This window comes from Bos indicus, chromosome X (assembly GCF_029378745.1).
Source record: "Bos indicus isolate NIAB-ARS_2022 breed Sahiwal x Tharparkar chromosome X, NIAB-ARS_B.indTharparkar_mat_pri_1.0, whole genome shotgun sequence".
Taxonomy (NCBI): domain Eukaryota; kingdom Metazoa; phylum Chordata; class Mammalia; order Artiodactyla; family Bovidae; genus Bos; species Bos indicus.
The window spans coordinates 99,828,581-99,972,759 of record NC_091789.1 but is presented as its reverse complement, the minus strand read 5'-3'; the positions used below and the strand labels follow the sequence as shown (position 1 = coordinate 99,972,759).

General features: G+C 41.0%; 3 protein-coding genes and 1 long non-coding RNA gene across 7 annotated transcripts; 2 read left to right on the top strand and 2 right to left on the bottom strand.

The window, feature by feature from the left end:
- The first annotated feature begins 8,030 nt into the window (after window positions 1–8,030).
- LOC109554968 (large ribosomal subunit protein eL39) lies at window positions 8,031–8,219 on the top strand. The gene has a single exon (XM_019955532.2). The coding sequence runs from the start codon at window positions 8,059–8,061 to the stop codon at window positions 8,212–8,214; it is 156 nt and encodes a 51-aa protein (XP_019811091.1). The 5' UTR covers window positions 8,031–8,058; the 3' UTR covers window positions 8,215–8,219.
- A 79,408-nt stretch (window positions 8,220–87,627) lies between these two features.
- On the bottom strand, window positions 87,628–115,274 carry GNL3L (G protein nucleolar 3 like). Of its 4 annotated transcripts, none has more exons than XM_019955756.2 (16): window positions 115,120–115,274; window positions 112,749–112,816; window positions 105,625–105,665; window positions 104,602–104,709; window positions 103,346–103,462; window positions 102,531–102,614; window positions 102,233–102,368; window positions 101,215–101,318; window positions 99,328–99,472; window positions 96,822–96,909; window positions 96,151–96,325; window positions 95,927–96,069; window positions 95,147–95,283; window positions 92,888–93,015; window positions 89,514–89,733; window positions 87,628–87,938 (listed from the first exon to the last, which is right to left on the bottom strand). In XM_019955756.2, the coding sequence occupies exons 2-16, from the start codon at window positions 112,765–112,767 to the stop codon at window positions 87,856–87,858; spliced, it is 1,728 nt and encodes a 575-aa protein (XP_019811315.2). In that variant the 5' UTR covers window positions 112,768–112,816; window positions 115,120–115,274; the 3' UTR covers window positions 87,628–87,855. The 4 variants fall into 4 exon arrangements, with proteins under 4 accessions (XP_019811315.2, XP_019811314.2, XP_070639539.1 ...); XM_019955755.2 differs by having other exon boundaries at window positions 115,010–115,246; XM_070783438.1 differs by lacking the exon at window positions 115,120–115,274 and adding an exon at window positions 113,776–113,794.
- A 156-nt stretch (window positions 115,275–115,430) lies between these two features.
- On the top strand, window positions 115,431–127,706 carry LOC139180875 (uncharacterized). The gene is made up of 2 exons (XR_011565087.1): window positions 115,431–116,398; window positions 126,317–127,706. It is a non-coding gene; the product is annotated as an uncharacterized lncRNA (long non-coding RNA).
- LOC109554896 (ras-related protein Rab-21) lies at window positions 120,459–124,453 on the bottom strand. Its single transcript, XM_070784093.1, has 2 exons — window positions 124,418–124,453; window positions 120,459–122,759 (listed from the first exon to the last, which is right to left on the bottom strand). Exons 1-2 carry the CDS (start codon window positions 124,451–124,453, stop codon window positions 121,857–121,859), a joined length of 939 nt encoding a protein of 312 aa, XP_070640194.1. The 3' UTR covers window positions 120,459–121,856.
- Window positions 127,707–144,179: the final 16,473 nt, after the last annotated feature.

Below are 144,179 nucleotides of genomic sequence, written 5' to 3'. Positions count from 1 at the left end.
AAATGATACAACCTTTTTGGAGGATAGTTCAGCAATTTCTTACAAAATTAAACATAGTCTTTTTATACAACCCAGAAAATGTGTTTCTTTTTTGTTTTATGCTTTATTCTAATATACATTAATGCTTTTTCTTTATTTCTATTTTAGGGGTTTCCAGTTTTATTAAGATGTGATTGACATACAAACTGTGATGTTGGAGAAGACTCTTGAGAGTCCCTTGCACTGCAAAGAGATCAAACCAGTCAATCCTAAAAGAAATCAATCCTGAACATTCATTGGAAGGACTGATGCTGAAACTGAACTTCCGATACTTTGGCCACCTGATGTGAAGAGCTGACTCATTGGAAACCCTGATGCTGAGAAAGATTGAAATCAGAAGGAGAAGGGGATGACAAAGGATGAGATGGTTTAAATGGCATCACCGACTCAATGGACATCAGTTTGAGCAGATTCCAGGAGATGGTGAGGGATAGGGATAGGGATTGACATGCTTCAATCCATGGGGTCTCGAAGAGTTGGGCATGACTGAGCAACTGAACAAAAACAATAGCGCTGTATAAGTTTAAGGCATAGAGTACAATGATTTGACTTACATACATCATGAAATGATTATCACAAATAAGTTTATTTACTATCCATATTCTCATATAGATACAAAATTTGAAAAATAGAAGAAAAGCTTTTCCTTGTGTCAAAAACCCTCAGGGTTTACTCTCTAAACAATTTTCATATATAACATACAGCTGTGTTAATTATATTTATCATATTGTATATTAAATCCATAAAAGTTATTTATAATTTTTTAGCTTTTGACTGCCTTCATCCAATCCCCCCTTCCCCATCTCCCACCTCTGGTAACCACAATTCTGATCACTTTTCATACCAGTTTGTTTGCTTGTTTTTGAAATATAATTAACCCACAATACTATGTAGTTCCTGTTACCATAGCAATCATAGTTACCATCTGTCATCATACAAAATATCACAAATTATTGACTATATTCCCCACACTGTACATTTCATACCTGTAACTTTATTTTATAACCAGAAGTCTGATTTCAATAACCTTTACTTTTTATTCACAATATGTCTTGGTGTGGTCCTCTTTGGGTTCATCTTGTTTGAAACCCTGTGATTCCCTAGACTTGGATATCTCTTTCCTTTCCCAGGTTAGGCAAGTTCCCAGCTATTATGTCTTCAAATATATTATCTGTCCATTTCTCTCTCTCTTCTCTTTCTCAGACCCTTGTAATGCGAATGTCAGTATGCCTAATGCTGTCCCAGAGTTCTCCTAAGTGGGCATAAAATTTGGGGTTTTTTTTTTGTTTTTCTATCCAGCTTATTTCCAATACCCTGTCTTCAAGCTGCTGATGTATTCCTGTTTACCTACTATTGATTCCTTCTAATATATTTTTTTATTTCAATTATATTGTATTCTTCATCTCTGTTTTGTTCTTCATTATATTTTCTATATCTTTGATAGAAACTTCTGACTTCTCTGTGTACCTTTTTTCCTCTCCTGACTTCTTTGAGTGTCTTTATGGCCATTACCTTGAACTCTTATACAGTAGATTGCTTATCTCTACTTCACTTGGTTCTTCTGGGATTTTATCTTGTTCCTTTGTTTGGAACATATTCCTCTGTGACCTTGTTTAGACTAATCTTCTATTTTTATAGAGAATTTTCTATGTATTTAGTAGGTTAGTTATTTCCGTGATCTGAAAAAGTGGCTATATGTAAATATGTCCTGTTGGACCCAGCAGTACACAACCCCCTCATCACCAGAGATATTTGCTCTGGTGCTACCTTCTATGTAAGCTGTGTGGGCCTTTCTGTTTTGGCAGGCTGTCTATGTTTGCATGCAGATATGCATGGCTGGCCCTATTCCAGCCCAGTTGGTTGCCTAGTGTGGAGGCTGCTGGCCACTTGTGGATAGGACCAAATTCTGGCATGGCTAGCTCTGTGGCCCAGGAACTCCTGGTTCTGGGGATGGCTTGCTGGTAGGCATGGTTTTTTTTTTTTTTTTTTTTTTCACAGATGACTGGTTGCAATGCCCCAGGGTTCCTGGGGCTAGTGTTGGCCCACTAGTTTGCAGAACCAGGTCATGAGGCTATGGAGCTAAGGATCCCAGAGCCAGTGTTTACCTGTTGATTGGTTTCTGATATGGCTGGCTGTGAGGCTTGGGGTGTCCCAGAGCCAGTGTCAGTCTACTGATTGGTGGGGCTAAAGCCCAGATTGTTCTGGGGCTGGTGCTGCCTTGCTGGTGGGTGGACTGGGTTTTGGCACTGGTGGTAGCAGATACAGTGGTCCCTGGGTTAGTGTCTACCTGCTGATAAGCAGGATTGGTGCCCATAGATGACCAAGTATTGATGCTCACCCTCTCATAGGTAAATCCAGGTCCTCAGGTTATGCCAGCCTACCCATGGATTGGCCCAGATCCTGGGCTCTCTGGCTGCAGGGCCCAGGGGTCCTGGAGCTGATGTCAGCCTGCTGGTGCACAGAGTCAGGTCCCAATAACTGACTATAAGTCCCAGGTGTCCCAGAGCTAGTGCCAGCCCACTGGTGTGTGGAGTTGGATTCTGAGTCCTCTGGTGGACAGGGCTGGTCCCTGGAGTGGCTGGAGGTTAAGGGGATCCAATGGTAGCTGGCCTGCTGGTGAGTAAGGCTGTGTCCTTGCCTGACTAGCTGCTTGGTCTGGGGTATCCCAGAACTGGTACTGACTATCTAGTGAGCAGGGCCAGCTCTCAGCACTGATAAGATAAGGGGAGGATTCCAAAATGGTACTTGCAAATACATGATAGAATGAGCTCCCTGGAATAGCTCCTTCAATCATTTATGTTTCCAGTATGAGAAGTGGGTCTGACCCAGGTTCCTTTCAAATTACTGCTTTTGCCCTGGATCTTGGAGAGTGTGGATTTGTGTGAGCCCTTTAAGAATGAAGTCTCTATTTCCCACAGTCCTCTGACTCTCCCAAAAGTAAGCCCCACTGGCTTTCAAATTCAGATGTTCTAGAGGCTCATCTTCCTTGTATAGGAGCCCTGGGCTGGGGAAAGCATTGTGGAGCTCAGACTACTCACTCCTTTGGGAGAATTATCCTGCCATTTGTGGGCTGCCTACTGGGGGATATAAGTCTTGACTATATTGCATCTCTGCCCCTCCCATCTATCTTGTTGTGGTTCCTTCTTTATATCTTTACTTGTAGAAGATCTTTCCTGCTAGTCTTCATGTTGTTCTCATTGATAGCTGGTCTCTGACTAGTTGTAACTTTGGTGTGCCCACAGGAGGAAGTGAGATCAGGGTCTTTTTGGTGTGCCCACAGGAGGAAGTGAGATCAGGGTCTTTCTACTCCACCATCCTGGACACTCATCCCCAATAAATATGTCTCTTGGTATTTACCCAAATGAGCTTAAAACTTATGTCTATGCAGAAAATATGCACTCAAATATTTGTGGCAGCTTTATTCATAATTACCAAAACTTGGATGCAATCAAGATGTGCTTCAGTAGGTGAATGGATAAAGGCTGGTACAACCATAGACTGTGTTACTATTCATCAATAAAAAGAAATGAGCTCTCAAGCTACAAAAAAATAGGAAGAAACAAATACATATTGCTAAGTGAAAGAAGCCAGTATATAAAGGCTACATACCCCATGTTTCCAAATATGTGACATTCTGGAACAGGGGAAACTAGGGAGAAAGTAAAAAGATCAATGGTTGCAAGGAGTTGGCAGGGTTTGAGTAGAAGGAGGAATGACTAGTTGGAGCACATGGGATTTGGGAGGCAGTGAAAATATTTTGAATGATACTGTTATGGTTAAAATATATAAAACAAAGAATGAACCCTAATTTATAATGTAGTCTACAGACTTTAGCTAATAATAATGTATCAATATTGGCTCATCAATTCTAGGAAATATACCACACCTATACAAGATGTGAATAATGGGGAAAACTAAGGGGAGGAGGGCAGGAGTGAGGAGTGAGGGTATATGAGAACTCTCTATACTTTTCACTCTATATTATATAAACCTCAAACTGCTCTTTTAAAACACTTATTAATTTTTAAATAGTTATATAAATAAATAGCAATATAAGCACATTTATAAAAAATATGGATATAATATGTGGGGAAGGATTTAGAACTAGAATTGTTGACTTTGGAAGGAAGGGTGGGGGATACAGAATGGTAAAGTGGAGGGTTTTTTAGTATCAGGACTTAATAATATAATAATTACTTAATATAAATTAATACTTTTATAAATAATATAATTGATGTTTTAAAGGACAAACGTAAAATCACAGGATAGCCCCATCACTTGTCATTTCCTAGTAAGTTACTCTGCAGTTTATATAAATAGTCAATCTGGATTAAGTATCCTATGCTAATATCTCCACATTTACAATTAATAGTGCTTATTCCCACAGATAAGGCTTTCCAGGGACCTCAGCTGGTAAAGAATCTGCCTGCAATACAGGAGACCTGGTTTGATCCCTGGGTTGGAAAGATCCCCTGGAGGAGGGCATGGCAACCCATTTCAGTATTCTTGTTGGAGAATCCCCATAGACAGAGGAGCCTGGCAGGCTACAGTCCATGGGGTCACAAAAAGTCAGACACAACTAAGCAACTAAGCACAGCACAGCATGCTCCCACAGATATCCAGAGTATATAGAATCTCTCAGAAACCACCCAGTGCTGCAAAGAAGGAAGGGGGAGTTGGCACTAACTGGAGTCCTCCTCCAATATTAGTGTATCCTCAGTCCTGAATGGTCAGGGACTTCATGAAACAGTTTGGGAAATGCAGGAGCTCCCAAAAAATTTCACATGTAAGAAAACCACAAACCAATCTCACTTATCAATATTGATACAAAATAATAGATACTAACATATAAAATCCAGTAGCAAACTGAAAGACTGAAAAACATGTGATCTATTCTGAGTGCAAAAATGATTTGACATTAAGCAGCACATATAATCCACTGTATAAATAGGCCAGCCCTGCCTCCTTAAAAGCCTCATCTGGCTGCATGGGTCCCGGGTCTGAGGCCCACTCCCATCAAAGCCACCACAGGCCACACAGGTCCTGGCAGCCCATGTTCCACCCCTAACAAGGCCACATCTGTACATACAGTTCCAGACAGGCCAAGCATCACTCTCCTCCAAAACCTTCTCCAGCTGTGCCAGCCACTGAAGACATGCCTGTGGAAGCCTGCACCCCAGCTGGTCTGTGCAGGCACGTGTACTCCAGGCCACCTTCAGGAGCATATGTAGTGAACGGAACACCTATAGAGGTGGGGCTGACAAAGAGAGTAAAGAGGCCTATCTAGAGGTCTTGGAGGGCCTCCTATGACATCAGGGGTTGGATGTAGCTTGCTGTGGGGGAAAGGACACTGATAGAAGAGGCCCAAGGGAATTTTTTCTTTTTGTTTTTGTATTTTGGTTATTCTTTATTTCTTATTTTTCAGTTCAGTTTAGTTCAGTCACTCTGTCGTGGCCAACTCTTTGTGATCCCGTGGACTGCAGCGTGCCAGGCTTCCCTGTCCATCACCAATGCCTGGAGCCTACTCAAACTAATGTCTGTCATGTCGGTGATGCCATTCAGCCATCTCATCCTCTGTCATCCCCTTCTCCTCCCACCTTCAATCTTTCCCAGCATCAGGGTCTTTTCCAATGAGTTGGTTCTTCACATTAGGTGGCCAAAGTATTGGAGTTTCAACTTCAGCATCAGTCCTTTTATTTTTATGTTATTTTCATTTTTGCCATTGTGTTTTGTTTTCATTTCATTTTTATTTTTCTATGATATTTTTATTCTCCTAATATTATTTTACTTTTTATTCTTTGTTATGCTTCTCTTTTTTGTTCATTGTCTGTGTTTTGTTTTTATTACAGTTGTTGGTTTCCTCTTTAGATATTTTGTGATGTCCTGTGTTTTTTTTTTTTTTAATTTTGTTTCTATATTCTTTTTTATCTTTGTTTTTCTCATTGTCATTTCTGTTTTATATTTTGATTTTTGGGGCATGAGCATATGGAATCTTAGGTCCCCAACTAAGAATCAAACTCACATCCCCTGCATTGGAAGGTGAAGTCTTAAATGCTAGACCACCAGGGAAATCTCAGTTTGTTTTTTTATTGTTTTCTTTCTTGCTTTCTGATCAGGTTAGCTTTGCTTTTATTGTTGGTTTTGGGTTTTATGGCATGTTTGTTTGGGTGTCTTCTTGTTCTTTTTCTTCCTAGGATTTTTGTTAGTGGTGGTTGGTTTAATTTCGTTTGTTTGGATTTGTTTTTGTTATTTGTCTAAGGTTTTATTTGTCTGTTTGTTATCCTTTCTTTGTTTGTATGTTTGGTTTTGTTCTTATTATTTGCCTTGGGTTTTGTTTGCCTGTTTTTGTTTCATTTTATTTTGTTTTCTTTGCTGCATCATGTTTGGGTATTCAATGCCAGGCCAGAGGTTGGGCTGAGCTGCTGCAGTGAGAGTGCGGAGTCCAAACTGCTGGACTACCAGAGATATTCAGGCTCCAGGAAATATTAATTTATGTGAGCTCTCTCAGCTGTCCTCATCTCAGGGCCAAGACCCTGCTCCAACCAACTGCCAGCAAGCTCCAATGCTGGAGTCCTCAGGCCAAACTACCAGCAAGACAGGAACAGAGCTGCATCCATCAACAAAAATGAGAAGAGAGAAATATGTTACAGACAAAAACAGCAAGGCAAAAACCTGCAAAATCAAATGAATAGAAAGGAAATAGGTAATCTACCTGAAAAAAAATTCAGAGTAAAGATAGTAAAGATGATCCAAAACTTCAGAAACAGAATGCAGGCATGGATCAAGACAATAAATTTTTTTTCTTTTTTTTTTAATTTAATTTTATTTTTTAACTTTACAATATTGTATTGGTTTTGCCATATATCAAAATGAATCCACCACAGGTATATATGTGTTCCCCATCCTGAGCCCTCCTCCGTCCTCCCTCCCCATACCATCCCTCTGGGAAGACAATAAATGTTTAAAGGAACTAGAAGAACTATAGAACAAACAAACAGTGATGAACAACACAATAACTGAAATGAAAAATACACTAGAAGGAATAAATAGCAGAATAACTGAGGCAGAAAAATGAATAAATGAGCTGAAAGACAGTTGTTATTGCTGTTGTTTAGTCACTAAGTCATGTCTGACTCTATGCAACCCCATGGACTATATGTAACCCATCAGGCCCCTCTGTCCATGGGATTCCCCAGGCAAGAAAACTGGAATAGTTTGCCATTTCCTTCTCCAGGGGATCTTTCTAATGCAGGGATCAAACAGGAATCTCCTGAATTGGCAAGCAGATTCTTTACCGCCAAGCCACAAGGGAAACCCCAAGCTGAAAGACAGAATAGTGGAAATAATTACTGAGCGGCAGAATAAGAAAAAATGAAATAAGGACAGCCTCAGAAACCTCTGGGGCAACAATAAACACACTATTATTCAAATTATAGGGGTCCCAGAAGAAGAGAAAGAGAAAGGGTCTAAGAAAAGATTTGAAGAGATTACGTTAGAAAACCTCCCTAACATGGGAAAGGAAATAATCAAGTCAAAGAAGTGCAATCAATGTAGGCTAAACTAAGGAGAAATATGCTAAGACACATATAAATCAAACTAACAAGAATTAAATTCAAAGAAAAAATAATAAAAGCAGCAAGTGAAAAGCAATAGGTAACATTCAAGAGAACCCCATAATGTTAACAACTGATTTTTCAGCAGAAACTCTGCAGTCCAGAAGGGAGTGACAATATATATTTACAGTGATGAAAGGGAAAAACCTACAGTTAAGATTATCCAGAAAGGATCTCATTCAGATTTGACAGAGAAATCAAGAGTCTTTACCACAAGCAAAAATTAAGAGAATTCAGCACCATCAAACCAGCTTTACAACAAATGCTAATGGAACTACTCCAGGTGAGAAACAAAGAGAAGAAAGATAACTATAAAAACAAATTCAAAACAATTAAGAAAATGGTAATAGCTCCTCCTCTTTTCTCTTCTCCGCCATCCTATGTGCGGTTGAATTCTCTCCTCACCATGTCTTCTCACAAGACTTTCAGGATCAAGCGATTCCTGGCCAAGAAACAAAAGCAGAATCGTCCCATTCCTCAATGGATTCGAATGAAAACTGGCAATAAAATCAGGTACAACTCCAAGAGAAGACATTGGAGAAGAACCAAGCTGGGTCTATAAGAAGCAAGCTGGGTCTATAAGAAGTGGTCTTAACATTTTTAAGCAGCCAAATCACAATGAAAACATCACTACTGTAATGCTTGGCCCATGGTGTTATTTCCTCAAAACATCACTACTGTAATGCTTGGCCCATGATGTTATTTCCTCACTATCAGTCTGAGACCCAGTAATAAATATAAAACGTTGGAATTGTAAAAAAAAAAAAAAAAAAGAAAGAAAAGAAAATGGTAATAGGAGCATACACGTCGATAATTACTTTAAATGTAAATGGATTATGTGCTCCAAACAAAAGATACAAACTGGCTGAATGGATACAAAACAAGATCTGTATCTATACTGTCTACAAAAGATATAGTTCAGACCTAGGGACACATACAGACTGAAAGTGATGAGAGTCAGTTCCTAGGCAGGTTGATAAGGAGTCTAGAGGTCCCCAAGGAGAGAGGGGTCTGGAATTCTCAAGGAGGAAGAAAGGACAAACTTTTTTTCTTTCTCCACATTCCTTAGGATTATATAACAATAATGTATCTTGCCTAAGGACAGTCTCTGGATTAAACCTTCTATTATCTTAAAATGTAAATTATGGGAGTAGGTCTGATGAGGTCTTTACAACCTCCAGACATTCTTTGGATTATATAACTTCATTGTTAACACTAGCAAGCGGGTACTTTTTCTGCCCCCTTCTGATGCCTATGTCAGAAGCTTTCTCTATCTCCTTTATACTTTAATAAAACTTTATTACACAAAAGCTCTGAGCAATCAAGCCTCGTCTCTGGCCCCAGATTGAATTCTTCTCCTCTGGGGGCCAAGAATCCCGGTGTCTTTGCGTGATTCAACAACAACCTTTCATCTTGGGGGCTCGTCCGGGATCATTCAGGACAAAGTAAGGATGCTTGGAGCTTTAGTTCTTTGTTCTCAGAAAACACGTTTTCTGCTGTGCTTTACTAACTCTACCGTGTGCTTGTGTGAATGAATGACAGGCCCTGCGTGAAGCAAGTAAGGAGCCCTGCTCTGCGGTTTCACGGTGATCTCATACGGCTTATGGCAGAAACCTGTTGGGGGTTTATACCGACCTGCCGATGCCAAGAGGCACCCAATGTCTCCACAGGGAACTGACCAGAAATGGGCAAAGCGTGTGGACCGAACCCTCCTTTCTCGGTCAAACTTTTTGGTCTCTTTGACCATTTCATAAATCCTTGGGAATTAGAAGTACTAACCTAATCTATTGGATCATAGACTTTCAAGGGACTTGTGATCTATACTGTTATTGTATACTGTGGCTTAGGTCCAAAACTTGAATTGGTAGTCAAGAAAGCGCCTAGCCTCGCTAGGAATCGAAAGTTCAGAAGCTAGATGGAGCTCTAGCTCCAAGAGCATCTCTGAGGTTAAAGGTTACTCAGATTGGGACTGAGATGGGTTTTTTCCTTTGGTAACGCCAGCTCTTAGTGGATCAGAGGAGGCTATTATACTGGTGTGGCGTTACCTGGAAAGAACATCTCAGTTTTATGTTCGTGTCTGTCTTATTGTGGTCAGGAAATACTCAGAGTCATGCACAGGCACTCAGGTGACGAATGTTTCCCCTAGTAGTCTTAGCTTGGGAGGCATTCTGGAAGGTTACTCTGATTGCACCCTGGGTGACATCAGAGGCAAGCAAGGTTAAGGGTGAAGAGCTGGACGTCAAGTAGGGATGCTATCAGGTCTACCCCTGGTACATCCTCACCCCATCTCGGTGGTAGAACTGGGAGGGACGCAGACTGCACCTGCATTGGTAAGGGACAGACTAAGTCCGACCAGGAAGGAAAAGCTTTTGGTGTAACGTCTGTCTACACCCCCATCTAGAGCAGGGAGGGACGCCTCCGGTAGAAAAATGGTGCTGGTCGCTTTTTTTCTCTCTTACAGATGGGAGCTAACAATTCCAGCCTCACTCCTTTGAACTGTATCCTGAAAAACTGGGATAGATTTGATCCCTAGGGCTTAAAGAAGACACACTTGGTCTTCCTATGTGATACTGCATTGCCACGGTATCCATTGGAGGATGGTGAACGGTGGCCAGTTGGAGGGTCTTTTAAGTATAATACTGTTCTACAATTAGACCGGGTCTGTAAGGAACAAGGGAAATGGGTAGAAGTAGCATATGTGTTGCCCTTTTTCTTTCTGCGAAATATGCCAGACTTATGTCCTAAGGGTATAGATTTGGGCGTGAAACCTTCAGCTCCCTCCTGTCCTCTTACTTTGCCCCCATACCTGGAAATCCAAACTGAGATTCAAACTGCCCGCATGGAGGTCCAAACAACTCCTGTCTCAGTACGACCTCAGACTACTCTGGTTTCAGTAGAAACTCAGACCATCGAAGTAAGAGATGAGATGGAGGACAGGAGACAAAGAGAAGAGGAAAAACAGGTTTCTCCAATCTATCCCTGGGATCATATGCACAGAGCAGCCAGAGAGACTGAGGAACAGCCACACAAGCTGTTGCCCCTTTATGAAACACCCACTGGGAGAAATAATCAGTCTGTGAGAGTTATAAGCCTTTCTCTTATCAAGAAATACAAAGAATCAAGGAGGATCTGGGAGACTATTTAGAGGACCCAGAAAAATATATTAGAGCTTTTAAAGGTGTTACTCTGCTTTATGACCTCACTTGGAAGGATGTGATGTATATCTTGGGACAAACGCTGACTCCTGAGTCAAAGACTCGAGTTTTGGGAAAAGCAGTTGCTTATGGAGATGAATGGCTTGGTTATGAATCAGTAGGGAAGAGGGAGAACGAGATAGCGGCCCTCCCCACTGGGAATCAGGCGGGCCCAACTATAGAACCAGACTGGGACTACAACACAGCTAAAGGAAGATGGGATCAGAGTCATTTTGTTAGACGTATTCTTGAAGGACTTAGGCAGGCGCATTCTAAGCCTTTAAACTGTTGGGGGCCAGAGTGAGGTACTCCACCCGTGGCAAAGGTCATGAGGAAGGAGGCTCAACATACGCAAAGGCGGGATCAAGCCTCAGGAGTCCCCCTGGAAATCCTCGAGCATCTACCCCCATAACCAGAGCCTGCCTACTTTACTACTTTGTGCTCTCACCTACACCTCTGACTTTACAGGGGGCTGTCCCCCACCACCTCTTTTCGGAGAAGGAGTTAACTTAGAGCTAATAAAAAATTAACTTAGAGTTAATAAAAACTCCTGGGTGTGACAAGAGTGTTTTAACCTACAAACTCCTCTGAAGGTTCTCTGGCCTGCCTGACAGGCTTGTCCCGCCACATGTGATTGCTCACAGCCTCCCAAACGTGAGAGGCATGAGATGCTTTAAACCTTCTAAAAACAGGTTCCTTAGAAAAGTTAGAAAACTATTAGTATAAGTATAATGGGCTGATTAGAAATTGTATTGGTGAAGGGTTTTTCATTTGTTGAGCCAATGTTTGTTGCTAAGTCTCCATATCCCCTGCCCTTACACACATTAATGAATATATAGAAGAAATAAGTATTAACCTTTGATATTAATCACGTTAGACCTTAGGCTAAGTAAATTCTTTCCTTAACTAAAACCCACTACACCCTCACCCTATAGGAATGTAACTTTATTTGGGTGGCGTCTGTTTTAAGAATAATCACCCCTGGAGAAATAAGTGTCCTGGTTGACTGACCGCTGTCACAAGGAGAGGGTCATAAATTGTCAGCAGGTCCCCTGGCCAGAAGATGATGTAACACCCCTAAGACTTCTGTATACATTTGTATGAAGTGCCTGACTTTGATAAAAGTCAGGACTGCTGACCCCCCATGACTTTTGCATAACATCTCAATGTATAAAAGTAGACCATGGAAAATAAAGAATTGGGATCAGTTTCTTGAAATACTGGTCTCCCCATGTCGCTCTCTCTCTCACTCTGGCTGAGTCTCCATCTGGAGCACGGAACCCACCATGCTTACTAATTATGCCTGGGCTTCTAAGATCCGACTGGGGAGGCCTCAGTGTCTCCTCTCCTTCGGGAGAATGGAAGGACGCATGCAGCCTACGTAAGTGGTGCAAGCTTCTTGTCTTGAAGTTTTATTGGTCTCGCGCGTAAACCAAGCTACTCAGCCTCTTTTCTCCACTGAATTTTCCTGCTGAGCTATCCTCATTCTATTACTCTTTACATCTTTAATTAATATCTAATTGAAGCTATTGTATCCTGATCCTCGCCGACGTCCCCGCTTCGAATACCCTGGATCAGCCGGGGCTGGTCCCCGGCATTAAACTATGGCAAATTGGCAGACATAGAACAGGAGGAGAAGGAAGCTCCTGGTAAATTCCTAGATAGACTGAGAGAAGGCCTTTGCAGATTCGCTGAGATTGATCCCGAAAGTGAAGAGGGAAAAGTGATCTTAAAGGATAGATTTCTCACTCAGTCGGCTCCAGATATCCACCGTAAGCTATTAAAATGGACGTATGGACCAAATCAGTCTTTAGATACTCTGTTACAACTGGCCCAGACAGTCTATTATGGTAGGGAATATGAGGAAAAGAAAGAAAGGCAAAAAAAGACAAAGGAAAAGGCGGAAGCCTTCACCACGGCTATGAAAAACGTTCTTAAACAGCTTGAGAAAAATGCCCAGAGGGGCCCAGGTGAAAAGGGATGGGCTTGCTATTACTGTGGAAAGGAGGGGCACCTCAAGCAGGATTGCCCTCAGGCATCTAAGCCGCCCCGGCTCCATGTCCCGTCTGCAAAGGACCACACTGGAAGAGAGACTGCCCCCAGAGGCGTAGGTCTCCGGGGTCGGGCTCGCAAGTCAATCAAGACTGAAGGTGCCTGGGGGTCCCCACACAAGCTCCCGTCCTAATTACACCTGAGGAACCCCGGGTATTAATAATTGTGGGGGGGCCAATCCATCGATTTCCTTTTAGATACCGGGGCAACTTATTCTGTGCTTACTGAAGCCCCTGGTCCACTTTCTTCCTGATCCGCTTCCGTAATGGGACTGTCTGGACGAGCCAAAAGGTATTATTTCAGTTATTCTTTATCTTGCAACTGGGATTCTGTGCTGTTTTCACACGAGTTTCTGATCGTGCCAGAATCTCCCTCACCCCTTTTGGGAAGGGATATACTGAGCAAGGTCCATGCCTCTGTTTTCATGAATATGGAGCCCTTCCTTTCTCTCCCTTTAGTTGAACAAAATGTAAATGCTAGAGTATGGGCTAATGGAAAATCTGTGGGTCGAGCACAAAATGCTATTCCTGTAGTTGTTAAGCTCAAAGACCCGCACGTATTCCCACATAAGAAGCAGTATCCACTGAAACCTGAGGTTAAGGAAGGGTTAAAACCCATCATTGAAAATTTAAAGGAGCAGGGACTATTAATTTCCTGTAACAGTCCTAGCAACACTCCTATTTTGGGTATAAAGAAATCGAATGGTAAATGGAGACTAGTTAAATATTTACAAATAATAAATGAGGCTGTAGTTCCTTTACACCCCGTGGTGCCTAATCCTTATATGCTATTCTCTGAAATTCCTGAACAAGCCAAATATTTCTCAGTAATTGATTTAAAGGATGCCTTCTATTCAGTGCCTTTGGCGGAAGAAAGTCAATTTCTATTTGCCTTTGAAGACCCTACGCAGCCAGCTTCTCAGTTAACCTGGACAGTTTTGCCCCAGGGATTTCGTGACAGTCCTCACTTATTTGGACAAAGTTTGTCACAGGATCTACAAAACTTTAATAGCTCTGAAGTGGTGGTGTTACAATATGTAGATGATATTTTGCTCTGTGCTGAGACAGAGGAAGCTTGTTTGCGAGCCTCAGAAGATTTCTTAAACTTTCTGGTAGGCTGTGGTTACAAGGCATCAAGAGAAAAGGCTCAGCTTTGTCAACAATTGGTTAGATATCTGGGCCTAATCATATCAGAAGGGACTAGGGCCATAGGCCCCGAGAGAATTAAACCTATACTAAATCATCCCCTACCTATGATTTTAAGACAATTGAGAGGATTTTTGGGAATCACAGGTTACTGTCGCATTTGGATTCCGGGTTATGGGGAACTTGCCCAGCCTTTATATAAACTTATAGCTGAAACTCAGCAGGCCCAAACCAACAAACTGGTTTGGTCTCCAGAAACTCAAAAGGCTTTTAAGGGTCTTCAGACTGCTCTCCTGCAAGCTCCATCTCTGGGCTTGCCCACAGGGTCAGAATTTAATTTGTTTGTCACTGAAAGAAAAGGTGTGGCATTGGGAGTTTTGACACAATCCCAAGGGCCTCACCAGCAACCTATTGCTTATCTAAGCAGAGAATTAGATGTAGTTTCACGTGGGTGGCCCCACTGCCTAAGAGTAATTGGGGCAGCGGCTTTATTAGCACCTGAAGCTTTAAAAATAATTAATGGATGAAACCTTACTGTACTGACTTCTCATGATGTGAGTGGAATCTTAAATTCTAAGGTTAATATTTGGATGACAGACAGTAGGCTTCTTAAATATCAGTCATTGTTGTTAGAAGGACTAGTAACTAAGCTTAAAGTTTGTGGAAATTTAAATTCTGCCACTTTCCTTCCTGAGAAGGAAAATGAAACATCTGATCACGATTGTTCTCAATTCCTAACTTTAAACTATGCAGCTCGGGAGGATCTAAAGGATACCCCATTAGACAATCCTGACATGGAAATATTTACAGATGGCAGTTCTTTTGTTCGGGATGGAAAGCGTAAAGCAGGTTATACCGTGGTGACTGCTGAACAGGTTTTGGAGCAAAATCTCTCCCCCAGGGAACCAGTGCTCAGTTAGCAGAGCTTGTGGCTCTGACCCAAGCTCTAGAGTTAAGCAAAGGGCAGCGGATGGGCCTGATAATCTATATGAGTCTTCTTCTGCTGACTCCAAAAATCCTGAGTCTGCCGTTTGAGCCTCAAGACAATGCCTTCCTGTCCTGGGCTCACTCCTACGCTGCATTCCATAATCGGTCTAACTGCTGGGTCTGTGGTGCACTCCCCTCTTCATCAGTAGAAGGCTTCCCTTGGTGGACATCTCCACTTCAAGGAAAAGACTTTCTCCAAGTCTGTGAATAACTTCGACAACAATCACATGCGATGCCTCTTCTTCATCTGATGACATCTACCAACCCTAAAATGGACTGGTGCAACACTTTGCACTTTAACTACATACATAATGTGACTTTTAATTTTGATTTTAACATGTTTTAATGTGACTATGTTGCCTTACATGTGTAACTGTATAACTGGATTTGTTTCTAGCCGCTTGAAAGCTTTTAAGTTACAAATGGTTGCCCAAACTCCTGCTACTGCTGCAGCTTCCTCCAACTACTATTTGAATTCTCAAGGAGGAAGAAAGGACAAACTTTTTTTCTTTCTCCACATTCCTTAGGATTATATAACAATAATGTATCTTGCCTAAGGACAGTCTCTGGATTAAACCTTCTGTTATCTTAAAATGTAAATTATGGGAGTAGGTCTGATGAGGTCTTTACAACCTCCAGACATTCTTTGGATTATATAACTTCATTGTTAACACTAGCAAGCGGGTACTTTTTCTGCCCCCTTCTGATGCCTATGTCAGAAGCTTTCTCTATCTCCTTTATACTTTAATAAAACTTTATTACACAAAAGCTCTGAGCGATCAAGCCTCGTCTCTGGCCCCAGATTGAATTCTTCTCCTCGGGGGGCCAAGAATCTCGGTGTCTTTGCATGATGCAACAACAACCTTGCAGTGAGGGGACAGAAGAAGATATTCTCCGCAAATGGAAATCAAAAGAAAGCTGGAGTAGAAATATGCATATCAGACAAAATAGACTTTAAAATAAAGACTCTTACATGAGACAAAGAAGAACTAAGTAATGATCAAGGAATGATGCAAGAATAAGATATAATAATTGTAAATATATATGCACCCAACATAGGAATACCTCAATACACAAGGCAAATACTAACAGTAATACAGGGAGAAATCAACAGCAACACAATAAAAGTAGAAAAAGTTAACATCCCACTTTCCTCAATGGACATATCATCCAGAGAGAAAATTATTAAGCAAACACTGGCCTTAAATGATACATTAGGCTAGATGGATTTAATTGATATTTATAGAGCATTCCATCTAGCAGCAGCAGAATACACAATCTTCTCATGTGCACATGGAATATTCTCCAGGATTGACCACATGCTGGTCCACAAAATGAGCCTCAGTCAATTTAAGAAAATTGAAATCATATCAAGCATCTTTTCTGACCACAACATGTTGATGTATGGCAAAACCAATACAATATTGTGAACTAATTAGCCTCCAATTAAAATAAATTTTTTTTGAAAAAAGAAATAAACCACAAGGAAAACAAGTACAAAAATACAAACACATGGAGGCTAAACAATATGCTACTAAACAACAAATGGATCACTGAAGAAATAAAAAAATACCTAGAGACAAATGAAAATGGAAGCACAGTGATCCAATACCATGGGATGTAGCGAAAGTTCTAAGAGGGAAGTTTATAGCAATATAATCTTACCTCAAGAAACAAGAAAAATGTCAAAGTAACAACCTAAACTTACATATATCAGCAACTAGAGAAAGAAGAACAAACAAAACCTAATGTTAGTAGAAGGAAAGAAATTATAAAGATCAGTGCTGAACTAAATGAAATAGAGACAAAGAAAACAAAGCAAAGGTCAATGAAACTAAAAGCTGGTTCTTTGAAAAAATGAACAAAATTTATAAAACTTCAGCCAGATTAATCAGAAAAAAAAGAGAGGACTCAAGTCAATAAAATTAGAAAAGAAAAAGGAGAAGTTACACCTGACACCACAGAAATAGAAAGGACTGTAAGAAACTACTACAAGCAACTATATGCCAATAAAATGGACAACCTGGGGAGGGGGGGAGGAACGGACAAATTCTTAGAAAAGTACAATCTCCCAAAACTGAACCAAGAAGAAATAGAAAATATGAAAAAAAAAAAAAAAAAAAAAAAAACCAACCACAAGCTCTGAAACTGAAACTGTGATTTAAAAACTCCAAACAAGGACTTCCATGGTGGTCCAGTGGTGAAGACTGTATTCCCAACGCAGGGGGTCTGGGTTTGATCCTTGGTCAGGGAACAAGATCCCATATCCCACAACAACTAGGAGTTTTCATGCTACAATTAAGAGTTTGCATGCCATAGTTCAACTCCTGAGTGGTAGATTGGCTTCAGGATGGCCAGTAGCAGTGGACAGGCCAGGGTTCCCTCCACTCTGGGGTGTCCTCCAACATCAGCTCCAGCCTTACCCAAACCCCCCTTCTAGTCACTCCATCAGGGTCTTTGCCACTACTCCCAGCCACAAGTTGACTGACACCCGGAAACCAGTGAAAGTTTACATGCTCAACGAGGACCAGCATGGGACAACCAGGGCACTAGGAATGTTATCCAGCTACGCTGAGCAGCTGAAGGGCATGTCCCTGCTAGTTAGGGCCTGGCAAAATGTGGTCAACTGGAAAAGGGAATGGCAAACCACTTCAATATTCTTGCCTTGAAAACCCCATGAACAGTATGAAAAGGCAATAAGATGTATCACTGAAAGATGAACCCCCAGGTCGGTAGGTGTCCAATATACTACTGGGGAAGAGCATAGAAATAGCTACAGAAAGAATGAAGAGGATAAGCCAAAGTGGAAACGATGTCTAGTTGTGGTTATATCTGGTGGTGAAAGTAAAGACCAGAAAGTATACGTGGATATCACCAGATGGTCAGTACTGAAATCAGATTGATTATATTCTTTGCAGCCGAAGATGGAGAGGCCCTTTGCAGCTGAAGATGGAGAAGTCAGCTGGAGCTGACTGTGGCTCAGGTTATTACCTCCTTATTGCAAAGTTCAGGCTCAAATCAAAGAAAGTAGGGAAAACCACTAAATCATTCAGGTATGACCTAAATCAAATCCCTTAGTATTATACAGTGGAGGTGATGAATATATTCAAGGGATTAGATCTGGTAGACAGAGTGCCTGAAGAACTATGGACAGAGGTTCGTAACATTGTACATGAGGTGGTGACCAAAATGATCCCAAACAAATGCAAGAAGGCAAAGAGGTTGATTAAGGAGGCCTTACAAATAGCTGAGAAAAGAAGAGAAGTGAAAGGCAAAGGAGAAAGGAAAGATATACACAACTGAATGCAGGGTTCCAGAGAATAGCAAGCAGAGATAAGAAAGCCTTCTTAAGTGAACAATGGGGAAAAAAAGAGGAAAATAACAGAATGGGAAAGATTAGAAACCTCTTTTAAAAAATTGGAGATACCAAGGGAATATTTCATGCAAAGATCGGCACAATAAAGGACAAAAGCGGCAAGGTCCTAACAGAAGCAAAACAGATTAAGAAGAGATGACAGGAATACACAGAAGAACTGTACAAAAAAGCTCTTCATGACCCAGACAACCATGATGGTGTGATCACTCACCCGGGGCCAGACATCCTGAAGTGTGAAGGCAAGTGGGCATTAGGAAACATAACTACACACAAAGCTAGTGAAGGTGACAGAATTCCAGCTGAAATACTTCAAATCCTAAAAGATGATGCTGTGAAAGTACTTCACTCATTATTCCAGCAAATTTGGAAAACAACAGTGGCCAGAGGACTGGAAAACGTCAGTTTTCATTGCAATACCAAATAAAGCCATTGCGAAAGAATGATCAAATTACGGTACACTTGCACTCATTTCACACGGTAGCGAGATTATGCTCAAAATTCTTCAAATTAGGTTTCAGCAATACATGAACCAAGAACTTGCAGATGTATAAGCTGGATTTTGAAAAGGCAGAGGAACCAGAGATCAAATTGCCAACACGTGCCCAGTTCAGTCCAGTCTCTCAGTCCTGTCCAACTCTTCATGACCCCATGGACTGCAGCATGCCAGGCTTCCCTGTCCGTCACCAACTCCCAGAGCTTACACACACACAAGTCCATTGAGTCGGTGATGCCATTTAACCATCACATCTTCTGTCGTCCCCTTCTCCTTCTGCCTTCAGTCAGGGTCTCCTCCTGCCAGAATCAAGGTCGTTTCCAGTAAGTCAGTTCTTTACATCAGGTGGCCAAAGTATTGGAATGTCCGCTTCAGAATCAGTCCTTCCAATGAATATTCGGGGCTGGCTTCCTTTAGGATTGACTGGTTTGATCTCCTTGCAGTCCAAGGGACTCTCAAGAGTCTTCTCCAACACCACATTTCAAAAGCATCAATTCTTTGGCACTCAGCTTTCTTTAGAGTCCAACTCCCACATTTGTACATGACTATTGGAAAAACCATAGCTTTAACTAGATGGATTCCCTGGTGGCTCAGATGGTAAAAAGTCTGCCTGCAATGCAGGAGACCAGGGTTCGATCCCTGGGTTGGAAAGATCCCCTGGAGAAGGAAATGGAAACCCATTCCAATATACTTGCTTGGAAAATCCTATGGATGGAGGAGCCTGGCAGGCTACAGTCCAAAAGGTCTCAAAGAGTCAGACAAATAGCTGGGAGAAATATCAATAACCTCAGATATGAAGATGATACTACTCTAATGGCAGAAAGCTAAGAGGACCTAAAGAGCCTCTTGATGAAGGTGAAAGAAGAGAGTGAAAAAGCCAGCTTAAAACTCAAGATTCAAAGAACAAAAATCATGGCATCTGGTCCTATCACTTCATGGCACATAGATGAGGGAAATGTGGAAACAGTGTCAGATTTCATATCTTGGGCTCCAAAATCGAAGCAGACGGTGACTGCAGCCACGAAATTAAAAGACATTTGCTCCTTACAAGAAAATCTATTACAAACCTAGACCGTATAGTCAAAGCTATGGCTTTTCCAGTAGTCGTGTATAGATGTGAGAGTTGGACCATAAAGAAGGCTGAGCACCAAAGAATTGATGCTTTTGAGCTGTGGTGCTATAGAAGACTCCTGAGAGTCCCTTAGACAGCAAGGAGATCAGATCAGTCAATCCTAAAGGAAATCAACTCTGAATATTCATTGGAAGGACTGATGCTGAAGCTGAAGCTCCAATACTTTGGTCACTGATGTGAAGAGCTGACTCATTGGAAAAGATCCTGATGCTGGGAAATATTGAGGCCAAGAGGAGAAGGAGGTGACAGAGCATGAGATGGTTAGATGGCATCACCGACTCAATGGACATGAGTTTGAGCAAACTCAAGGAGATAGTGAAGGACAGGGAAGCCTGGCATGCTGCAATTCATGGGGTCACAAAGAGTCAGACACTACTTAGGGATTGAATAACAACGCCATAAGTAAAATTTTGCATGCCACCACTAAAGATTCCACATAAAGACTGCTAAGTCACTTCAGTCGTGTCTGACTCTGTGAGACCCCATAGACAGAAGCTCACCAGGCTCCCCCGTCCCTGGGATTCTCCAGGCAAGAACACTGGAGTGGGTTGCCATTTCCTTCTCCAATGCATGAAAGTGAAAAGTGAAAGTGAAGTCCCCCAGTCATGTCCAACTCTTAGCGACCCCATGGACTGCAACCAACCAGGCCCTCCGTCCATGGGATTTTCCAGGCAAGAGTACTGGAGTGGGGTGCCATTGCCTTCTCCCCACATAAAGACACATGTATCCAAATGTTCATAGCAGCACTATTTACAGTAACCAGGATAGGGAAGCAACCTAAATATCCATTGACAGATGAATGGATAACAAAGTTGTAATGTGTGTGCTCAGTCACTCAGTCATGTCTGACTCTTAGTGACCCCATGGACTGTAGCCCTCCAGGCTCCTCTGTCCATGGAATTCTCCAAGCAAGAATAGTGCAGTAGGTTGCCATTTCCTCCTCCAGGGGATCTTCCTGACACAGGGATCAAACCTGTGTCTTTTATGTCTCCTACATTGGCAGGCAGGTTGTTTACCACTAGCCCCACCTGGGAAGCCCAAAGAAGTTGTGCTGCATATATACAATGAAATAATACTCAGCCACAAAAAGAAACAAATGTGAGTCAGATTAACTGAGCTGGATGAATCTAGAGCCCATTATTCAGAGAGAAGTAAGCCAGAAAGATAAAAACAAATATTATATATTAATGCATACATATGAAATCTAGAAAAATGGTACTGATAAACCTATTTGCTTGGCAGTAATAGAGACACAGATGTAGAAAACTTAAGGACTTGTGGACACAGCAGGGGAAGGAAAAGGTGAGACGATTTGAGAATAGCATTGACATATTGACACTACCATATGTAAAATAGATAGTGGAAGCTGGTATATAACACAGTACTCTGTGATGACCTAGAGGGGTGGGACAGTGGGGAGAGAGGCTCAAAAGGGAAGGGATACATATACTTATGGCTGATTCATGTGTTATATAGCAGAAACTAACACATTATAAAGCAATTACCTTCCCTGGTGTTATATGTGTTATATAGCAGAAACTAACACAACATTATAAAACAATTACCTTCCCTGGTGTTATATGTGTTATATAGCAGAAACTAACACAACATTATAAAACAATTACCTTCCCTGGTGGCTTAGATGGTAAAGCATCTGCCTACAATACAGGAGACCCGGGTTTGATCCCTGGGTTGGGAAGACCCACTGGAGAAGGAAATGGCAACGCACTCCAGTATTCTTGCCTGGAAAATCCCATGGACAGAGGAGCCTGGTAGGCTACAGCCCATGGGGTCGCAAAGAGTCAGACACGACTGAGCGACTTCACTTTCACTTCACACCCTTCAACTAAAAAGCATAAAGATCCCACATGCCCCAACTAAAAGATCTGGCATGACACAACGAAGATAAAATATTCCATGTGGACTGATCAGAAGATGGCAGAGGAGCAGGTGGAGGTGGAGTACATCTCTCTCCATGGATACATCAGGAATACACTTTCAGACACAGAAGTGCGTGCAGAATGCTGGCTGAGAGCAGACAGGAGTACCTGACCACTGGAAAAGAATATATAGAACCACACAAAACTTGGTAGGATTAAGGAACTAGGGGGAAAAACAGGAGGGTTATTAGGTCTAGACCTGCCCTTGGTGAGTGGGGGAATTGAAGCATGGTCCAATCACCACATCAGGACAATCGTCTGAGTCAGAGGAGAAACATTTAAGACAGAGTGAAACAGCTGATCTGTGGCAGTCTAAATGGAATAAGAATCAGACAGTCCTTGCCATAGCCATACATACCCTAGGCAGCAATGCAGGTCCCCTAGAAGGCACAGCAGCTGGGAGCTGGAGTTTAGGATTGTGGAGCAATCCCAGGGCAAGGGCTGCTGTTGACTGCAGAAAGACGGATCAAGGGGATGTGAGGGAGGAGATTGTGGTGGGAAATGCCTGTGGAGGAAAGTCAGGTAGCCATGGAATCAAGGTGATACTGCTGAGTCATGTGTAGGAGGTGGAGCAAATACCATAGCCTCTCTCCCCCCACACGTCAGTATCAGCAGCTGAACAACAGAGAGGTTGGCCCATCAAATGTCCGATGCACTGAACTACAGAGTAGGACCCCACCCAGGGTCCCCCTTTAAGTGCTTGATGCACCTATCTACAGAGTATGACCCCAGCCAGGATGCCTCTTTAAGTGCCTCATTCACCAATCTACACAGTAGGACCCTAGCAAGGGAGGACCCTCTGTATGCCTGACATACTGAACAACAGAGAAGGACCCCAGGCAAGGGAGCCCTCTAAGTGCCTGAATGGGAGGAGCTATGGAGAAAGACTGGCCAAAGAGGCCTTCTAATCACCAGCTATAAGAGGCTCGAATGAAGACTCTGGTAGAGCCATAACTCCTGTGGTGCAGGTAGTCTGTGTCCCTGCACACTAGATGCCACAAGGGTGCCTGCAAGCCAAGCAGTTGCCCCACCTTCACACTCAACCCTAAGTGGGGCAGAACTGCCTCAGGCCAAAAAAAAGTCTTGCATCTATGCATACAGGGTGCTTTGGTTGTGTCCAACTCTTTGCAACTCTGTGGCCTGTGGCCTGCCAGGCTTTTCTGTCAGGAGGGTTCTCCAGGCAAGAATACTGAAGTGTATTGGCCAATATTGGTTACCATACCCTTCTAGAGCACTATATTTCCTGCTTCCCTAGCTGCCAACTTCCCTGAGTACCTGATGCTGCTAAAACCCTTGTGACCCAAGCAGCTCCACCACCTCCACACTTGGCCCTCACTTGGGCAGACCCAAGTCCTCCAGGACAGCCTCAGGAGTAAACCCCAGTGGACAACCCACATGAAGAGGTGGAAATAGAACCACAATTGAAACCCAGAGGCAGTGTGGCTAAGAAGAAGACCCAAAACCTTCCCACCAGCTGCATAAACTGCAGATTAAATCCACACAATCAACTAGGCAGCCTCTGTGTCTATGGAATATATAAAAAGACATTGAGAGCTCCCACAAAAGAAAACAGACTAGTTCTGATAGCTGTGGATATTGGGGGCAAGAACACACAGGAGTAGGACCATATCAGAATCTGAGCTGCCCCACAGCAAGTCCAGAGACAAGCATACTGTTGGAGGGCATCTTAGGGAGGTAAGGTGGACTGTGACTCCCAGTGAGGGAAAGGACTCTGAGAGCAGTGACTCAAGAAAAACATTTATTATTATTATGTTTTGACTTGTTCTGTAGATCCTTTTGGATTTTTTTTTTCATTTTTTTTTCTCCCCAATCTGTTGTAGTTATTGATTTTATTGGCACTCAGACTTGCCCATCAGAGGAAAAACAAACAAACAAAAACCAAATTCAGCACAAATCTCACCCTATATGAAGCTTATACAAACCACTGGACCAAACTTAGGAGGGAAGAAACAAAAAGGAAGAAATAACTCAACCTTGAAGCCTGGGAAAAGGAAACCTCATACACACGTTTAAAAAAGTAATGAGGGGGGTGGTACGGGGAGGGAGGAGGGAGGAGGATTCAGGATGGGGAACACGTGTATACCTGTGGTGGATTCATGTTGATCTATGGCAAAACCAATACAATATTGTAGAGTTAAAAAATAAAATAAAAATAATGAAAAGGCAGACAAATACTACACAAATGAAGGAACAAACTAGAAACACAGAAGTCCAAATAAATGAAGAGGATATAGGCAAATTACCTGAAAAAGAATTCAGAATAATCATAATAAAGATGATCAAAAAACTTGAAAACAGAATGGAGGAAATACAAGAATCAATTTAAAAAGACCTAGAAGAATTAAAGAATAAACATACAGAGACAAACAAGACAATTACTGAAGTTAAAAATACTCTAGAAGGAACCAGTAGCAGAATATCTGAAGCAGAATAATGAATCAATGAGCTGGAAGATAAAATGGTGGAAATAACTTCTGAAGAGCAGAATAAAGTAAAAAGAGTGAAAAGAACTGAGAATAGTCTCAGAGACCTCTGGGACAATATCAAATGCACCAACATTCAAATTATAAGGGTCCCAGAAGAATAAGAGAAAAAGAAATGGTATGAGAAAATTTTTGAAGAGATTATACTTGAAATTTTCCCCAAAATGGAAATGGAAATAGTTAATCAAGTCCAAGTGCGAAGATTCCCATACAGGATAAACCCGAGGGGAAACATGCCAAGACACATACTAATCAACCTAACAAAGACTAAACACAAAGAAAGAATATTAAAAGCAGCAAGGGAGGAGCAACAAGTAACATACAAGGGAAATCCCATGTGCTTAACAGCTGATCTTTCAGCAGAAGTTCTGCAGGCCGGACAGGAATGGCAGTATATAGTTAAAGTACTCAAAGGGAAAAAATTTAAACCAAGATTACTATACCCAGCAAGAATCTCATTCAAAACTGATGGAGAAATAAAAAGCTTTTCAGACAAGCAAAAGAGAATTCATTACCACCAAACCAGCTTTACAACAAATGTTAAAGGGACTTATATAGCCAAGAAATACAACAGAAGAAAAAAGATCTACAAAATCAACCCCAAACAATTAAGAAAAATACAATAGGAACATATATATCAACAATTACTTTAAATGTAAATGGATTAAATGCTTCAACAAAAACACACAGACTGGCTGAATGGATACAAAAACAAGACCCATATATATGATGTCTACAAGAAACCCACTTCAGCCCTAAAGACACATATAGAATGTAAGTGAGAGGATGGAAAAATATATTCCATGCAAGTGGGAAGCAAAACAAAGCTGAAGTAGCAATCCTCATATCAGACAAAATAGACCTTAGAATAAAGAAGATTACAAGAGATAAGGAAGGGTACTGCATAATGATCAAGGGATCAATCCAAGAGGAAGACACAAGTGTAAATATCTATGCACCCAAAATAGGAGCACCTCAACACATAAGACAAACACTAAAAGACATAAAAGGAGAAATTGACAGTAACACAACAATAGTAGGAGAATTTAACACCCCACTCACACCAGTGGACAGACTATTAAAACAGAAAATTAATAAAGAAACACAAATCTTAAATGATACATTCAATGAGATGGATCTTATTAATATCTTCAGGATATTGCATCAGAATGCAGAAGAATACACCTTCTTCTCAAGTGCATATGGAACATTCTCCAAGATAGATGACATCTTGGGTCACAAATCAAATCTCAGTAAATTTAAGAAAATTGAAATCATATCAAGCATCCTCTCCAACCACAACACTATGAGACTAGAGGTCAATTACAAGAAAAAATGTGTAAGAAACACAAACACATGGAGATTAAACAGCACGTTTCTAAATAATCAACAGGTTAGTGAAGAAATCAAAAGGGAAATCAAAAAATTTCTAGAAACAAATGACAATTAAAATATGACAACACAAAATGCAGCAAAATCCATTCTAAGAGGGAAGTTTATAGCAATAAAATCCTACCTCAAGAAACAAGAAAATCATCAAATAGACAACCTAAGTTTATACCTAAAACAACTGGAAAAAGAACAACAAATAAAAACAAAATTAGTAGAAGGAAAGAAACTCTAAATATCTCAGCAGAAATAAATGAAAAAAGAAATGAAGGAAACAGTAGTAAAGATTAATAAAAACTAAAGGCTGTTTATTTGAAAAGATAAACAAAATTGACAAACCTTTAGCCAGACTCATCAAGAAAAAAAAAGAGAGAAGAATCAAATCAACAAAATTAGAAATGAAAAAGGACAGGTTACACCAGACAATGAAGAAAAACAAAGAATTATAAGAGACTATTATGAACAACTATATGGCAATAAAATTGCTAACTTGGATGAAATGGACAGATTCTTAGAAAAGTTCAATCTTTCAAGACTGAACCACGAAGATGAACAACCCAATTACAAACACTGAAATTGAAGCTGTGATAAAAAATCTCCCCAAAAAAACAAAAGCCCAGGACCAGATGGCTTCACAGGAGAATTCTATCAAACACTTAGAGAAGAGCTAATGCCTATTCTTCTAAACACTTCCAAAAAATTCCAGAGGAAGGAACACTTCCAAACTCATTCTATGAGGCCACCATCACCCTGATACCAAAACCATATAAACACAACACACACAAAAAAAGAAAACTACAGGCCAATATCACTGATTAACATAGATGCAAAAATCCTCAACAAAATTTTAGCAAACAGAATTCAGCAACACATCAAAAACATGTTCAAGCTGGGTTTATTCCAGGTATGCAAGGATTCTTCAATATACGAGAAAAAAAAATCAGTGTAACACACCATATTAACAAATTGAAAGATAAAAATCTTATGATAATCTCAATAGATGCAGAAAAAGCCTTTGACAAAATTCAGCACCCATTTATGATTAAAACTCTTCAAGAAATGGGCATAGAAGGAACCTACCTCAATGTCAGGGGACATTCAGCTTTAAGGGATCCAATGTTATTGTGTGTGTGTGTGTGTGTGTGTGTGTGTGTGCCGTTTTTCAAGGATTCTCTGTTTCTTACCAGTTTCAAGAAAACAGGAACGAGCAGAGCTGCACACAGTTCTCAGGACTGAGATCATGAGAAAAGGCACCTGCTTGGATTCCTTTCAGTGACTCCCTTCAGTGACTCCCTTCAGTGATCTTACTTAAATGTAATCTATTCAGTTATGCCCCTCTTAGGATATGGAATGCTTTCTGGCCCTTTGAAGACTGTTATTTACTTGACTTTGTTTTTGCTCAGTTTGGTTTTTTTTTTTTTTTTTTTTTTTTTTTTTTTTTTTTTTTGCTGCCTAAAGCTGCCTTGTATGAAGATATATAAACATGCATCTCTGCAAATAAAGCACCCTTGTTTCACTCAAGACTTGGGTCCCCTGTGTCCCTCTTCTCATCGAATCCAGTCCCCAGGTCCTGGTCTACAAAGACCGTGACACCTCAACATAGTAAATGCAATATATGATAAGCCTACAGCAAACATTATTCTCAATGGTAAAAACTGAAAGCATTCCCCCTAAGATCAGGAACAAGACAAGGGTGTCCACTTTCACCACTATCATTCAACATAGTTCTGTAAGTCCTAGCTACAGCAATTAGAGAAGAAAAAGAAATAAAAGGAAGCCAGATTGGAAAAGAAGAAGTAAAGCTGTCACCGTTTGCAGATGACATGATACTGTACACAGACAGTCCTAAAGATAGTATCAGAAAATAACTAGAGCTAATCAGTGAATTTAGCAAAGCTGCAGGATACAAAATTAAGACACAGAAATCACTTGCATTTCTACATACTAACAAGGAAAAATTAGAAAGAGAAATTAAGGAATCAATCCCATGCACCACTGCAACAAAAAGAATTAAATATTTAGGAATAAACTTACCTAAGGAGACAAAAGTATTGTACACAGAAAATTATAAGACACTAATGAAAGAACCAAAAGACGACATAAACAGATGGAGAGATATTCCATGTTCCTGGGTAGGAAGAATCAATATTGTGAAAATGACTATACTACCAAATGCAATCTACAGATTCATTGCGATCCCTATTGAATTACCAATGGCGTTTTTCATAGAACTAGAACAAAAAATTTCACAGTTCATATGGAAACACAAAAGACCATGAATAGCCAAAGGAGTCTTGAGAAAGAAGAATGCAGCTGGAAGAATCAACCTTCCTGATTTCAGATTATACTACAAAGCTACAGTCATCAAGACAGTATGGCACCGGCACAAAAGCAGAAATATAGACCCATGGAACAAGATAGAGAGCCCAGAAATAAACCCAGGCACCTGTGGGTACCTTATTTTTGACAAAGGAGGCAAGAATATACAATGGGGCAAAAACAGCCTGTTCAATAAATGGTGCTGGGAAAACTGAACAGCTACATGTAAAAGAATGTAATTAGAAAACCACTAAAATATTGTAAACTAATTAGCCTCCAACTTAAATCATAGATTAAAAAATAAAATAATTATTTAATTTTTTTAAAAAAGGAACACTTCCTAACACCATACACAAAGATAAACTCAAAATAGATTAAAGATCTAAATGTAAGACCAGAAATATAAAACTTTTAGAGAAAAACATAGGCAGAACACTATGGGAGACAGTATGGAGATTCTTTAAAAAACTAGGAATTAAACCACCATATGACCCAGCAATCCCACTCCTAGGCATATACCCTGAGGAAACCAAAATTGAAAAAGCACATGTATCCCATTGTTCATTGCAGCATTATTTACAATAGCTAGAACATGGAAGCAACCTAGATGTCCATTTACAGATGAATGGATAAAGAAATAGTGGTACATATACACAGTAGAATATTACTCAGCCATAGAAAGGAATGCATCTGGGTCTGTTCTACTGAGGTGGATGAACCTAGAACCTATTATAGAGAGTGAAGTGAGTCAGAAAGAGAAAGATAAATATGGTATTCTAACACATATATACAGAATTAGAAAAATGGGACTGAAGAATTTATTTATAGGGCAACAATGGAGAAACAGACATAGAGAATAGACTTATGGACATGGGGAGGGGGAGGAGAGGGTGAGATATATGGAAAGAGTAACATGGAAACTTACATTACCATATGTAAAATAAATAGCCAACCGGATTTTGCTATATGGCTCAGGAAACTCAAACAGGGGCTCTGTATCAACCTAGAGGGGTGGGATGGAGAGGGAGATGGGAGGGAGGTTCAAAAGGGCAGGGATATATGTATTCCTGTGGCTGATTCATGTTGAGGTTTGACAGAAAACAACAAAATTTTGTAAAGCAATTATCCTTCAATTAAAAAATAAATTTTAATAAAAGATTCCATGTGCCACAACTAAGACCTAGTACACCCAAATAAATAAATATTAAAACAAATAATAAAAACTCTGAACAAACAAAAGTCCAGGAGCAGATGGCTTCACAGGCTCATTCTATCAAACCTTTAGAAAAGAGTTAACCCCTATCCTTCTGAAACTATTACAAAAAATTTCCGAGGCAGAAACACTCCCAAACTCATTTCATGAGGGCATCATCACTCTGATACAAAAAGTGAAAATTACAGGCCAATATCATTGATGAACATAGATGCAAAAATTCTAGCAATCTGATAAAATACTAGCGATCTGAGTCCAACAATTGAATTGTAAAAAGGATCATACATCATGATCAAGTGTGATTTATCCCAGGGATGCAAGGATTTTTCAATACACACAAATCAATCAGTGTGATACATCACATCAACAAACTGATGAATAAAAGATGATCATATGGTCATCTCAATAGATACAGAAAATACCTTTGACAAACTTCAATGTTGATTTATGATAAAAAAAAAAAAAAAAACTCTCCATAAAGTGGGCATTGAAGGAAACTATCTCAAAGAGGGAAAATATGACAAGCTCTTAGCACACATTATTCTTAATGATGAAAAACTGAAAGCATATCCTCTAAGATCAGGAACTAAATAAGCATGTCCACTCTTACCACTATTATTCAACATACTTTTGTAAGTCCTGGCCATGGCAATCAGAGAAGGAAAAGAAATAAAAGGAATCCAAATTGGAGAAGAAGAACTGTCACTCTTTGCAGATGACATAATACTATACATGTACAATATTCTTTTTAATACTTTGCAGCCCTATGGACTGTAGCCTGCCAGGATCCTCTATCCATGGGATTCTCCAGGCAGGAATACTGGAGTGGGTTACCATGCCCTCCTCCAGGGGATCTTCCCAACTCAGGGATCAAAACCAAATTTCTTATAACACCTGAATTGGCAGCTGGGTTCTTTACCACTAGTGCCAGCTGGGAAGCTCAATATTGTACATAAAGAATCCTATAGTTGCCACAAGAAAACTACTAGATCTAATCAATGGATTTAGTAAAGTTTCAGAATACAGAATTAATACTCAGAAATCTCTTGCTGTATCCTAACAATGAAATATCAGAAAGAGAAACTAAGGAAACAATTTCATTTACCATTTCAGCAAAAAAATAAAATAAAATAAAATACCTAGGAATAAGCCTACCTAAGGAGGCAAAAGACCTGTATACAGAAAAATATAAGATACTGGTGAAAGAAATCAAAGACCTCACTAACAGATGGAGAGATATATTATATTATTTCATTGGAAGAATCAATATTGTTCAAATGACTATACTACCCAAAGTAATCTACAGATTCAACACAATCTCTATCAAATTACCAATGGCATTTTTCACAAAGCTAGAACAAAAAATTTTACAATTTTCATGGAAACACAAAAAACCCCAAATAGCCAAAGCAATCTTGAGAATAAAAAAAGGAGCTGAAGAAATCAAGCTCCCTGACTTCAAACTATACTACAAAGCTACAATCATCAAGACAGTATGGTACTGGCACAAAAACAGAAATATAGATCAATGGAATAGGAGAGAAAGCCCAGAGATAAACCCACACACTCATGGTTACCTAACTTACAGCACAGGAGGGAACAATACACAGTGGAGAAAAGACAGTCTTTTCAATCAGTAGTGCTGGAAAAACTGGACAGCTACATGTAAAAGAATGAAATTAGAACATTCCCTGCATGCATGCATGCTAAGTCACTTCAGTTGTGTCTGACTCTTTGCAACCCTATGGACTGTAGCCTATCAGGCTCCTCTATCCATGGGATTCTCCAGACAAGAATACTGGAGTGGGTTGCCATTTCCTCCTCCAGGGGATCTTCCTGACCCAGAGGTCAAACCCAAGCCTCTTATGTCTCCTGCATTGGCAGGCAGGTTCTTTACCACTAGCGCCACCTGGGAAAGGTAGTACTACCTTTCCTAATCCCCTGCTGCTGCTGGTGCTAAGTTGCTTCAGTCGTGTCTGACTCTGTGCGACCCCATAGACGGCGGCCCACCAGACTCCCCTCTCCCTGGGATTCTCCAGGCAAGAACACTGGAGTGGGTTGCCATTTCCTTCTCCAATGCGTGAAAGTGAAAAGTGAAAGTGAAGTCGCTCAGTCGTGTCCGACTCTTCATGACCCCATGGACTGTAGCCTACCAGGCTCCTCCATCCATGGGATTTTCCAGGCAAGAGTACTGAAGTGGGGTGCAATTGCCTTCTCCATCCTAATCCCCTACCTAACACCAAACACAAAAATAAACTCAAAATGGATTAAAGACCTAAATGTAAGGCTAAACAGTATACAACTTCTAGAGGAAACATAGGCAGAAAACTCTTTGACATAAATAGCAGCAAGATCTTTTTTGATCCACTTCCTAGGGTAATGAAAATAAAAACAAATATAAAAAATGGGGCTTAATTAAACTTAAACGTTTTGCACAGCAAAGAAAATTCAATACCCATTTGCAAATGAAGCAAAATATACAAGCAGCTCAATGTAAAAAAAATAAAAAAATCAAGACATGGGCACAAGACCTAAATAGACATTTCTCCAAAGAATACATGCAGATGGGCAACAAATATGAAAAGATGCTCAACATTACTCATTATTAGGGAAATGCAAATCAAAACTACAATGAGGTACCACCTCACACCAGTCAGAATGGCCATCTTAAAAAACCCTATACATAGTAAAAACTGAAGAAGGTGTGTAGAAAAGGAACCTTCTTACACTGTTAGTGGGAATAGAAATTGATAGAGCCACTATGGAGAAGAGTATGGAGGTTCCTTAAAAAATTAAAAGGTTCCTACCATGTAACCAAGCAATCCCACTACTGGGCATATACCCAGAAAAAAACATAATTCGAAAAGACACATGCATCCCAGTGTTCACTGCAGCACTATTTACAATAGCCAGGATATGGAAACAACCTAAATGTCAATCAACAGAGGAATGGATAAAGAAAATGTGGTACCTATGTACAATGGAATATAACTCAGCCATTAAAAACAATGAAGTAATGTCATACTGAGTGAAGTAAGTCAGAGAAAGAGAAATATTATATAATATTGCTTATATGCAGAATCTAAAACAGATGATACAAAGGAACTAATTTACAAAACAGAAACAGACTCAGACTTAGAGAAGGAATTTATGGTAACTGGGGGTAAGGCAGAGTAGGGATAGTTAGGGAGTTTGGGACTGACATGTATACACTGATATATTTAAATTGAATACCCAACAAGGGCTTACTGTATAACATGGGGAACTCTTCTCAGTGTTATGTGGCAGTCTGAATGGGAGGGGAGTTTGGGGGAGAGTGGATACATGTATGGCTGTGTCTCTTTGCTGTTCACCTGAAACTATCACAACACTGTTGATCAGCTATACTCCAATATAAAATAAAAAGTTAAAAATATAAATAAAATGAAAAACCAGCAAGGACCTACTGGCACAGGGAACTCTGCTCAATATTGTAACAACCTAAATGGGAAAAGAGAAAAAGAATAGATATATGTGTGTATATATATATATTACTGAATCACTTTGCTGTATACCTGAAACTAACACAACATGTTAATCAACTATAATCTAATAATTAAAAAAATAATAAGAACCTCTGGCCAGCTGGATTCATCTTATTAGGTGAATTAGGTGAATTAGCTCCATGTGAGCACTCAGGCTTGAAGCTGGGATTGCTTTAGTCAAATGCACCTCAGACTGCCAATGCCACACAATATAAAATAAAATTTGTTTTAAAAACAGGGGCCTAGTTAAATAAATTCTGATACATCCATACAATGTAATACAGTTTATTTGGGCTTTTTTATTGAAGTAATTAAGTACTGACATGGAAATGTGTTAATGACAAATTGTAATGTGGAAAAGCAGGTTTCAGAACTTTCATTGCTGTGAAAGAAAAAATATATGCACATTTATTTTTTACATAAGAGAGGCAAATGTTTGAATATGCACAGAAAATGTCTGGGAAGATGTAGAACAAATTGAGTTACTGTCTCTGGGAATTGGTATTGGGAAAGAAGAGGGTTGCATAAAGGTTTCTTTTTTAGTTTATACATTCATTCACTCATTCAGCAAATACTGACTGAACTTCTACTATGTGGCAGCCATGGCACTACAAATGAGGCCTCTGCTCTGTGTTGAAGGAGAGGCAGATGATAAAAAAAAAATTACATAAATGAACAGCACAATTTCAGACACAATTTCAACACATTAAGATCTATGCAGAAAAAAATGGGGTGATATGATGGATAGAAGTGGGCAGAAAGGGTTGGGTGGGTTATCTCACATTGCATGGCTTGGCAGGGCTTCTCTGAGGAAGTGACAATTGAACTAAGACCTAAATGATAAGAGGAGCCAGCCACCAAAAAAAACAAAAAATAAAAATAAAAAATCATTCCAAGTAGAAAGATGACTCAGTGCAAAGGCCCAAAGACAATAACAACTTTGATGTGTTCCAGAAAGAGGCCAGTAAATGTACAGGAGAGTTGGAAAAGCTGGCTGAGGGTCAGATACATCATGTCTGTATTGATTGTTTTTCTTTTTTATAACAAGTTTGTGTTAATTTTTAAAATAATAGTAACACATTAACACTTTTAAAAGAGAATAAGAGAATCCATCACCTCCCGGCTGAGTTAACCCTAGTCAAGTTAATCTGTTTCTTCATTTGTAGAGTGAGGAAAAATACACTCACCTCAGAGGGCCAAAATACAAACCTATGTATAGGGATGTTTTGGTTAGGGCTCTTGTGGACACAAGGAAGAGAAACTCAGTCAAGCTAGATTAAGGATCAGAAATCCTAGGGCAGGAAGTTGAGCACAGAGTTCATTAAACCTGAAGCTGTAGGAAAATTCTGGATGAGTCATGGTCCTCTGGCCTTGTTTAGTCACTCAGTTGTGTCCTACTCTTTGAGACCCCATGGACTATAGTCCACCAGGCTCCTCTGTCCATGGGATTTCCCAGGCAAGAATACTAGAGTGGGTTGCCATTTCTTTCCCTGGGGGATCTTCCTGACCCTGGGATTGAATTGGTGTCTCCTGCTTGGCAGGCGGATTCTTTACCACTGAGCCACCTGGGAAGCCCAGGCCTCTGCTCCAGAGCTTTGTTACTAACATGACTCATCTACACTACATATCTGCTTCTCTTTGCACACTTCTCCCATACTCCTTGCTCAACTCAGAAATGCATCTGACACTCAACTTGATCCATAATGTTCACCCCCCCCCCCCACCAGCATCTTGGTCTGCTAGACCTGCCCCCTCAACAACTAACTGGCAACTCCCCTCTGGATCTCTTATTTCACATTCTAAAAAATACAATCTGATTGGCCCACATCATCATTTCAAGCTGGGCCATAAAACTCTCAGCTTGTGTGGCTGGCCTTGGACCAGGTGCAATCAGCTGTACCTTAAGGGAAGGAAGGATATAGTACATAGACAGGCCTGACTTTAGGAGATGTAAGTAGAACAAATTCTCCCAGAAGTAGGGGTATATTGATGGCAGGCAAAAAGTGGCTTTTCTGTTGCATGTGTGTAGCAAAGTAACTGGCATGTAGTAGGTGTTCAACAAATGGTCACAATTATTAATGGTAACATTATGCTACCTCTTACAGGAAGCCTTCCCAGAACTTTGAAGTTTCTCAAACTTTTCCCCCAGAACAGAAATCCTACTGCAGGAATTGTCCGATTAAGAAATCATTGAAATTTCTTCTTCATCTAGGACGGACTTTGAAAGCCTCATAGGTGTAAAGCACTGGGAGGAGGGATACACAAATGAATCAGGCCCTTATCCTGGCCTCAAAGAGCTCCCTTGGTAGTGCAAAAGAAAAGGTAGCCTAAGCCATGAGAGAGCCACAGATACAGAGTTCTGGGAGTTCAAGGAAGGGAAAAGATTTTTATTTATCCATATGTATGTATGTCTCCTGGATACATCCCCTTAGACGTCCCAAAGGCACCTCCGACTAAGCATACTTAAAACTGATCTCATCTGCCCCCTCCCAAACCTGTTCCTCTTCTCAGATTCCCTGTTTCCCTGAGGCAAGCTCATCCACACCAGTTGCCCAAGTTTGAAACCTGAGCTACATCCTCTCACAATGTCAGCTGTTGTAGTTGCTAAAGTTGTCCCTGAACTCTTAGTGTGTGCTTGTCTTGTCCCAAAGGTCAGAACTAATAATAAACTTGAGCACTGCTTCAGGACAGAGAATTTTAAACCACCAGGGAGACAGACAAGACCTGAAATTCACTAGGGTTGATTTTGGATTTGACCTCTGGCGTCAGTGGGTACAGTCCATTTCAGGAAAGTGGGTCAACAAGAGCCTAAAAAGTTCATCCCATTTTCCCACTAATTCTGCTCCTCAATATCTACCCACCCCTACTCCAAAACAGGAAAAGCTCTGAGCACAATACTATTCCTCACAAGGATATCTTCTGATGGTCAAACAGAGAAGTAGTGTTAACATCCAACAAGAGGGGAAAGGTTAAGTGATTCATGGCACAGCTGTCTGATGGAATATTCTATAACCATTACTGAGGGTTTATGGCTGTGGAGATTCTATAGCAACAGGGGAAAATTACTATGCTGCAACTTGGGACACAGGGTTATGTGTACGCTTCGATTATGACAACTTAAAAGCTGTGTGGGCTGAGGTTCTGCAGGTAGACATTTAAAATGTCTCATCTACAGGGGGAAAAGTACTCAATTTTCCCTATGTAAATTATGAACCTCTGAGCTTTTTCTCTTTTCCCCCCCTTTTCATTCAATCAGTCAAACATCTTAATAATGTGCCTTTTTTGTTACCAGGCCTCCCATTAGGAGTTAGTCACTTAGTCTTGTCCAACTCTTTGTGACCCCAGGGACTGTAGCCCACCAGGCTCCTCTGCCCATGAAATTCTCCAGGCAAGAATACTGGAGTGGGTTGCCATTTCCTTCTCCAAGGCCTCCCACTGGGTATTCAATGAATCACCCACGGTTCTTTCTCTCAGGGATTAGGGCAGAAGAGGCAAGAGATATAAAAATAAATGGCTTCAAAATATATTGGCCCGTCTGTGCAGAACCATTTGTAGATGTATACAAGCACAGTCACCCTCTGGTGGTCACCCAACTACCTGTCTTTGAGTGGTTCTAACCTCCTCCAGGGCAGTGGCTTACACCCTCTGGAGTCCAGCCCCAGCCTAGCCGGTGGTGCCTCCAAGACTCCTCCCTCTCCCCGCTTCTGGGGCTCTAAATCTCTTAGTAGGTGCTTCAATTTGGCACTGACCCAGGCTTATCCCACCCTGCTACTGTCACCTGAGCTCATCCCTCCCCAAAAACCTCACTCCACTAAGATCTGCAAGATGATATCATTCTCACCCATTCACAAGAGCTCCCACCACTGGCCAATTGACGGGCCGCTGCCACAGATGGGGCCAAACTTCAGGCTCCTAAATTCTCTCTTTTCCCCTTTCCAAAGCTTTAACAAGTGGCAACACCCTACTCGTATGAGAGAAGCACAGGCAAACTGGTGGGTCTAAGAGCGGGATCCAAGAAAATCTGCAAACCCTACAGTTCACTACTCCTTACTCTGCCTTTGTCCCACCCACTCCCAAGATAGATACCGTGGCTTATTGACTCCTTCCACCTACTTTTTCAAAGCGGGGGAGATACTCCAAATGCCCTTGAATCTGTAGTAGCCAGGACGGGGCTCACAGGAGACTGATGCAAAAGAGTCAAGCCTGGGCAGGTGAGATGACATGGGAGCCGGCATTGGAAAGGCCTCTTCCTGCATTCTAAAGTGGAAGTTAGGTTGTTGTGGTGATGGCGTCTTTTTTTAACAGTGTCTGTTAAAATTTTTGAATGCGTGTATCCTATTGGCTCAGCAATTCCATTTCCATCTATTCACCCAAGACTTCTAGAGCAGTGCATCAGAATCACCTAGTGGGCTTGATAAAATGCAGGTTGTTGAGATGCACCCAATATCAGAGTTTCTGCTTCAGTAGGTTTGGAATCGGGCCTGAAATTTGCATTTCTAACAAGTTCTGAGTAATGCTGATGCTAACTGATTCAGTAACAACACTTCGAGAACCTTTTCTCTAAAGGAAAAAATACTTTGCAAGGACCCATGTGTGAACAAGTATAAGCCTTACACATTTGTTCGCACTGAAAGCACCTCTATGCTTACTTTAGTCATTCAGTCGTGTCCAACTCTTTGCAACCCCATGGACTGCAACATGCCAGGCCTCCCTGTTCATCACCAACTGCTGGAGCTTGCTCAAATTCATGTACATAGAGTTGGTGATGCCATCCAACCATCTCATTCTCTGTTGCCCCCTTCTCCTCCTGCCTTCAATCTTTCTCAGCATCAGGGTGTTTTCCACTGAGTCAATTCTTCCTATCAGTTGCCAAAGTATTGGAGATTCAGCTTCAGCATCAGTCCTGAAAATGAACATTCAGCACTGATTTCCTTTAGGATGGACTGGTTTGATCTCCATGCAGCCCAAGGGACTCTCAAGAGTCTTCTCCAACACCACAGTTCAAAAGCTCCAATTCTTCAGTCTGCAGCTTGCTTTATAGTCCAACTCTCACATCCATACATGACTACTGGAAAAACCATGGCTTTGATTAGACAGACCTTTGTCAACAAAGTAATGTCTCTGCTTTTTAATATGCTGTCTAGGTTGGTCATAGCCTTTCTTTCAAGGAGCAAGTGTCTTTTAATTTCATGTCTGCAGTCAGCATCTGCAGTGATTTTGGAGCCCAAGAAAATACTCTGTCACTGTTTCTGTTGTTTCCCCATCTATTTGCCATGAAGTGACAGGACCGGATGCCATGATCTTAGTTTTTTGAACATTGATTTTTAAGCCAGCTTTTTCACTCTCCTCTTTCACTTTCATCAAGAGGCTCTTTAGCTCTTCTTTGCTTTCTGCCATAAGGGTGGTGTCATCTGCATATCTGAGGTTATTGATAGTTCTCCCAGCTATTTTGTTTCCAGCTTGTGCTTCATCCAGCCCAGCATTTTTCATGATGTACTCTGCATCATGGTGCAGAGTATAAGTTAAATAAGCAAGGTGACAATACACAGACTTGACGTACTTCTTTCCCAATTTGGAACCAGTCTGTTGTTCCATGTCCAGTTCTAACTGTTGCTTCCTGACCTGCATCCAGATTTCTCAGGAGGCAGGTCAAGTGGTCTGGAATTCCCGTCTCTTTCAGAATTTCCCACAGCTTGTTGTGATCCACACAGTCAAAGGCTTTGGCATAGTCAATAAAGCAGAAATAGATGTTTTTCTAGAACTCTTTTGCTTTTTCAATGATCTAAAAGATGTTGGCAATTTGACCTCTGGTTTCTCTGCCTTTTCTAAATCCATCTTGAACATCTGGAAGTTCACCTTTCACGTACTGTTGAAGCCTGGCTTGGAGCATTTTGAGCATTACTTTACTAGCGTGTGAGATAAGTGCAACTGGGCGGTAGTTTGAGCATTCTTTGGCATTGCCTTTCTTTGGGATTGGAATGAAAATTGACCTATTCCAGTCCTCTGTTAGCTTTCCAAATTTGCTGGCATATTGAGTGCAGCACTTTTGCAGCATCATCTTTTAGGATTTGAAATAGCTAAACTGGAATTCCATCACCTTCACCAGCTTTGCTCGTAGTGATGCTTCCTAAGGCCCACTTGACTTTGCATTCCAGGATGTCTGGCTCTAGGTGAGTGAACACACCATCCTGGTTATCTGGGTCATGAAGATCTTTTTTATATAGTTCTTCTGTGTATTCTTGCCACTTCTTCTTAATATCTTCTGTTTCTGTTAGGTCCATGACATTTCTGTCCTTTATTGTCCTCATTTTTGCATGAAAATTTCCCTTGGCATCTCTAAGTTTCTTGAAGTGATCTCTAGTCTTTCCCATTCTATTGTTTTCCTCTATTTCTTTGCACTGATCACTGAGGAAGGCTTCCTTATCTCTCCTTGCTATTCTTTGGAACTCTGCATTCCAATGGGTATATCTTTCTTTTTCTCCTCTGCCTTTCACTTCTCTTTTCACAACTATTTGTAAGGCCTCGTCAGACAACCATTTTGCCTTTTGCATTTCTTTTTCTTGGGGATGGTCTTGATCCCTGCCTCCTGTACAATGTCATGAACCTCCATCCATAATTCTTCAGACACTTTGTCTATCAGATCTAATCTCTTGCATCTATTTGTCACTTCCATTGTATAATTGTAAGGGATTTGATTTAGGTCATACCAGAATGGTCTAGTGGTTTTCCCTACTTTCTTCAATTTAAGTCTGACAATATGGACTTCATGTTCTGAGCAACAGTCAGCTCCTGGTCTTCTTTTTGCTGACTGTAAAGAGCTTCTCCACCCTTGACTGAAAAAAATATAATCAATATGATTTTGGTATTGACCATCTGGTGATGTCCACGTGTAGAGTTTTCTCTTGTGTTGTTGGAAGAGGGTGTTTGCTATGACCAGTGTGTTCTTTTGGCAAAACTCTATTAGTCTTTGCCCTGCTTCATTCTGTACTCCAAGGCCAAATTTGCCTGTTACTCCAGGTATTTCTTCACTTCTTCCTTTCGCATTCCAGTCCCCTACAATGAAAAGAAGATCTTTGGGGGGTATTAGTTCTAGAAGGTCTTGTAGGTCTTAATAGAACCATTCAACTTCAGCTTCTTCAGCATTACTGGTTGGGGTATAGACTTGGATTACCATGATATTGAACGGTTTGCCTTGGAAATGAACAGAGATCATTCTGTAGTTTTTGAGATTGCATCCAAGTACTGTATTTCAGACTCTTTTGTTCACTATGAGGGCTACTCTGTTTCTTCTAAGGAATTCTTGCCACAGTAGTAGATATAATGGTCATCTGAGTAAAATTCACCCATTCCAGTCCATTTTAGTTCGCTGATTCTTAAAATGTCATCGTTCACTCTTGCCATCTCCTGATGTGCTCTCCAAGAGTGAAATCTGCTTCTTCCACTCCTGTGGAAATCCTGTAATCAAATCTCCTTGGCCTTCAAAGTCAGATTCCCTAGGGATTCCCTGTCCCTCTGTGGGATGCCAGGCTGGGAAGCCTGACATGGGGCTCAGAACCATCACAACAGTGGCAGAACTTCTTTGGTAATATTGTTCTCCAGTCTGTGGGTCACCCTCCTGGCAGGTATGGGATTTGACTTTATCATGATTGCGCCCCTCCTACCATTTCATTGTGGCTTCTTCTTTGTCTTTGGATGAGGGCTATCTCTTTTGGTGGGTTCCACTGTCCTCCTGTTGAAAGGTTGTTGTTGAATCACGTGAATACACTGGGATTCTTGGCCCCCAGAGGAGAAGAATTCAATCCGGGGCCAGAGACAAGGCTTGATCGCTCAGAGCTTTTGTGTAATAAAGTTTTATTAAAGTATAAAGGAGATAGAGAAAGCTTCTGACATAGGCATCAGAAGGGGGCAGAAAGAGTACCTGCCTGCTAGTCTTCAGCTGGATGTTATATAGTCACTAGCAGTCTGTTAATGAAAGAAAGGAATGTCTTAAAATTTAGAATGGCACTAGACCCCTCACCCATAAGATGCATTTTGGGATAATCTTGGCACCAAATGGTTTATCCTGGGCCATAAAATGATTAACTTGAATCTTGAAGAAGGGCAGACCACCATACAAATAGTTTCATTTACATAGATTAGGGGAACAATATTCATACTGGTTTGTCAAGTAGGTTCTGGGCCAAGAGGTGGAACCAACTTGGAGACAGAGTTTGGGGTAAAGGCATAGTACATTAGCATAGCTTAAGACAAACATTTCCATAAGAAAAAGGCATTGGTTATCTCTAGGCTAGAGAATAGCTAACTTCAGGCGAAACCAGGTGTCATTATGGCAACACAGTATTTTAAGAGAAACCTCCCTTTAAATTTGTATAGAGAAGGAAAAAATATTGCTAGTTTGTTTCCTCCTGCCGCTTAAGAGAGATAAAAATGTCTGACACTTGCAGGCTATTTCCTCTATTTGGAGACCCCTGGCCTTCCTGCCTGTTACCCTCTCACTGTCAATGGTTGTTCAAAAGTTAGTTGCAATTTTGGGGATCTTGCAGGCAGAGATGAGTACACATCATTCTACTCCACCCTTTTGAACTCACCAGTACCCACTCCAGTATTCTTGCCTGGAGAATCCCGTGGAAAGAGGAGCCTCAGGTTCTAAAGACCATAGGGTCACAAAGAGTCTGACACAACTAAAGTGACTTAACACACATGCACACACAATGTTGTGATAAGTAATATAATGTATAAAGAATTCAAACTAATGATTATAAAGATTCTCATTTAACTTGGAGAAGAAAGGATGAACACAGTGAGAGCTTCACAAATGTTTATAAAATAAAAAAACCAATCAGAGGTTTAAAATATATATATATATATAACTGAAGTGAAAATACACTAGAGGTTATCAACAACAGGTTAGATAATAAAGAAGAACAAATCAATGATTCGGAAGACAGGGCAGTAGAAATCACCCAAAAATAACAGCAAAAGCAAAACAGAATTCTTTGAAATAAGGATAGATTAAGGGAACTCTGGGCAACATTAGGCATACTAACATTTGCATTATAGGGATCCCAGAAGGAAAAGAAAGAGAGAAAGGGGAAGAAAACTTCTCTGAAGGGGGGCAGTCCTAAGATGTTGGGGAATAGGATGAGGAGACCACTTTCTCCCCCACAAGTTCATCAAAATAACATTTGGATGCTGAGCAAATTCCACAAAACAACTTCTGAATGCTGGCAGAGGACATCAGGCACCCAGAAAGGCAGCCCATTGTCTTCGAAAGGAGGTTGGACAAAATATAAATGATAAAAAGAGAGACAAAAGAGGTAGGGGTGGAGACCCATCCCAGGAAGGGAGTCTTAAAAGAGGAAAAGTTTCCAAACACCAGGAAACCCTCTCACCGGTAGGTTTGTAGGGAGTTTTGGAATCTCAGAGGGCAACATAACCTGGAGGAAAAATAAATAAATGAATAAAACCCACAGATTACATGCCTAACAGCAATTCCCAGCAGAGAAGTAGCCCAGATGCTCGCATCCTCCACCAGCAAGTGGGGGCTGAACAGGGAGGAGCAGGCTGCATTGCTTAGGGGAAGGACCGGGCCTGAATGCCCTGAGGGCAATCTGAGGGAGCTAACCTGAGATAGCAACCCAAACTGTGGGATAGCTGGGGCGGGGTGGGGGTGGGGGGGGGACAGAGAGAGAGAGAAGGAACTGCTGGGCCCGCTCACAGAGCAAAGGACTGAGCGAATACCAGAGGAGAGCTGGCCAGCTGAGGACCAGCCCATCCCCTGCTGGAGGCAGGAAGGCAGGCAGGCAGCCAGCCAGAGCCAGAAAGGGGCAAACTCGGCCCCAGAGATGGCATCCCCTACCAAACTGCGAGCAGGCTTCCAGTTGCTAACCAAGACTTCCTACGATTCTGGACGGTTGACATCTGCCAGGAGGGTTGCAGCGAGAGATCAGCTCCCCAGAAGAGACACACGGCACACCTGAGATGGTGCACCTGCTGGCATCCAGGAAACCCAGCGGCTGGGACTGGGGAGGTGATAAGACACACACCCCCAGCTGGGGAGAGTGTGCTTGCCAAGCACCTGGTCACCTGAACTGCTCAGACCTGGGAAGGGCACAAAACGCAGGCCCAACCGAATCTGTACATTTGTGTATTACCCGAGAACCTGAACCTGAGTGGCTTAGACCTGGGAAGTGCATGCAACCGAGGGCCCACTTAAGACAATTCCCCCGCAGAGGAACCTGGAGCCAGAGCAGTGTAGACTAGGAAAGTACACACGCCTTGACAGGGGGCAAACCCAGTGTACCCAAGATGCTGTGAGCACTCCCCACACACGCCAGTGATATTTGTTTGCAGTGTTCCTCCCTCCCCATAGCACGACTGAACAAGTGAGCCTAAATAACTGACCACCTTCGCCCCATTGTGTCAGGGTGGAAATTAGACACTGACGAGACCTGCAAAAAGAAGAAGCCAAAATAAACAGAGGGAACTGCTTTGGAACCGACAGGTGCAACAGATTAAAACCATGGAGTTAACACTGACTACATTGGAAGGGGCCTATAGATCTTGAGAAGTATAAGCTGGAACAAGGAATTATCTGAAACTGAACTGACCCGACACTGCCCGCAAAAGCTCCAGTGAAATTCCTAGATATATTTTTATTACTATTATTGTTTTAAATTTTAAAAAATATATTTTAAAGTCCTCTATTAAGTCCTTTAATTTTCATTTTATAACGTACTATTACCTTGCAACAGAGAAGGCAATGGAAACCCACTCCAGTACTCTTGCCTGGAAAATCCCATGGATGGAGGAGCCTGGTAGGCTGCAGTCCATGGGGTCGCTAAGAGTCAGACATGACTGAACGACTTCACTTTCACTTTTCACTGTCATGCACTGGAGAAGGAAATGGCAACCCACTCCAGTGTTCTTGCCTGGAGAATCCCAGGGACAGGGAAGCCTGGTGGGCTGCCGTCTATGGGGTCGCACAGAGTCAGACATGACGGAAGTGACTTAGCAGCAGCAGCAGCATTACCTTGCAAAAAAAGACCCTATTTTTAAAACAAACATGATATATATTTTTATAATTTTTGTGATTTTGTTTTATTTTTTTAACATTGAATTTTTGAGAGTCTAACCACTACTCTAGGTTTTTAATCTTTGCTTTCTGGTATTTGTTATCAATTTTGTACCTTTAAGAATCCAATCTTCACTACCCATTTTTACTTAGGAGTGTGATTACTGGCTTGATTACTTTCTCCCCCTTTTGACTCTCCTTTTTCTCCCCCAGGTCACCTCTATCTCCTCCCTCCCCCTTCTCTTCTCTACCCAACTCTGTGAATCTCCGTGTGTGTTCCAGGCTGTGGAGAACATTTAGGGAACTGATTACTACCTAGATCTGTCTCTCTCCTTTTTATTCCCGCTTTTCTCTTCCTAAAATTGACAAACCATTAGCTAGACTCACCAAGAAACAAAGGGAGAAGAATCAAATCAACAAAATTAGAAATGAAAATAGAGAAATCACAACAGACAACACATAAATACAAAGGATCATAAGAGACTACTATCAGCAGCTACATGCCAATAAAATGGACAACTTGGAAGACCTGGACAAATTCTTAGAAAAGTATAACTTTCCAAAACTGAACCAGGAAGAAATACAAAATCTAAACAGACGCATCACAAGCACAGAAATTGAACCTATAATCAGAAATCTTCCAGCAAACAAAAGCCCAGGACCAGACGGCTTCACAGCTTAATTCTACCAAAAATTTAAAGAGCTAACACCTATCTTACACAAACTCTTCCAGAAATTTTTAGAGGAAGGTAAACTTCCAATCCCAAAGAAAGGCAATGCCAAAGAATGCTCAAACTACCACACAATTGCACTCATCTCACATGCTAGTAAAGTAAAGCTCAAAATTCTCCAAGCCAGGCTTCAGCAATATGTGAACCGTGAACTTCCAGATGCTCAAGCTGGTTTTAGAAAAGGCAGAGGAAACAGAGATCAAAATGCCAACCTCTGCTGGATCATCGAAAAGCAAGAGAGTTCCAGAAAAACAACTACCTCTGCTTTATTGACTATGCCAAAGCCTTTGACTGTGTGGATCACAATAAAACTGTGGAAAATTCTGAAAGAGATGGGAATACCAGACCACCTGACTTGCCTCTTGAGAAACCTATATGCAGGTCAGGAAGCAACAGTTAGAACTGGACATGGAACAACAGACTGCTTCCAAATAGGAAAAGGAGTACGTCAAGGCTGTATATTGTCACCCTGCTTATTTAACTTATATGCAGAGTACATCATGAGAAATCCTGGGTGGGAAGAAGCACAAGCTGGAATCAAGATTGCCAGGAGAAATATCAATAACCTCAGATATGCAGATGACACCACCCTTATGGCAGAAAGTGAAGAACCTCTTGATGAAGGTGAAAGAGGAGAGTGAAAAAGTTGGCTTAAAGCTCAACATTCAGAAAACGAAGATCATGGCATCTGGTCCCATCACTTCATGGGAAATAGATGGGGAAACAGTGGAAACAGTGTCAGACTTTATTTTGAGGGGCTCCAAAATCATTGCAGATGGTGACTGCAGCCATGAAATTAAAAGACGCTTACTCCTTGGAAAGAAAGTTATGACCAACCTAGATAGCATATTCAAAAGCAGAGACATTACTTTGCCAACAAAGGTCTGTCTAGTCAAGGCTATGGTTTTTCCAGGGGCCATGTATGCATGTGAAAGTTGGACTGTGAAGAAAGCTGAGCGCCAAAGAATTGATGCTTTTGAACTGTGGTGTTGGAGAAGACTCTTGAGAGTCCCTTGGACTGCAAGGAGATCCAACCAGTCCATTCTAAAGATCAGTCCTGGTGTTCTTTGGAAGGACTGATGCTAAAGCTGAAACTCCAATACTTTGGCCACCTCATGCAAAGAGTTGACTCATTGGAAAAGACTCTGATGCTGGGAGGAATTGGGGGCAGGAGGAGAAAGGGACGACAGAGGATAAGATCGCTGGATGGCATCACCGACTCGATGGACATGAGTCTGGGTGAATTCCGGGAGGTGGTGATGGACAGGGAGGCCTGGTGTGCTGCAATTCATGGGGTCACAAAGAGTCGGACACGACTGAGCGACTGAACTGAACTGAAACTTCCAAACACATTTTATGAGGCCACATTCACCCTAATACCAAAACCTGACAAAGATGCCACAAAAAAGAAAAACTACAGGTGAATATCACTGATGAACATAGATGCAAAAATCCTTAACAAAATTCTAGCAAAACAGAATCCAACAACATGTTAAAAAGATCATACATTATGACCAAGTGGGCTTTATCCCAGGGATGCAAGGATTCTTTAATATCTGCAAATTAATCAATATAATACACCATATTAACAAATTGAAAAATAAAAACCATATGATTATCTCAATAGATGCAGAGAAAGCCTTTCACAATATTCAACATCCATTTATGATAATAACCCTCCAGAAAGCAGGACTAGAGGGAACATACCTCAACATAATAAAAGCTATATATGACAAACCCACAGCAAACATTATCCTCAATATTGAAAAATTGAAAGCATTCCCCCTAAAGTTAGGAACAAGACAAGGGTGCCCACTCTCACCACTACTCTTCAACATAGTTTTGGAAGTTTTGGCCACAGCAATCAGAAAAGAAAAAGAAATATAAGGAATCCAGATTGGAAAAGAAGAAGTAAAACTCTCACTGTTTGCAGATGACATGATCCTCTACATAGAAAACCCTAAAGGTTCCACTAGAAAATTACTGGAGCTAATCAATGAATATAGTAAATTTGCAGGATATAAAATTAATATAAAGAAATCCCTTGCATTCCTATACACTAATAATGAGAAAATAGAAAGAGAAATTAAGGAAACAATTCCAATCACCATTGCAATGAAAAGAATAAAATACTTAGGAATATATCTACCTAAGGGGAACATGTGTATACCCGTGGCAGATTTATGTTGATGTATGGCAAATTAACCTCCAATTAAAATAAATAAATTTCTATTTTAAAAAAAAGGAAAAGAAACAAAAGACCTATATAGAGAAAACTATAAAACACTAATGAAATAATTCAAAGAGGACACAAATAGATGGAGAAATATACCATGTTTATGGATTAGAGGAATCAATATAGTGAACATGAGTATACTACCCAAAGCAATCTATACATTCAAAGCAATCCCTATCAAGCTACCAAAGGTATTTTTCACAGAACTAGAACAAATAATTTCACAATTTGTATGGAAATACAAAAAACCTCGAATAGCCAAAGCAATCTTGAGAAAGAAGAATGGAACTGGAGGAATCAACCTGCCTGACTTCAGGCTATACTCTGTCTACGAGACAGCAAAAGAGACACCGATGTATAGATCAGTCTTATGGACTCTGTGGGAGAGGGAGAGGGTGGGGAGATTTGGGAGAATAGCATTGAAACATGTATAATATCATGTATGAAACGAGTCGCCAGTCCAGGTTCGATGCACGGTACTGGATGCTTGGGGCTGGTGCACTGGGACGACCCAGAGGGAGGGTAGGGGAGGGAGGAGGGAGGAGGGTTCAGGATGGGGAACGCAGGTATACCTGTGGTGGATTCATTTCGATATTTGGCAAAACTAATACAATATTGTAAAGTTTAAAAATAAAATAAAATTTAAAAAAATAATTAAAAAAAAAACTAAAAAAAAAAAGACAGTATGGTACTGGCACAAAGACAGAAACATAGATCAATGGAACAAAATAGAAAGCCCAAAGACACCACCTATGGACACCTTATCTTTGAAAAAGGAGGCAAAAATATATAATGGAGAAAAGACAATCTCTTTAACAAGCAGTGCTGGGAAAACTGGTCAACCACTTGTAAAAGAATGAAACTAGAACATTTTCTAACACCATACACAAAAATAAACTCAAAATGGATTAAAGATCTAAACATAAGACCAGAAACTATAAAACTCCTAGAGGAAAATATAGGCAAAACACTCTCTGAGATAAATCACAGCAGGATCCTCTATGACCCACCTACCTCCCAGTGTAATGGAAATAAAAGCAAAATAAACAAATGGGACCTAATTAAGCTTAAAAGCTTTTGCACAATGAAGGAAACTGCCAGGGACCAGCCCCGGCTGATCCAGGGAATTCGAAGCAGGGAGGGCATTGGCGAGGATCAGGAAACAACTGCTTAATTAAACGTTTATTAAGGATATAAAGAGTGGTGAAATAAGGATAGCTCAGCGAAGAAATTCAGTGAAGAAAAGAGGCTGAATAAAATTCCAAAGCAGGGAATTTACGTCACCTACGAAGGCCGCAGGCGTCCTCCCGTTCTCCTGAAGGAGAGGAGACACTAAGACCTCCCCGGTCAGATCTTAGAAGCCCAGGCAAAATTAGTAGGCTTGACGAGCTTCCCTGCCTCAGAGGAAAAGTTCAGCTAGAAGGTGAAAGAAAGAACGACATGGGGAGACCAAATTCCAGTAAACAAAAGGGCATACTTTATTTTCCAAAGTAGTTTTATACCTTAAGTTGTGCATAGAGGATAATGGGGGAAGGGGTAGAGTCATGCAAAGACAGCAGTTCCTGATCCTTATCGAAGCCAGGCTTTCAAACTTAACATATGCAAAAGTTTAGGTGATTTACATCATCTTCTGGCCAGGAAGCCTGTTAACATTTTAAGAAACTTATTTTTCTCTAAAGGTGATTATTCTAAAGTCAGGCACCAGCCTCCAAAAAGCATTGGAGAAAGTTGCATTCCTATAGGGCAAAGGTGAGGTGGGCTCAATCAAGAAAAGAATTAACTCAAGGGTCCAAGATTACAAACATTGAGGCAACTGCTTACATTTCTATACACCCATTATATCAATCAATACACCGCCAAGGACACAGTAGGTAAGGGATATGGAGACTTAGCAGCAAACATTGGCCCAACAAGTGAAAAACCCTTCACCAATACAATTTCTAATCAATCTTTTAACTACTCAAAGGAATCTATGTTTAGACAGTTTAAAACATCTCCTGCCTATCACAGTTGGGAGGCTCTGAACAATCACATGTTGCTGGAAAAAAACCTATTCAGGCAGGCTAGAGGACTTCCAAAGGAGTTTGTAGGTTGAAACACTGTCACACCCAGGAATTATTAACTGGAGCTGTAAGCTAACTCTTTTTTCAGAGAGAGGTAGTGGGGGATAGCCCACCGTAAAGTCAGAGGTGTAGGTGAAAGCACAAAGCAGAAAGTAGGCAGACTCTGGTTTGGGGGGTAGATTGCTCGAGAATTTCCAGGGGGACTCCTGAGGCTTGATCTCCCCTTTGCATATGCCAAGCCTCCTTCCTCATGACCTTTGCCAGGGGCGGAGCTCGCTCCCCGCAGGAAACTATAAGCAAAGTGAAAAGACAGCCTTCAGAATGGGAGAAAATAATGGCAAATGAAGCAACTGACAAAGAATCAATCTTAAAAACATACAAGCAACTCCTGCAGCTCAATTCCAGAAAAATAAACGACCCAAGCAAAAATTGGGCCAAAGAACTAAACAGACATTTCTCCAAAGAAGACATACAGATGGCTAACAAACACTTGAAAAGATGCTCAACATCAATCATTATCAGAGAAATGCAAATCAAAACCACAATGAGGTACCATTTCACGCCACTCAGAATGGCTGCGATCCAAAAGTCTACAAGCAATAAATGCTGGAGAGGATGTGGAGAAAAGGGAACCCTTTTACACTGTTGGTGGGAATGCAAACTAGTACAGCCACTATGGAGAACAGTGTGGAGATTCCTTAAAAAACTGGAAATAGAACTGCCATATGACCCAGGAATCCCACTGCTGGGCATACACACCGAGGAAACAAGAATTGAAAGAGACACGTGTACCCCAATGTTCATCACAGCACTGTTTATAATAGCCAGGACATGGAAACAACCTCTATGTCCATCAGCAAACGAATAGATAAGAAAGCTGTGGTACATATACACAATGGAGTATTACTAAGCCATTAAAAAGAATACATTTGAATAAGTTCTAATGAGGTGGATGAAACTGGAGCCTATCATACAGAGCGAAGTAAGTCAGAAAGAAAAACACCAATACAGTATATTAATGCATATATATGGAATTTAGAAAGATGGTAATGATGACCCTATATGCAAGATAGCAAAAGAGACACTGATGTATAGAACAGTCTGTTGGACTCTGTGGGAGAGGGCGAGGGTGGGATGATTTGAGAGAATAGCATTGAAACATCGATATTATCATATGTGAAACAGATCGCCAGTCCAGGTTCAATGCATGAGACAGGGTGCTCTGAGCTGGTGCACTGGGATGACCCAGAGGGATGGGATGGGGAGGGAGGTGGGAAGGAGGTTCAAGATTGGGAACACATGTACACCCATGGCTGATTCATGTCAATGTATGGCAAAAACCACTACAATATTGTAAAGTAATTAGCCTCCAATTAAAATAAATAAATTTTTAAAAAAAACTTATTTGAAGAAATAATGGCTGAAAACTTCCCTATCCTAAGGAAAGAAACAGACATCCAAATATGGTGACTCCCAATCAAAATGAACCCAAAGAAATCCACACCAAGACATATTACAATTAAAATGTCAAAAGTTGAAGATAAAAGAGAACTTTTAAAGCAACAAACATAAAACAATCAGCTACATATATGTTAAGATTATAGTGAATGTTCAGCAGAAACTTTGCAGGCCAGAAGGAAGTGGCATGATATATTCAAAGTGCTCAAAGGACAAAAATTTACACCAAAACTACTCTATCCTACAAGGTTATCATTCAGAATTACAGGAGAAATTGTTTACTAGACAAGCAAACTAAAGGAATTCGTCATCACTAAGCAGCCTTATAAGAAATGATAAAGGGACTTATTTAAGCAGAATATGAGTTAAAATAGAAATAAGAAAACATATGAAAGAAAACTCTTATTGGTAAAAAACAATATATAATGAAGCCACTTATGAAGCTAGCATGAAGGTTGAAACACAAAAGTAGTAAAATCAGCTAAAAGTACAATAAGTAATTGAAGGATACCCAAAATAAAAAGAGGTAAAATAAGATGTCAAAAGTAATAAAAATAAGTATTAAGAATATTAGAATAAATATTAAGAATAAGTTAAAATATAGTGCTTTTAGACTGCATTTAAATTTAAGCAATATTAACTTGAATTAATCTGCTTTATATACAGATTGTGATATATGAACCTCATAGTAACCAAAAACCTGTAATATGTACACAAAAGATAAAAGAAAGAAATCTAAATACATTAAAGAAAACCCACTAAACCACAAGGAAAAGACAAATAGAAAAGAACAGAGAAGAACTGCAAAAACAACCAGAAAAATATTAACAAAATGGCAAAAAGTGCATACCTCTCAAAATTTATCTTAAATGTAAATGTACTAAATTATCCAATCAAAAAACATGGAGTGGCTAAATGGGTTAAAAAACGAGACCCATACACATATTGCCTACAACAGACTTACTTCAGATGTAAGGACACATACAGAAATGAAAGTTAAAGGACTTAAAAAGGAGTTCCATTTAAATGGAAACCAAAAGAAAGCTGGAATAGCTATATTTATATCAAACAAAGTAGACTTTACAACAAAGACTGCAATAAGAGAGAAATTGTTGTTGTTGTTCAGTCACTAAGTCGTGTCTGACTCTTTGTGACCTCATAGACTGCAGCATTCCAGGCTACTCTGTCCTCCACTATATCCGAGAGTTTGCTCAAGTTCATGTCCTTTGATTCAGTAATGCTATCCAACCATCTCATCTTCTGTCTCCCTCTTCTCCTCCTGCCTTCAGTCTTTCCCAGCATCGAGTCTTTTCCAGTAAGTCAGCTCTTCACATCAGGTAGCCAAAGTATTGGAGCTTCAACATCAGCAACAGTCTTTCCAATGAATATTCGTGGTTGACTTCCTTTAAGATTGACTGGTTTAATCTCCTTGCAGTACAAGAAGAGACAAATTAGGTCATTAGATAATGTTAAAGGAGTCAATCCAACAGGATACACAGTCATAGCTCATTTTATTGCCTTTTGCTTTATTGTGTTTTGCAGATACTGTATTTTTTACAAATCAAAGATTTGTGGCAAACTTGCAATGTCAGATAATGGTCAGTATTTTTAGCAAATTTTTAAAATGCATTATTTTTCCTAGCTATAATGCTGTTGCACACAACAGACTATAGTGCTATAGTGTAGGGTAAACACACCATTTATACACACTGGAAAACCAAAAAGTTCATGTGACTCACTTTATTGCAATATCTATTTTATTGAAGTGGTCTGAACCCAAGCTCACAATATTTCCAAGGTATGCCTATGATAACTTTAGATACTTATGTACCCAACATAGGAGAACCTATATATAAAAAATACTGATCAACCTAAAGAGAGAACGAAAAACAATATATAACAGTAGGGGATTTTAATATCCCACTTTTATTAATGGATGAATCATCCAGACAGAAAAAAATCATTAAAGAAACCTTGATGTTAAATGACAGTTAGACCAGATGAACTTAACAAATGTATACACAACATTCCATCCAAAAGAAACAGAAGACGCATTCTTCTCAAGCACACGTGGACTATTCTCCAGGTTATATCATATGTTAGGGCACAAAACAGGTCTTTAAATTAAGAAAGTTGAAGTCGTATCAATCATCTTTTTGGACTACAGTAGTCCAAATTATAAATCATTATAAATTATAAATCATTTAAAAGAAAAAAACTGGAAAATGCACAAATAAGTGGAGGGCGGGAGGAGCTACCCCACACCCCCATCCCGAGGCCAGGGGCAGTGGCCGGGAGGACCAACCCCACATCCAGGGAGCCCTGGCTGCGCCGGCCCAGGAGGGCCTTGAGGAACTATCCCACGTTGAAAGTCAGGAAGGGCGGCGGTGAGGAGATACCCCTCGTCCAAGGTAAGGAGCAATGGCTGCGCTTAGCTGGAGCAGCCGTGAAGAGATACCGCACGCCCAAGGTAAGAGAAACCCAAGTAAGACAGTAGGTGTTGTGAGAGGGCATCAGAGGGCAAACACACTGAAATCATACTCACAGAAAACTAGTCAATCTAATCACACTAGGACCACAGCCTTGTCTAACTCAATGAAACTAAGCCATGCCCGTGGGGCAACCCAAGATGGGCGGGTCATGGTGGAGAGATCTGACAGAATGTGGTCCACTGGAGAAGGGAATGCAAACCACTTCAGTATTCTTGCCTTGAGAATCCCATGAACAGTATGAAAAGGCAAAATGATAGGATACTGAAAGAGAAACATCCCAAGTCAGTAGGGGCCCAATATGCTACTGGAGATCAGTAGAGAAATAACTCCAGAAAGAATGAAGGGATGGAGCCAAAGCAAAAAGAATACCCAGCTGTGGATGTGACTGCTGATAGAAGCAAGGTCCGATGCTGTAAAGAACAATATTGCATAGGAACCTGGAATGTCAGGTCCATGAATCAAGGCAAATTGGAAATGGTCAAACAAGAGATGGCAAGAGTGCATGTCGACATTCTAGGAATCAGTGAACTGAAATGGACTGGAATGGGTGAATTTAACTCAGATGGCCATTATATCTACTACTGCAGGCAGGAATCCCTCAGAAGAAATGGAGTAGCCATCATGGTCAACAAAAGAGTTCGAAATGCAGTACTTGGATGCAATCTCAAAAATGACAGAATGATCTCTGTTCGTTTCCAAGGCAAACCATTCAATATCACAGTAATCCAAGTCTATGCCCCAACTAGTAACACTGAAGAAGCTGAAGTTGAACGGTTCTATGAAGACCTACAAGATCTTTCAGAACTAACACCCCAAAAAGATGTCCTTTTCATTATAGGGGACTGGAATGCAAAAGTAGGAAGTCAAGAAACACCTGGAGTAACAGGCAAATTTGGCCTTGGAATACGGAAGGAAGCAGGGCAAAGACTAATAGAGTTTTGCCAAGAACATGCACTGGTCATAACAAACACCCTCTTCCAACAACACAAGAGAAGACTCTATACATGGACATCACCAGATGGTCAACACCAAAATCAGATTGATTATATTCTTTGCAGCCAAAGATGGAGAAGCTTTATACAGTCAACAAAAACAAGACCAGGAGCTGACTGTGCCTCAGATCATGAACTCTTTATTGCCAAATTCAGACTTAAATTGAAGAAAGTAGGGAAAACCACTAGACCATTCAGGTATGACCTAAATCAAATCTCTTATGATTATACAGTGAAAGTGAGAAATAGATTTAAGGGCCTAGATCTGATAGATAGAGTGCCTGATGAACTATGGAATGAGGTTCATGACATTGTACAGGAGGCAGGGATCAAGACCGTCCCCATGGAAAAGAAATGCAAAAAAGCAAAATGGCTGTCTGGGGAGGACTTACAAATAGCTGTGAAAACAAGAGAAGTGAAAAGCAAAGGAGAAAAGGAAAGATATAAACATCTGAATGCAGAGTTCCAAAGAATAGCAAGAAGAGATAAGAAAGCCTTCTTTAGCAATCAATGCAAAGAAATAGAGGAAAACAACAGAACGGGAAAGACTAGAGATCTCTTCAAGAAAATCAGAGATACCAAAGGAATATTTCATGCAAAGATGGGCTCGATAAAGGACAGAAATGGTATGGACCTAACAGAAGCAGAAGATATTAAGAAGAGGTGGCAAGAATACACAGAAGAACTGTACAAAAAAGATCTTCACGACCCAGATAATCACGATGGTGTGATCACTGACCTAGAGCCACACATCCTGGAATGTGAAGTCAAGTGGGCCTTAGAAAGCATCACTACAAACAAAGCTAGTGGAGGTGATAGAATTCCAGTTGAGCTATTCCAAATCCTGAAAGATGATGCTGTGAAAGTGCTGCACCCAATAAGCCAGCAAATTTGGAAGACTCAGCAGTGGCCACAGGACTGGAAAGGTCAGTTTTCATCCCAATTCCAAAGAAAGGCAAAGCCAAAGAATGCTCAAACTACCGCAGAATTGCACTCATCTCACAGGCTAGTAAAGTAATATTCAAAATTCTCCAAGCCAGGCTTCAGCAATATGTGAACCGTGAACTTCCTGATGTTCAAGCTGGTTTTAGAAAAGGCAGAGGAACCAGAGATCAAATTGCCAACATCCGCTGGATCATGGAAAAAGCAAGAGAGTTCCAGAAAAACATCTATTTCTGCTTTATGGACTATGCCAAAGCCTTTGACTGTGTGGATCACAATAAACTGTGGAAAATTCTGAAAGAGATGGGAATACCAGACCACCTGACCTGCCTCTTGAGAAATTTGTATGCAGGTCAGGAAGCAACAGTTAGAACTGGACATGGAACAACAGACTGGTTCCAAATAGGAAAAGGAGTACATCAAGTCTGTATATTGTCACCCTGTTTATTTAACTTATATGCAGAATACATCATGAGAAACGCTGGACTGGAAGAAGCACAAGCTGGAATCAAGATTGCCGGGAGAAATATCAATAGCCTCAGATATGCAGATGACACCACCCTTATGGCAGAAAGTGAAGAGGAACTCAAAGCCTCTTGATGAAAGTGAAAGTGGAGAGTGAAAAAGTTGGCTTAAAGCTCAACATTCAGAAAACGAAGATCATGGCATCTGGTCCCATCACTTCATGGGAAATAGATGGGGAAACAGTGGAAACAGTGTCAGACTTTATTTTTCTGGGCTCCAAAATCACTGCAGATGGTGACTACAGCCATGAAATTAAAAGACACTTACTCCTTGGAAGAAAAGTTATGACCAACCTAGATAGCATATTGGAAAGCAGAGATATTACTTTGCCAACAAAGTTTTGTCTAGTCAAGGCTATGGTTTTTCCTGTGGTCATGTATGGATGTGAGAGTTGGACTGTGAAGAAGGCTGAGCACCGAAGAATTGATGCTTTTGAACTGTGGTGTTGGAGAAGACTCTTGAGAGTCCCTTGGACTGCAAGGAGATCCAACCAGTCCATTCTGAAGGAGATCAGCCCTGGGATTTCTTTGGAAGGAATGATGCTAAAGCTGAAACTCCAATACTTTGGCCACCTCATGCGAAGAGTTGACTTATTGGAAAAGACTCTGATGCTGGGAGGGATTGGGGGCAGGAGGAGAAGGGGATGACAGAGGATGAGATGGCTGGATGGCATCACTGACTTGATGGACTTGAGTCTGAGTGAACTCCTAGAGTTGGTGATGGACAGCGAGGCTTGGCGTGCTGTGATTCATGGGGTCGCAAAGAGTCGGACACGACTGAGTGACTGATCTGACCTGATCTGAAACATGTTACTGCAAAGCTAATGGGTCAAAGAAAAATCAATAGAGAAATTAAAAAAAAAAAAAACAACCTTGAGTCAATGAAAATGGAAATACAACTTACCAAAGCATATGAGCTACAGCAAAAAGAGTTATTAGAGGGAAGTTCATAGAGATAAATGCCTACATCATAAAACAATAAAAAGCTCAAATAAACAACCTAACTTTACAGTTTGCTGTGCTTGTGTGCTGTGTTTAGTCGCTCAGTCATGTCCAACTCTTCACAACCCCATGGACTGTAGACCGCCAGGCTCCTCTGTCCATGGGATTCTCCAGGCAAGAATACTGGAGTGGGTTGCCATGCCCTCCTCCAGGGGATCTTTCCAACCCAGAGATCAAACCCAGATATCCCACACTGCAGGTGGATTCCTTGTCATCTGAGCCATGAGGGAAGCCCAAATTTACATTTTAAGGAACTAGAAAAATTGAAAGAAAAAAATGAAGCCCAAAGTCAGTAGAAGGAAGGAAATAACAAAATGTCAGAGTGAAAATAAGTGAAATAGAGACCAAAAAGACAATAGAAAAAAATCAGTAAAATTGAGATTTGTTTCCTTGAAAAGATAAACAAAGTTGACAAAACTTCAGCTGCACTAACCAAGAAAAGAAATCAAGTCTCATATAAATAAAATCAGAAATTATAGAGATGTTACAATTGATACCACAGAAATACAAAGCATAATAAGAGTCTACCACAAAATTGGACAACTTATAAGAAACTGATAGAAATATATAGCCTACCAAGACTAAATGAGAAAGAAACAAAAACTTTAAATAGACCAGCCACTAGCAGAAAGATCAAACCAGTGATCAAAAACCTCCAAAAAAATAAAAGCCCAGAGGAAACATCCCTGGTCATCCAGTGGCTAAGCCTTCTCACATACAAAGCAGGAGGCCAGGTTTGATCTATGGTCAGGGGAATAGATCCTACATACTGTATTAAGAGTTGAGATGCTACAACTAAAGAACCCACATGCCCCAATGAAAATCAAAGGTCCCACGTGTAACAACTAAGACTAGGTGCAGCCAAATAAATTAATAAATATTTTTAATAAATAAATAAAAGCCCAGGATAAGATGGTTTCAATTGTGAATCCTATCAAACATTTCAAGAATAAATACTTCTCAAATTCTTACAAAATACAGAAGATTGGGGGAAGAGCATACATATAAATACATTTTATGAAACCAGCATTAACTAATCTCAAAATTAGTCAAGGATACAAAGAAAAAATAGTTACATGAAACATTCCTGATTTGCATAGAATAAAACATCCTCAACAAAATATTTGCCAATGAATTTGCCAATGAATTTGCCAATGCCAAGTTCAGTTTGGTCAATCATTCATGTCCAACTCTTTGTGACCCCATGGACTGCAGCACACCAGGCTTCCCTGTCCATCACCAACTCCTGGAGTTTACTCAATCTCATGTCCATTGAGTCGGTGATGCCATCCAACCATCTCATCCTCTGTCATCCACTTCTCCTCCCACATTCAATCTTTCCCAGCATGAGGGTCTTTACCCATGAGTCAGGGTAAAGTCACATCAGGGGACCAAAGTATTGGAACTTCATCATCAGTCCTTCCAATGAATATTCAGGACTGATTTCCTTTAGGATTAACTGGCTGGATCTCCTTACTGTTCAAGGGGCTCTCAAGGGTCTTCTCCAACACCACAATTCAAAAGCACCAATTCTTCGGCATTCAGCTTTCTTTATACTCCATCTCTTACATCCATATATGACTACTGGAAAAACCATAGCTTAGACTAGATGGACCTTTGTTCACAAAGTAATGTCTCTGCTTTTTAATATGCTGTCTGCTGCAGCAGCTGCTGCTGCTAAGTCGCTTCGGTCGTGTCTGACTCTGTGCGACCCCATAGATGGATGGCAGCCTACCAGGCTCCTCCATCCATGGGATTTTCCAGGCAAGAGTATTGGAGTGGGGTGCCATCGCCTTCTCCGAATATGCTGTCTAGGTTGGTCGTAACTTTTCTTCCAAGGAGTGAGTGTCTTTTAATTTCATGGCTCAGTCACCATCTGGAGTGATTTTGGAGCCCCAAAAAAACAAAGTCTGACACTGTTTCCATTGTTTCCCCATCTATTTGCCATTAAGTGATGGGACCAGATGCCATGATCTTAGTTTTTTGAACGTTGAGTTTTAAGCCAACTTTTTCACTCTCCTCTTTCACTTTCATCAAGAGGCTCTTTATTTTCTTGCGGGGAGCGAGCTCCGCCCCTGGCAAAGGTCATGAGGAAGGAGGCTTGGCATACGCAAAGGCGGGATCAAGCCTCAGGAGTCTCCCTGGAAATTCTCGAGCAATCTACCCCCCAAACCAGAGTCTGCCTACTTTCTGCTTTGTGCTTTCACCTACACCTCTGACTTTACGGGGGGCTGTCCCCCACTACCTCTCTGAAAAAAGAGTTAGCTTACAGCTCCAGTTAATAATTCCTGGATGTGACAGTGTTTCAACCTACAAACTCCCTTGGAAGTCCTCTAGCCTGCCTGAATAGGTTTTTCCGGCCACATGTGATTGCTCAGAGCCTCCAAACTGTGAGAGGCAGGAGATATTCTAAACTGTCTAAATACAGATTCCTTTGAGCAGTCAAAAGATTGATTAGAAATTGTATTGGTGAAGGGATTTTCACTTGTTGGGCCAATATTTGCTGCTAAGTCTCCATATCCCTTACCTGCTGTGTCCCTGGCAGTGTATTGATTAATATAATTGGTGTAAGTAGTAGCTTTAATGTTTGTAACCTGGGACCCTAGAGTTAATTCTTTTTCTTGTTATAGCCCACCACACCTTTGCTCTGTAGGAATGCAACTTTATCTAATGCTTTTTGGAGGCTGGCACCTGACTTTAGAATAATCACCTTTAGAGAAAAAGGCCTCCGGGCCAGAAGATGATGCAAATCACCTAAACTTTTGCATATGATAAGTTTGCAGGAAGAAAGCCTGGCTTACTGCATGACTCTACCCCTTCCCCCATTATCCTCTATGCATAACTTAAGGTATAAAAACTACTTTGGAAAATAAAGTGCGGGCCTTCTTCACTGAAACTTGGTCTCACCATGTCGTTCTTTCTCTTACCTTCTGGCTGAATTATTCAGCCTCTTTTCTCCACTGAATTTCCTCACTGAGCTATCCTCATTCTATTACTCTTTATATCCTTAATTAACGTTTAATTAAGCAATTGTTTCCTGATCCTCGCCGACGCCGTCCCCGCTTCGAATTCCCTGGATCCACCGGGGCTGGACCCCGGCAGTTTCTCTTCACTTTCTGCCATAAGGGTGGTGTCATCTCCATATCTGAGGTTACTGATAGTTCTCCCAGCAATCTTGATTCCAGCTTGTGCTTCATCCAGCCCAGCATTTCTCATGATGTACTCTGCATGTAAGTTAAATAAGCAGGGTGACAATATACAGCCTTGACATACTCCTTTCCTGATTTGGAACCAGTCTGTTGTTCCATGTCCAAGTTCTAACTGTTGCTTCCTGACCTGCATCCAGATTTCTCAAGAGGCAGGTCTGGTGGTCTGGTATTCCCATCTCTTTCAGAATTTTCCACAGTTTTATTGTGATCCACACAGTCAAAGGCTTTGGCATAGTAAATGAAGCAGAAGTAGATGTCTTTCTGAAACTCTCTCATTTTTCAATTATCCAACAGATGCTGGCAGACCAATTTCAACAACACAATAAAAGAATCATACACAATAGTCAAGTGGAATTTTTCCAGAGATTCAAGGATGGTTCAACATCCACAAATGAAACAAATATTAACAAAATGATAAAAATCATATGATCAGATCAAAAGAGATAGAAAAGACATTTGACAAAAGTTGACATATGTTTATGATTAAAAAAAAAATCTCTCAACACAATGAATATAGAGGGAACATGTCACAGCATTATAAAGGTCATGGAAGACAAGCCCACATCTAACATCATACTCAGTGGTTAAACACTGAACGTATTTCCTCTAAGGTCAGAAATGAGACAAAGATGCCCCCTTTCTTCACTTTTATTCAACATAAGATTGGAAGTCCTAACCACACCAGTCAGACAAGGAAAGGAAATAAATGGAATCAAATTGAAAATGAAAAAGTAGAATTGTCATTCTTTGCAGATGAAATGATACTACATATGGAGAATCCTAAAGACACCATGAAAATATTATTAGAACTAATAAAAACATTCAATAAAGTTGTAGGATACAAAATTAATATACAGAAAACAGTTGCCTGTGGACACTGGAGGCAAGAACACACAAGAATAGGGCCAGATTAAAGTCTGAGCTATCCCCACAGCAAGACCAGAGACCAGCCCAGTATTGAAGAGCTTCCTAGGGAGGTGGGAGTTCCCTGCTTCATAGTGAGTGAAAGGACAGTGACAGCTGAGACCTGAGAAAAACATTTTTCTTATTCTTATATTTTAATTTGTTCTGCAGTTAGTTATGCATTTTTTTCTTTCTCTTTTTTTCCTATGTTGCTGTGGTTGTTGATTTTATTATTACTCTTAACTCTATTCAAGCTTTTGAGAACTTTTTTAAAATCACACTTTTTATTTCCTTTATATATTTCTACCTCACAATTGGATGTTTGTGGCTTGGTTTTGTTTTTGTTTTTTTTTGTTGTTTTTGTTTTTTTGTTTTTTTTTACTTCTCTGGGTTTTATTTTTGGTTTTTGTTTGTTTGTTTGTCTTATTGCTCTTTCCCTGCTATAGTTATTCTTTAACATATATAAATCTTTTTTATATACTTCTGTTCATCTTTCATATTTTTTCTTTTTTTCCTTTTATTTCTTTATTTCATCATGTTTGTTAGTTTGCTTTGTTTTCCTTCCTTTATTCCCACGTTGACACTCTGCTTTGGTTTTGTTTTCCAATTTGTGTTTTAGTTAGTTTTGTTTTTAATTGGTCAATATCATTTTTGGTCTTCTTTGTCTGTTACATTCTTGTACTTTCTTTATTTGGACTGTTTTGGTCTTGTTTGTGTGTGTGTGTATGTTTATGTATGTGTGTTCCTTTGTTTTTGTTATTGTTTGTCTGATTTTGTATTTACCATTTGTCTGGGGTTCATTTGTTTTTTGTTTTTCTGTGTTTGTTTTAATCCCCTTTAATGCCATAACAAATGGCTTGTGAAACCTCTGTCCCCTGGCCAGAGATTGGGTCTGAGCCTTTGGACTGGTTGTGTTGAGTCCAGGACTCTAGACTGCCAGAGAACTCCTAACTGCATGGAGTATTAATTAGTGAGAACTACCACAAAGACCTCCACCTGTATACAAGACATGGCATCACCCAAATGCCAGCAGCACCCATTGCAGGACACCTCACTGAAAAAAGAAAGACAAAAACACAAACCCAATCATCAGCAGACAGGCTACCCACAGACATCCCAAAACATACCACCTCACACAGCCCTGTGGATCTGAGGAGGAAAAAATTTCTCCTCCCACCAGAATGGAGGCACAAATCCCTCCCAACATAAAGCCTACAAAAGCCACTGGACAAACCTTACCCACTGAGGGCAGAAACCCAAAGGAAGAAGTAATTGGACCATAGAGCCTGGGAAAAGGAGGCCTACAAGACAGTAAGTTAGAAAAAAAAAAATGAAGAGATGGAGAAATATAAGGCAAATTAAAGAACAAGGTAAAAATTCACAAGACCAAATAAACTAAGAGGAAATAGGCAAACTACCTGAAACAGAATTCAAAGTAATGATAGTAAAGATGATCCAAAACCTCAAAAATAGAATGGAGAAAAAGCAGGAATTAATTAACACATTTAACAATGACCAGGAAGAAATAAAGAAAAAAACAGAGACAAAAAACACAATTACTGAAATTAAAAATACTCTAGAAGGAATAAATAGTAGAGTAACTGAGGCACAAGAATGGATACTGAGCTGGATGATTCAATGGTGGAAAAACTCCTGAAGAGCAGAATAAAGGAAAAAGAATGAAACAAATTGGAGACAGTCTCAGGGACCTCTAAGCCAATATTAAATGCACCAAAATTCAAATAATAGGGGTCCCAGAAGAAGGGAAAAAGAAAATGTCTGAGAAATATTTTGAAAAGATTATAGTCAAAAACTTCCCTAACATGGGAAAGGAAAGCCAATTGAGTCCAAGAAGTGCAGAGGGTCCCATACAGGATAAACCCAAGGAGAAACATGCTGAGACATATACTAATCAAATTAACAAAGATTAAACACAAGGAAAGAATATTTAAAAAGCAAGGGAAAAGCAACAAGTAACATACCAGGGAAACTCCACACAGTTAACAGCTGATCTTTCAGCAGAAACTCTGCAGGCCAAAAGGGAATGGCAGGATATATTTAAAGTACTGACAGGGAAAAATCTACAACAAAGATTACTCTACCCTGTAAGAATTTCACTCAAAATTTATGGAGAAATCAAAAGCTTTATAGACAAGCAAAAGTTAAAACCATTTAGCACCACCAAACCAACTTTACAACACATGTTAAAGGGACTTCTATAGACAAGAACCACAAGAGAAGGAAAAGACCTACAAAAACGAATCAAAAACAATTAAGAAAATGCCAGTAGGAACATATATATCAATAACTGCTTTAAATGTAAGTGGATTAAATGCTCCAACCAAAAGACAAGACTGGCTGAATGGATACAAAAACAAGACCCATATATATGCTGTCTACAGGAGACCCACTTCAGACCTAGATACACATATAGATTGAAAGTGAAAGGACAGAAAAATTTATTCCTTGCAAATGGAAGTCAAAAGAAAGCTGGAGCAGCAGTTCTTATATGAGACAAAATAGACCTTAAAATAAATAATAAGTTATAAGGAAGGACACTACATAACAATCAAGGGATCAATCCAAGAAGACATAACAATTGTAAATATTTATGCACCAGAGTACCTCAATTCATAAGGCAAACACTAACAGACATAAAAAGGGAAATTGACAGTAAAATAATAATAATAAGGGACTTTAACACCCCACTTACACCAATGGACAGATAATCAAAAGAGAAAAAAAAGGAAATACAAGCCTTAAATGACACATTAGACCAGATGGACCTAATTGACATCTTAAGGACATTCAATGCAAACGCAGAAGAATATACATTTTTCAAGTGCACAAGGAACATTTTCCAGGAAAGACTATATCTTGGATCACGTATATCAAGCCTCAGTAAATTTAAGAAAATTGAAATCATATCAAGCATCTTTTCTGATAACAACACTATGAGACTAGATATCAGTTACAAGGGAAAAAACTGTAAAAGAAAAAAAAAACAAATAAATGGAGATTAAGCAATACATTTCTAAATAGCAAACAGGTTATTTATGAAATAAAAAGAGAAATCAAAAAATTCCTAGAAGCAACTGACAATGAAAAAATGGCAAGCCAAAATCTATGGGATGCAGTAAAAGCAGTTCTAACAGGAAAGTTTATAGCAATACAATCCTATCTCACCAAACAAGAAAAACATTGAATAGACAACCTAACTTTACACCTAAAACAACAGAAAAAAGATGAACAAAATAATCCAAGGTTAATGGAAGGAAAGAAATCATGAAGATGAGAGCAGAAATAAATGAAAAAGAAATGAAGGAAACAATAGTAAATATTAATAAAACAAAAACCTGGTTCTCAGAGAAGAGAAACAAAATTAACAAACCATTAGCAAGACTCATTAAGAATAAAAAAAGTAACATAATCAAATCAACAAAACTAGAAATGAAAAAGAAGAGGTTACAACATATAATGCAGAATTACATAGGATCCTAAGAGAATACTATGAGCAACTATATACCAATAAAATGGACAACCTGGAAGAAATGGAAAGATTCTTAGAAAAGTTCAACCTTCCAAGAGGAACCAGGAAGAAATAGAAATTATGAACAAGCTAGTCACAAGCACTGAAATCAAAACCATGATCAAAAATATCACAAAAAACAAAAGCCCAGGGCCAGATGGTTTCACAGGTGAATTCTATCAAACATTTAGAGAAGAGCTAATGCCTATCCTTCTGAAACTCTTTCCAAAAATTGCAGAGGAAGGAATAATTCCAAACACATTCTACTAGGCCACCATCACCCTGATACAAAACCCATATAAAGATATCACAAAAAAAAGAAACTTAAAGGACAATATCAGTGATGAACATAGATGTAAAAATCCTCAACAAAACTCTAGCAAATATAAAAGATTATACATCATAATTGAGTTGAGTTTATCCCAAGAATACAAGGATTCTTCAATATACTCAAATCAATCAATGTGATACACCATATTAACAAATTGAAAAATGAAAACCATATGATAATCTCAATGGATGTAGAAAAAGCTTAGACAAAATTCAGCACCCAGTTATGATTTAAAAAAAAAACTCTTCAAAAAATGAACATAAGAGGAACCTACCTCAACATAATAAAGGCCATATATGATAAACCCACAACAAACATCATTCACAATGGTGAGAACCTGAAAGCATTTCCTCTAAGACAAAGAACAAGACAAGGGTGCCCACTCTTGCCATTATCATTCAACATAGTTTTGGGAGTCCAAACTGTGGCAATCAGAGAAGAAAAAGAAATAAAAGGAATCCAGATTGAAAAAGAAGAAATAAAGCTATCACTGTTTGTAGTGAAAGTGAAAGTCACTCAGTCATGTCTGACTCTTTGTGACCCCATGGATTTTTCCAGGCCAGAATACTGGAGTGGGTAGCCACTCCTTCTTTACTGCTGAGTCACCAGGGAAGTCAAAACACTGGAGTACATATATCTTTTCCAATTATAATTTTCACAGTGCATATGTCCAGTAGTGGGATTATTTGGTCATATGATAGACAGCTAATCAGTGAATTTAGTAAAGACCTAAGCAGACATTTCTCCAAAGAAGACATATAGATGGCTAATAAACACATGAAAAGATGCTCAACATTGCTCGTTATTAGAGAAATGCCACTCAAAACTACAATGAGATATCTCTTCACACAGGTCAGAATGGCCATCATCAAAAAATCTACAAACAATAAATGCTTGAGAGGGTGTGGAGGAAAGGGAACCCTCTTGCACTGTTGGAGGGAATGTAAATTGATACAGCCACTATGGAAGACAGTATGGAGGTTACTTATGAAACTAGGAATAAAACTATTATATGACCAAACAATCCCAATACTGGACATATACCATGAGAAAACTATAATTGAAAAAGAAATATGGAGGAGAACAAGATGGTGGAGCAATAGGTGGACATGGAGTACATCTCTCTGCATGGATACATCAGGAATACACCTTGAGACACAGAAGTGCATGCAGAACACCAGCTGAGAGGAGACAGGAGTACCTGACCACCAGAAAAGAATATATAGAACCAAGCAAAATTCGGTAGGATGAAGGAACTAGGGGGAAAAACAAGAGTGTTAGTAGGACTGAACCTGCCCTCAGCAGGTGGGGGAATTGAATCAGGGGTCTGATCCCCACAGCGGGGCAATTGAGTCACAGGAGAAACACTTAAGGCTGAGAGTGAAACAGCTGGTCTGTGGCAGCCTAAATGGAATGAGAATCAGACAGTCCTTGCCAAAGCCATACATACCGTGGACAGGAACACTGGTCTCCTGGAAGGTGCAGAGGCTGGGAGCTGGAGTTTAGGGATTTTGGAGCAGTCCCAGGGTGAGGGCTGCTGTTGACTGCAGAGAGTCAGATTGAGAGGATGTGAAGGAAGAGATCTTGGTGGGAAATGCCTGGGGAGGAAAGCCGGGGAGCCATGGAAGCAAGGTGATACTGCTGAGTCACGCTTAGGGGGTGAAGCCATCATCATAGCCTCTCTCTTCCCAGGTGCCAGCATCAGCAGCTGAACAATAGAGAGGCTGACCCATCAAACACCTGACGCACTGAACTACAGAGTAGAATCCCACTCAGGGTGCTCCTTTAAGTGTCTGACGTGCAGATCTACAGAGTAGGATCCCAGCCAGGGGGGTCCCTCTATGTGCGTGAGGCACCAAACAACAGAGAAGGATTCCAGACAAGGGAGTCCTTTAAGTGCCTGAACAGGCGGAGCTTTGGAGAAAGACTGGCCAAAGAGGTCTTCTAATCGCCAGCTACAAGAGGCTTAACAAAAGACTCTGATAGGGCCATAACTCATGCAGCCGAGGCAGTCCGTGTCCCTGCACACTTGGCGCCACCAGGGTTCCCGCAAACCAAGCAGCTGTGCCACCTTCACACTCAGCCCTCACTGGGGCAGAGCTGCCACAGGCAAAAGAAAAAGTCTTGCGTCTATGCATGCAGGGTCGCTTCAGTTGTGTACAACTCTTTGCGACCCTGTAGACTGTGGCCTGCCAGGCTTCTCTGTCAGAGAGGGGGTTCTCCAGGCAAGAATGCTGGAGCCTATTGGCCAATACTGGTTGCCATGCCCTTCTAGAGCACTAGAAGGGCCCTAGCTGCCAGCCTCCCTGAGTACCTGGTGCCTCCAGAACCCCTGCGACCCAAGCATCTGTACCACCTCTACACCTGGCCCTCACAGGGGCAAACCCAAGCCCTCCAGGGCAGTCTCAGGAACTAAACTCCAGTGGATGGCCCACATGTGGAGGTGGAAATAAAACTACAATTGAAACCCAGTGGCAGTGTGGCTAAGGAAGAAGATCCAAAACCTTCCCACCAGTTGTACAAGCTGCAGATTAAATCCACATGATCAACTAAGCAGACTCTGTGATGATGGAATATATAAAAGGCCATTGAGAGCTCCCACAAAAGAAATCACACTAGCTCTGATAGCTGTGAACATTGAAGGCAAGAACACAGAGTGGGACCAGATTAGAATCTGAGCTGCCCCCACAGCAGGTCCAGAGATGAGCACAGTGTTGGAGGGCATCCTAGGGAAGTAAGGTGGACTATGACTCCCAGTGAGGGAAAGGACTCTGAGAGCAGTGACTCAATAAAAACATTTATTATACTTATTTTTTGACTTGCTCTGTAGGTTCTTTTGGAGAAGGTGATGGCACCCCATTCCAGTACTCTTGCCTGGCAAATCCCATGGATGGAGGAGCCAGGTAGGCCACAGTCCATGGTGTCGCTAAGAGTCAGACATGACTGAGCAATTTCACTTTCACTTTTCACTTTCATGCACTGGAGAAAGAAATGGCAACCCACTCCAGTGTTCTTGCCTGGAGAATCCCAGGGACGGGGAAGTCTGGTGGGCTGCCATCTATGGGGTCACACAGAGTCGGACATGACTGAAGTGACTTAGCAGCAGCAGCAGCAGTAGGTTCTTTCGGATTTTTTCCCCTTTTTTATCCTCCCCCCCCCCCGCCCCCACCACCGACCCCAATTGTAGTTGTCGATTTTATTGGCAGTAAGAAATCCAATTAAGCTTTTGAGCCTTTTTTTTTCCTCAGTCACATTTTTTATTGTTGCCATAAACCTCTGCCATTCCATTGGGCTTTTGCAGTTCTGTGGAGTTTTCCCCTTTTTTACGCTTTTCTCTTTTTTTAATTCTAATTTTTTAAACCTGTTATTATTTTTTCTACATTTATTCCTTTTTTTGCTTTTCCTACTGTTCTTTTCCCCTTTCAGTTAATCTTTAATGTATATAAATCTTCTTTATCTATGTCTATTTAACTTTGCATATCTATTCTTCCTTTCTTTTCTTTCTCTCCTTTCCTCTCAACATATTTGTTAGTTTTATTTTCATTGCTTTATTCCCCAATTGGCACCTTGCTTTAGTTTCATTTTCCAGTTTGTGCTTTAATTACTTTTGTTCCAGTAGATATAAATTTTAATATCCTTTGTTCTCCAGGTCAATCTATTGTACTTTATATTTGTCAAACTGTTTTGATTTTGATTATGGGTGGATATGTATATGTGTATATTCAGTCACACTTTCTATTGTTGTTATAAACCTCTGCCTCTACACTGGGCTTTTGCAGTTCTGTGGAGTTTTCCTTTTTTCCCCTTTTTTCTTTCTTCTTCCTTTTTTTCCTTTTCTTTTTTATATTTTTAGTTTTTTTAACCTTTTATATTTTTTCTACATTTATTCCTCTGTTTGCTTTTCCTACTGATCTTTTCCTCTTGCAGTAAATCTTTAATGTATATAAATCTTCTTCATCTACCTCTATTTAACCTTGCATATCTATTCTTTCTTTCCTATCCTCTCAACATGTTTGTTAGTTTTCTTTTAATTGCTTTATTCCCCACTTGGGGCCTTGCTTCAGTTTTGTTTTCCAGTTTGTGCTTAAGTTATTTTTGTTTGTAACTAGTAAATATAATTTTTGATTTCCTTTGTTCACTGGGTCAATCGACTGTACTTTGTTTTTGTTGGATTGTTTTCACTTTATTCAAGGGTGTATATGTATATGTGTATATTCCATTATTTTAATTATTATTTGCCTGATTTTGTAACTGTGATTTGTCTGGGGTTCACCTTTGGTTTCTTGTTTTTGGATATTTGTTTAATCTCACTTAATGCCATAACAAACCACTTGTGGAATCTTCATTCCCGACCAGAGATCAAGCCATGAGCTTTTGGAGGAGGAGCACTGACTCCAAGACCCTAGACTACCAGAGAACTAACCCTAGGGAGTATCAAATATTGACAACTCACACAAAGGAAACCACTTGAATACAAGACCCTGCATCACCCAACCACCCTGTGCACCCTGTGCAGGATGCTTCATCTAAATAACAAACAAAACAAAAATACAAACCCAAGTATCAGCAGACAGGATTACCACCTCACTCAGCCTTGCCTATCAGAGGAAAAACAAACAAACAAACAAAAAACTCAGCACACTGGGAAAACAGGTAAACCACTTGTAAAAGAATGAAACTAGAACACTTTCTAACACCATACACAAAAATAAACTCAAAATGGATTAAAGATCTAAACATAAGACCAGAAACTGTAAAATTCCTAGAGGAAAATATAGGCAAAACACACTCTGAGATAAATCACAGCAGGATCCTCTATGACTCACCTCCCAGAGTAATGGAAATAAAAGCAAAAATAAACAAATAGGACCTAGTTAATCTTAAAAGCTTTAGCACAATGAAGGAAACTATAAGCAAGGTGAAAAGACAGCCTTCAGAATGGGAGAAAATAATAGCAAAAGAAGCAACCAACAAAGAATTAATCTCAAAAATATACAAGCAGCTCCTGCAGCTCAATTCCAGAAAAATAAACGACCCAAGCAAAAAATGGGCCAAAGAACTAAACAGACATTTCTCCAAAGAAGACATACAGATGGCTAACAAACACTTGAAAAGATGCTCAACATCAATCATTATCAGAGAAATGCAAATCAAAACCACAATGAGGTACCATCTCACGCCAGTCAGAATGGCTGCTATCAAAAAGTCTACAAACAATACATGCTGGAGAGGGTGTGGAGAAAAGGGAACCCTCTTACACTGTTGGTGGGAATACAAACTAGTACAGCCACTATGGAGAACAGTGTTGAGATTCCTTTAAAAACTGGAAATAGAACTGCCATATGACCCAGCAATCCCACTGCTGGGCATACACACTGAGGAAACCAGAATTTAAAGAGACAATGTTCTGCAATGTTCATCGCAGCAGTGTTTATAATAGGCAAGACATGGAAGCAACCTCAATGTCCATCAGCAGACGAATGGATAATAAAGCTGTGGTACATATACACAATGGAATATTACTCAGCTATTAAAAAGAATGCATTTGAATCAGTTCTAATGAGGTGGATGAAACTGGAGCCTATCATACAGAGCGAAGTAAGTCAGAAAGAAAAACACCAATACAGTATATTAACACATATATATGGAATTTAGAAAGATGGTAATGATGACCCTATATGCGAGACATCAAAAGAGACACAGATGTATAGAACAGTCTTTTGAACTCTGTGGGAGAAGGCAAAGGTGGGATGATTTGAGAAAATAACATTGAAACATGTATATTTTCATATGTCAAACAGATCGCCAGCCCAAGTTCGATGCATGAGACAGGGCGCTCAGGGCTGGTGCACTGGGATGACCCTGACAGAATAACTTAAAAAATGAAAAGGCAGAGAAATACTGCATAAATAAAGGAACAAACTAGAAACACAGAAGTATAATAAATGAAGAGGAAATAGGCAAACTCCCTGAAAAAGAATTCAGAATAATGATAGTAAGGATGATCAAAAACCTTGAAAACAGAATGGAAAAAAATGCAAGAATCATTAACAAAGACCTAGAAGAGTTAAAGAATAAACATACAGAGACAAAGAACACAAAGGCTGAAATTAAAAACACTCTAGAAGGAATCAATATCAGAATATCTGCAGAGAAAGAACAAATCAGTGAGCTGGAAGATTAAGTGGTGGAAATAACTTCTGAAGAGCACAATAAAGTAGAAAGACTGAGAAGAGCTGAGGACAGTCTCAGAGACCTCTAGGACCATATAAAGTGCACCAACATTCGAATTATAGGGGTCCCAGAAGAAGAAGATAAAAACAAAGGGTATGAGAAAATTTTTGAAGAAATTATAGTTGAAAATTTCCCCAACATAGAAAAGGGAATAGTCAATGAAGTCCAAGAGGTGCAAAGAGTCTCATACAGGATAAACCCAAGGTGAAACATGCAAAGACACTACTGATTAAACTAACAAAGACTAAACACAAAGAAAGCATATTAAAAGCAGCAAGTAATATACAAGAGAAACCCCATATGCTTAACAGCTGACCTTTCAGCAGAAACTCTGCAGGCCAGAAGGGAATGGTAGGATATATTTAAAATATTGAAACGGAAAATTCTAAAACCAAGATTACTGTACTCAGCAAGAATCTCATTCAAAATTAATCGAGAAATAAAAAGCTTTTCAAACAAGTAAAAGTTAAGAGAATTCATTACCACCAAACCAGCTTTACAACAAATGTTAAAGGGACTTATATAGTCAAGAAATACAAGAGATGGAAAAGATCTACAAGATCAACCCCAAACAATCAAGAAAATACAATAGGAACATATATATCAATAATTACTTTAAATGTAAATGGATTAAATGCTGCAACCAGAACACACAGACTGGCTGAATGGATACAAAAACAAGACCCATATATATGCTACCTACAAGAAACCCACTTCAGACCTAAAGACACATGTAGACTGAAAGTGAGAGGAAGGAAAAATATATTACATGCAAGTGGGAAGCAAAACAGATCTGTAATAGCAATCCTCATATCAGACAAAATAGACCTTAAAATAAAGATTACAAGAGATAAGGAAGGATACTAGATAATGATCAAGGGATCAGTCCAAGAGGAAGACATAACAAGTGTAAATATCCAACATAGGAGCACCTCAATACATAAGACAAACACTAACAGACATAAAAGGAGAAATTGACAGTAACACAATAATAATAGGAGAATGTAAAACCCTACTCACATCAATGGACACATCATCAAAATAGAAAATAAATAAGAAAACACACGTTTTAAATTATTATTAGATGAGATGGATCTCATTAATATCTTCAGGACATTGCATCCAAATGCAGAAGAATACACCTTCTCAAGTGTACATGGAACATTCTCCAGGATAGACCACATCTTGGGTTACAAATCAAATCTCAGTAAATTTAAGAAAATTGAAACTGTATCAAACATCTTCTCCAACCACAATACTATGAGAATAAATATCAATTACAAGGAAAAAAGTGTAAGAAACACAAGGACATGGAGATTAAACAACACGCTTCTAAATAATCAACAGGTTCCTGAAGAAATCAAAAGGGAAATAAAAAAATTTCTAGACACAAATGACAATGAAAACACAACAACTCAAAACCTATGGGATGCAGCAAAAGCAGTTCTAAGAGGGAAGTTTATAGCAATACAATCGTACTTTAAGAAACAAGAAAAACATCGAATAGACAAACTATCTTTACATCTAAAACAACTGGGAAAAGAACAAAAACACCCCAAAATTAGAAGAAGGAAAGAAATCATAAAATTCAAGCAGAAATAAATGAAAAAATAATAGTAACGATTAATACAAGTAAAAGCTGGTTCTTTGAGAAGATAAACAAAATTGACAAACCTTTACCCAGACTCATCAAGAAAAAAAGAGAAGAATCAAATCAACAAAATTAGAAATGAAAAAGGGAGGTTACACCAGACAATGCAGATAAACAAAGGATTATAAGAGACCATTATGAACAACTATATGGCAATAAAATGGATAACCTGGAAGAAATGGACAGATTCTTAGAAAAATTAAATCTTTCAAAACTGAACCAGGAAGAAATAGAAATTATGATCAACCCAAGTACAAGCACTGACACTAAAGCTGAGATCAAAAATCCCCCCAAAAAAAACAAAAGCCCAGGACCAGATGGCTTCACAGGAGAATTCTATCAAACATTTAAGGAAGAGCTAATGCCTATTCTTCTAAAACTCTAAAAATTCCAGAGGAAGGAACAGTTCCAAACTCATTCTACAAGGCCACATCACCTGATACCAAAACCAGACAGAGACAACACAAAAAAGAAAACTACAGGCCAATATCACTGATGAACATAGGTGCAAAAATCCTCAACAAAATTTTAGCAAACAGAATTCAGCAACACATCAAAAACATGATCAAGTTTGGTTTATTCCAGGGATGCAAAGATTCCTCAATATATGAAAATCAATCAATGTGACACACCATATTAACAAATTGAAAGATAAAAACCATATAATCATCTCAATAGATGCAGGAAAATCCTTTGACAAAATTCAGCACCCATTTATGGTTAAAACCCTTATTAAATGGGCATAGAAGGAACCTACCTCAACATAGTAAAGGCAATATATGATAAGCCTACAGCAAACATTATTCTCAGTGGTGAAAACTGAAAGCATTCCCCCTAAGATCAGGAACAAGACAAGGGTGTCCACTTTCACCACTATCATTCAACATAGTTCTGGAAGTCCTAGCTACAGCAATTAGAGAAGAAAAAGAAATAAAAGGAAGCCAGATTGGAAAAGAAGAAATAAAGCTGCCACCCCTTGCGGATGACATGATACTGTACATAGAAAACCCTAAAGATAGTATCAGAAAATAACTAGAGCTAATCAGTGAATTTAGAAAAGCTGCAGGATACAAAATCAAGACACAGAAATCACTTGCATTTCTACATACTAACAAGGAAAAATCAGAAAGAGAAATTAAGGAATCAATCCCATGCACCATTGTAACAAAAAGAATTAAATATTTAGGAACAAACTTACCTAAGGAGACAAAAGTATTGTACACAGAAAAGTATAAGACACTAATGAAAGAAATAAAAGATGACATAAACAGATGGAGAGATATTCCATGTTCTTGGGTAGGAAGAATCAATATTGTGAAAATGACTATACTACCAAATGCAATCTACAGATTCATTGCAATCCCTATCGAATTACCAATGGCATTTTTCATAGAACTAGAACAAAAAATTTCACAGTTCATAAGGAAACACAAAAGACCCTGAATAGCCAAAGGAGTCTTGAGAAAGAAGAATGCAGCTGGAAGAATCAACCTTCATGACTTCAGATTATACTACAAAGCTACAGTCATCAAGACAGTATGGTACTGGCACAAAAGCCGAAATACAGACCCATGGAACAAGATAGAGAGCCCAGAAATAAACCCAGGCACCCATGGGTACCTTATTTTTGACAAAGGAGGCAAGAATATACAATGGGGCAAAAACAGCCTCTTCAATAAATGGTGCTGGGAAAATTGGATAGCTACATATAAAAGAATGTAATTAGAACACTTCCTAACACCATACACAAAGAGAAACTCAAAATGGATTAAAGACCTAAATATAAGACCAGAAAATATAAAACTCTTAGAGGAAAACATAGGCAGAACACTCAATGACATAAGTCAAAGCAAGATACTCTGACTCACCTCCTAGAGTAATGGAAATAAAAACAAAAGTATATAAGTGAGACTTGATTAAACCTAAATCTTTTGCACAGCAAAGGAAACCATAAGCAAGGTAAAAAGACAAACCTCAAAATGGGAGAAAATAATAGCAAATGATTAATTTGCTACAAAGTAGAAAATAACAAAGGATTAAATTCCATTGTATACAAGCAGCTCATACAACTCAATACCAGAAAAACAAACAAGCCAATCAAAAAGTGGGAAAAAGACCTCAGCAGACATTTCTCCAAAGAAGACATATAGTTGGCTAACACATGAAAAGATGCTCAACATTGCTCATTATTAGAGAAATGCAAATCAAAACTACAATGAGTTATCACCTCACACTGGTCAGAACGACCCTCATCAAAAAGTCTGCAAACAATAAATGCTGGAGAGGGTGCGAAGAAAAGGAAACACTCTTGCACTGTTGGTGGGAATGGAAATTGATACAGCTACTATGGAAGACACTATGTAGATTCTTTTAAAAACTAGGAATAAAACCACCATATGGCCCAGCAATCCCACTCCTAGGCATATACCCTGAGGAGACCAAAATCGAAAGAGACATATGCATCCCATTGTTCATTGCAGCACTATTTACAATAGCTAGAACATGGAAGCAACCTAGATTTCCATCGACAGATGAATGGATAAAGAAATCATGGTATTACTCAATGGAATATTACTCAGCCATAAAAAGGAACACATTTGAGTCAGTTCTAATGAGGTAGATGAACCTAGAACCTATTATACAGAGCGAAGTGAGTCAGAAAGGGAAAGATAAATACCATATTCAGAATCTAGAAAAATGGTACTGAAGAATTTATTTACATGACAACAATGGAGAAAAAGATATAGAGAATAGACATATGGACATGGGGAGAGAGGAGGAGAAGGTGTGATGTATGGAAAGAGTAACATGGAAACTTAAACTACCATATATAAAATAGATAGCCAAGAGGAATTTGCTGTATGGCTCAGGAAACTCAAACAGGGGCTCTGTATCAATCTCGAGGAGTGGGATGGGGAGGGAGATGGGAGGGAGGTTCAAAAGGGAAGGGATATATGTATACCTGTGGTTGATTCATGTTGAGGTTTGACAGAAAACAGCAAAATTCTGTAAAGGAATTACCTTTCAATAAAAAATAAATCAGTTATTTTTTAAAAATAGAAAAAGATAGATGTACTCCAGTGTTCAGGCTTCCCTGGTGACTTAGTGGTAAAGAATCCACCTGCAATGCAGAAGCTGCAGAACACCTGGGTTTGATCCCTAGGTCAGGAAGATCCCCTAGTGCATGGCAACCCACTCCAGTATTCTTGCCTGGAGAATACCTGGGACAGCAGAACATGGTGGGCCACACTCTTTGGGTCTCAAAGTGTTAGACATGACTGAAGTGACCTAGCATGCACACATCCACCCCAATGTTCAATTCAGCACTATTTACAATAGCTAGGACATGGAAGCAACCTAGATGTCCATCAACAGATGAATGGATAAAGAAGCTATAGTGTATATATACAATGGACAGTTACTCAGCCATTAAAAGGAACCTTTTTGAGTCATTGCTAATAAAGTGAATGAACCTAAAGCCTATTATACAGAGTAAAATAAGTCAGAAAAAGAGAAATAAATATTGTATATTAACACATTATAATGCATTAATTAATACATTATTGCATATATGGGGCTTCCCCAGTGGCTCAGCTGGTAAAGAACCCACCAGCCAACTCAGAAGATTAAAGAGATGCAGGTTGAATCCCTGGGTTGGAAAGAGGCCCTGAAGAAGGAAAAGGCAACCTACTCCAGTATTCTTACTGGAGAAATCCCATGGACAGTGGAGCCTGGCAGGCTACAGTCCATAGGATTGCAAAGATTTGGACACAAGTGAGCAACTGAACAACAATCAAAAGTGGGTAGAAGACCTAAACAGACATTTCTCCAAAGAAGACATGCAAATGGCTAATAAACACATGAAAATATGCTCAACATTTCTCATTATTCAGTTCAGTTCAGTTCAGTCACTCAGTCGAGTCCGACTCTTCGCGACCCCATGAATCGCACCACGCCAGGCCTCCCTGTCCATCACCAACTCCCGGAGTTCACTCAGACTCACGTCCATCGAGTCAGTGATGCCATCCAGCCATCTCATCCTCTGTCGTCCCCTTCTACTCCTGCCCCCAATCCCTCCCAGCATCAGAGTTTTTTCCAATGAGTCAACTCTTCGCATGAGGTGGCCAAAGTACTGGAGTTTCAGCTTTAGCATCATTCCTTCCAAAGAAATCCCAGGGCTGATCTCCTTCAGAATGGACTGGTTGCATCTCTTTGCAGTCCAAGGGACCCTCAAGAGTCTTCTCCAACACCACAGTTCAAAAGCATCAATTCTTCAGCGCTCAGCCTTCTTCACAGTCCAACTCTCACATCCATACATGACCACAGGAAAAACCATAGCCTTGACTAGACAGACCTTTGTTGGCCAAGTAATGTCTGCTTTTGAATATGCTATCTAGGTTGGACATAACTTTCCTTCCAAGGAGAAAGCGTCTTTTAATTTCATGGCTGCAGTCACCATCTGCAGTGATTTTGGAGCCCCAAAAAATAAAGTCTGACACTGTTTCCACTGTTTCCCCATCTATTTCCCATGAAGTGATGGGATCGGATGCCATGATCTTCATTTTCTGAATGTTGAGCTTTAAGCCAACTTTTTCACTCTCCACTTTCACTTTCATCAAGACGCTTTTTAGTTCCTCTTCACTTTCTGCCATAAGGGTGGTGTCATCTGCATATCTGAGGTTATTGATATTTCTCCTGGCAATCTTGATTCCAGCTTGTGTTTCTTCCAGTCCAGCATTTCTCATGATGTACTCTACATATAAGTTAAATAAGCAGGGTGATGATATACAGCCTTGATGTACTCCTTTTCCTATTTGGAACCAGTCTGTTGTTCCATGTCCAGTTCTAACTGTTGCTTCTTGACCTGCATACAGATTTCTCAAGATTTCTCATTATTAGAGAAATGCAAATCAAAACTACAATGAGATATCACCTCACACTGGTCAGAATGGCCCTCATCAAAAACTCTACAAACAATAAATGCTGGAGAGGGTGTGGAGAAAAGGGAATGAATGCTCTTGCACTATTGGTGGGAATATAAATTGATACAGCCACTATGGAAGACAGTATGGAGACTCCTTTAAAAACTAGGAATAAAACCACCATATATGACCCAGAAATCCCACTCCTAGGCATACACCCCAAGGAAACCAAAATTGAGAATGGCCAATGTACCCCAATGCTCATTGCAGCACTATTTGCAATAGCTATATCACGGAAGCACCCTAGATGTCCACTGACAGATGAATGGAAAAAGAAGTTGTGGTACATGGAATGGAATAAACAATGGAATACTGCTGCTGCTGCTGCTGCTAAGTCACTTCAGTCGTGTCTGACTCTGTGCGACCCCAAAGACGGCAGCCCACCAGGCTCCCCCATCCCTGGGATTCTCCAGGCAAGGACACGGGAGTGGGTTGCCATGTCCTTCTCCAATGCATGAAAGTGAAAAGTGAAAGTGAAGTTGCTCAGTCGTGTCTGACCCTCAGCGACCCCATGGACTGCAGCCTACCAGGCTCCTCCATCCATGGGATTTTCCAGGCAAGAGTACTGGAGTGGGGTGCCATCGCCTTCTCTGACAATGGAATAGTACTCAGCCATAAAAAGGAATGCATTTCATTCAGTTCTAATGAGGTGGATGAACCTAGAGCATATTATACAGAATGAAGTAATTCAGAAAGAGAAAAACAAGTACTGTATATTCATGTATACATATATGGAATCTAGAAAGATGGTAGTGATGAACCTATTTGCAGGGAACCAGTGGAAAGGCAGACATAGAGAAACAACTTGTGGACACAAGTTGGGGAAGGAGAGTGTGGGACAAATGGAGAGAGTGGTATGGAACCATATACACTATCATATAGATAGCAAAATAGATAGCCAGTGGGAATTTGCTATATGATTCAGGGAACTCAAACCAGGCCTCTCTGACAACCTAGAAGGGTGACATGGGGTGGGAGGTGGGCTGCTGCTGCTAAGTCACTTCAGTCATGTCCAACTCTGTGCGACCCCATAGACGGCAGCCCACCAGGCTTCCCTGTCCCTGGGATTCTCCAGGCAAGAACACTGGAGTGGGTTGCCATGTCCTTCTCCAATGCGTGAAAGTGAAGTCGTTCAGTCATGTCTGACTCTCAGCAACCCCATGGACTGCAGCCCACCAGGCTCCTCCGTCCATGGGATTTTCCAGGCAAGAGTACTGGAGTGGGGTGCCATTGCCTTCTCCGGGGAGGTGGGAGCAAGATTCAAAAGGGAGGGGATATATGTGTACCTTTGGCTGATTCATGTTGGTGTATGACAGAAACCAGCATACTATTGTGAAGCAATCCTTTAACTAAAAGTAAATTAATTTTAAAAATCAGTTGCCTTTGTATACACTAATAATATATTATTTGAAAGTTCAGTTCAGTTCAGTTGCTCAGTCATGTTCAAACCTTTGCAACCACATTGACTGCAGCACACCAGGCCTCCCTGTCCATCATCAACTCCCAGAGTTTACTCAAACTCATGTCTATTGAGTCGGTGATGCCATCCAACCATCTCATCCTCTGTTGTCCCCTTCTCCTTCTGCCTTAAATCTTTCCCAGCATCAAGGTCTTTTCCCGTGAGTCAGTTCTTCACATCAGGGGGCCAAAGTATTGGAGTTTCAGCTTCAGCATCAGTCCTTCCAATGAATATTCAGGACTGATTTCCTTTAGGATTGACTGGTTGGATCTCCTGGCTGTGCAAGGGACTCTCAAGGGTCTTCTTCAACACCACAGTTCAAAAGCATCAATTCTTTGGCACTCAGCTTTCTTTATAGTCCAACTCTCATATCCATACATGACTGCTGGAAAAACCATACCTTTGACTAGACAGACCTTTGTTGGCAAAGTAATGTCTCTGCTTTTTAATATGCTGTCTAGGTTGGTCATAACTTTTCTTCCAAGAAGTAAGTGTCTTTTAATTTCATCACTGCAGTCACCATCTGCAGTGATTTTTGGAGCCCCCAAAAATAAAGTCTGTCACTGTTTCCATTGTTTCCCCATCTATTTGCCATGAAGTGATGGGACCAGATGCCATGATCTTAGTTTTCTGAATGTTGAGTTTTAAGCCAACTTTTTCCACTTTCCTTTTTCACTCTCATCAAGAGGCTCTTTGGTTTTTCTTCACTTTCTGCCATAAGGGTGGTGTCATCTGCATATCTGAGGTTATTGATAGTTCTCCCAGCAATCTTGATTCCAGTTTGTGTTTCATCCAGCCCAGCATTTCTCATGATGTACTCTGCACATAAGTTAAATAAGCAAGATGACAATATACAGACTTGACGTACTCCTTTCCCAATTTGGAACCAATCTGTTGTTCCATGTCCAGTTCTAACTGTTGCTTCCTGACCCGCATTCAGATTTCTTAGGAGGCAGGTCATGTGGTCTGGAATTCCCATCTCTTTAAGAATTTTCCAGTTTGTTGTGATCCACACAGTCAAAGGCTTTGGCATAGTCAATAAAGCAGAAATAGATGTTTTTCTGGAAATTAATAAAACAATTCTATTTACAAGTTGCATCAAACAGAATTAAATTACCTGGGAATGAACCTAATCAAGAAGGTAAAAGAGTCATACTTGGAAAATGAATAAATTGATGAAAGAAATTGAAGGTGACAAACAGATGGAAAAATATACATGTTCATGGATTGGAAGAATTAATATTGTGAAAATGACCATATTACTCAAGATGATCTAAAGATCTGATGCAATCCTTATTGAAGTACCAATAGCATATTTCACTAAACTGGAACAAAGAATCCTAAATTTTCTATGGCATCACAGAAATACATACAAGCTTGAGTACTTAAAACAGTTTGAGAAAGAAGCGGGAAGTATCACACATCCTGATATCATACTATACTGAAAAGCTACACTAATCAAAACAGTATGTTACTGGCACAAAAACATCACTAATCATCAGGGAAATGCAAATCAAAACCACAATGAGATATCACCTTACATCTGTCAGAATGATTATTATCAAAAAAGACTACAAAACACAAATGTTGGTGAGGATGTGGAGAAAAGTGAACACTCCAGCATTGTTGGTGGGGATGCAAATTGGTGCAGCCAATATGGAAAACAGTATGGAAGTTCCCCCAAATTTAAAAATATAATTGTCATAAGATTCAGCAACTCCACTTCAGAGTATTTATCCAATGAAAATGAAGACACTAATTCGAAAAGATGTGTGCACTTCAATGTTTACTGCCACATTATTTGCAATACCCAAGATAGTAAAGCAACCTGAGGGTCCATCAACAGATGAATGAATAAAGAAGATATGGTACTGTATCTCAATAATTTAAAAAAAATTTAATACATTGAATTGGATTCAATTGGATGGAAATGAAAATAAATCATATGAAAATTTGAGGGACAAAGCTAAAGCAGTGTTAACATGAATGGTTCCACATTTGTAATCAACCAATGTAATTCATCACATCAACAGACTGAAAAAGAAATAACATATAATTATATCAACTGATACAGAAAAGCATTTGACAAAATTTCAACATCCATTGATGATATATAAAAAAAAATAATAATAATAATGCTCAGGCTTCCTTGGTGGCTCAGAGTTAAAGAATCCGCCTGTCAATGCAAGAACCACAGGTTCAATCCCTCATCTGGGAAGATGCCAGGAAGTAACTAAACCTGTATACCAAAACTATTGAGCCTGTGCTCTAGAGCCCAGGAATTTTAACTATTGAGCCCATGTGCCACAACTACTGAAGCCCACACATCCTAGAGCCTGTGCTCTGTAACAAGAGAAGCTTCTGCAATGAGAAGCCCTAGACCTCAACTAGAGAGTAGCCACCACTCACCACAACTAGAGAAAAGCCCACACCGCAGTGAAGATCCAGCATGGGCCAAATTAAAAAAATAAATTTAAAAAAATACTCAGGATAATAATGATAGAAATTTTTTTGATTTGACCAACAGCATCTAAAAAAGAAACTACAACTAATATTACACAAAATGGTGAAAGACAATGTTTTCTCCTGAGATATGGAACACGGCAAGAATTCCACTTTCATCACTTCAATTAAATACTATACTAGAAATTCTCACCAGTACAATGGGAAAACAAAATAAAAATCATATATATTGAAAATGTAGAAATTAAACTGTTAAAATTTGCAGAAGGCAAAGTAATCTACATAGAACATTCCAAGATATTCACATCTGAATTTAGAGTTTCAAAGAATAACAAGGAGAGAGAGATAAGAAAGCCTTTCTAAGTGAATAAGGCAAAGAAATAGATCAAAATAATAGAATGGGAAAGACTAGAGATCTCTTCAAGAAAACTAGAGATACCAAGGGAACATTTAGTGCAAAGATGGGCACAATAAAGGACAGAAATGGTAAGAACCTAACAGAAGCAGAAGATATTAAGAAGAGATAGTAAGAATACACAGAAGAACTATAGAAAAAAGGTCTTAATGACCTAGATAACCATGATGGTGTGATCACTCACCTAGAGCCAGACATCCTGGAATGCGAAGTCAAGTGGGCCTTAGGAAGCACCACTACAAACAAAACTACTGGAAGTTATAGGATTCCAGCTGAGCTATTTCAAATCCTAAAATATGACGCTGTTAAAGTGCTGCACTTAATATGCCAGCAAATTTGGAAAAATCAGCAGTAGCCACAGGACTGGCAATGGTCAATTTTCATTCCAAACCCAAATAAAGACAATGCCAAAGGTTGCTCCAATTACTGCACAGTCACACTCATTTCACATGCTAGCAAGGCAATGCTCAAAATCTTTGAAGCTGGGCTTCAATATTATGTGAACCAAGATCTTCCAGATGTACAAGCTGGATTTAGAAAAGGCAGGGAACCAGAAATCAAATTGCCAACATTTGTCAGATCCTGGAAAAAGCAAGGGAATTCCAAAAAACATCTACTTCTGCTTCATTGACTATGCTAAAGCCTTTGACTGTGTGGATCACAACAAACTGTGGAAAATTCTTAAAGAGATAGGGATACCAGACCCCCTTACATGCCTCCTGAAAAATGTGTGTGCAGGTCAAGAAGCAACAGTTAGAACTGGACATGGAACAACTGACTGGATCAAAATTGGGAAAGGAGTATGACCAAGCTGTATATTGTCACCTTGTTTATTTAACTTATATGCAGAGTACATCACATAAAAGGCTGGGTTGGATGAAGCACAAGCTTGAATCAAGATTGCTGGGAGAGGGGACTTCCCTGGTGGTCCAGTGGCTGAGACTCCAAGCTCCCAATGCAGGGGGCCTGGGTTTGATCCCTGGTCAAGGAACTAGATCTCACACGCCACAACTAAGAGTTCGCATGCCCCAACTAAGATCCGGTACAGCCAAAAAGTTGGTAAATAAATAAATAAATAACTAAGCAGGCATTACTTTGCTGACAAAGGTCCATAAAGTCAAAGCTATGGTTCTTCAAGTAGTCATATATGGATGTGAGAGTTGGACCATAAGGAAGGCTGAGGGCCAATGAGTTGATGCTTTCAATCTGTGATGCTGGAGAAGACTCTTGAGAGTTCCTTTGACAGCAAGGAGATCAAACCAATCAATCCTAAAGGAAAGGAATTCTGAATATTCATTGGAAGAACTGATGCTGAAGCTGAAGCTCCAATAATTTGGCCACCTGATGCAGAGTTGACTCATTAGAAAACACCCTGATGCTGGGAAAGGTTGAAGGCAGAGGAGAAGGGGACGGCAGAGGACGAGATGGTTGGATGGCATCATCAACTCAGCGGACATGAGTTTGAGCAAACTCTAGGAGATGGTGAAGGACAGGGAGGTCTGGCGTGCTGCAGTCCATTGGGTCACAAAGAGTTGGACATGACTGAGCGACTGAAAAACAACACTGATGAGAAAGACATCTTTTTTTGGTGTTAGTTCTAGAAGGTCAGAGGTCTGCATAGAACCGTTTGGTTTCTTCAGCGTTAATGGTTGGGGCATAGACTTGGACTGCTGTGATTTTGAATAGTTTGCCTTGGTAACGAATCGAAGTAATTCTGTTGTTTTTGAGATTGCATCTAAGTACTGCAGTTCAGACTCTTGTTGACTATGAGGGTTACTCCATTTCTTCTAAAGAATTCTTGCCCACAGTAGTAGGTATATGGTCATCTGAATTAAATTCACCCATTCCAGTCCATTTTAGTTCACTGATTCCTAAAATGTCGATGTTCACTCTTGCCATCTCCCGTTTGACCACTTTGAATTTACCTTGAGTAATGGACCTAACATTCCAGGTTCCTATGCAATATTGTTCTTTATAGCATCAGACTTTACTTTCACCACCAGACACATCCACAACTGGGCGTCATTTCTGATTGGCTCAGCCTCTTCCTTCCTTCTGGAGCTATTTCTCTGCTCTTCTCTCGTAGCATATTGGACACCTACCAACCTGGAGGGGATTCATCTTTCAGTGTCATATCTTTTTGCCTTTTCATCCTGTTCATAGGGTTCTCAAGGCAAGAATACTAAAGTGGTTTGCCATTCCCTTCTTCAATAGACAATGTCTTGTCAGAACTTTCCACCATGACCCATCTGTCTTGGGTTGCCCTACATAGCATTTGCTCATAATTTATTAAGTTAAACAAAGCTGTTATCCATATGGTCATTTTTGTTAGTTTTCTGTGATTGTGGTTTTCATTCTGTCTGATAGATTAGGATAAGAGGCTTGTGCAAGCTTCCTGATGGGAGAGACTGGCTGTGGAGAAAACTGGGTCTTGCTTTGGTGGGCAAGGCCATGTTCATTAAATCTTTAATCCAACTTTATGCTGATGGGTGGGACTGTGTTCCCTCCCTGTAGTTTGGCCTTGATGGCAAACCATGGTAGGGGTAATGGTAACCTCCTCCAAAGGGACTTATGCTAGCACTCTGTGCCTCCCAGGACTGCTGCTGTCAGTGCTCCTGACCAGCAGCAGGCCACTGTTGACCCATGCCTCTGCTGGAGACTCCCAAACACTCACAGACAAGTCTTACTCAGTCTCTTGTAGCATCACTGCTCCTTTCCCATGGGTCCTGGTGTGTGCAAAGGTTTGTTTGTGCCCTCCAAGAATCTCTGTTTCCCTAGGCCTGTGGAAGTTCTGTAATCAAATCCTGCTGACCTTCAAAGTTAGATTCCTTGGGAATTCTTAGTCCCTTTGCTGGGATCCCTAGGTTGGAAAGTCTGTTGTGGGGCCTAGAACTTTCACAACAGTGTAAGAACTTCTTTGGTATAATTGTTCTCCAGTTTTATTTGTAACTGATCAAACCTGGGATCAACCCAATGTCCCTTCAACTGGGGAATGGATAAGCTAATGATGGTACATTCATGCAATGGAGTATAACTCAGGTAAGGGACTATTAAACCCAACAATGTAGATGAATCTCGAATGTATTATGCTTAGTGAAAGAATCCTGTATCCAAAGGCTCCATATTGTATAATTTCATTTATATGACATTCTCCAAAAGATAAAACTATAAGGAGAAAGAACAAATCAGGGTTGCCATGAGTCAGAAGTAGGGAAGTTTTTACTATAAAGTAGCCAGTATGAATTTGACAGGGGAGGGCAAAGGGTAATGGAACAGTTCTGTACCTTAACTGTGTTGGTTACACAACTCTATGCATTTGTCAACGCTTATTGAACTGTACACCAGACATTAGTTATTCTATGTAAAATTTTTAACAAAAAGTTTAAAACATAAAGCATAAAAGAGCTTCCCAGGTGACTTAAAGGTAAAGATTCTGCCTACCAATGCAGGAGATGCAGAAGACATGGGTTTAATCCCTGGGTCGGGAATATCCCCTGGAGAAGGAAATGGCCACCCACTCCAGTATTCTTGCCTGGATAATCCCATGAAGAGAGGAGTCTGGCAAGCTACAGTCCATAGAGTAAAAAACAATTGAACACGACTGAGCACACAAACACTGTGGCAATGGCATAAAATAAGCCTGCATGCTGTATGATTCTTTTTACATGACATTCATATTAAGGTAAAACCATAGGAGCAGAAAAAAAAAGATCAGTGGATCTGAGGGTGGGGGTAGGGGTTGACTACAAAGGGCTCCGAGAGTTTGGAGGTGATGCAAACTATCACATATCTTGATAGTGATGGTAGTTCACTACTGTATATATTTGTGCAAACTCACAGAACTTACACTATAAAGGGTAAACTTTATCGTATATAAATTATACTATTAAGGCAAGAGGGAAAAGACTCGAGAAACATTTTTAAAAAGCTGTGGGGATCTCCCTGGTAGTACAGTGGCTAGAAATCTGCCTAGCAATTCAAGGAACATGCGTTTGATCCCTGGTTAAGATCCCACATGTCACAAGAGCAACTAAGCCTGTGTACCACAACCACTGAGACTGTGTTCTGCAACTACTGAAGCCCACATCAGGCTCTAGGCATGTGGGCTTCAGTAGTTGCAGAACACAGTCTCAGTGGTTGTGGTACACAGGCTTAGTTGCTCTTGTGACACGCAGAACCTTAACCAGGGATCATTGGCTGCACTGGGTCTTCATTGCTTTGCTCATGCTTTCTCTAGTTGTGGCCAGTGAGGTGTATTCTTCATTGCAGTGGTTCTCAGGCTCTAGGCATGTGGGCTTCAGTAGTTGCAGAGCACAGTCTCAGTGGTTGTGGTACACAGGCTTAGTTGCTCTTGTGACATGTGGAATCTTAACCAGGGATCAATTGTGATATGATGTAGAAAATCTGGAATCCCAAATTCTTATCCTGACATGAGTACCTTAGTTCTTCTCTTTGACTTGGACCAAATTTTGTTTCCTTGCTGTTTCTTCCTTATCAAGATACCTAGTACTTTATCTCTCAGGAGCACTAGAAAAGATTTATGAAGTTAAATTATGAATTGTCATATGGTTATTAAATGGCCTTAGCTGTCCTAGTACCCAATTTTTCACTGAGGCACTATTATCTTTCAGGAGTTTGCTAAGGTAGTGTGAAGTTGGCCCCCATTAAAGGATATATGGAGCAGAATTTTAGCAAGACTCTATTTTTAAAGCCAAAAAAGAGAATGCATTTAAAATTTTGATTAACAGAGGCTGGCACACCATAGGTACTTAATCAATGTTAAGGAGGCAGTACAGTGCAGAGTAAAGGGCCTGGCATAGTTTTGATAACACCTAGGTTCCAATATACATGTATGTTGTCTTGCCTACTTCCTGACAACTTTGAGCCTACTATCTTTCATGTGGAGAGACTAACCTCTTACCGGAAGAATTGCATTGAATGTTAAGGGAGGTATCAGGGTATAGTGCTCAAGCAGTATGTAATTCTCTCCTCTGGCTGTCCCAGAATGCAGGAGTGGTCTGCACTTCCCTGCCAATCCTGCAGCCAAGAGCTCATCAGTCCATTACATGGTTCTAGTCTTAGGATTTGAATAGGTAAATTAGAGGGTGACAGCAAGAAGCAAGGCTAAGCTGTGAATGTGGTTCCAAAGATGAGGATGTGGAAGTTTGGGGCAGACTGCAGTCTAAGACCCATTCCCTTCAAATGTGTCCAGTCTCTGGTAGACTGCTGGGAACTGAGGTCCTAAGCATGACTCAAACAAGCTCTGGTAAAGTAAAATTTGTGTTTCTGTTGCCATCATTTACCCAAGTTCCTTAATGAGGAATGTTGACACTGCCTGGGCCTTTGTCTGATAGGGCAGACTCCTCCAGAAGAGGCAGCTAACAGTTTTAAGGGGTATAATGTTTAGAAAACACTGGGAAAGGAGTTGGTGGCTCTTGAGGATGCAGCCTATGAATAAATGACACCAAAACTCTTTTGAATCAAATGCTGGTACTGGGTGAGACATGGTGACACAAGGATGGGGCCCAGCCAGAGTACATCAATCAGTTCAAGGGATTCCAACTCAGTCTGCCCAGAAATGCCCCATAACAAGCACCTACCAACAGGTGCCTTATTTTCCCTGTGTGAACAAACAGTGCTTACCACACCTCAAACCAGCCAGGCTTGTGTGTTGTCTTCTTTCCTCTATCGTATCCCTAGATCCTTCCAGAGTATCAGAAGGCTCATTACTGTTCCCTTTACTCCCACTGCCACAGCAAGGATCTGTGGACTTGGGTGGGAGGAAGATGTGTGGCCTGCAGCCCATAGCAGGGATGTCTTACTGCTAAGCTCTGTTGTGGACTGGTAGAGAAATCATCACACACACACACACACACACACACACACACACACACAAGGAATCCCCAGATATACAGCAGCCTAGCCTCTAGTTGCAGTCTCCAAGAGGGTTTTGTGAGGGGTAGGCCCTCCAACCAGTCCAGCCTATAAGGTGGGGGATAAATTGTTGGCATAAGGGATCTTCTGATTTTTTTTTTTTATTTCTCTTGTAAACAGAGTAGGGATTAAATAAAGGTATTAGGTTTGTCAGCTTGAGACACTTGGGACCTTTTTTTTTTTTTTCCTGGAGAATGAAGGGAAGTAGGTGAGGGGTTCTTTTAATATGCAGGTGCTTCAGGGAGAAGCAAACCATTTCATCTGTTATTTCCATTGGAACTGGAGTTGGAGAGGGAGGTGAGATCAGTGGATCAGTCACCAGCACTGTCATCAGCATTGCCAGAGAGGTCAAGAGCGGACATCATGGAATCAGACAGCTTGCTGGCAAGTTTGTCTGCAGATGGAGAAAAACAGGAAGTCATTTGGTGGTTGGCTTGCCAACAGGAGGTTTGCAGGAACTAGGCCACATTTATCTTTGTCCACACCAAACTCCCAAACTGGCTCCCTAACCGCCCACCGTCAACACTAAACAAAACTAACTGGTGGGCTACTGGCAGACCACTACTGAATCTCACACAAAGACCCATTTGTCTACCTGTGAAATGATCACCCCAAAATAGCTTATATCTCAGAGTCACACTACTGAGCTTCAAGTATATTTATCTCTTCCTAGTATCAAAAGAGCTCTTTTCTTTTACTGTGTTGAACTTAGCACTCTGCCATCAGCAGTGCTTTGTAAGACCCCCAAAGCTCTTACAGCAAACTGGCAGGATGGCAGTAAGGGCTTTGAACCTGAATGCTCACCTCCAGCCTTCAGCCACACCCTATTATTCCTAGGATTTTCCTCAGACATAACCTCCTTCAGGAAGCCTTCTCTGATCACCTCTATCCCACCACAACCTTCAGGCTGGGTTAAGTTCCCTCATTTTGTTTTCTATGTCTTCATAGTGATCACTTTGTGTTCCCAATGTCTGTTTTCTTATTTCCTCCTCACTCCAATAAGACCAGCAGTTAAAGAGCAATTAATCTCTGTATTCCCAGGACTCAGTGTAGAATCAGGCCAAGAGCAAATGGTTATGAACATAGTCTAGTTCAAAGAACAGGGCTTATGGGATCAATCAATCCTAGGTTCACGTTTTGGCCCAAATACCTGGAGTATCTGGGACCCAGTTTCCTCACTTACCGAATGAGAATAAGACTTTTGCAATGAGTTAGTGAAAATTAGTATAGCATGAAGACCTAAGTGGACCGGCCACACAATGGACCACCATTAAAATAAAAGGACTTCTTTGGTGAATTGATGGGGAAATATCTGTAATATATGTTGAGTGGAAAAATGATGTGGCAAATTATATGTTCAGGAGACTAACATTTGTCTAAAAAAGAGAACAAGGAATATATAGATATTTGCCTGTATACCTACCCCAGGAATGAGATACAAGAAATTAACTGGTTGCCTCTGGGGGGAAGCCTGGAACTAGGGGACTGGAGGAGACTTTAATGTATATCCTTTTGTATGCTTTGGATTTTGAGTGTTTTATCTATAGATAAAGTAAACATATGTATGTAGCCTGAAAGCTTCTTAACACATAGAAAGAAATGATAAATAAATGGTGGCATTTGATACATAAGACTAGGCCAGTGGTTCTCCAAGTGTGGCCCCCAGAGAAGCAACATCAGCACTGACTAGGAACCAGTTAGAAACACAAATTCTCAGCCCCTGCCAACGGCCAATCTACTCAACTAGAAACTCTGGGGGTGTTAAACAGAATCCTGTGTTTTAATAAACCTCCAAGGCAATTCTAAAATAAGCTACTGAAGTTTGAGGACCACTCTGCTAGCAGGTGATCCTCCTAACCCATCCCTGCCCCCTAACCCTGGCAGAGGGTTGGACACATGGAGATGCTCATTTAGGAGCCCTTAATTAAGGCCTCAGGTGGAACACAGGAGGGTGGTCAGGTCCTCCCACCTGCACGCTTCTGGATCTTCTTCTTCTTCTTCAGGGCAGATGCCAGAGCCTGGCCCTGCTGCAGGGGGTCTGTCTCCATGATCCTCTGTAGCACTGGGCGGCGGTCCACTGGGCAAACATCCACCATGCTATTGTTCCTAGGGTGAAGGTCCACATTGCGCTTAGCCCATCCCATCTGATGACGGTTTGGATTGGTGCAATACCCAGTAAGATCTCCAATCTGGGGAAAGTGAGGACAACAGTGAGGTCTGAGCCCCCAAAATAACTCCAAAGACTTCTGCAAAGGAGGCAGGGACAGGCTTGCATTAAGAACAGGAGTCTGGAGTTACACAGAACTAAGCTTCAAGTCTGGCTCTACCACAGGTTGGCAGGTGCTTAGTTATTCTTTCAGCCACAATTTGCTCATCTGTCAAATAAGGGTGGGCAGTGGGTAGCTGCCTGGTTTTTACAAGAATAAAATGAAAAAGTAGAACTACTTGTCAATGACAATTGATATTACAATGATTCTTTGTTCAAATGACCTTTTAAGGTCTTACTCAATTTAACAAATATGTTGCAACGTGTATCTTGTGCCCAGTTCTGTATGGGGAAATACTGGAGAAATGATTTGCATGAACACCCATCTTTGGGAAGCAACCAGGCTAAAGTGGAAAAAACTCAACCATACCACAAGTTAGAATACAGTAAGTGCCCACCAAAGATATGCAGCCTAGGTGACAGAAGCTGAGGGCATGGTGGTGGTCAACACACTGCTGATGGAAGGGTCATTCCTGACTGAACACTGGAAAGCACAGAGCATACCTGGGCACCCGAAAGGGTATCTACTGGGCTGGAGTAGAAGGTACACAGGGTCAGTAAAACATAATATTGACAAAGCTCACTATGTGCCAGGTACCTTTCTAAGCACATACATGTATGTGTGTCATATACATACATATGAATATGTATACATGTACTCACACACACGTACGTATTAACTCATTTAATGCTGGCAACAATGTCTTTGACAAACAAGGTAATTACGGTCACACAGCTAGTAAGCAGTGGAATAAATCAGAACCCAAGCAATCAGAATTCTGTATGTATGACTACCTACTACACTACAGCGGGGGAAAAGCAATGCTATAAACCCTACAACTCTGGGGTTGCAGGGGGTGGGCACCATTCATAACACAGCATACCTAATGGTATCTCCCAGAGTTGGACAATGGAGTGGCCCTACTCATGGCCCTGAACCTGAGCCTGGAACTTGTAATACAGAGTAGGGAACTACTGCTGGTCTATGAGGAAAAATGCTATGTTCTGGGTGCCTGTGGGCTCAGTAAGAAATACTAGGAGATGGCCTTAAACTTACAACTTTAAACTGATTTTCCTATAAGCACTAGGGGGAGTTTTGAAACTATATGAAAACGGGAATGGGCATAATTCCTACCACTGCCCTAAGGCAGGTCTTATCTCTTACAGAGCACAGGCAAGAATTTCCTTCAAAGACTCCCTACCTCTACTTTGGCTCCTTTCTTTCCAACTTGATTCTTACTGCAGTCACTGGAGTGATAGTTCTATTATATAAACTTGGCCATGTCACTTCCCTGCTTAAGGAACCCTTCCAGATATTATGTAGCCATCAAAAATGAAGGGCAGTTAAGTAATCATATGGAACAATCTACACTATGAATTTGTAAGTGAAATAAAGAATGTGCAGAACAATACAAACAGCATATGACTATTTGGATTAAAATAGATCCATTATCTGCTTTTATGTGTGTGTGTGTGAAGATGCAATAGCTCTGAAAGGACACTCAAGTCTAATAGTGATTGCCTCCAAGGAGAGGGCAGGGTGGCTGGAATAGAGAAGCAGGAGAGATTTACTTTTATTGTATACCCTTTACCTTTTTTTGGCAGTAGGGCACCCTGCACGGCTTGTGGGATCTTAGTTCCCCAGGGATTGAATCCAGAACTTGGCAGTGAAAGCAGAGTCTTAACCACTGGACTGCCAGGGAATTTCCTACCTTTTCAGTTTTTTACCATGTACCTAGTCAAAATATCTTAAATAAACAAAATGGGAAAAAATTTAAACCCTTTGCCTTTCCTCCTCCCACGTAAAATAGCCAACTTTCAGTGTTTACCTATTACCCATGGTTTAAATGGAGAAGGCAATGGCACCCCACTCCAGTACTCTTGCCTGGAAAATCCCATGGATGGAGGAGCCTGGTAGGCTGCAGTCCATGGGGTCGCTAAGAGTCAGACCTGACTGAACGACTTCACTTTCACTTTTCACTTTCATGCATTGGAGAAGGAAATGGCAACCCACTCCAGTGTTCTTGCCTGGAGAATCCCAGGGACGGGGAAGCCTGGTGGGCTGCCATCTATGGGGTCACACAGAGTCGGACACGACTGAAGTGACTTAGCAGCATGGTTTAAAGTCAAACTCGAGGCCTTCAGGGATCTGACACCAATTCACCTTCCCTGCCTCTACCCTGACTCCAGCCACCTCAGACCACTAGTGATTTCTGCAAAATACCATGCTCTTACCCTTTCAGGTCTTGGCACATGCACAGGCTGAGCCCCTGCCCAAGGGCTGCTGCCCCTCCTGCCCAGAGAACTCCTCAAATTTCAAGATGTGGCAGAAGTATCAGAGCCCCGAGGGAAGACTTCCCTGGCTCACAAGTAGTATAGGTTAGGGCCCTTAGATCCATGCTTTCCCATCCTCTGCCCTGAATCCCTGTGTGTCTCTCATAACTGTAGATATCTATGGCTTAAACCACTAAACTGTGACCTCTCGAAGGGCAGAGACAGGGGGGACTGGCAGATGAAGAGGCTGAAAAAGCCTTCAGAGATCACAGCACAGCATATCAACTTGATCCAGTAGGTGCTGGGGACCCATGAAAGGGCAAGTGACCTTTGGGAGCTGCCATATGAGACATATGTCCAGGTCAAAGACAACTGAAAGATTAGGCTAGGGTTACAGAAATGGTAGGCCAGAAAGACACCGAGAGCATCTATTAAGATTTAGGAGAGAGAAGACACACTTGGTGACTGTGTATAGGATCCAAGATACCAGTTAGTGGGAAGGACAAGTCAGGGATGTCCAGGTTTGTAACTTGAACAGCTGGGTAGATAGATGGGGATCCTGTTCTCTAGGGCTAAAGCTGGGCTGGGAAAGCTGCCTGAGAGCATATCTCCTCCTTGGATCTACCATTGGTTTGCAAAGGATATACCCTGCCTACAGCCAGGGTGCCCACAGAGAGTGAATGAATGACCTGTACCTCCCCACTATTATAGGTGGACCTCGTGGGAGCCAGGTGGAAGGGACTGACCATTTCCCAGAGCCCTTGGGTAGAGGAGAGGGTTGCCATGAAGAAAGAGACAGGTACCTTATACACGGTGGTTTTATTTTCCATGGCATCTGCTATTTTCACCATCGGAGAATGGAGCCACTTGATCTCCATTTCGAGCGGGTCCATGTCACCCAACAGCTCATCCGATTCTCCAGTGGCCAAGCCTTTAACACAATCAATACCACTGTCAGGGCCCTGGTTCCTTTCTGCTACCAGCCCCCCAGTCAGGCCTCAGTGGAAAGAATATGTGGACACTGCCCAGGGGAGTAAAGAAGAAAGGCTCTTTTATTCCTGCTGGGAGGCCATATAACAAAGGATTAAAGGTGTGGGTTTTCCACTAGGATACTTGCCTGCCAGTCATGAAGCCTCAGTTTCCTCATCTGAAAAGCAGAATGCCACAAGCCCTGTAACACAGGGCTGCTGTGAATCACAGCAATGGGTGCCTGAAACGCACTGGCCTGAGACACTGCTCTATAAATGGTAGCTACTGGGATTCCCTCCCCAGGACCAAGCCTCTCTCCCTATTTCACTGGTGCCTTGTCTGGAGCTCGCCTCTACTGCAGACCACAAATGTGCACATTGCCCTGGGCCCATACTACCCTCGCACCTCTTCTAAACTTTGCCCCATCTCCTTCCCTGGGCCTCTAATTGCTAATCACTCTTCAAGATTCAACACTAGGGCAACTAGGAAACTCTAATTATTAACCACTCCTTCTTCTCAACTTCTGGGAACTCAATCATTTGCTAAAGTGCATTCTCACTGCCAGAGCCCCACTTGCCCTCACATACAGCCCTAAAAATGTGAGCTCTAATTCCTCCCAAATGCCCACTTGACAGAAAAGTAAAGTTCAGAAAGAGGGCTGACTTGCCCGAAGCCACATGGGGAATATATTCTGAAGCAGGCAAGCCTCTTGTCCTCATTTGTAATCCAAGCACACTATAAGGCCCAGAGAAGGAACGCTAGTGGCCCTCAAGAGAAACAGAGTAACTAGAAGCCAGGCCAGCCAAGACTTTCTCCACTACCCCAGAGTGTCCACAGACAGGCCCAGAGAGCACCAGGCACCTTTCTTGGGTGGGGTAGAAAAGGAAGGAGCTGCAGATGGTAGAATAGCTGAAGAGAATAAACTTCCCACAGGAGTTTCTGAAAGTCATACCTTTGTACTCCAAAAAATAACCATCTTAATAACAGCTAATATTTACCAAGCATGTGCTATATGCCAGGCACTAGGTTTTACATATTAAATAGTCTTCACAACTATCAGGTATGTGCTATCATCCCATTGTAGAGATGATGTCATTGGTCATAGAGAGGTTAAGAAACTTGTGCAGCACTACACAGCTAACAAAACTCAGATTTTAATCCAGGCAGTTCATTCTTCTAACCACTCAGATACACTGAGCTAGAAGAGTCTTCAACAAGAGGACAAGAGAGCTAGTTTGAATGCCACATCTGCCTGTCACTAACCATGTACCATTTAGCAAGTATCACCTTTCTGTGTTTCAGATGCCTCACCCACCAATGGGGACAAGGGTAAAAATGCAGGAATGGACATGCAATATCCATCTCAATGGCTGTGACAAAATCTGGGGCAATGAGAAGGGTTTTCTTTTTTGTTTCCTTTCTTAACTGGAAGATAATTGCTTTACAATGTTGTGATGGTTTCTGCCATACATTAACGTGAATCAGTCATAGGTATATACATATGCCCCTCCCTCTTGGACCTCCCTCCCACTTCCCATCCCATCCCACCCCTCTAGATTGTCACAGAGCATCAGATTCAGCTCCCTGTGTCATACAGCAAATTCCCACTGGCTATCTATTTTACATATGGTAATGTATATGTTTCAATGTTACTCTCTCTATTCGTCCCACCCTCTCCTTCCCTCCATTATGTCCACCAGTCTGTTCTCTATGTCTGTGGAGAGAAAGGGTTTTTGAGAGAAATATCTCAGTCCACTCCAGGCCTCAAGAGATGGGGAAAGGAAACTCACGCTTCCTAAACACCTTACCATGTTCCAGGTACTTTGTTGACTTTTTCGTATCTACTAAGAGCCCACAACCAGCCAACCCCCCACTCCACTCCACCACCACCCTTATCTTCCTGTGACCCAAATTATAATTCTTCACTTTGTGGGAAAAGACATTAAACTTAAAGATGTTTAAAATAGTTCTCCCCAAACCAGACTAGGGCCAGAGCATGGGAAGGTCAAATATGGGACCTGTTGTCAGGTGTATGTGGCTCCACTAGGACAGGACCAGTTGCTGGGCAGGCCAACCCACTTAACCCTACTTACATTCCATGGTGTCTTCATTGGCTTGCTCGGTATCCTCAATGTCAAAGACCTCAGTCATCTCCTTAACGATCTCAGCACTGAGATGGGTAGGCAGAGTGTGGGTAGAGGGTGGAAGTGTATAGAAGCTGATCTTCCCACTGCATTGGGAGGTGGGAAGAAACTGACGTTATTAAGACAACAAATGACAAATGAGAACTTTGCTGGTGGTCCAGTGGTTAAGAATTCACCTGCTAATTCAGTGGACACAGGTTTGATCCCTGGTCCAGGAAGATTCCACATGCCACAGGGCAACTAAGCCCATCGCCACACCTGCTGAGCCCCACACGCTGTAACTACTGAAGCCCATATACTCTAGAACCTGTGCTCCACAATAAAATACTGAAATGAGAAGCCCACACACTGCAACTAGAGAGTAGCCCCCACTCACCACAACTAGAGAAAGCCCACACATAGCAACAAAGACCCAGCATGGCCAAACATAAATAAATGAATAAATAAAAATTTTAATTGTATGTTAAAAAAAGCTAATGACCAGTCAAAGAAAGGATGAGTTTTCAAGTCAGAAACAGTGAGGGTCAACTAGAAAGCCCAGACAGTAACTTCTGAACAAGAGGTTGAATTGCTGGATAATCACTGGGCATGAGTTGCCAAGCAGGATATGACTTGATGCCTTGGCCTTCCCTACCCAGGAAGTCAGGCTGCCCCGCTGCTGCAGTGAAAACAGATGAGCCCCCTTGTGGAGCCTGACTCCCAGAAGGCCTCACCCTTACTCCTACTCACCTCACCCAGTCAGCCAGCACAGCTTTGGCTGCCTGCTCCTGACTATAAATGCCCCCCTTCTTCTTCTTCCCCAAGCGGTGGGCCACTGCAGTCAGAAAGTGCTCAGTGGTCTGAAACCCAGAGACACCATAATAGCTGGAGATCTGGTAAAGAGAGGAAGAAATCATGAGTAAGAAAGAAGGGCCCTTGGAGTAAGGCAGGGCATAAGTGAGAGCCCTGCATACCTCCTCCAGGTTGCAGCGTTGCAGGATGGTCTCCACCGGGGTCACAGGGTCCGCCAGCTTCTGCACGTGAATGCAATTGCGCAGGATAGTGCCCACCTCTGAGTTGGGTCCTGGGACGATGCCCGGAGCATCCAGCAGCCTGATGAACTTGTCCAGGTAGACCTCCTGCATGAACCTGGGTCAGGAGAGGGGAGATGAGAGAGGACGTAGGACAGTGATGAGCCCAGGTGTGTCTGGCATCCTCTAAGCCAAGCACCCACTGGAGAGAAGGAGTGTGACAAATGGCACACAGATGAAGGTGGAGAGATGCAGGGTCTGATTCTAGTCTGATTCACTTCCACCACCAGGGACTGAGCTGCAGGACCACAAGCAAGCCTCTGACTCTGAGACTGTTGCTTCATCGAGGAAGCAGAGCTGCTTACTCAGAGCCCAATCTTGCATGATTGTCAGGAGGCTTCAAGGAGCTGTGGCAGGGCGGGGGGGGGGACACCCAGCTGGGTGCCTGGCCCAAACCCAGGGTGTGCCAGGTAAATGAGGGCTATTAATGAAACTCCCATGCCTATGGCAGAATCAGAAGCTGGTCCAACATAAGGGACAGGGGTTGAAGGCATGGGAGTTGGGAAATGGTAGGGTGAAGGACCTGTGAAGTAGGGGAGCAAGCAGGTACTTACTTGGTGACCCCAGGAACGGCTCCCACACTACACGCACGGCTGCGCTTCAGACTATTGATCAGGCTGCTCTTCCCAACATTGGGAAGGCCTACAAAGGAGCAGCAGATAGCTCATGGCAGGAAGGGTCCTCAGAACTATTTGGGAGAGCCTGTGTGTGGGAGGCCCAGGCAGGGGCAGTGTGACCAGGCCATTGGAAGCCAAAAACAGAGCCTGGGTGTCTGCCTTCCTGTCCAAGCCCCTCCATGGCCTTTCTATCCCTTTCCTCTACATGTGAGCACCCTGGCTAGATGTGTTCCTCTCACTAGATGTGACACTCACCTCCCACTTACAACCAGCTTGGGAAAGGTGCTGGATGCAAGGCCTCTGTGACACAATCCAATGGATGGTGGGCACTGGGAAGTGTCATAAAACAAAACCATCCATCCTGGTGTATAATTCACCTGGCAGCGGGTAGGGAATGGGAGGTGGGGCTCCTCTCTGAGATGTCAGTCTGAGGAGCTTTCTGTCTGTGGTGTGTTTTTCTGTTTGGGCATCTGTAAGCACCTCTCAGTCTATGGATGTCCTTGTCTATTTCTTACTCATTGGGTCTCTCATTCCCACCATTCTCTTTCTCTGTGTGCTAGAACTTACATGTGTACTATTTATTCCCTGATAGATGTGCCTGTGTATGTATCTCTTGTGTGTAGAAGTCTCTGTGTATCTTCTCTTGGCTGTTCTCATTCTAAATACCATTGCTTTTCCCATTTCTGTCTTTCTCTCTGCGTATCTAAGCAACTCTTTCTCTGCCAGTTTGTCTCACTTTCTCTCATTATGGCCATTGTCCTTTCTCTCAAATTCTCCCCACCCCATCAATTCTGCCTCTTTGTTAATTCCCTCTATGCCAACTCCTCTCAGCTCTTTCTGTACCTGGTCCTTCTCTCAGTGGGCTCGTCTCTCTACATGAAGCACCGTGTCTCTTTTTCTCTGTGTCTCCCTAGTCCTCTCTCTGCCTCTATTTCTCTATATATACATATGTATCTGTCTCATCATAGATATGTGTCTGTGTCTCTGACATGATTGTGTCTGAGGGTCAAATGCATCTGGGCACACGTGTCTCTCTATGGCTCTGTTTGCTTGGAGGGGAGTTGGCTAAGTGTGTGGGAAGGGCTTGGTCTGCATGTATTTTGGCTCTGGATCTGTATGTGTCTTCATATATGTGGATCTGTACATGTGTCTGTGGATCCACATGTGTGTATAGGTCTGGGTGTACATTCTTCAGTGTCTGTCTGCATCTTTGTTCCTGCTTCTTTCTATGTGCATCTCCCTCTGAATCTCTTTATCCCTGAGTTTGACTCACTCATTCTTTCCTTGGGTATACATTTCTCCCTCCCTACTCACATGAGAGGGTCTCTAGCCCTCTCATGTCTCTCTCTGCAGGTCTCTGCACCTATTTTTGTGATCATATCTCCCTCTGTCTGCATGCCTCTGTCATTCAACTCTGTCTTCCTTCTCCACTCCCCACCAATCCCACCATTTGGTTTTCCAGATATTTTTCTGTATCTATTCAGGTATTTTACCTTTTTCTGTTTCCAGCTCTTTCTCCAATGGTTTCTTCTCTTGGCTTCATTTCTTTTCCCTGCTGGTCTATCTCTGCCTCCCTCAACTTCCCAGTTCCTTTCCCAACAGCTTTGCTTCAATGCCCTGGGCTCCAGGTTTGAGCCTCAGCTCTGTCTCACACAGGAGTGAACACTACAAGTCCCTTTCCTTTCTCTGAGCCCTAGTGTTCTTATTTATGAAAGGGAGATGTTCACCCCTCTCTCCCACAGCTCTGGTGGGATGCATGCATATGTGCTCAGTCATGTCTAACTCTTTGCAACCCCATGGAATGCAGCCCACCAGGCTCCTCTGTCCATGGGGTCTCCCAGGAAAAAATGCTGGATGAGGCAACCATCCCCTTCCCCAGAGTGGTAGGATGACATGGGTCAACTCTAAGCCCAGCCCCACACATTTAGTCCATGGTTTTAATACTCCAACTACAGTGGTGATTCTGAGTATGCCTCCCCATGTCCACCAATCCAAATTACAAATCACAAGAGCCTTCCTGGGACTTCCTTGGTGGCACAGTGGGTAAGAATCTGCCAGCCAATGCAGGGGACAGGGGTTCAATCCCTGATCCAGGAAGATTCCACATGCCTCAGGGCAACTCAGCCCATGCGAGCTGCAACTACTGAAGCCTGCGCACCCTAGAGCCCATGCTCCACAATAAGAGAACCCACCATAATGAGAAACCCAAGCACTTCAACTAGTGAGTAGCCCCCACTTGCCACAATGAGAGAAAGCCCATGCAGCAACAAAAACCCAGTGCTGCCAAAATAAATAAATACCTTAAAAAAAAAAAGAAGGACCCTTCCTGAACAGCTCCTCCTCCCTAGCCAAAAGTAACATGAAGTTCCCAGAATCCTTTCCCCCAATGAAGCCCCTGCACAAGGAAGAAGCCTGGGCCCCATAACCTCCCCTGAGGCCTTACCCACAACGCCCACTCGGATATGGGTGCGCACTTCACCAAGGCGGCAATAGTTCCCCAGAACCCTCATGAGGTTTTCAGCTCCAAAGCAGGCTTTGCTCTTCAGCAGTGACTCGGAGGCTTGATCCACTGGCACACTGCAGCGATTCTGGAAAATGAGGGGTATTACAGAAAAAGGCATCAGATGAGAGATGTGGTTTGAGTGCAGATTTCCAAATTTTAGGACTGCCTCCCTGTTATCACTGAAATCCCCAGCATGAAGCAAAGGGCTTCTTACACAGGCCCTGAATGAACAAGTGCCATTTCTCTGCTTCTACAAGGCCTATTTTTTCCAGTCTTTCCATCTCCAGGCTTCTGTCTCAGTCTCTGCCTAGATACACATCGCTTGCCTCCCTCAGCAGGAGCAGGACAGCCTCCTCGCCTCTAAGCAGGCCAGGTTTGAGTTCCAACTCTGCTTCTCACAGGTATGTGGCCAGCAAATTCTGATTCCATTCTCTGGGCTTCAGTGAACCCTGTCTACACAATGAGAACATTTGCCTCCCTGTCCAGAGAAAGAAGAGATACTGTTCGGCCCACATAGAGCCTACCTTCCCTTGATTCCTCTCACAGGACAAGGCCATTTCAGCCTCCATCTCTTTATTCCTGATGCCACCTCCTCTGCCCAGAATGCCCTTTCATCTCTTCCTCTGTCCTTACTTACCTACCATAGTACTGCAAAATAGAAACTGACTTAAATATCCGTTAATAAGAAATAGGTTAAGAAGCTATATCCTTAAAGTGGAATACAGATCAAAGAAAAACCTATTATAAAAGGATGCTTATCACATTTTTGATATCTAAAAGGCAAAAAATTATAAAGGAACTACATGCTTCTCCCAGATGAACAGAGATTTAAATGTTTAATGATATCAAATATTGGCAAGGGTAGAGGGAATTAGGCCCTCTCACACATTCATCTGTCCCAGGAGTGGGAAGATAAATTGGTACAGCCACTTGGGTGGGGGGTAGAGGAGGGAAGTGGGGCTGGGGAGCAATTTTTCAGTATCTAGGAAAATCTAAAATGCAAAATACCTATGACCCAGCCACGCTACCTCTCAGTACCCAACCTACACAAACACTTGCTGACTAGCCAAGAAGAAGTGTAAGGGTATGTATTATAGTACTGCTTATGATTTAAAAAATTGAAAACTATTTTTATTTAGTGTAAAAAAAGTAGAACTCTATAGAAAGATCTTCAAGGGAAAAAAAGTACATCGTAGGATAACATATATGATACACCCAAGCACTATTTTCTCTATATACAAATCCACATATAATATAAAGCACAGAAAAACATCTGGAAGGATACACTAAACTAACAATGGTGGTTAATCTGGTATATGGATAAAGGAGATTGGGATTAGGGTAACAGTGAAAGGATATTCAAGTCTCATCTATACAGTTGACCTCTGAACAACATAGGTTTGAATGGTACAGGTCCACTTACATGCAAATTTTTCTCATTAATAAATACTATGGTACTACATGATTTGCAGTTGGGTAAATCTGTAAATGCAGAACCGCAGATACTGAAGTTCAACTATAAGTTATACATGAATTTTCCACTGTGCAGAAGGTGGATGTCCCTAACCCCTGTTTAGTTCAAGGGTCAACTGTAATTGTTTTTACTTTTTCTACTTTGTTTTTTAATAAGTAAGTTTTACACTTCGTACAAAATGGAAAAAAACGTCCCCCAGGACCCACTTTCTCTCCCTAGAAGCAACAAATGTTTCTGTACACTTTAATTTAGTCTGACATTGTAAACATATTTCTATGTTAATAATATAATTAGAAAAGAGTGTAGCCCCAGGCTACTGTGTAAGACGCTAGATGTTTCTGGCCCCAGCTTACCAGGTTTTTGACCTGATGCTGGGTACTGGCCTTGAAAGCCACAGTTGGCAGCTCATTCCGAAGGTATTCTAGCCACTTCTCCACAACCTCCTTAGGGACCAGGTCTAGGAAAAATAGGAACAGATAGGACTGGTAAGAACATCACCTGATGGCTCACTCCAAAGATGCAGCCACCCACAACCCAGGCTTGGCCCACTTTCTGCCAACAGATATCTCCCTACCCTGCCAGTTCCTGTCCAGTCCCCAGGTTAGTCAGAAAGGACAGTCTAGTCTAGGGGACAAGTTGGCCCTCTCTAAGTAGACCTGTTTCCTCAAGGACAATGGGTAACCAACTATATTCCTAGATGCCTTCCTTCCAGACCTGGGGCCTGGTACCAGAGGCCTCCCAAAGACTATTTTCCATTCCCTCCCTGGATTATTCTAGGTTGGGCCAAATGTCAAAAATAACCTTGAAAAGAATGGCTATCATTTATGAAGTACTGACCATGTATGTACCAAGCACTTTATCATTAATTCTCACAATGATCCTATGAGATTGGGACAATCACAGCCCATTTTACACCTAGAAAAATGGAAGCTCTCCGGTGATATGACTTGTTCAAGATTCCAGAGAAAATAGACATCAAAACTGAGATGAAACCCAGACCAGAGTGACTCCTGAGCGCATCCATGTGCTCTTATGCCCCACCATCTGGGATCCAGCATGAGGGAGAAGAGGAACTCTCTAGCACTGGCCAGGCACAAATAAAGCTCAAAATGCCAAAAACAGGGAACTGAAAGGCAGAGAGGCTTTAACTCCATTCTCAACTTCTGTTATACTGTGTGGTGTGTGTGTGTATGTTTCAACAAGTGACTTTACCTCTCAAATCCCTAGCTTTAAAAACTCAAACAAGAATTCCTACCTTGCACAACTATTATGAATACCACTGAGTTGTTGTGTCTCTGGGCCTAGTCCAAGCTTGTCTTTTAAGAAGGCTTGGCCCTTGCCCTGCCTTACCCAATCCTGTCCAACACCTACCAATCTTGTTCAAGACCAGGACCAGCTTCTTGTTCCCTTCTGCCCGTAGGACAGTCTCCTCCATTTGGAAGCAGCGGCAGCCCAATGGGTCCCTGGAATCCAGGACTTCCAGAATCACATCAGAGTATTCCACCACCTGCAGGGCACGGAAGACGGTAAGAAGGCAAGGAAAGAACTGGGCAGGAATCAAAAGGCCCATGAAAGAAGAGGTCTTCCTCTTAGGAAAAACAGAAACAGAGAGGAGACATGACTGGATTGGTGCCCTCCCTAAAGGGCCTTAAGAAATGGGCCCCCATACCTTATGGAACTCCTTGTAATAAGCCTTCCTTGTAGCCTCATCATCCAGTTGAGGAAACATATTTAATTCTTGCAAAACTTCCTCCTAAAAGAAAAAAAAGAGGATGGTCCAGGGGAGGAGAGTGAGAGCCGTCTTTGGCAACCATGGGAGGCTGGGAGAGTCATGTGAGGCTGGGAGAGTCATGTGAGTCCCAGCCCACCATGAGCAACAAAATCAAGAAGAGGAAAGGACAGACCTACATGGTCCATGTGTGTGCCTATTTGTAAGTTTGTGTCTGAGTACCAGCTAGAGGACCAGGTATGCACCTGAGTGTATGAGGGAGGAATTTAAGAAAGAGGGAGGTGTAAGTGAGAAAAACAATCTATGGGGAACATGTGATGGAGAAAGCAAAATGTGTACTTTATACTAGAAAAGAAACTTTAACTGGGAAGTGTATATCCTGTGAGATGAAATTATATGCCAGAAATGCAGTAAGAAGTCATAGAAAGAAGTCGACTCCTCTCTTAACTTTCACTTCATACTCTCAATCTTTCTCTCCCCCTGTCCCCCAGTCCTCTCCACTCCCAATCCCCAGTCTGTGTTTCAGCTTGGGAGAAAGGACCTAACCAGGGCTCTCCAATCACAGATACAGCTCTTCACCTCCTTCTTACCCTCCCTCCATGTCCCTACCGTTTCCCATCCTCTCTGAACTGGTTCCCTACTCCCCCTCCAAAAATCTCACACACTTCCTCTTTCCTTTTCACAGAGCAATGGCAAAAGATGCTTTTGAGCAAGCCCACACCAGCCCTACTGAGGAGCAAAGACTGCTCTCTCACCTTGTGCTCAAACTCCTCTTGGCGTCTCAGGACATCCTGGCAGTAGCTTTCAATGGTCCTACGTCGGTGTCGCTCTTGCTCCCGGGCAGCCTGCTGCTTCTCCCTCATTTCCCCAACCTAACAAGTGACCATACAAAAGGGCTGAAGCTGATGAGGTCTGCAATCTAAGGGAGGGATGGAAGATCAAGAGTAATAGGGAGCAGGTGACAGACAGAGAAAACAGTGTGACTTGGCACAAGTGGTAGGAGCACGGATACAGGGAGGGAAGAGACGTGATAGCAAGAGATAAAGAGTTAAGGGGTTTGAGGGAAAGAAAGACAAAGAGATGAAGGAGGGGAAAGCATGGCAGACACTAATACAAGGAAAGTATATAAAGCTGAGAGAGATCATGTCCCAGGCAGTGGGAACCACTTAAGACCAGAGAGGGGGGAAAAAAAATAGGCCCTGGGACAACAGAGGATGAGATGGTTGGATGGCGTCACCGACTCGATGGACATGAGCTTGAGCAAGCTCCAGGAGTTGGTGATGGACAGGGAAGCCTTGCATACTGCAGTCCATGGGGTCGCAAAGAGTCAGACATGATTGAGTGACTGAACTGAACCGAACTGAACTGACTGGGATATTCCGTCCTATAAAGAACAGCAAAAGAAACTAGAGAAAAGGAAGAAGGACATCCAGGAGAAATGACAGGAAAACCAAAGTGACAGTGTTTCAAAAAAATAAAAAAGCCTGCATATGTAAAATAGATAGCCAATGGGAATTTGCTGTATGTCTCAGGAACTCAAACCAGGGCTCTAGAGGGGTGGGATGGGGAGGAAGATGGGAGGGAAGTTCAAGAGAGAGGGGACATATGTATACCTATGGCTAATTCATGCTGATGTGTGGCAGAAACCAACACAATACTGTAAAGCAATTATCCTTCAATTACAAATAATTTTTTTAAAAAAGCATGGTCTCAAATGCTAAGAATTGAAAAACATGAGGGAAGAAAGCAATCCATGAGTCTGATGTCAGAGAACATGCTGGTGAGACTGGCAGGGTCATTCCAGTGGAGCAGTGAGAACAAAAACCAGACAGCCATGAACTGGGAGGTGAGCAAATAGAGACACTAAATCAAGTGTCAAAGCAACTGCCCCTTCTTTCCTTTCCACAAACAGCCTCAACAACCCTAACAATTCTGGCCTTTGCCTTTCAACATTTCCATGGACCTGGCAGTCAAGTCAGGCCCTCTCTCTCCCCCAAGGGAAAGGGCTTACCCTCTTCTTCTTTAACTCAGCCTCCCGACTGGCGTGATCATTGGAGTGGAAAAACTGGGGAGAGTAGGCCACTTTGGTGGCTGCTTTCTTCCCATTCTGCTTTGCAGGCTGGTTACCAAACAAGAGAGAAAAAAATGAAGAGTTAATGAACCCATAGAAATCACCCTTCGGAGGGGGGAGGCGGTTTAAAGCTGCTCATAAGTAGATTTGTGGGAGGAAAGAGGAGAGAAGCAAACAAAAAGGGCTCTGTCCCCAGAAGTCTGTCCATATGACCAGAGAGACCCTTCTTCCCCTAGCTAGGCAGAGACTAAGTAAAGAATACCAGGAAAGGTGGGGGGTGGGGAGTAAGTAGAAAAGTTTCCCAAGTAGAGGCCAAGGGAATACTAAATAGCTCTCCAAGTGAAGCCCTTGGAACAGCAGTAGCATCATCTGGGCACTTCTCAGACGCTGAGAAAGACACACTAAATCAGAAACTCAAGAAATCTGTGTTTTAACCAACACTCCAGGTGATTCTGGAGGGCTAAAGTTTGAGAACTTTAACCATGCTAAAATTTAAGAACTGCTGCTCTGATGCAAGTCCTATTTGTCCACAACTTTCCCAGCGGGACCAGGAGATTCAGGAGCTGGGCCAAAGACTGTTTGAGTCCTGCCTCTTCATGAGCAATACAGACTTGGGAATTAAGACTCAAGTCCCAGCTGAGCTACCTTGAACCTAGGAACTTTCTCATTGAGGGTCAGTTTCTTCATCTAAGAAAAATGAGATTATGACAATCCCTATCAAGGTAAACTAAGCACAAAGCAGTATATGGCTTGTGGTGGGAACTTAATAAATGTTTCCGCTTCTCTGCTGAAGCCACCCAAATGGCTTTTGGGAAAGCCAAATCTGCTGATTCCAATGTGGTGCTCTATTTGGAGTCACCCAATATCTACTTGGTTTTGTGGGCCTCTTCTGGGGTGGGCAACCTGTTCCTAATCTTGTCCCCAACAATGGGTATACCTTACCTGAGAGTGGTACCAACTTACCTTCTTGCAGCCTTTGGAACCTTTACCTGGCTTTTTATTTTCTAAAAAAGAAAAAAAAAAAAAAAAAAGCCATCATCCACCTACCCAACATTCTTTGAACCTTAATGGAGGTCAGGCAACACTGGGAATCTAAGGAAGCCTCAGACTCCATGTCTCTCTAGGCACACAAGACAAACATAGAGCTGGCAGCTACAGTGTCAGAAGAGGTACTGGATACAATGTTTCAGTGAATACCAAACATTATATCCAGTGCAAACTGAAACAATTCTTAAGGGAATCCTGTGAAGAGACCAATAGGAACATGCACTTATAACTTCTCTCTTACAACTTCTAGCTGAGGCAGCTCAACAATTTTGGCACCAGACTGAAGTGGGGGGCTGGCAGCATGAGAAGGTGATCTGAGGAGTCCCACCCAGCTAAACCAGAGTAGATGCCCTCAGCCCTTCCTTGAAGAGAGAACTGTCCTTTCCTGCTGACCCTGTTCATGCCATTGCCTCACAAGGGAATTACACTACTCAGCCAAACTGCAGCCTCCCTTTGATTTAAGAAGCAGAGAGCTCACCTTCTACAATCATACCTTAACAAAGCCTAGGAAAGTAAAAGTCCTCTCCCCACTTCAATGAGAAGTCCCTTCTGTCACCTCCTTCACAACTTGGCCTCTCAGAATGGCGTCTCATAATTCTCACCATCTACAAAGAGGCTAAAGGAATTCCTACAGGAAGAGGTTCTAGAAGGTCAGGATATACAAACAAATATAGGAGCAGCTTGAGATTATCAGACAGAGGACAGGCTCCCCAATCACATCAGGTGGTTCACATCAAAGCAGTGTTACTGTAGGAAACAGAGGATTTAAATACTACTTATTCTTAAGGAGATTCAAGAAGATACTTCAAAGGAACTGTATAAGAAAAAGATTCCCAAAACTTGATATTGAATAAAAATTCAATGTTGTGAAAAACGGAAGGAATATCACTAACAACCAAATTAATAAGCTAGAAGGTCAAGGGAAAAACTTCTTTAAAACAGAACAAAAATACAAAGAAAAGTATAAAATAGAAAATGGAGAATGGACTCAAGAGAGCTAGTATCTAAATTAAGAAGAGTTTCAGAAGAGAAAAGATACAAATGGAGAAGCAATTATTTTTTAAAATACTAGATAAACATTTTCCAAATTGAAAACAGGATTCAGGCGCGTCAAGATTAACAAAAAAAGACATATGGCTTAGAGGTTAAAGCATCTGCCTGTAATGTGGGAGACCTGGGTTTGATCCCTGGGTCGGGACGATCCCCTGGAGAAGGAAATGGCAACCCACTCCAGTATTCTTTCCTGGAGAATCCCATGGATGGAAGAGCCTGGTGGGCTACAGTCCATGGGGTCTCAAAGAGTCAGACACGACTGAGCAACTTCGTGAGTCACGAGATGATGCCCTGGACATATACTGATGAAATTTTTGAGCCCCAAAGACAAAGAGAAAATCTTGTAAACTTCCAAATAGAAGGCATTCCCAGCAAAGGAGAGAAATAGACAGCCTTCTCAAAGCCACAATTCTGAACACTTAAGACAGAAGAATAATCATTACAAAGTAATTAGACAAGGGACAGTATTCCAAGTTAAACTTCTACAACTGACCAATAAGATCACTCTTATGTGAAGGTAAAGGAAATTTTCAGATGTGGAAAGATTACCACCTGCATTCACCTTCTGGTAAAATGACTTGAGGAAGTATATCAGCAAAAATAAGCATAAAACCATGCTAAAGGTCTCACTTTGGAAGACTAGGATAAAAATAGTTATTATTTAACTTTGATAAAGTGATACAGAAATTTAGTTACATGATAAAGTGATACAGAAATTTAGTTACACTTGATTTAAATATGAATGCAATTACCAACATAATTTTAAGTACTGGTGGAAGATTTAACTTGTTAAACTTTTTAGAAGTAATAAGGGAATAAGAAGAAACAAACAAAAAATATAAAATAAGATGGTAGAAATCAGACCAAACATATTAGTTATCATAATGAAAGTAAATGGACTGAATTTCCCTGTAACAAAAAAATCAGATCCCAAGTCTTTTCTTCCACAACATTCACGTTGCAATGAAAAGAATGTGAGGCTTGGAATTAACCAGGTCTGGCCATTTTACTCAACAATTTTCATCAACCTAACTTCCCTGGAAAATGAGCACCACGATGAAAGAAAATACATCACTTAGAGGAAAAAACATCTGCTTCAGAGAGGAGGGGGAGGAGAAACAGGGAAGAAGGTAGGGGTGCATTCACCACTCACAACACTGCAACACGCAGGAGCCCCTGTTATTGTTCTTTAATAGCTTCAGAGAGAAAACAGCTACCATTTTTTAGCCAGCCAGAGCTAGGTTTCTGTTCTGGTTCAATAACTACCTACCTATATGACCTTGAAGAATTTTCTTAAATCTGAGCACCAATATCACCATCTATCAACTCTCACTGATATTCAGCAGCAGAAGGTAGGGGAGATGCTTCATGGTACAGCTCTCCATATCCTGGGCTAGAGATACCCTGGACCCAAATGGTAATGATAATGATTAAATCTAGGAAGGTTACTCAGAAGCCCTAGAAAGAGTGTTCAAATACAATTTCAACTGTTGTACATTTTTGAATGGCTATTAAAAAGGAGAGTGTGTTTTATTATTTGAAAGAAAAATAGTCTCAGACATTCCTCTCAACTATCTTCAAGCACATTTGTTCAACCTCCCAGAGACTTCCAAAACACTGATGCCACTTGGTTCTTCATTCAGTGGGCACCCCATTTCCCTCCCTGTGCAGCTTGCACAGTCTGCCATTATGATGGATTACATAGCTGTGCAACCAATCACTGATGGCTGTAAATCTTTTAAATGTCTTTAACAGGTAATACAGTCATACAGTTCCAAAATAAAACCATGTCAGATGTAGAAAACAAACTTACAGTCACCAGTGCAGGAAAGTAGGCAGATAAACTGGGAGATTGGGACTGACATATACACACTACTATAAAAAATGGGGTTTCTCTGGTGGCTCAGACAGTAAAGAATCTAGCTGCAATGCAGGAGACCCAGGTTTGATCCCCAAGTCGGGAAGATCCCCTGGAAAAAGAAATGGCAACTCACTGAAGTATTTTTGCCTGGGAAATCCCGTGGACAGAGGAGCCTGGCAGGCTACAGTCTATGGGGAGCAAGAGTTGGACATGACTCAGCTACTCAACAGTAATAACAGTATAGCACAAGAAACTGTACTCAATACTCTGTAATGACCTATATCAGAAATGAATCTAAAAAAGAGTGGATATATGTATAACTAATTCACTTTGCTATACACCTGAAACTAACACATTGTAAGTCAACTATACTCCAATAAAAATTATTAAAAATAAATAAAAACATGTATTCTCAGAGGTCTCCCTCCCACACCTGTCCCTAGTCCCTGCAGTCCTCTCACCACAAGAAACCACTTTATTAGTTTGTCACACATCATTCAGTTTCTTTGTGCAAATATAAATATATATTCTTATTTTCCCATTTTCTCCCAAGGAAGGTAATATACTATGTACTCCTGTCGGTAACTTGCTTTTTTCACTTAACAAATCCTGGAGATCTTTCCATCTAACTGTTTTTCCATACTACTTCACTTCTTTCAATTGCCAGGGTTCCTTTCTATGCATATACTCTATTTAACCAGCTAATTATTGTCTTTTTCATCACTACCAATAATTGTTACTAATAAAAATTAATTTAAAAAATAGAAATTCTATTATTATCTTGTATTTGATGTTCTTACAGTATAAACTAATTTTGTTCACTTTTCTTGTGTTGCTTGAAGAAATGATTATTTGTTTTTGGTACTGACATAACCAAAGCCTGACTCTTGATGAAATTTTTATCATTATATAAAGTAAGTGAATTTTTTTTTAACCAGGCCCTACATAGGCAGGGCCACCATTCACACAGAATACAAGGTCACTGGGTTGCACAGTTTTCATCCAGTCTATCCAGTGTGCTATCCACATGCTGTTTTCTCCTCGGGCTATGGCAGGATAAAGGCAGGGGAGCACAAAATCTGTCCTACCACCCTTGCCTTATGTCTTATAAGGAAGAGTCCATGTATCACATTTGTCTTCTCCTTCTAGACTATAAACATCATGGTGGAAGGAGAGGGAATTGAGTTAGCATTACTGAGACATTCTAGTGCCTGACACACAGTAAGTGTCCAATAGCTATGCCTGGTCATGCTGCACCCTTGGGACAAAAACATAAACCAGGTGTCAGTGAGAAGTTAACAGCATGTTAGAAGAGACAGGGGCTTCCCTGGTGGCTCAGTGGTAAAGAATCTGCCTGCAATACAGGAGCCACAGGAGACAAGGGTTCGATCCCTGAGTCCGGAAGATCCCCTGGAGGAGGGCCTAGCAACTCACTCCAATATTCTTGCCTGGAGAATCCCATGGACAGAGGAGCCTGGTGGGCTATAGTCCATGGGATCGCAAAGGGTTGGACATGACTGAAATGACTTAGCAGCAGCAGAAGAGACAGACCTAATCTACAGAGTTAATAGCCCTGGTTCCTATGGGTGCACAGACAAGTGGAAACCAAGGGAGGAGGTTAACAGCAGCAATTTCCAGAGGAAGTGATATATAGGACAAATTTCCAGAGGAAGTGATGTATAAGTTAAAATCTGAAAAACAGGCAAGAGTTATTCCATTAAAGGATGAGAAGGAAAAGGAGTCCTGAAGGCAGAAACAACAGCAATTTATCCACACTGTCTGTTTCACAGTAAGAAAAATCCATAGCTCAAGAGATGTCAGACAACAATTCAGTGGCAGAACACTGTATGCATGTTCTGAAGGGTTAAATTCCAAAGAGAAATGAAGGCTGAATCTTTTAAGCCAATACTTAATAGAGTGCTTATTATGTGCCAGGCACTCTTCTAAGTGTTCTTCCTATTTTAATGCATTAAATCCTCACTAAAAAGATCTTCACAACCCAGATAACAACTCAGATAATCACGATGGTATGGTCACTCACCTAGAGCCAGACATACTGGAATGCAAAGTCAAGTGGGCCTTAGGAAGCATCACTACGAACAAAGATAGTGGAGGTGATGGAATTGCAGTTGAGCTATTTCAAATCCTAAAAGATGATGCTGTGCAAGTGCTGCACTCAATATGCCAGCAAATCTGGAAAACTCAGCAGTGGCCATAGGACTGAAAAAGGTCAGTTTTCATTCCAATATCAAAGAAAGGCAATGCCAAAAAATGCTCAAACTACTGCACAATTGCACTCATCTCACATGCTAATAAAGTAATGCTCAAAATTCTCCAAGCCAGGCTTCAACAGTATATGAACCAAGAACTTCCAGATGTTCAAGCTGGTTTAGAAAAGGCAGAGGAACCAGAGATCAAATTGCCAACATCCACTGGATCATCGAAAAAGCAAGAGAGTTCCAGAAAAACAACTACCTCTGCTTTATTGACTATGCCAAAGCCTTTGACTGTGTGGACCACAACAAACTCTGGAAAATTCTTAAAGAGATGGAATACCAGACCACCTGACCTGCCTCTTGAGAAACATGTATGCAGGTCAAGAGGCAACAGTTAGAACTGGACAGGGAACAACAGACTGGTTCCAAATAGGAAAAGGAGTACGTCAAGGCTGTATATTGTCACCCTGCTTATTGAACTTGTATGCAGAGTACATCATGGGAAACGCTGGGCTGGAGGAAGCACAGGCTAGAATCAAGATTTCCAGGAGAAATATCAATAACCTCAGATAGACAGATGACACCACCCTTATGGCAGAAAGTGAAGAAGAACTAAAGAGCCTCTTGATAAAAGTGAAAGAGGAGACTGAAAAAGTTGGCTTAAAGCTCAACATTCAGAAAACTAAGATCATGGCATCTGGTCCCATTGCTTCATGGCAAATAGATGGGGAAACAGCAAAAACAATGACAGACTTTATTTTTGGGGGTTCCCAAATCACTGCAGATGGTGACTGCAGCCATGAAATTAAAAGATGCTTGCTCCTTGGAAGAAAAGTTATGACCAACCTAGACAGCATATTAAAAAGCAGAGACATTACTTTGCCAACAAAGGTCCGTCTAGTCAAAGCTATGGTTTTTCCAGCAGTCATGTATGGATGTGAGAGTTGGACTATAAAGAAAGCTGAGCACTGAAGAACTGATGCTTTTGAACTGTGGTGTTGGAAAAGACTCTTGAGAGTCCCTTGGACTGCAAGGAGATCCAACCAGTCCATCCTGGGGGAGATCAGTCCTTGGTGTTCATTGGAAGGACTGATGCTGAAGCTGAAACTCCAATACTTTGGCCACCTGATATGAAGAAGTGACTCATTTGAAAAGACTGATGCTGGGAAAGACTGAAGGCCAGAGGAGAAGGGAACGACAGAGGATGAGATGGTTGGATGGCATCACTGAATCAATGGACATGAGTTTGAGTAAACTCTGGGAGTTGGTGATAGACAGGGAGGCCTGGCGTGCTGCAGTCCATGGGGTCACAAAGAGTCGGACATGAACGAGCAAATGAACTGAATTGAAATCCTCACAACACTATTTGGCAAATACTATTTCTTTTTATTTCTTTATTAAGTAGAAACTATTATTATTCTCCTCTTCCCCCATCCCACTCCCACCCATTTTGTAGATAAGGAGAATGAAGTTAAGTAACTTGCCCAAGGCCACACACATGTAAGTGGAAGAACTGAGATTCAAACTCAGTCTGGCTCCAGAGTCCATGCTCTTAACCACTGGCACAATCTATGATACCAACTTATAGGTACAACTTATAATAAAGAAAAATGCTAAGCTGTGTTAGGGTTACAGGCAGTGTAATATGGTATTTTTTTTTTTTTTTTGTAATATGGTATTTACCACTATTCACCCACAGTCTCTTGATCAAGTCACTTAACCTTGCTGAGCCTTGGTTTCCTTATCTGTAAAATGGGTATGGGGGATAACATGAGGGAAAACAACAATAATACCATACATAAAAGACAGACTGAATGATCTGGCTTATACTGGGCAATTTTTTAAAGCTGCCTTGAAATACTGTATTTATTAAAGCTTAGGACTGGGAAGGAGCAGTAAAAGAAACTCACTGTGTCTAAGTTTCATCATGATGATTAACTTGAAAGCAGGTAGATTCAAATCTGCAGGCGTTTGTTTCCTGTCGGAATGGGAGAAGAACCAATTTGAAGACAGAGAGGGGAACCACAATGCCACAAGCTCCCTTCTAAGCCCCCTGAAGGCAAAATAAAATGTTAAAGAACATGACAAGGAAGCCCTAACAATTAGAGGAATTTGAGTGAAGGGGTTATACTGGAGCTGGTGTCTGGTATGGCTGAATATTATTATTAATAATATTATAGGGAAGATAGGTGTAAACCTCTCTTCCTGGGTGGAGTCAGTGCCTCAATGCATCAGATGGGATCCTGGGTCCTCAATCCTCCACCCTGTAGTGTTATATACCTTAGGTAAGGGACTAGCTCTAAACTTCTCTACTCTAAGGGGAGAGGAGTATGCAAGGACAATCTGTTTCTACATACAGTATTTACTGCATCTCTTTTCCCCAAATAGGGAGTTCTATGTCTCATCTATTCTGGAAGTGAGGTGAGGGAGGAGACATATTCTAGGGGACAAGGGACCTCTGAATAGAGCTTTTTTTATGTATCTCTATGTGGACTTAGATCAGTGCAAAATCTTGGGGGAGAGGAGGAAAAAATCTGTGCCTGTATATATGGCTGGGGTCTGTTCCTTGGCAGATTCCTTGATTGCAGGGAGAGCAGGATGCCTTTTGTCACTCTACTCCAGGATACAGAGGAACTGAAAAAATTGGCACAGTGGCTGTGTGCATCTCTGCTGCATGGAAAAGGAGCACAGGTCTGTACATTTGTGTGTGTGTGGGGGGGGCGGGGTATCTTGAGTCTCTTTACCCTAGGGAGGGCCATGGGATGGGACTGATATGCCTACCTCCACTACAAGATGACATTAGTTCATTAGTCCCATGCTAACAAAGGGGGAAATTATTCAGCTTTCCATAAACAGGGCCTGCACCCTGCCTGCAGTGGGCTATTCTAGACCTTTCCAGGGAGGTTGGGAGGGGCATCATCTGCTTATCTTGCATACCTATTGAAGTCAGCAGTGTGGTTAACACTGAAGGAAAAGGACCTCTGGTTCTCTACACGGGGAGGGGGAGATGGTTTCCTATGGTTTTGTTTTTTTTTTCCCCCTGGATGGAGAGAAAAAGGTCTGAGCTCCTCTACCTTGGATAAGGGGGAGCCCATATGCACTACACTATGGGGTGATCAGTGATGTCACTGCCTCTCAATATTGCAAGGCACCTCTCTGCTCCTTTGGGGTCTCTCCTTTCCTACAGTTGGTGATTCTAAATCCTTGGAAGGGCAGGGGAGAAGGAATGATCTGGGTCTACCTGAAAAGAAGAATAAATCTGAGTCCCTCTTCCCCGGGGGACCCCGAAGAGGCAGTTCTCTCTCTTCATTGGTTAAGGCCTGCTGCTGTTTGCTGCAGGGCATTTTTGATGGGCCAAGCCTTAACAAATTCAGTAAGCCAGCACCCGGGAAGAAGGTGATCAGGCCTGACTTTCCTCAATGGGGACTCACTCTAGCCTAGAAGGGGTATATCTGCGTGGTTCTCTGTGGGCTGAGGCTTGTGCCTTGAAACACTTAGGGAGGGGTGGTCTAGCACTTCTGCAGGAATTAGTTACACAGGGACAAGTTAGGGAGGTCTCTAGGTCTTGACGCTAAGGGAAAGAGGTTCACTCAACTGTTTTATTAGCTCTTCTGTTCTAGTGGTCGGGCGGGGGTGGGGGTAAATACATCAAAGCCTCTGTCATAAGGGAAAAGGTGCGCCGAAGTGGACCTGCCAGTAGAAATCTGCGCGGTTCAGCCTCGTGAGAAGGGAAGATATATCTCTTTACGGGGGAGTGTCGATGTCGCCACACCTTTGTGGTGTCCACGCCCATCTACACTGGGAAAGTGCGGAATGGAGCCTAACTACCCTAAAGGAGGAGGGCAATCCACGCTTCTCCACACAAGCGGGGTCTGTAACTCTCCATAAAGGGTATCCAGGGGTCTACTGGAGAAGGGAATAGCAACCCACTCCAGTATTCTTGCCAGGAAAATTCCATGGACAGAGGAACCTGGCGGGCTACAGTCCATGGGATTGCAAAGAGTCGGACACGACTGAGCGACTAACACACACACAGGGGTCTACGCCTATCTAGATTAGGTGGTCCGCGCCCCTCTACTCGCAAGAATGAGTTTGGGCGTATGTCCACGTGCCGAGCAATCCCTGTCTCTCATCCAGGCCCTTCTACCCTGAAAGGAACCTGACTCTTTACCTCTGTGCTCCGGGGCTGAGGGTGCCTCTGGTTTCACCGCAAACAGTTGATCCTTTCCACGCGGCCGGCTAGGTGAGCTCTCGTCACAAAAAAAGAGAGTAGTTTCTTACCTCCACTTCCGGCGGAGCTCTGAGAAGACAGCACAACACTGTTGGCCCAGGGGCTGCGCTCGCGCCGCTAGTCTTCTACTTCCGGATCCCGGTCTCGCCGAGCCGGTTCAGTACTTTGAGCGTCCCCGGAGGTGGAGCTTCGGATTGACCGTTCGCGCCTGCCCGTCCCTTCCCCGCGGCCCCGCTGGCCCCGCTGGCCCCGCCTCCCGGCTGCGCAGTAAGGTAAGGTTATAGCTGAGGAGGAGGTGGGGAAGAGGGAGGGGCAGGGGTTCATCGGCTGGTGTGGCCATATAACCTACTTGTAAGTCAAGTTCTTGTCTGTGGGCCTCTGCCTGGGCCTAAATATGTGTGTTCTCGAACCTTAGTGACCAAGCTTTTTCCAGGGCCGCATCAGACAAGGGTTGGGGGGGGGGGGGTGGTGTCTTTGTCTACAATGGAAGATGGCGACGGGCAGAGTGTGAGAAAATGGCTGCCAGGGTCACATGTTTTGCAGCGTATACCCACCTGAAATGACTAACTACTCCCAGCAACCATCCCGGCGTGCAGGGTCCCAGACAAACCCTGAGGGACCCACTCGGAGCTCTTTCTGCATTAGCAAAGATCCATGGCCAGGCCCAGGAACCCGGACAACTGGAAGTCTCTCCCACCCATTTGCTTTCTTCTCCTCCTCCCTCCTTCCCTCAGGTTCCGGAGCGGCATCTGCTGGAGGGAATGGATTCATCTTTGGAGTAGGGGCAAGTGAGGGTTTCTTAAGAAACCATCTCAGGGAACTCCTGACCTGGCTGGAGAATCAAGTCTCCCCATAAAAAAAAATAATTATGTCTGAAAATGTCTTCTTCCTGATAATTTAGTTACAGTGACGGCTCTTCCTCTAGCCTAAACTTTGGGGTGAGGCCAAGCTTCTCTATCCCAAGGATATGTTCCTGGACACCCTCTGCCTATTCCTACCCCTTACATACACAGGACTCACTGCCACTACATCCATGTGTTTTTCCCCAGAGAAACACAACTCTGGACCCCAAACCAGCCCTGGCCACCTTCACTTTCCCCTTTTCATTAGCAAATTCTTTAAGACTTAACTCTTGTCGCTTCTTTGAACTTTCCCAGCTTGGTTAAAAACTCAGAGCACCTTGTTGGATTTATCTCAGTACGGTAATCATTGATGTTGCTGTATCTCCACAGGAGAGCAAATTCCCTGAGACTAGCGGCCTGTGTCTTTGAGCCCTCTGCAAGACCCAGCACAAGACAAGGCAGTCTAAAGCAAATATTTGTTAAATGGGTAAGTTTACAGGCCTACACCACAGATCAATGGGAAATGGACATTTTAGTAGATAGTACTGGAAAATTTGGCTTACCATAACAAGAAAAAGTTAACTGGATCCCTATTTATTTCCACATGAGATGGTAAAGAATATCTTTGTGACCTAGGATGGTGGAAGGACTTTTAAAACTAAGTCCTAAATGCACAAACCAGGGGGAAAAACTGTATGAAGTCTTTGATAGGAATGAAAATTGGTACTACTACTTTAGAAAATAAGTAATCAGAAAAAAATAAAAGAATTAATCCAAATAGTTGAAGATGGCCCTGGAACCCAGCAATTCTGTTAGAGATGTGCACATATATACATTAAGTCCTAGAGAAATTCTTACACATATACACAAGGAGGCATGTGCAAGAATATTCATTGCAAAATAAAAATTTTTAAAGCAGTAAAAAAAAGAGTATTCATTGCAGAACTGTTAGTAATAGGGAAAATAACTGAACAATCTAAAAGTTCACCAAGAGGAGAATAAGTAAGTAGTTGTACAGCCGTACAACAGAGTACTATATACAGCAGTGAAAAAAATCGGAGCAGAATTGGGTATATCAATCCACATAAATCTCAAAAACATAATGCTGTGATAAAATGCAAGTTGTGAAAGGATACATGAAGTGTGAGACCATTTATATGGATTTTTTAAGCTAGAAAACCCAGGAGGCAGCATCTCAGTAGCCCTGAGATTACCTCTGGGGAAGAAAACGAGGGAACAACATGAGAGAGAAATTGACAGGGACTTAGCAACTGTTTCTCTAATATTTTATCTGAGTACTAGGTACGTGGGTATGTGTTGTGTTATTCTTCATACTTATTTGTATGCCTGAAGTAGTTCATATTTTTTTAAGAAAGACTGTATCTGTAACAAAATTAATGATGTCTAAATGGTTCTCAAATTTGACCAGCAGCAGAATCACTTGGGAAAGCTTATTAAAATACCAACTGGTGGGCCCCACACCCAGAATTGTGTTTTAGTTAAGTCTGTAGTAGAGCCCAGGAATTTACATTTCTAACAAGTTCTCAATGATGATGATGATGATGAAGCTGCTACTGCAAACCCAGGTACCACATTTTGAGAACTGACAGGGAAAATGAAGTTATCAATGAATTCAGTTTTCTTCATTGTACTTTTCTGTGTTTTCCATGTATTCAATGAGTATATGTTACTTTAGGGAGAGGTTTTGTTGTTTTTTTACATTCTTTTTCATCTCTACTTCCCACTCTTATTTCCCTCATGTAGACAACCATTTTAAAGTCTTTTATGCCTATATTTTTCTTTATATGTGTTCTTGCAAAATGCATATTGTTTTACATGCATATATTTCCCCCTAATTTTCATTTTTTCATTTTTCAAAATTCAGAACTGTTGAAAAAGTAGTACAATGAAAGAGTATACTCTTAATATTTTGCCAGATTTGCTCTACTTTTCTTTATATGTGTATGTGTACATTTTCCTGCAGGCAGTATAACACCTCCTCACCCCTAAAAACTTCAGCACATATCTTATAGAATAAGGACATTTTCCTACATAATTGCAGTACCATTATCACACCTAAGAAAACTTACTAATTCCATAATATCATAAATGATACCCTATATTCAGATTTTCCAGTTAAGCCCAAAATGTTCTTCAGTTCAGTTCAGTCACTCAGTCGTGTCCAACTCTTTGTGACCCCATGGACTGCAGCACACCAGGCCTCGCTGTCCATCACCAACTCCTGGAGCCTACTCAAACTCATGTCCATCACATCAGTGATGCCATCCAACCATCTCATCCTCTGTCGTACCCTTCTCCTCCCACCTTCAATTTTTCCCAGCATCAGGGTCTTTTCAAATAAGTCGGTTCTTCACATCACGTGGCCAAAATATTGGAGTTTCAGCTTCAGCATCAGTCCTTCCAATGAACACCAAGGACTGATCTCCCCCAGGATGGACTGGTTGGATCTCCTTGCAGTTCAAGGGACTCTCAAGAATCTTCTCCAACACCACAGTTCAAAAGCATCAATTCTTCTACGCTCAGCATTCATAGTCCAACTCTCACATCCATACATGAGTAAACAGACCTTTGTTGGTAAAGTAATGTCTTTGCTTTTTCATATGCTGTCTAGGATCGTCATAGCTTTTCTTCCAAGGAGCAAGCATCTTTTAATTTTATGGCTGCAGTCACCATCTGCAGTGATTTTGAAACCCCAAAAAATAAAGTCTCTCACTGTTTCCATTGTTTCCCCATCTATTTGCCATAAAGTGATGGGACCAGATGCCATGATCTTAGTTTTCTGAATGTTGAGCTTTAAGCCAACTTTTCACTCTCCTCTTTCTCTTTCATCAAGAGGCTCTTTAGTTCTTTGCTTTCTGCCATAAGGGTGGTGTCATTTGCGTATCTGAGGTTATTGATATTTTTCCTGGCAATCTTGATCCCAGCTTGTGCTTCATCCAGCCCAGCATTTCCCATGATGAACTCTGCATATAAGTTAAATAAGCAAGGTGACGATATACAGCCTTGATGTACTCCTTTCCAGGTTTGGAACTAGTCTGTTTTTCCATGTCCAGTTCTAACTGTTGCTTCCTCATCTGCATACAGATTTCTCAGGAGGCAAGTCAAGTGGTCTGGAATTCCCATCTCTTTAAGAATTCTCCAGAGTTTGTTGTGGTCCACACAGTCAAAGGCTTTGGCATAGTCAATAAAGCAGAGGTAGTTGTTTTTCTGGAACTCTCTTGCTTCTTTGATCATCCAGTGGATGTTGGCAATTTGATCTCTGGTTCCTCTGCCTTTTCTACATCCAGCTTGAACATCTGAAAGTTCTTGGTTCACATACTGTTGAAGTCTGGCTTGGAGAATTTTGAGCATTACTTTGCTAGTGTGTGAGATGAATGCAATTGTGCAGTAGTTTGAACATTCTTTGGCATTGCCTTTCTTTGAGATTGGAATGAAAACTGACCTTTTTCAGTCCTATGGCCACTGCTGAGTTTTCCAGATTCATGGCATATTGAGTGCAGCACTTCCACAGCGTCATCTTTTAGGATTTGAAATAGCTTATCTGGAATTTTATCACCTCCACTATCTTTGTTCGTAGTGATGCTTCCTAAGGCCCACTTGACTTTGCATTCCAGTATGTCTGGCTCTAGGTGAGTGATCACACCATCATGGTTATCTGGGACATGAAGATCTTTTTTGTATAGTTCTTCTGTGTATTCTTGCCACCTCTTCTTTTTTTTAAATTAATTTATTTTAATTGGAGGTTAATTACTTTACATTATTGTAGTGGTTTTTGCCATACATTGACATGAATCAGCCATGAGTGTACATGTGTTCCCCATTCTGCACCCCTCTCCCACTTCCCTCCCCATCTGATCCCTCAGGGTCATCCCAGTGCACCAGCCCTGAACATTCTGTCTCATGCATCGAACCTGGATTGGTGATCTATTTCACATATGATAATAATATACATGTTTCAATGCTGTTCTCTCAAATCATCCCACCCTCGCCTTCTCCCATAGAGTCCAGAAGTCTGTTCTTTACATCTGTGTCTCTTTTGCTGTCTTGCATATAGGGTCATCGTTACCATCTTTCTAAATTCCATATATATGCATTAATATACTGTATTGTTGTTTTTCTGTCTGACTTACTTCACCCTGTATAATAGGCTCCAGTTTCATCCACCTCATTAGAACTGATTCAAATGCATTCTTTTTAATAGCTGAGTAATATTCCATTGTGTATATGTACCACAGCTTTCTTATCCATTCATCTGCCAATGGACATCTCTCCTTGCTATTCTTTGGAACTCTGCATTCAAATGGTATATCTTTCCTTTTGTCCTTTGCCTTTCGCTTCTCTTCTTTTCTCAGCTATTTGTAAGGCCTCATCAAACAACCATTTTGCCTTTTTGCATTTGTTTTTCTTGGGAATGGTCTTGATTGCTGCCTCCTGTACAGTGTCCCAAACCTCTGTCCATAGTTCTTCAGGCACTCCATCTGTTAGATCTAATCCCTTGATTAGATCTATTTGTCCCTTCCACTGTATAATCATAAGGGATTTGATTTAGGTCATACATGAATGGTTTAGTGGTTTTCCCTACTTTATTCAATTTAAGTCTGAATTTGGCAATAAGGAGTTCTTTTTTTTTTTTTTTTACAAAGTATACAAGAATATAATTTTATAATAAATCTTTCCAGTGTTCGCTATAACTACATTACATGAAATGTTTCCCTTCAAAGAAACTCAGAAGGATAGCGCTTACAAAATGAAACAAAACTTTCTCTGTTCATCTCTGGCAAGCAATGAACAAATACAATTTGCTTAGGAAGGATCCAGAAGTGCTGCCTCTGGAGCAGAAACTACCACTAACATGCTGCTGTGTAAGTCTTGGTGAGTGGCTACTATCTGGAAGTTCTTCCTCTCTTCTCATACCAGTGAATCCATTTCATATAAAGCGTAAGAGAAAACTAAAGCTTTGCATAAGTGAAACTCAGCATGCTCCACTCAAATACTTCTAAGGTAACCACTCTACAGCAAAAACGGCAGAAGTCATCTCTTTTATCCCTGTCCCCCAAAAAACAAACCCCAGAAAGAACAAAACAACCCAAAACCCAAAGGCAAATGCTGTTGCTCAATTAATCATCAGATGGATTTAGAGGCAAAAAACATGACAACAGCAATAATTCAAGTAAAGTATACGAGAAAATTTAAACACACCGCTTTTAAGTTAAGACAGAAGTGAAGGGGAGCTATGATCTTTATATCAGAGTCAAAAAGCTTAGGCATTATCACCAAATGTTAATTCACTTTACAGTCATCAATGAGACTATTGTATGTATTTTTGCACCTTGCACTTGTAAAAGCAGATAAAATATTTAATATGTAATTTACATTGTATTTTACCACCTCAGCATACAGGATGTATATAAATTATATCAAAGTGTAGTAGACAGTTAGGGGCCTGTGCAAACCCTGCAAAAATAGTACTTCAGGTATCTGCTAATTAAAAAAAAAAAAAGAAAACAAAAGACATTTTGCTGTTTAGAAGGGATACAATTCAACTACCACAAAATACAAAGGACTGCAAAAATGTATACCATTCCAACAACATATATGTTATTAAATAAAGATTTGATTTAAAAGAATATAAATGAAGCCTTTAAGTAGGTCTTTTCTACATGCATATTATTTCTTATTAAAGAAAAAAATATGTAAAAAGGCCATTGGTAATTGCTTTGTTAACATTTGTAGAAAATGCCAATTCTCTGGTCACAAACTCCACTAAGTTTAGCACTTAAGGTCTCTGCAGTTATAAACGTAATTTAAAATACTGTTAATTCCGTAACTCCATCGGTAAAATAATGTGACTTGGAATATGGCAGTCTTCATGTTGAGGGCAATGATCCACAGTTTGTTTTTTTTACTTTCTTAGGGGTGAACAGTTATCCAGAAGAACAGCACCCTCCGCCAACGCTCTGGGCTTGAGGTTCATCATCAATAATCTGTACACCTCGCCTTGCAGCTCCTGGCTGACTGGAGCCATTGCCTTTTGCCCTCTCATCCACTTGTGCAGTTTCTATCATTCTTTTACAAAGGTCAAGAAAGAGTTCCTCAATTCCTTTGTTCTGTTTGGCTGAAGTGTGATAATGTTTTGCTCCCACAGATTCTGCATACGATTCTGCTTCTTGAATGGAAACATGTCTCTCCTTCTCCAAGTCTACTTTATTACCTACTATACATAAACAGATTTCGTTTCCCAACATTTTCCGTAATTCTTTCACCCAGTTTTTAACCTTCTGAAAAGAATCTTCATCTGTTATATCATAAACTAAAATAGCTCCATTTGAATCTCTGTAGTAAATGGGACCCAATGCGTGGAATCTCTCTTGACCTGCTGTATCCCATATAGCAAGATTTACTCTCTTCCCACCAATATTTAACTTCTTTGTTAAGAATGATGCCTGCAGGGTGGTGATGTGCTTGTCGTTGAACTTGTTCTCGCAGTAGCACAGCACCAGCGATGTCTTCCCCACGCAGCCTTCCCCCAGCAACACCACCTTGAACGAGTAGGTTCGGCCCGCCGCCGCCGGCCGCAGCCATCCCGTCGCGTCCCCGCCGCGCCAAGCTCCCCACAGCCACCGCGGCACCTTCACAGCCGCGGCCCGCGCAGCCCCCACGCACCGGCGCCCCCCCGCCCCGGACGCCGACCCCACTGCGCCTCCGGGAGAGGCCTGGAAGCGCCGAGGGGAAAGTCTGAGAGTGCAGGGCCCCGGGCACCACGTCAGGAACCTGGGGAGAGGCGAGCAGCGCCCGCTCCGCCTCCCTCTAATGGCCTCTCCTTCCTCCTACCAATAAGGAGTTCTTGATCTCAGCCACAGTCAGCTCCTGGTCTTGTTTTTGCTGACTGTATAGAGCTTCTCCATCTCTGATTTTTTTGATCCCAGTATCTAATCAAGGTTTGTGCATTACATTTCGTTATTGTAACACTTTAGCCTCTTTTAATCTGGAATAGTACCCCTATATTTTGTGTGCATGTGATATTACACTGATAACTTTTCAAAAGTTCAGGCCAGTTTCTTATAGTGTCCCACAGAATATCTGGAGTCACCTCTTTCCACATGATTAGATTCAGGTTAAATAATTTCAGCAATAACAGTACATGCTGCTGCTGCTGCTAAGTCACTTCAGTCGTGTCCGACTCTCTGCGACCCCATAGACAGCAGCCCACCGGGCTCCCCCATCCCTGGGATTCTCAAGGCAAGAACACTGGAGTGGGTTGCCATTTCCTTCTCCAATGCATGAAAGTGAAAGTGAAGTCGCTTGGTCGTGTCCGACCCTCAGCGACCCCATGGACTGCAGCCTTCCAGGCTTCTCCTTCCATGGGATTTTCCAGGCAAGAGTACTAGAGTGGGGTGCCATTGCCTTCTCCAACAACAGTACATAAAGGGTGTCATTTACTTTATATTGTATCTTCTCAGGAGCACATAACATCAGGTTGTCCCACTGTGGAGAATGGTTTCTGTCTGTGTATTTTTGTTTTATATAAATGGCATTTCATTCTGTTTCTTACTTTTTTCCATTCATCCTTTTGTTTTGAAAGTATCCATATTGCTGTATGTACATTAAGGCAATTAGAAACTGTTCATGCTAACCACTGCTCATGCTAATACAATTAGAAACTGAAACTGCTCATGCTTCCCTCCGGAGAAGGCAATGGCACCCCACTCCAGTACCCTTGCCTGGAAAATCCCATGGATGGAGGAGCCTGGTGGACTGCAATCCATGGGGTCACAAAGAGTTGGACACGACTGGGCGACTTCACTTTCACTTTTCACTTTCATGCATTGGAGAAGGAAATGGCAACCCACTCCAGTGTTCTTGCCTGGAGAATCCCAGGGATGGGGGAGCCCGGTGGGCTGCCGTCTGTGGGATCACACAGAGTCCGACACGACTGAAGCGACTTAGCAGCAGCAGCAGCATGCTTCCCTCATAGCTCAGTTGGTAAAGAATCTGCCTGTAATTCAGGAGACTCCGGTTCAATCCCTGGATCGAGAAGATCCCCTGGAGAAGGAAATGGCAACCCACTCCAGTATACTTTCTTGGAGAATCTCATGAACAGAGGAGCCTGGCAGACTACAGTCCATGGGGTTGAAAGAGTTGGACTTGACTTTGAAACTAAACCACTGCTGGTAAGTCACTTCAGTCGTGTCCGACTCTTTGCAACCCCACAGACGCAGCCCAACAGGCTCCCCCGTCCCTGGGATTCTCCAGGCAAGAACACTGGAGTGGGTTGCCATTTCCTTCTCCAGTGCATAAAAGTGAAAAGTGAAAGTGAAGTGGCTCAGTCGTGTCCGACTCTTCTCGACCCCATGGACTGCAGCCTACCAGGCCGCTCCATCCATGGGATTTTCCAGGCAAGAGTACTGGAGTGGGGTGCCACTGCCTTCTCCACACCACCATGCTAACCACAGTGTGCCTTCACCACATTTTTCTTGAATATTACCCCAGTGATGGACAGCAAGATTGCTTCCAGCTCCATGACACCACAAATAATACTGTGATGCACATCCTTGTACATGTCTCCTTATTGGCCTGTATAAGAATTTCTTTTGAAATATATACTCAGGCACAGAATGATGGCATCATAGTGTGCATATACTTAGTTTAACTAAGAATACCAATACTACTAAATGGTTCTCTGGGATGGCTGCACCAGTCCAGTTTTACCCTCAGTGTACAGATTCCTGGACCCCTCCATCCTCGCTGACACTTGACATTTTCCAGCTTTCTAGTTTTTGCTGGTCTAATAGGTGTAAAGTAATATCTTACCTTGTTTTAGTTTACATTTCTCTGATTAATAATTAATTTGGGGGTGGCTACTGTTGAGCACCTTGTGGGATCTTAGTTTCTGGCCAGGGATTGAACCTGCACCCTCAGCAGTGAAAGTAGAGAATCCTCACCACTATACCACTGGGGAATTCCCACTAATTAGTTTTTGAGCATTTCTTTAGATGTATGTTAAATACCTCTTCTGTAAATTGCCTGCTTGTATTGTTGGCCCATTTTTCTATTAGGGTTCCTTTCTTTCCTATTGATCTGCTAGAGTTCCATATATAGTCTAGCTATTAGTCCCCTTTCAGTTCAGGGGACTAATATTCTTTCCTTGTTTTAACTTTGCCCATAATAGCCATCTTTGAACAGAAACTGTTAATTTTACTGTAATCAAATTCATCACACTTTTGCTTTATGGTTTTGGGTTTGGAGGGGTACTTAAAAAGTAGTTCCCTCCTCCTAAGTTACAAAGATATTCTGCTGTTTTTTTTCTATTAACTTTATAGTTTTATCTTTCATGGTTTTAATCCATTTAGAATCCATCTCATATGTGGTGATAGGTAGGTATGCAATTTTAATTTTTCCACATAGCAACATTTCCCACCACCAAATACTAAGCAGTCCTTCCTTTTTCACTGATTTGCCATACCACCTTTTTCATATATTATGAAACGTACACAAATAGATGGTTTCTGTTTTTGTACTAATGCCACCTTGTTTTTAATATTTTATAATGTATCTGAAATCTGATAGGGCAAGTCCCTCCTCTTTAGTCTTCTTTTGGGTTGTCTTAACTATCCACATAAATTTTAAAAAGAGTTTATTGAGCTCTTCAAAAAATCAACTGTAATTTTTATTAGGATTGCACTAAATTTATAGATTAATTTAGGGGAGTTGACACCATCAAAATATTTACTCATCCCATCCAAGAGTATGGAATGTTCTCATTTGTTCAGTTCACCTTTTAGCTGGGCTGTTTATTAAGAGTTTAAAGTTTTTTCTTTAGAATTGTTATGTATTTTACTAATTTAATTTCTAGTAGCTTTATCGCTATTTGTTACTATTGTGAATATTTTAATTTCTTTTTGAATAGATAATGCACATGCATTTTGAAAGCAAACTTATATAAAAATTATAATTTAAGGATTGTCACTTAACCTTTCTCCATTCTTCCCAGTTGCTACCATACACATTGCCCATAGTTACCAGTGTTTTAAAATTCTTCCGGTGTTTCTTTATGCACTTACAAACAAGTATAAATGTATATCCTGTTCCATCTCCCTCTTTCTTACACAAAAGTTAACATACTGTATATATATATATATATATATATATATATATATATATATATAGTTATATATATTGCTTTTTTCACTTGATACATCCTGCAGGTCCTTACATATCAGAGCATTAGAAAGTTTCCAGTACATAGACATTATATGGAAATGCAAAGATAGAGTACTTCCTCAAACTGTTACATTATGTGGATGTATAATAGACTGGTTCCAAATAGGAAAAGGAGTACATCAAGACTGTATATTGTCACCCTGCTTATTTAACTTCTATGCAGAGTACATCATGAGAAACGCTGGGCTAGATGAAGCACAAGCTGGAATCAAGATTGCCGGGAGAAATATCAATAACCTCAGATATGCAGATGACACCACCCTTATGGCAGAAAGTGAAGAGGAACTAAAAAGCCTCTTGATGAGAGTGAAAGAGAAGAGTGAAAAAGTTGGATTAAAGCTCAACAGAGCTGAAGTACTGAAGTACTCCAGTACTTCAGAAAACGAAGTGATGGGACCAGAAAACATTCATGGCATCTGGTCCCATCACTTCATGGGAAATAGATGGGGAAACAGTGGAAACAGTGGCTGACTTTATTTTTGGGAGCTCCAAAATCACTGCAGATGGTGACTGCAGCCATGAAATTAAAAGACACTTACTCCTTGGAAGGAAAGTTATGACCAACCTAGATAGCATATTCAAAAGCAGAGACATTACTTTGCCAACAAAGGTCTGTCTAGTCAAGGCTATGGTTTTTCCTGTGGTCATGTATGGATGCGAGATTTAGACTGTGAAGAAAGCTGAGCACCGAAGAATTGATGCTTTTGAACTGTGGTGTTGGAGAAGACTCTTGAGAGTCCCTTGGACTGCAAGGAGATCCAACCAGTCCATTCTAAAGGAGATCAGCCCTGGGTGTTCTTTGGAAGGAATGATGCTGAAGTTGAAACTCCAGTACTTTGGCCACCTCATGCGAAGAGTTGACTCATTGGAAAAGACTGATGCTGGGAGGGATTGGGGGCAGGAGGAGAAGGGGACGACAGAGGATGAGATGGCTGGATGGCATCACCGACTCGATGGACGTGAGTTTGGGTGAACTCCGGGAGATGGTGATGGACAGGGAGGCCTGGCGTGCTGCGATTCATGGGGTCACAAAGAGTCGGACACGACTGAACTGAACTGAATTGATAATAGTTAATTTAATGACTGCAGTACCCTACTTATAGATGTTCAGGGTATTTTCAGTCCTTTGGTATTACAAATGGTGCCATGATGAATAGACATTTTATATGTATACAGATATACATCTATAGAATTAGCTGTAAGAATCCCATTTGTAACTTTGCCAAAATTTCCCTCCATAGGTGTACCATTTTGCACTTACCATTCATATATGAGTTTATGTTTCACCACAACCTCACGCAGAAGTGTATATTATTAAAAATTTTCAAGTTTTTGAAAATGTGATAGGTTAGAAATGTTATCTCACTGTAGTTTTAATTTATATTTCTCTTATAATGAGTGACATTGAGCATCTTTTCATATAAACATGGGTCATTTTTGTCTTTTTCTGTGAGTTGTCTGTTTATATGCTCGGTTTTTTTCTGTTGAGTTATTTACCTTTCCTCAATTTCTACAAGCTTATTAAATTAAAGAGCTTAGACTTTCGTGAATGATATCAGTTGTCAATATTATTTTCCCTGTTTGTTGTTCTTTTGATTTTTCCATTGTATTTTTTCCAAGCAAATTTTACTTTATTTTTATGTAAACAAATTCATCCACGTTTTATTTTATGGATTCTAGATTTTGATTTGTACTTCTGAGATAGATTGGATTAATGACCCAATTTTTCATGTGTCTCCATACCCTTTGGTAGTACCCTCCCATACTGACTGAGTTTGGCTACAGTTTACTTCAACCAACAGAATAGTAGTAAACTTGATATAAGCAGAGATTTGAGAAAGCTCTTGCATATGCTGCTTCCTCTCTTGGACCCCCGACCACTGCTACGAGAACATACCCAGGCTAGCCTACTACAGCGAGGGACATTTAGAAATGAGCCTAGGCCTCTGAGCCAAGGCATCCTATAACAACCAACCTCTAGCCAAGCCACCAACTTAGTGCAAACCCATGAACTAGCAGTGACATCAACAGAGCCTGATTCAGAGCACAGAATCTCTCAGCTTGACCATAAACTATGTCTAAGTTTGGGTATCTAAATATTCATTTTGGTTTTTTACAGAGAATTATTGTGGCAATAGTCCCCCATCATTATTCTTCCTTTTCAGAGATATCCTGGTTGTGCTTGTTTGTTATTTTTCCATTTGAACTCTAAATCAGCTTGTCTAGTTTCAGAGAAAGAAAAAATGGTATTTTTAGTTAGCTTATACTAAATTTAGAAATTAACTCTATATCTTTATAATTTTTAGTCTACTTAAGAAAATGGGGGCCTTTCTATTTGTCCCTGCCTGTTCTGTTTGTTCAGAGTGTTATAAATGTTTTCTCTTGAAGCTTTTAAACATTTCTTGATAAGTTTGTTTCTAGGTAGACTGAATGTTTGTGTTTGCCCCCATCCTCCGAATTTATATGTTGAAACCTAAGGTGATACTGTTTGGAGGTAGGACCTTTAGCAGGTGATTAGATCATGAGATTGGAGCTCTCGTGAATGAGATTAGTGCCCTTATAAAAGAGACCCAAGAGAACTCCCTTGCCACTCTTGCCATGTGAGGACACAGTGAGAAGATGGCTGTCTATGTACCAGGAAGCAGGCCCTCACCAGACATAAAAATCTATGAGGGCCTTCATCTTGGACTTCCCAGCCTCCAGAACTGTGAATAATAAGTTTTGGTTGGCTTATAGTCTGAGTCTATGGTGTTTTGTTATAGCAACCCCAACAGACCAAGACAATATTTTGTCTTTTTGCTGTTATGATAAATGGACTTCTCTTCTGTACATCGTCTAAACTGAATGATTTCTATAATTAATTTTATATCCTGCTACCTTGCTGAGTTCTCTGTTTGTAATTGTTTTCTATTGATTTACTTGGGTTTTCTGACTATACAGTCTTATCTATAAGTAATGACAGCTTTACTTCCTCCATTCCAATTGTAATTTCTTTCTCTTTTCTACTCACAATGCTTCTGCTACCTTAACTATAATGTTAATTTGTAGTGGAGAGAGTAGATACCCTTGTGATTTTAGCATATAAACACTGCTAGTGTTTCCCCAGTTAAGTGCTGGATTTGGGGAGATGTATATAAATACATATATAAATACATATACATACATATACAAATATAAATACATACACATACACATAATTATGTTAAGGGAGAAACCATATATTTCTCTTCTGCTGAATTCCTTTAATAAAGAATGGGTATTGAATTGTGTCACATGGTTCTCTGGGATCTCTGAAAATGATGATATAATTTTTCTCCTTAGATTCACAATGTTAGATTATATTAATGATTTGAATGATATTGAATTAACTCTACATATGATTGGAATAAACTCTACATAATCATGGATTCTGTTTGCTAATATTTTATTTAGGATTTTGTATTAATATACATAAGTAAAAATTGCTCTTTATCATTTTCTTTTTCTTGTGGAGTCTTTGTTAGATCTTGGTATCAATATTATACTCACTTCATAAAAGGAATTTGAAAGTGTTCCACTTTTGTCTAGGCTCAGAAAAATAAGAACAGCATCAAATCATCTGCTTTTCAGTGTTAGTAGACTTCCCCTGTGAAATCATAATGGCCCAGTGCTTTTGGAGCAAAGTAGCTTTTCATAACTTTTTCTGTTTCTTCAATGGAAATTGGTCTATATGAACTTTGCTTTTTTAGAGTTTTGGTAAATTATGTTTTCCTAGGATGTTTTCCATTCCTTCAAAGTCTTTAAAATGATTTGAATAGAGTTGTATGAGTAATCCTTTAAAAAATGTGTAAAATGTCTTTGTACTGTGGTTATGTCCAACTTTTCATTTCCTGGTTTGTATTTGTGCTTTCTTCTTTTCTTGATTATTATTTATGGCTTATATATTTCTTTTTCACAGAATTAGTTCATCTGTTTATGTATTACTTCTACTGTTGTTGTTCAGTTGCTAAGTCATGTTCAGCTCTTTGCAACCCCATAGACTGCAGCACACCAGGCTTCCCTGTCTTTCATTACGTCCCGGAGTTTGCTCAAATTCATGTCTATTGAGTCAGTAATGCTATCTAATCATCTCATCCTGTGCTGCCCTCTTCTCCTTTTGCCTTCATTCTTTCCCAGCATCAGGGTCTTTTCCAGTGAGTCAGTTCTTTGCATCAGGTGGCCAAAGTATTGGAGTTTCAGCTTCAGCATCAGTCCTTCCAATGAATATTCAGGATTGATTTCCTTTAGGATTGACTGGTTTGTTCTCCTTGCAGTCCACAGAACTCTCAAGAGTCTTCTCCAGCACCAAAATTCAAAAGCATCAATTCTTCAGCATTCAGTGGTCAAACTCCCACATCCATACGTGACTACATGACTACTGGAAAAACCATAGCTTTGACTATGTGGACCTTTGTCGGTAAAGTGATGTCTTTACTTTATATATTTATTTATTTATTTGGCTGCACCGGGTCTTAGTTGTGTCACATAGGATCTTTACTTATGGCATGCGGGATCTAGTTCCCTGACCAGGGATCGAACCCAGCACTGGGAGCATGGAGTCTTAGCCATGGGACCAACAGGGAAGTCCCAAAGTCTTTGCTTTTTAATATGCCATCTAAGTTTCTCATAGCTTTCCTTCAAGGAACAGGTGTCTTTTAATTTCATGGCTATAATCACCGTCTGCAGTGATTTTGGAGCCCAAGAAAATAAAATCTGTCACTGCTTCCATTTTTTCCCCTTCTATTTGCCAAGAAGTGATGGGACCTGATGGCATCACCAGATGCCAACAGATTTTTGAGTGTTGAGTTTTAATCCAGCTTTTTTCATTCCCCTCTTCCATCCTAATCATGAGGCTCTTTAGTTCCTCTTCACTCTCTGCATTAGAGTGGTATCATCTGAATATCTGAGGTTGTTGACATTTTTCCCAGCTATCTTGCAGCTTGTGATTCATCCAGCCCAGTATTTCACACGATGTACTCTGCACAGAAGTTAAATAAATAGCATGAGAATATATAGCCTGGTCATACTCCTTTCCCAATTTTGAACCAGTCCATTGTTTTACATAAGGTTCTAAATATTGCTTCTTGACCCATGTACAGGTTTCTCAGGGGACAGGTAAGGTGGTCTGGTACTCCCGTCTCTAAGAATTTTCCACAGTTGGTTGGATGTCTCTTGTGTTTTTGGAAAAGGGTGTTTGCTATGACCAGTGTGTTTTCTTGACAAAACTCTGTTAGCCTTTGCCCTGCTTCATTTTGTACTCCAAGGCCAAACTTGCCTGTTACTCTGGGTATCTCTTGACTTCCTCCTTTTGCATTCCAATCCCCTGTGATGAAAAGGGCATCTTTTTTGGTGTTAGTTGTAGGTGCTGTAGGGCTTCATAAAAGTGGTCAACTTCAGCCTTTTTGGCTTTAGTGGTTGGGGCATAGGCTTGGATTACTGTGATGCTTAATGGTTTGCCTTGGAAACAAACCAAGATCATTCTGTCATTTTTGAGATTGCCCCCAAGTACTGCATTTTGGACTCTTGTTGACTATGACGGCTACTCCATTTCTTCTAAGGGATTCTTACCCATAGTAGTAGATATAATGGTCATCTGAATTAAATTCACCCGTTCCCATCCACTTTAGTTCACTGATTCCTAAGATGTCAGTGTTCACTCTTGCCATCTTTGTCTTTGTCTGACCACTTCCAATTTACCTTGATTCATGGACCTAACATTCCAGGTTCCTATTCAGTATTATTCTTTACAGCATCAGACTTTACTTTCACCACCAGACACATCCACAACTGAGTGCCACTTCATTCTTTCTGGAGCTATTAGTAATTGCCCTCTGTTCATCCTCAGTAGCATATCGGACACATGCCAACCTGGGGAGCTCATCTTCCAGTGTCATATCTTTTTGCCTTTTCATACTGTTCATGGGATTCTAGTGGCAAGAATACCAGAGTGGTTTGCCATTCCCTCCTCCAGTGGACCACGTTTTGTCATAACTCTCCACTATGACTCATCTGTCTTGGGTGGCCATGCATAGCATGGCTCGTAGCTTCATTGTGTTAACACAAGCCCCTTTGCCACAACAAGGCAGTGATCCATGAAGGAGAGTTCTACTGTTATCTGTTTTCTAACTCCTTTATTTGAACTTTTATTTGTTAATTCTTTCCTTCTGTTCCCCTTATTTTCTTTCTCTTTCACTGACTTTCTGAGTTGAGTGCTTATTCATTTAATTTTTTCCCTGTTTTTAATACATATATCTTGAGGCAGTGTACTTTTCTGTGACTGCTGCTTTATCTGCATCCGTAGATTCTGATGTGTAATGTTTTCATTATCATTATTGTCCAGAAATTCAGCAGTTTCGGTTTGAGTTTGCCCTTTGACTCAAGAATTGTTTGACAGAGAAGTTTTATATATTTAGATGGAAGATTTTACATTGATTTCTTATTTTATCCAGTTGTGACCAAAGAAATTTATCAATATTAGTTCTACCTTTTGGAATTTACTGAGATTTTCTTCTTGGCCTAATACTGATTTTGTTTATGTTTTCTATATTCTTACTGGGCTTTTGTTGATGTTATTTTATTTCATTGATCTGTCTTAGAATGGAAAGGGTGAGTTAAATTTCTCCTATTTTTAGAGTGTTTCAATCTATTATCTATTTCTCCTTGTCTTTCTTAACATTTCAGCTTTGTGAAAGTTGCTGTGTTATTTGATACAAAAATAGTCATAACTTTATATTTTTATTGTTGTCTCAATTAATGTTTTTGTAATAAGCTTTTTATTTTAGAATAATTTTAGTTTTATAGAACCCTTCATCTAGTTGCCCCTCGTGTTAATATCTTATATGACTACATTTGTCAAAACTAAGAAATTGGCATTTGTATACTGCTATTAACTAAACTCCTGACTTTATTCAGATTTCACCAGTTTGTCCACTCATGTCCTTTTTCTGTTCCAAGGTCCAAACCAAAATCCCACATTGCATTTAGTCATCATATCTCCTCCAAACTGTGGACAGTTCCTGTCTTTTCATGACCTTGACAGTCAATTAATGCCTTTCATTTTGAGTTTCTAAATTGTCTGATAATTAATATTGCAACCTCTGCTTCCTTTATTTGCATTTGACTGGTATACTTTTGCCCTTCTTGTATTTTTAACCTTTCTGAATCAATTTGTTCTAGTCGACTCTCCTGAATATAGTACTTGGATTTTGCTCAGTGATCCAATAGAAAAATGTTTTCCTTTAAATATGTAAGCTAAGATCATTTGGACTTCCCTTGTGGCTCAGCTGGTAAGATCATTTATTTATATTGATACAAAAGATGTTTGATTTTAATATTGTCACATTATTTTATTTTCTTTTTTAGTTATATTTTTGTATATTAAAAGCATGTTCTAGGCAGTCACAGGTTTACTTCTGTTCATTATAGACTAATTTGTGCTTTCTAGAATTTTATATAAATGGAATCATGATCTATGTACTCTTTATTGTCTGGCTCCTTTTACTCAGTGTAATTATTTTTAATTCATCTATATTATTTCTGTATAAATAGTTAATTCCTTTTTATCATTGAGTAGTGTTCCATCACAGAGAAGGCAATGGCACCCCACTCCAGTACTCTTGCCTAGAAAATCCCATGGATGGAGGAGCCTGGTAGGCTGCAGTCCATGGGGTTGCTAAGAGTCGGACATGACTGAGTGACTTCACTTTCACTTTTCACTTTAATGCATTGGAGAAGGAAATGGCAACCCACTCCAGTATTCTTGCCTGGAGAATCCCAGGGATGGGGGAGCCTGGTGGGCTACCGTCTATGGGGTCGCACAGAGTCGGACACGCCTGAAGTGACTTAGCAGCAACAGCAGCAGCAGTGTTCCATCATATGGACATAGCACATTTGTTTTATCCATTCATCTGAATAGACATTTAGGTTATTTTTTGTTTGACAAACTTTTTGCAAATATTACAAATTTTAAAAAAGCATATTACTTATGTAGTCTGTTTTGATTTTTTTTTCAATTGTCCTGACATTTAGAGAAGTTTATATTTTGGTCTCGTGATTGTTGTTGTTCAGTCACTAAGTCATGGCCCACTCTTTGTGACCCCATGGACTGCAACACACCAAGCTTCCCTGTCCTTCACTATCTCCCAGAGTTTGCTCCAAGTCACGTCCATTGAGTTGGTGATGCTGTCCAACCATTTCATCCTCTGTCGCCCCCTTCTCCTCCTGCCCTCAATCTTTCCCAGCATCAGGGTCTCTTCCAATGAGTCATTTCTTTGCATCAGGTGGCCGAAGTATTAGAGCTTCAGTTTCAGCATCAGTCCTTCCAGTGAATGAATATTCAGGGTTGATTTCCTTTTGGATTAAGTGGTTTGATTTCCTTGCAGTCCAAGGGACTCTTAAGAGTCTTCTCCAGCACCAGAGTTTGAAAGCATCAATTCTTCAGCACTCAGCCCTCTTGATGGTTCAACTCTCACATCCATACATGACTACTGGAAAGATTTTGACTATATGCACCTTTGTCGGCAAAGTGATGTTTCTGCGTTTTAATATGCTGTCTAGGTTTGTCATAGCTTTTCTTCCAAGGAGCAAGTATCTTTTCATTTCATGGCTGCAGTCACTGTCCACCATGATTAATTTTAGTCTAGTGATTAATTTTAGGTATCTTTTGTTACTTTCTTCTAATTATCTATTGCTAGTGTAAAGAAATGTTATTGAGTTGTATAAGTTGATTTAGTCTAAATAGCAAGACCTTTAAAAAGTGATTTATTTTAATTTTTGGCTAAGTTGCTGTGTGCGGACTTTTTTGTAGTTGTGGCAAGTGGGGGCTATTCTCTAGTTGTGGGGCGCAGTCTTCTCAATGCAGTGGCTTCTCTTGTGGAGCACCAGCTCTAGAGCACAGGCTCAGTAGCTATAGTGCACTGGCTTAGTTGCCCATGGCATGTGGAATCTTCCCACATCAGGGATCAAACCCATGTCCCCTGCATTGGCAGGCAGTTTCTTAACCACTGGACCACCAGGGAAGTCCTGTAAGTTGATTTTGCTGAACTCTTTTTAATTCTAATAGTATGTCAGTTGAATCTGTTGATTTTATCTCTTCTAATCCTTACAATTCTCATTTCTTTTTCTCCCTTAATAGTATTAAGCAAGACTTCCAGTTCTATGTTAAACAGTACTGGTGAAAGTAAGTATCTAGTATTATTCTTAATCTTCAAGGTAAAGCATCTTAAGTTTCTCCATTTACATCATATTTTGCAATATGATGTAGGGTTTTGGTATGTAACCTTCACAAGTTAAGAAATTTACATTCTATTCGTATTCTTTTAAAGAGTTTTCACCATAAGTAGGCATGTAACATACTTTTTATGTGTTAATTGAGATAATCATATGATTATTCTCCTTTAGTCTATTCACATGGTAAATTACATTGATAGATTTTCTGAGGTTGAATGCATTCTTCGTGGATTCTTAAACTCCACTTGAATTGTGATGTATTTTTTAACATTCTGTTTAATTAGATAAGCTAATATTTTGTTTAAGACTTGTACATCTATATTCATAAGTGAAATGAGTCTATGGAGTTTTTTTATTGTCTTTATCTGGTTTTAAAATCAAGATTTCAAGATTTTACTAGACAAATAAAATGAGTTGGGCAACTTTCTCTCCTTTCTATTTTCTCGAATAACTTGTGTAAGAAGAGAAATAACTCTTGAGAATCCAGCACACTATACCTGTAAATCCATCTGGGCCTGGATTTGGAGGAAGAGGAGATCCTTACCTACCCTTTCAATTTCACTAATGCCTAGTGGCCTTTTCAAGTTTTCTACCTTCTATGCCATTTTTATCATTTTACATTTTCTAGGAAAAAACTTTACCTAGATCTTTCCAGTTATTTGTCTAGTACCTGGCGGTGCCTTCACAAAGAGAGGGGCACAAGAGGAGAAGTATGTCTGTCTTTTGGGGGCATAGGAAGTTTGACTACCTCTGCATTTTCAGCAGAGCAATGGCTATATGTGATTTTCTGTTGCTTTGGATATTTGTGATTATATAATGAATATGTACACTTTTATAAAGGTGTGTTTTTATACATGATGCTCTGGTTTGTTTCTGTTTATATTAAAATGTCAGGCTGAAAATGAGTAATTTAAAAAAATTTTTTCTGGGTAATTATTTTTCTGTATCTGTTTGCATGGGTCCATGAACTGTGATGGCGGTATTTCCATGGGTCTCTAATGTCCCTGTGTACATCTGCATCTCTGCCAGCTGGTAATTCATTCTGTGTGTTTTTCCATGTGTTTGAGTATCTGCAACTGTGAGGGTTCGTCATTCTATGTGTATCTTTATGTCTCTGTACATGCCTGCGGGTGGGGGATTATGTATGCATCTCTGTATTTTACTGTAGAAATATATGCATGCAGTGCACATGCTACGTGGCAAGTTCAGACTCTCCAAGTCTGGAAGAAACATTACAACAGGAAATGCTCTGGATTCCAGCTTCCGGATGGAATTTCACTCAGAAAAATACCCCTTCCTGGTCCTCCCAATAACTGCAGCATTCTTTGTCTTTCCTGAAGAGACTGAGTTAAGGAGGTTTATGCTAACCTTGACCTCAGAGGCAGTGTCTTTCAGGAGGATCTGGCAGAGCCATGAAATTCCACACCCTGCCACTCGCCTCTTGCCAGGCCTACTTCTTCCTCCTAAACCCTTTTATAGCTCCACGTTATCTACCAGACCAATTCTGATCTAAATTGTCCAGAGAGGCCAGAAGAAGACACATGGAAATGAGGAGAAAGAAACAGAATAAGGTTTTTAAAACAAATACATAAATAAAAATAGATGTGGGAACAAGAGGTAGAGAAATGAGAACAGGAGGCTAAGAGACAGAGACCAAGAAATAGGGCCTGAATGGTAGCAACAGATACTAATAAATGATGATAAAGAAACAAGATTGGGGACAGAGAGGTGTATAGACAGATGGAATGGGCAGGGTAGAAAAAGAGGGACTGACAGAAATGAGACTGGAATGTATGGAGTGGGAGAGAGGGGGACAGAGACAGACAGAATGGGGTTAGAAAGGCAGTTACATAAAACATGAGGACAGAAAGATGATAACAGCCAGGTAGTGACTGGGAGAGTGACTGAGATTAGATAAAGACAGAAATGGAGATGGTATTGAGGAAGAGGAGGAAGAAGTTGATGAAAGTAAAGTTGATTTACAGTGTTTCAGGTGTACAACAAAGTGATTCAGTTATATGTACATATATGTGTGTGTATGTGTGTGTTTTCAGACTCTTTTCCATTATAGGTTATTACAGGATATTGAATATAGTTCCCTATGCTATACCATAGGTCCTTGTTGTTTAATTTTAGGAGCTAATATTTTTGAGCACTTGTCTGAGGCATAGTTCTACAAACTTTACATGTGTTATCTCATTTAATGCTCTTGGTAACACTGAAGTAGGTACTGCTGTTTTACAGGTGAGGACACAACTAGGATTGGAGTCCAAACAATCTAACATCAGTGACCATGCTCTCAACTTTGTCAGTGACAGATAGAGACAGACAGGGAACTGGAGACAAGATAGCACACAGATAAAACACACATAGGAACAGAAAGATGGAGGCAAGAGACAGGCACATGAGGAGAGCCACCCAACAAGAGAGATGGTAACAGAGGTAGAAAAGGGGTGATAGCTGAGAGTATCAAAGAGGGGAAAAGGATAAGACCAACAGAGAGGTATGTGTGTGAGACAGAAACAGAGAATGTAAATGTTAGTTCTGGGGGGAGTTGGGGGGACAGGGGTGAAGACAGAGATTGGAACAGAAAGGTGAGAACAGAAATAGAGAAAGATAGGTGGGGAACAGAGACAGATGGATGCAGCAATACAAATAGAAAGATGAGAACTGGGAGACAGCCAGAGGTAAGATAAATAGGTAGAGTGTGATTGAGACAGGGGCAGACAGAAAAGAGGCCAAGGAGCCAAAGGAAATTTGAAAAAAAAAAAAAAACAGAAAAGACTGAAATCTTGGAACACAAATTCAGAAATACATGAGGAAGGGTAATGTGGTATTATGTATGTGAGGACAGAGACAGACCAAGAGGAGAGCCGTAAGTTAAATAAGAATAAAATGGAGACAAGTCAACCCCCAACAGAGGCAACAGAGAGAAAGTGAGAGCAGGAGCAAGAAGAGGAGAGATGGAAAGAGAATAGGAGACAGGAAAGAGAAACCACCAGAGAGATGTAAATGGAAAGGCAAGCAAGCAGCATAAGACAGATGGGAGACCTCTGAGAAGTGGTGACAGTGATGGTGAACTGGGGTGACAGTAAAAAATAAAAGGGAAATAGAGACACAAGATGAAGTAATTTTGATTCAACTACCATTCACAAGTCTCGGATATATCAGGGCTGGCACCAGACTCTGTGGTGCCCAATAGGCTGTGAACTCAGGAAGTCAGGGCCTGGGCCTTTGTTATGCAATAATGTATTCTCCACCCACAATATTCTCCCAATCATGTGCTTATTAAACATTAAGTACTGGGGACTGTGCATGCATTACATGGATTATGTTATCGAATCCTCACAACTCTGATGTGGTAGATAGTATTATCATCCCCAGTTTACAGATGGGGAATCTGAGACTTTGAGTGATGAGTAACTTACCCAGGATCACACAGAGGAGCTAGGACCAATTGGTCCCCTATGTGAACCAATGGTGAGAGTATGTCATGAACAAAGGACTAGAATGAACCCTGTTCTATCTGTGCACCCAAAGTGCAAAAAATCAAATTCCAGTCTGCCTGACTCCAAGGTCTGCATGTTTGTCCACCATGCCACACTACTCCAGTGCAGACTCACTCACAGACTAATGGAAGACTGCTGAGCCAAGGTAAGTGTATCCTGACTCCTTACCCTCTGGAGTTCCCTCTATCAAAAAGGATGACCTGGCTACTTCAGAGAGACTGAGAAAAGTCCTGTGAGTGGAAGGAATAAAGCCCTGTGGGAGAACAGCAGCCAGGGAAAAGCAGAGAATGCTTCCTGGAGGAGAATGCCTCAAAGAGGCCAAAGAGAGGTTTACATGGTAGTCAACAAAGCTTCAGGGTCCCTTATTTGCACAGGTCTTTTCCAAGGCCCTGCTTAACAATCAGGGAAAAATCAAAGTGTACTGAAGATATGTACTCTTCACTCTACAAAAAAACTGAAATGCCCTGACATCTTACAGTTCATATTTGAAAGAAATTAAACAGAGGTTTTCCCACATTTGATCATAGTCCTAAAAATGTACATTATTGTAAAGCTGAAACTTTTCTAAACTATCAATAGTGAAAAACAGATTTCTATCAACCATGCTATTAAGAAAGACTGACTAATATTTCTAGTCTCTCTACAGAAAATTGATCTTATCTCGTGCTTCAGTGATAAAAGCCATCAGACATTGTTCCAAGACCCTCCTCTTCCCACCACTGACTCTCTAAACCTCCCAGTATCTGTGTTCATCTTTTGTCTCATTCCTTTCTATTACAGTGAAGGGCCTGAGGACCTCTCCTCCTCTCTGAGGCCCAGTACCCCAGATCCCAGCCCCCCCTTTCCTTTCCATTCTTTGCTTTCTCTTCTGTGTTCCCATCCTATCCCTTTCTATGATCTCTGGGTCATTCCCAGCAGCAAACAAGCATAGTCTAGTATCTCCCGTCTTTAAAAAAAAGTCATTTTTTGCCCCTCCTACCATCACCTGAACTCTCTGGGCTCTGTTCCCATTCATAGCCATGTTTCTAAAGGGAATTGCCTACACACCTAGCTCCACTTCAGCAGAGTGGAGGGCAGTGTTTTATTTCCTCTGACCTCAGGAAAGGTCCTAAAACAATATACCCTCCCACCAGCATTCTATCCAATTATTCCTATTTTTTAACTTTATTTTTCATGATAATACATTATAAATTTTAGAATATACATGTCTGTACAGTTTGAATAAATTACAGAAGAAATACCTATGTACCTGTATACATCACCCAGTTTCAAAAACAGATCATTTCTGGACTTCCCTGGTAGCTCAGCAGTAAAGAATCTGCCTGCAAAAGAAGGAGTCACAGGTTCAATTCCTGGTCCAGGAAGATCCCACATGCCGTTGAGCAACTAAGCCTGTGCATCACAGCTATTGAGCCTGTGCTCTAGAGCCCAGGAACCACAACTACTGAGCCCACGTGCCGTTACTACTGAAGCCCTCATGCCCTAGAGCCTGTGCTCTGCAATGAGAAGCCACCACAATGAGAAGCCTGCACACTGCAATAAAGAGTAGTCCCCACTCACCACAACTAGAGAAAATCCCGAACAGCAACAAAGACCCAGCATAGCCAAAAATAAATACATAAACTTATTTTAAAAAATCATTTCTGAATGACAAAACCCACCGTGTAGCCCTCCCCAATCACATCTCCTTCCCCTCCCTGAGACAACCACTGTCATTTTTCATGCCTTGCTTTTCGTATGGTTTTACAACATATGACTGCATCCATATATTGTATAATTTTGCATGTTGTTCAAATTTATAGAAACATATTCTTCCATAACTTTTTGGAATGAGTATTAGGTTTCCTGAGTTTCATCCATGTTGATACATGTAACTGGAGTTCCTTCATTTATTTCATTGTGGTATTCCATTGTATAAACGTGTCTCAATTTATTAATCTTATTATGCTCTTGTTTCTGCTTCATGTTGTCAAACAGGCTTTGGTGAACACTTGTAGTGTCTCCCAGTACACACGTGCAAGGACTTCTCTAGGGGAGAAATTCTCAAACTTTCTGGTCTCAAGACTTCCTTTACATTCTTAAAAATTATTGCATACCCCAAAGAGCTTTGATGTATTGGCTTATACCAATTGATACTTGCTGTATTAGAAATTAAAACTGAGAAAATGTAAATATATTAATTTTAAATAAGCCCATTACGTTTAACAAAAGTAACATTTTTATGAAAAATAACTATATTTTCCAAACCAGAAAGAATGTAGTGAGAAGAGTGGCATTGTTTTACATTTTTGCAAATCTCTTTACTGTATGGCTTAGTAGAAGACAGCTGGATTCTCATATCTGCTTCTGCATTCAATCTGTTATGATATATCACATTCACATGTTTGCCTCTGGAAAACTCCATGCTTGAGAGAATGACAGTAAAGAAGCAAATAACACCTTTCTAGAGTTATGGTTTTGGCACCCCCACTCCCCATCCCTGCCCTCAGGATCCCCAGACCACACTATGGGAACTACTGCTCTGGGATAGACACCTAAAAGTGCTGGTCCTAGAGTTTGTGCATCATTCAGCTTTACTAGAAAATGCCCAACATTTTCTAGAGAGATTGTATCAGTTTACACTCCCACCAATGGTGTATCCATTCTTTATCCATTCTGGTTTTCCTAGCCCTAGTTATGTCCCTGTTTACCTGTTTTCAGTCTCTTTGCCACCTCCTACTTCATCAGACCTCTAAAGTTGAAATTCCTCAGAGCTTGGTCATGAGTCCTCTTCCTTTCTCTTTGTTCTGTCCCAGACTGACTTCTCTCATGGTTCTTAATACTATCTCTATACTGCCAACTCTCATTTATATCTGAAACCATACTTCTCCTCTATACACTATATACCACTATCTGCCTGACTTCTTCATTTGGCTATCTCAAGGGCAGGTAAAACTGAACTCTTGATCGTCCCCTGAAAACCTGTTCCTCTTTCCATCTTCCTCATCTCAATGAATGACCTGGCTTCACATCACTAGATCCCTGGGAGGCATCCTTGATTCCTACCTCTCCCTCCCACCCCCAAGCCACCACACCAAGCCCTTTCAATTCTAAGTATCTTTCAAATCTATCTACCTCTCTTCATCTCACAGTCTACCACCTTAGTCGCACTCACCATCATCTCTGATTGCAGTAGACTCCTAATCTTGTCTATCTCCAATTCAATTCACAGCAGCCAAAGTAATCTTTTTAAATATTAACTATACCATGTAAACCCCAAGCTTAAAAACCTTCAATGTAGTGTATTTCAGCATTTGCGGTGTGTGAAGTATCTACAAAAGAGATATTATTTCACCACGATTATAAATGATACAAATTGAAACAAAAGTTTCATGAGACATGCTTACCCTTCCTACATGATCCTATAATACATTTTGATATTTTCTTTTATCAAATTGATTTCAATACCTTCTTCAGTTTGACCCACATTTAAAAGCACTGCTTCAGTACCTTTTTATTGCTCACAGAATAAGATCTGTTCTTCTTACCATGGCCTATAAAGCTCAACATAAGCTGGTTTCTGCCAGCCTACTTCTTCAACCTCACATCCCATCCTCTTGCCCTCAGCTCTCTATGCTCCAGCCACACTGGTCTTCCTACATTCCCTGAGTATATCATTTCCCTTTCTTCCCAGGGCCTTCTTACTTGCCATGGCCTCTGCCTAGGACACTTTTGCCTCCACTCTTCATAAGCCAACTCCCACTTCACTCAGCTTAAATATCACGATCTGCCTGACTCTGAGGCTAAATTGCCCCCATATTCTCTTTCCTATCACCCTGTCCTGGCTCTTTATAGCCTTATCAAAATTCGTAATTTTGTGTGTTTGTAAGTTGTAATTATGTATTTGTTTACTTCAAGTCCTCTCCAGCACCAGACTGAAATTCTGAGGGCCAAGTTTGTTCACCATGATCTTGTTTATATCTGTCTAATTCACCACTACATAAATAGTGCCTCACAGTGTGCCTGGCCCTAAGTGTGTGCCCAAAAGGCATTCATCAAATGAGCAGAGATCTGAAGAACAGATGGAATTGGGGAGATGTGGAGAAAATTTCTTGCAGATTTAGCATATGCAAAGCCTTCAAAGCTAGTCAGACTAAGGAGCAGTCTAAGAATTTCAGCTTTGACTCAAGCATGGAGTCTGGAAAGGCTAGTGGGAGTCAGATCATGAAGGGCCCAGTTTAATTTTGCCTGTTGAGGAAGGCAGCTTTCCTTTTGAGCTGGGAGGGACTCACTAAAGGGTTCTAAACATGAGAGTAATATGATTTGGTTTACCTTTTCAAAAGTCACATTGCCTACAGTGAAGAGACTAGATGCCAGGGAACAAGAATGAAACAAGCTATGACAGTATTCAGGTTAGAAATAGTGCTGGCTTAAATTAGAGTAGTGGCAGCAGAAATGAAGAGACTACATAAATTGGGGAGATATTCAGGAGATAACAATGACAGGACTTGGTGATTGCATTGGGGGTGGAGGAGAGAAAAGAGTCAGGGTATAGCTCAGGTTTCTGTCTTAACTAGAGTCATTCACTAAGGTAAGGTCAAAGATGGACAAAAAGGCTGCAGGGAGGATGCCATGAGTTGGAGAGAAGCTGAAGCTTTAGGTGTCTCCAGGGTATTCAGGTAGAGCTGTTTATTAACCTATTGAATTCATAGGTCAGAAGAAATATCTGAACTTGAGGTATTAATTTGGGGGTCATCAGCAAATAAATGATAGTTGAAACTATGGGAATGACTAATAATTGTAGAAAAGAGCAGAGAGAGAGAAGAGAGCTCAGGGAACACTCTAAAGAGCACCAGCTTTAACAGTCGGACAAGGAGACTGGTAAGTAAAAAGGAGTTACCAAGGAAGTAGGAGAAAACAAGAGTATGGTGCCACAGAAGTGGTTTAAGGAGGGAATGTTCACTAGTGCCAAATGCTGCCAAGAAGTCAAGTAGAAAAAAAAAAGGATAACCTCTGAAAAGATTCTATTGGATTTAGTGACATGGGCCATGGTAGACCTTCATAAGAGAGCAGTATCAGGCAAATAGAGGCAGATTGGAGTGGGTTTTAAAATAAGTGGGAAGTGGGAAAATTAAGACAGTTAAGTGCAGGTGACTCTTTTGAGACATTTATAGAGAGAAGAGAGGGAGGTGATTGGAGAGGAAGATGTTTTGGTAATTATTTTTAGAAGGAAGAGACCTGAGTATGTTTAAATGCTAATAGGAAGGAGCAAAGGACAGACTCTGTAGGTTT

Excerpts from the sequence above, each read along its gene's own strand:
- LOC109554968 (XM_019955532.2), top strand. The coding sequence starts at position 8,059 with ATGTCTTCTCACAAGACTTTCAGGATCAAGCGATTCCTGGCCAAGAAA.
- GNL3L (XM_019955756.2), bottom strand. Across the intron at positions 103,463-104,601 it reads CTGAGTTAAAGAAGAAGAGG|GTTGGGGAAATGAGGGAGAA; the intron begins GTAAGCCCTTTC and ends GTCACTTGTTAG. Across the intron at positions 96,910-99,327 it reads TATCCGAGTGGGCGTTGTGG|GCCTTCCCAATGTTGGGAAG; the intron begins GTAAGGCCTCAG and ends GCTCCTTTGTAG.
- LOC109554896 (XM_070784093.1), bottom strand. The coding sequence starts at position 124,453 with ATGGAGCTGGAAGCAATCTTGCTGTCCATCACTGGG. Across the intron at positions 122,760-124,417 it reads TCTTGCTGTCCATCACTGGG|GAGGAAGGAGAGGCCATTAG; the intron begins GTAATATTCAAG and ends CCTTATTGGTAG.